This window comes from Atractosteus spatula, chromosome 15 (genome assembly GCF_055471065.1).
Source record: "Atractosteus spatula isolate fAtrSpa1 chromosome 15, fAtrSpa1.hap1, whole genome shotgun sequence".
Taxonomy (NCBI): domain Eukaryota; kingdom Metazoa; phylum Chordata; class Actinopteri; order Semionotiformes; family Lepisosteidae; genus Atractosteus; species Atractosteus spatula.
The window spans coordinates 2,774,648-2,896,543 of record NC_142720.1 but is presented as its reverse complement, the minus strand read 5'-3'; the positions used below and the strand labels follow the sequence as shown (position 1 = coordinate 2,896,543).

The window sequence follows — 121,896 nt, the reverse complement described above, 5'->3', positions numbered from 1 at the left end:
TATGTTTAAGACTTTGATTATAGAATATGGATCTTATTTCCATTTAATTGGGTTTTTAATTTCAATATTTTGTGCTACCTAGGATCACTCATCTTAGTGTTCCCTGCAGCTGACCACCTCTACATGTTTTGAACAGAGTGCACCTGAACACATCAAATCAGCCGCTAGCTGAGGCAATAACAGCAGCTCCCTGCATTGGCACAGTGTGCCAGTTCTGAGGTCACAAGGATTTGTGACTATTATCTTAGGGTCAAATGTAATTAGCAGCCCGTAAGAATTTTATAGGGTTCTGTATAAAAGGTAAAAGGGTTATACGGGGTGTTCTGTATAAAAGTGTTGATCAGTGAAGGTGAGAGGCTGCATGAATGTGAAATAATTCTTGTATATAGTCTTCACTTATGGCACTATCATTGTTAAATAAAGGTAGTGTGTGTTAATAAGTACATATGTACAGTTTATGTAAGTGATGAATGGGAGGGGGGTAAGTTAACATGTACAGGATAGTCAATTTGGCTTTTTTTCAATTCTCTGCTTTTAAGTAGCTGTTTTGGTCTGCCATACCATCTGTCTTAGGAATTTCATTTTGTAATTAATTTGCAGTTTTAGTGGGTTGTTTTTTTTTGTCCAGAGGTTGTGTCTGTATGGTGATACATTTGTAAATCTGTTTCAGTTCCTTGAACAATAAAATCAATGTTCATCCTTAAGAGTTTGTCACTCTTCTTTTTACCCTGTGGTGAAAATGGTAAGAACGTCAGGGAGAATAAAATACATTAAATATGCTATGATTAATAATTTTAAGCAACATTAAAATAATGCTTTTTATATAGCACCTTTAAAAGTAGCATCTGAAAGCACTTTATCTTAGGTGTAAAAAAAGTTACAAGGATAGCACCTTACACTCAGCACCTCCCATCACCTACATAAAGCCAGTGGATGGCGCTGTGCTTGAAATTCAATCTTTGCTTGCTCACCCCAGCAAACCAGCTAAATCCTCACTGAACAAACTCCCAAATTTTCAGAAATAAGCAGCCAGAATCATAAACAAGTCTAGTGCAAGTGATCACATTACTTCTGGCCTGGAGTCCTTGCACTGGCTTCCTATCAGGTTTCCAGTAGAATTCAAAATCCTCACACTCACCTATAAGACACTACATGGCTTGGCATCTCTACCTGTCTGAGTTAGTCTTTCTGTTGAGGTTTTAATAGCTTCTGGGGAGTTTTTATTCAGCTGCTGGTTTCCAGTGTCAGATTCTAGGTATTACTTGCTGCAATGTGGGAGGCAGCTCAGCCTCGGCTGTAGTGTGACAGTCTGCTCTCTGCCATTCAGAGTGCTGGTGTCCCGTCTGACTGAACATAGGAGTGGTATGGATGTGAATACGTAATCTGGTACGGAGCTGATCTCAGAGGAATAGCTACTGGGCAACGGTATTCAAGAGCATGCTCAAGTCACCCACAGGCTGCTGTGGGAATTCATGAAGAGTGATCTGATGCATGACCTATTATGTTCTTGGCTCCAATTAGAAGCTCTGTTACAAAATTACAAATCAAGTTTTGTGGATCTTCTATATGTGTAAGGTGAATATTGACGATCTTGTCTGAAACAGTCTATTGATTCTCAATCAGTATTATCAAAGTTCTGTTTTTCCATTTGTGAAATATTAGCAGACGTAAGGGTTGAGCTTGTACATCAGCTAAATTTAATGATAAGTTCTAAACTATCTGTCCTCAAGTAATACACTTCCTGCAACTGTAGGTTGTGCTAATTGCTCTGTCCTGGCTTCCACTAAAGTTTTGTTCAATATTTTAAATATAGTACTGTATATGCTTCTCTTATCATAATAATAATAATTGCTTACACTTATATAGCGCTTTTTTTGGACACTCCACTAAAAGTGTTTTACAGGTAACGAGGACTCCCCTCCACCACCACCAGTGTGCAGCATCCACTTGGATGATGCAACGGCAGCGATAGTGCGACAGAACGCTCCCCACACATCAACTATTGTTGGGGGAACAGGGTAATGAAGCCAATTCATAGATGGGGATTATTAGCAGGCCATGATTGGTAAGGGCCAATGGGAAATTTGGTCAGGACCATGGGGGTACACCATTACTCTTTTCAAGAAACGCCCTGGGATTTTTTTAATGACCACAGTCAAGACCTCGGTTTTACATGTCATCCGAAGGACAGCGCCTTTTTATAGTACGTGTCCCCGTTTAATGGGGACATAAAGCACACTTGATTATACACATCAGCTTTTGTGCACAATGAAGAATTGCGCTCAATATGATTGTCTGAGCTGACCTGAGCCTGCTGCATCAGGCCAGCAAGAAAAATGGAATTGTGCTCCCTGCCCGACAACAGCAGCACCATCTCGGTTTGGAAAGGCACTTTATAAATAAGTTATTATTGATAATGTCCAAATTAAAAACAACAACTTTGCAGTATCATAAAATGTTGAGTTGAAAATTTTTTTACATAAATACATTTCATGAAGTTAAACATTTAAATTAAATCTATGCTTATAAGCACTCCACACACCAGAACCACTGCACACACCAGCAGCGCTGCACACACTGGTAAGGTAGCCAATTTCGCAGGGATGCTGCTGGCAGTTTTTGCGGATATTGTTCCATGGGAGAGAAAAGCGCAGGAACACAAATTTTTTCACTCCAACTATACTGTAGCGCATTTGCCCGGCACTGCAGCTGAAGAGTGCCCGGCTGGGGTGAGCAGCGGGAGTAGTAGTGGTCAGGGCTGGGGCTAGGAAGGCCGCTGACCAGTGCAGCTGACCCACTCTGGTGCTTTCTCGCTCTCTCAATTCAATTCAAGGTGCTTTATTAGCATGAATAATAAAATTAACACAAAACAAAACAAAAATAAAAGTAAAATAAAATCTACAGACATTTACAACACAGACATATCATAAAATATTTACATATACTATAAACATATTGAGCATTATTGGGAGACAGACTCACTGTTCCTCAGGCTGTGACAGGAGATCACATCAGTATGTGCTGCCAGTTCAACTGAGTTCCCTCCTCCCTCTCCCAGTATTGGGACCCGTTGTGATTCTGGCAGGTGTGGGAACTCTGGGATTAGATTTCTGAATTTAGGGAAGAATATCTCTAATCCCAGAGTATCTGTCACAGTGCAGTAGGAAGTACACCTCTGTCTCTATTTCTCCCCGCTGGCAGTGGGAGCACAGCCTGTCCTCTCTGGGCAGCCAGGTCTGCCTGTGTCGCCCAGTTTCTATGGCCAGGCTGTGGTCACTGAGCCTGTACTTCTTCAGGGTCTCTTTCTTTTTGCTGTTTCTTATCTTGGTTAAATATTCGGCTAGTGTGTATTGTCTGTTTAGGGTTCTGTAGCATTCCAGTTTATGTTGTGTTTGTGTGTGTGTGTGTCCCAGTGTGTGAGATGTTGTTGTTTGATCTGTGCTGTGATGTGGTTGAGTCTGAGTTGTGGTGCTCTAGCAGTGCTGTCCTGATGATGGTTAGTGTCAGTGTGGCTTGGGTCAGTGAGCCTCAGGATCAGCTGGCTCAGGGGGCTCTGTTTTGGGCTCAGCTCTTGGCTCAGCAGGGCTTTGTGGTGGTGGGAATTTTGGTTGCTTTTTTTTAGGTGTAGCCAATACTTTAATACTCTTTTCTGTATGTTTATCAATAGTGGGTACTGGCCTAATTTGGCCCTGCACCCGTTGTTAGGTGTTTTTCTCTGCACATGGAGGATGTTTCTACAGATCTCCATGTGCAGAGTTTCTGTGGGGTGTTTGTTCCATTGAGTGTAATCCTGGTCTGAGAGGGGACTCCACACTTCACTGTCGTATAGGACAATGGGTTGGATTACACTTCGAAATATTTGGAGCCAGATTCTTGGTTGGTTGATGTTGAAGAGCCTCCTTCTTATTGTGTAGAAAACCATGAGCGCCTTCACTGCCAGGTCAAAACTCCCAGAAGAGCTGATGGTGAGACCGAGATATGTGTAGCTGGATGTGTGCTCCAATGTGTTGTTGTTGAGTGTGAATTTGTACCTGTTTCCCTGAGGTCTGGCTTTCTTCTGGAAAACCATAACTCTTGTCCAGATTGACTGTCGGCACCCAGGTCTGACAGTACCGCTCCAGCAGTGCCAGGTTCTGCTGCAGCCCCTGTTCTGTGGGCGACAGCAGGACCAGGTCATGTCATCTGCATAGAACAGGAACTTGATTTCTGTGTCATGTAGTGTGAGACCAGGAGCAGCAAACTGTTCCAACATTCCTGCTAATTTGTTGATATTGTAGCGCAGTCGCCCAGCGCTGCGGCCGAAGAGCGCCCGGCTGGGGTACGCAGCGAGAGGCAGGGATTAGAAAAGCCTCTGACCAGTGCAGCTGACCCACTGTGAAACGGGCGTACAGTCTGGGGAGATCGCCGTTTTCGTGTACATAGTCCCCTGGTTTCGCACCCGTGTGTCGCTCTCTCTCTCGCTCTGTCTGTCGTTTTCTCTGCTGGGGCGCGGGTGCAGGAGTGCTGTGCTGGCTGTACCGAAGTTTAATAAAAGCGCTGTTTTCTCTATTTAACGAGTGTCTGAGTCATCGAGTCCGAACCCGAATTCGCTACAATATAGATTTTGAACAGTGTTGGGCTGAGGCTGCAGCCCTGTCTCACTCCACGGCCTTGAGTGAAGAATTTGGTCCTTTTGTTTCCAATTTTCACTGCACATTTGCTCTCTGAATACATTGATTAATACATCTCTCTCTCTCGGCTTGGTTGTGCCGAAATAAATAAAGCGCTGTTTTTTTTACTCCACGAAGTCTGAGTCACTGTGTCCGTCCTCGCCGAACCCGAAATCGCTACAATACATTCAAAACAATTATAATTTCACAATTAATATCCCCAAAAAATCGAGCTCAGATTTGAAGAAACCTGTCCATCAAAATAAAGGCTACATACGAGAGGAGGCCCTTCAGCCCCTTCCAGCAGCCAATTGACGCAAAGAGCCTGGGTATCGTTTCAGGAACAAGGGCTGGGTTTCACACTCCTACAACCCTTCGGTTGAAAAATGTTATGTCTACTAATGCCATGCGTGCAGCGATTCGGCAGGAACAGCAGACCGATCAGGGACGGACGGTGCGTGTGACATGGGGCAGCCATGTGACTTCAGCCCGGCGAAGGGAGCAGCAGGCAGCGCAGCCTGACTGCCGACACGCAACAGGAGCGCCTCCTCTGGTCATTTGCGTGGTCGAGTGCTAGGCGGCGCCAGCAGGATCGCGGCACGGCCCCCGACAGGTCGCGCTCGTAGGGCTGTATCCCTGCTCGGTTGCTACGTGGAAGGAAATGTTGCTACAAAAAAAGTTATTAATATTGTAGTATTGACCGACGATTTAAAGCCATACACGGGCTTGGGTTTAGGTGGAAAAAAACACAAGGTGCGAGATTCTGCGTGGATTAAAAAGTGTTCGAGGTTACAGGGACATGAGAGACTCGACCATTGCAGCAGCGCTTCTGTAACTCGGGGTCATGGACGGGGCAGCCACGATCATTTTAATATCCGCTGCGATGTTTGCGGGCTGCTTCCTTCTAGGACTGATTCCCCTTGTAATCAAACTGTCGGAGGTAAGTTTGTCAGTCTCGCCTCATTGTTTTCACAGCTCTTTTGAGTTTTATACGTGTTACGTCCTAAGAAATCACTTTCACCGCATATTGCGGCTGAAGTTTACTTGTGGAGTCGCAGCCGGTTGTGGGCTTTTTCACGAAGTAGGATTTTAACACTTTTTTCCTGACAGTATTGCTTTCGTATCTTCCCTTTGGCGCTGCTTATGAAAGCTCTTCGCCGTTTCGCGGTACTTGCTGATGTCCCTGATGACATCGGGAGTCGGTGAGGTCTGGACCGGTCAAGAGTCATCGGGTGTACTGTGCTGCAGAGTCCAGTTTATTTGTTCTTGTGTCCCGATCAGATTGTTTTCAAATATGTTAGTGACGTGTAGGTCGATGGATCTCTTTGATCGCTTCATTTAAACTTCATTTTAAAACTATCCTTACAGACAGAGGCGCACTAATGCATAGTGAGATATTTTTTTCTTCATTTTGTTTTTAGTTTAAGCAGTGCTCAAGTGTGGAGGATCTTAGGTAACTGGTTCTTGGCACAAGGAACAATGAGAAACAGTGGACTGAATGACTTAAAATGTACAGTAAGACGTTAATAGAGGTAACTGCCAAAATATAGGAAACACCAACATAAAGTGTCTTATTAGGGTGTTGGGCCACCATGAGCTGCCAGACCAGCCTCAGTGCACCTTGACATAGCTATACTCACAAGAGTGCACTTTCAGGTGTTAATAAGGGATTAATAAGCCCAACCATAGTATTTGTAAAGTCCTCGACAGACCCTACTTGATGAAACCGCTGCTCTTGCCATAGATTGATGTTTGCAGTCAACTGCTTAGCATTCAGCTGCATTCAGAGCTGCTTGTCTGAGTCGAGACGCGAGGCAAAACCCTGCATGAACGTCACAGTCAAGGAGTGGTTTCGCCCACAGTTGCCCCTAGTTGATGAGGTCTTTCTTTCGAACCTCCAGGCCAATGTCGCCTTGGCTACTGTTCCTCATGAAACATCGGCAAGTTGAGTAGTCTTCATCACTGAAGCTCCTAGCGAAGCTGCCTCAACAATCACTCCTCTCTCAAAGTCACTGAGATCTCTTCTTCTAGCCTTGGTAGCCTCTCCGGCATTTTTATTTACCCTCAGCAAGTTAATTGTTTAATTAAGTCAAGAATTACTTAATTGTGTGGAATTAATGACTTCCTGTGTGGAAGCACGAGCTTTCAACATATTTTTGTATCCCTCATTTACTCAAGTGTTTCCTTTACTTTGACAGTTACCTGGAGTTTTGTTAGTCTAGGACCCATTCTTTACTTGTGACACAAAGAGGAGATAATATGTGTGTGCTGTGTATATCTCAGTCACGAGGAAGAATTCTCCATCTTGTTTCCAGTTACCCACAGACTGGCTTCTCCCAAAATAGTGAAACTGTGTCATTTCACCAGTCTTCCTGCTCCTCACAGACATATTCAATTGCAGTTTGAAACCCCATATCTTAAACCTTTGTGGGAATAAAAGGAGAAACAGATGAAGCATTCAGCCTTACTAAAAAACTGAATTGCTGTGCCACCAATAAAGACTGTGTTAAAACCCATCTCACCTGTGTCACCCAACAAAACCAACAATCTCTGAGCTCCACTGCCTGATGGCTTGAAATATTCCTTCAGGAGAAGCTACAGTTTGTGAGCGTTCTTGGAGCTGGGTTACTGTGTGGAACGGCTTTGGCGATTATCATCCCAGAAGGAGTGGAGCTGCTTGGAGACGCCTGGAGAGGTGAGCGGAACAGAGGGAGATTAACTCACTCATGGGCTGACACCCAGAATTCACTTTAAGCTTGATCCTCTAGGGGACATTCTGTGGCAGAGCTGACAGAATACAATCAAGACAGAAATCATGAACAAGTTCAGGACAGCTTATCTTGGGAAATAAGACCTATTATACATGAAGAGTTAAATTGCAAAGGGTAATAAATGATTTCTAAAGTTTTTTCCATTACACCTTGCACAAAGGGGCATAGTGCAGATTCCCATACACCACACAATTCTTTCAAGATATTTGTTTCACAGCTGTTAACTTTTGTGTTTTTCTATTAATAATTATTTTAGTTTTTAAACGACCTAGAAAAGTATTAATAGCCATTCTGCAATTAGGCCAAGTGCTTCTCCTGATAGCTGATACCCTTATTCATACTCTAGACTCCCAGGCAGGACTGTATCACTGTGCATTGAAACTTCCTCTTCCTCTTCGCTGCACTTTGGAAACAGCCATCATTACAGCTTGGGTTTTCCACACAGTATGAGTGCATGTTTGCATCTGTGGGTTGTGATTTATCCATGAACAAAGTGCATGCTGATGCAGTGAGCTGGTTTCAAAGTCTAAGGTAGAGGGCAGTTGTTATATAGCACTTCAAAAATTATACCGTTTTCAGGGTGGTAAATATATTTGTTATTCCAGCCTGTTTGGCTGAATGGCCTTGTGTTCTAATGAACCACTAACACTGCTTCAAGACTCCAGGCCTCCCTGCGTCAATGTGGTGGGAAATAGTAATGCCAGCCTTGCCAGCCTCCCCCCCGTGTCCAGGGCAGACCGCAGTACCCCCCTACACTTCTTCATTGGAGTTTCACTGGTGGTGGGGTTCACCCTCATGTTCATCGTGGACCAGATTGGCAGTTACTGCTCCTTGCATGGCAAGTAAACCCCTTATTGTTTATTTGTAGTCACTTCAGCCTCACAAGACACAGTTCTAAGAGTCCGTTGTAAACACATTAACAGTCTGGAGGATACTGAAAAAAAGCAGTGAAGGGTTTATTAAACAATATTTTAGAAATGTACAGGAAAGTCCAAGGGGATTCATTTTTTGCTTGACATTTTTTCTCATCTTCAAATTTCAATGCTATGTATGTGTACCACTGAAATCCGAATTGCCAGAGAAGCAAAAGAAGCAGAGTTCTGTGTCTAGAAGTGGGGAATAAAGGATAACGACTCTCTCTGTTTTTCCCTGCATCGCAGATCCACGGACAGGCATGTCAAACAGTACCAGTATCACAGCCACTCTGGGCCTGGTCATTCATGCTGCAGGTATGAACAGTCACCACTGCAAAAGTGCATTGAAACACAACTGCAGAGGTTTAATGGAATAAATGCCATCATCTCTATCCCACATTTCACAGGTGTTTGACCTACAAAATGAATATTTAATGTTTTCCTACCTGTGTCGTCTCCTGCCATATTTGTGTATTCAACAATTTTAAATTATTTTCTTAAAAAAGAGGCCCAATTGCTGAAAAGCTGAAGAGCTGAATGGTGTGAACCTCCTCTGTGTGTCGTCAGTCTTGGTTTGCTGTTTAAAGTGCTGACACACCCGTGGCTTAGCGGAAGGCAAGTTCCCTATTCCAAATCAGACAGCACATACAGATATGTAAAATTAAAGATGAAAAAAACTCTTGTGTTTCACCACAGCAGTATTAAAGAGAACCCACGGCCAGTGAGACCTGTGCCGAGTTGCCGTGTCTTGTGCCGGGGGCTGGTCTGATGTGTGCTCATGGCAGTGCAGGCTGGTCACTCTGATGTCGTCCTCTCGTTGTCTAAAGCTGACGGTGTGGCGCTGGGGGCAGCCGTGGCCTCGACCCAGATCTCCGTCCAAGTGATTGTCTTCTTTGCGGTGATTCTCCACAAGGTGAGAGGGATTCCAGAGCTGCAGGGGCCATGAAAGAGCCATAAGCCCGGTCCGGGTCCCAGGGCTTTGCAGAAGGGACAGAAGGTCCATTGAAGCCTTACTTGAGCTGTAGCACTGAACCAGGTTGTGGGGGCGAAACAAACAGGATTGCATATTTCAGATTAATTGTAAAAAAATCATGAATCCTGGATCTGCTTCACACCCCCCTGGTCTGGTCGCACCACAGGCCCCTGCTGCCTTTGGATTGGTCTCCTTCCTTCTGCACACCAGCCTGGAGAAGAGGCAGATTCAGAAGCACCTGTTCGCCTTCTCTGTAGCGGCGCCGCTGCTGGCCATTGCTACCTACTTTTTTCTGAGCATGGTGAGTGTCCAGCTTGCAGAACGTCCAGCTGGCTTGTGAGTAGAGTGCACGTGTGTTTGCGCATGTGTTGTTGCAAGATTTTAATGACCTCAGTGTGCTAACAGTCCTTCTATTGCAACACTTCTTGGTTTATCTCGATTTCAAACATCTTACTGAACAAAAGAAAACATAATTCTCTGCATGATACCGGCTTTTTAGAGTTCTTTGACTAGAGAGCTAAAGTTTAATATAAATTATATTCATATTAAGGTCGTTTGATTTAGAAATTAAACAAATCTTGTTTACAGTGTTTATTTTTTGGTTATCATGATATAAAAAGTATACTGCTGTGCTGCAATCCCTCCAGAGAAGAGACAGGCTACCTGGCCATGTTGTGAAAACCAATACCTTGTCTTCTTTTACAAAAAAGGCTGGATGAGATTATTGAATCTCAAATAGGATAAATTAACCCAATGGCCTCCAGTCCTAAAAAGCAATCACGTTCATCACTGGGCTCAAAGGAATATCTCCTAACAGGAATAACAGTGTAATATATATATATATATCCTCTGACAGGATAAAACTGAAACCTTTTATAAGAATGGTAAGAATCAGATCCCATTATAGTTTTAAGTGTTTGTGTTGTCAGAATCCTCAAAGGCATTGACAACCCAAAGCAGTGAAACATGAATCAGAGGATGTGAATGGAAACTGTGGCAAAGTGTTTAAACTGAGAACAGTTCATTAAACAAAGGGTTGTGGTAGTCAAGAGCAAGCTGCCCAACCGTGTTTGAAACAAAGGATGACATCCTTGAATGTCTTAGCTACTAAAAATCAAATAAACTACAAAGGAACAAGTAATAGGTTTATTCCATGCTGAAAAGTCATAAACCTATTACTTTTTCCTTTGCAGACTGCACAAGCTGATGCAGCTACCCACCTGAACTACATCAAATAAACTAGGCTGCAAACCTCCTAATGTTATTAAGACTGTGCAATGTATGCAAAAGTGGAAACTTGCTGCCCTTCTTGCAAGTGGTGAAATCAGTCTGTATCCCTGTCTTCAACTCTTTCGCAGACAGGAGGCTCATCTGAGCACAGACTCAAGGCCACTGGGATTGGAATGCTCTTCTCTGCTGGTACTTTCCTGTATGTGGCGACTGTGCATGTTTTACCCGAGATCAGCAGCAGGGGACAGCAGCGATCCTCACATCTGCACCACCATGCCAGTACAGGGGCTTATCAGCAGGGCGGATTAGGTGTCTTGGAGAGCCTCACCTTGGTTATAGGTGCAGGGCTCCCAGTGCTCCTGTCCCTTGGACTTCACGATGATTAAAGAGGACAGGGAAAGTTGGGCCAAGCTGTTGCGTGCAGTGCTGTAACTGCAATGCAATTTATAATTTTAATGTTAAACGTCCTTGGGTTGTATTGGTAAAAGCCCACTAGAAATGTATAGCACATAATGATTTAGTTTTTTAAAATCAGGATTTCTGAAGGGTCTTTTAAAGAGTGCAGTATCAGAATTGCATTGAGTAAAAACAGGACGCTATTCCTGGTTACATCACTGTCTTTCCCTTTAGGCTTATTTTTGGGGAGTTGGTTTCCACCAGTCTGTTGCATGAACTGTTTTTTAAAAGTACGTTTCAAAATTTCTGTCTGGAGAGACAGTTGCACCCTTAAGACAAATTTGGCTCTTTTAACACTGTTGCATCAAAAAGGCAAAGGAAGTTTTTTGTGATTTTCAATCAAATTTCTTGCCAGCATATGGGAATAATAGTTGACATTCAGGCTCAGTGTTGACCTGACTATGAACCATGGGGAAAGCTGTGCTAGTTTAAGAGCTGAGAGAATAGTTTTGTGCTAAAAGACAAAAGCAGCCTGAGTGTGTATGCAGGTCAGAAGACAGAAGGGAAGACGGCAGGTACAGTGTCTCATGACTCTATAGTTCTGTCATCTTGGTGTAATCTTTCTTTGTTACAGTGCACTCAAAATTAGTTTCCTACAGGAGGGAATCAGTTATGGCTGTATATTCTGCCAGGTGATTCACTGGTCATCTTCATTGTACATGTTTTGCTGCATATCTGAAAAAGTGAATGCTGGAAATGTGGTTATCCCCTGAAAGTGTGAACATACATTAAGACTTTAATTTTTTTAACATTAAGTTTTGGTTACTGCATACAGTAGGTGCATATGGGACTAAAGCTACCAGTCCAACCAGAAAGGCAGGGTTTATAGTTCTGTCCAAGATGCTTGTTTGGATAACGTATAAATGATGTATGATGCATCACTGAATTTTTTATTGTCATAATTTATCATTCCATTTTTTATTCAATTTTTCAATGGAAAATTTTACAATTTAATTCCAGTATACTTCAGTGATGAGGTTTTGACAATTATATGTGAATAACTGTGCAAATTTGTTTTTTAAAAAATATTTACATATTGTGCTTTATTGTATTATATTTGATACCTCATTCTGATTTGGAAAAAAAAGTCTTAATAAACTGCTGAGGCTTGTCTTGAACTGCATACAGGGTGTGGGATTACCAAATTAGGACTGATAACCTCTGGGTAAATGTGATAAAGAGTACATGCATTTAAATATGGATGTACAGTATTTTATTGAAGGTTTTGTAGAATATTTAGTTTTTTTTCCCTTTTCACACCTTTAACTGATGACATCTTTATGGTCTGAATAAACTAAGCTAAATGAAGACAGTAAAAATCTTTAATAAATTGTTGCACAATATCATTGTCATTTCAGTAGTGCAGTCTCCCTTTTATTAAAAAAAACCCACAATACCATAAAAGTTATTTTTCCGAGTCATTTCCTTTTTACATTTTAAAAATGGAATAAAGTCTGTATCTAAAGTTAAAGTTATTTGTGTTCACAACATCAACATGAACTACAGCATTTCATGTAAAAAGAGGCTGGTGCTGGAATCTCTTATGGGCATTAATGGTGCTAAAATAACACACCTTGGTAATGAAAAACTGCGACCGAAGTCTGAATCTCATCGCCAACTACTATTCATTTTTGCCACAGCCTGTCACAAGGGCCGCATACACAAACACAAGAGGACCTCTCATACTGCAGGACTTCGCCTTTTCCCCAGCTGGAGTTTGTGCTTGGCTGGCTCCCAGGCCGAACCCCAGGAGTGCTGTGGTGGCCCTGACATTCTTGGCACAGGCAGTTGCCTTGAAAGCAGACAGAGCTCCTTTCATGGAATAACTAGGTCAGCTTTGCAGAGAGTCTGCAGCCACACACAACACTATTTTTCACACATCCCCCAGGCCCTTTCAGTTAATGACCTTTATTAGGGAAGCGTGACAGGCAAATGGATCCTGCTGTTTATCTCATTGCACGTAAAAAAAGGGTGATTCTTCAGGGGACTCTGAAGATTAACTCTTAACATGTTCCAAAACTTCAGTGGTAAGAGATCATTTTAAAAAGCATACCATATAGACCACACTGTTCTTGGGAAAAATGAAAATCTTCAAAGATAGAATTATTTTCCTATTGGAATAAAAAAAGGAAATTTATTCTCCAGTAATGTAGGTTTCATTTATGCTTAATTGAAGTGCAAATATTTAGAATATCTACAAGTTGTATATCCAAACAGTAGTGAAACTGTACCATTGAGGAGCAATGACATTTGATACATGCACAAACGGAACCAAAACAGTTCACAACAGGAGATGCAGTAGATGTTATACCCTTGAAATCTAGAGCTGAGCGCCATCTGGTGGACAGTGATTCTTCTGCTTGTGTACCTTTGTTACCCATGGGAACGCACAGTACCAGTTCAATGCCTATTTGTGCCTGATTGTATTATAGCATTGGAATAGATCAATTAAACAGAGCATGGTAAGTGATTAATGTAAGCTTTCTTTCAATTTTTAAAACACCACAAACCTTTCAGTACAGAAACATTACTTTTTTGTCATTTGAAAAAAAAAAAGTACCTCACATTAATCTTTGGTTAGAGGCCAACTTAAAATACCTTGCTTTCACACATGACAATACATGTTTCTCTAGTATAAACTTTAAGTTCAAATTCTGCTAATTTGAACTTGAAACTCTCTTTGCTGTGGTCATTTTTTTAACAGCCTCGTATACAAGAAACACCAGAAGTGAGTGTCACTATAAATACAGTAGATACAGTTTAAATTTTACACTTGAGCTGAGAGAGAGAGTTACCTAAAGACTTTTTCAAATATCCAAAAACATTCAAAAGTCCTGTAAAAGCTAAAGTCACCTTATCCAACTACATCAAAGTGAACAATAAACCAGGTCCCCAAGAATGCAAGCTGAAATGACAAGCAGATTTCATTTGGGAGGGAAAGCAAGGCATGTCTTCAAACTGACAAGTGCAGTTTTGTTGAAATTCTTGGATGAACAAGAGAACAAATTACTAAATTATCAAGGTTGGGACAATAACACTGGTCTGTAAGCTTTCTTCTATTTTAGAGGTTTTTTTCCCCAAATAGCAAAGATAGTGTTCTTGATTACTTTATTCCTAACATCCTTCCTCTTGGCCACTGTGCAGCCTGCAAATGTCAAGAAGCATGATTAGTTTGAACTTATTAAAACCACAGTATGCTCATGCCTTTCTTTTCATTCTACATTTTACAGTACCTCTGGTCTGATCGCAACAAGATGTCTCCTGGCAAAAGACAAAGCAGGAATAGCAGTGATAACTTCATTTTCAAACATGTGAGAAAATTAAGATGCATCCTACTGTTAAAGGTTTCTGGACAAGGGTGAAGAAACTACCCACCCCACCTACTTATTTTCTAGCACGCAAATAGGCACCAGCATGGGAGCAGCGTAGTATAGTGATTAAGTCTTTGGCCTCACAACTGACAAGTTGTGGGATTTGAGCCCTCGCTGCAGACTCTGCTGTTGTACCTCGAGCAACGTATTGTGCCCCAGATGCTCCAGCTGTATAAATAACTTGAGAACTGTGGGGACTTATTTGGTTGCTCATGTCTAGAAAGCAGGACTAGCTCTGGCTCAATGAGCTATTCTTGTGGCTCGAATAGAATTACCTACCTAGACACCAGGATAATAATGCATTAAGAGGCTGAAGGGAAGAGTGACCAAACAAATACACTCCATAAAAATTCAAATACAGTTTATACTTAAGTAGTTTACACAGACTCAAGTTCACATAAAGTACGGTCAGAATAAGTGTGAACTCCTGAAATGCACAGTTCGTAAAATAAGAGCACTGTGTCCTGAAGCCACACCTGGCTCCAGTTCAGCTGTCTCCCTCAAACAAACAGTACCTGCAGCCTGGGGTTTTGCTTTTACGGCGCCAGAAATAAAAATAGTATGAATTTCAAATGTGTCCCTTTATTGTTCCATAGTGCTGTAAAACATAATATAGTTAGCTGAGGAAGTACCTTTCAAGTCACTGACTTTGCGAGCTTGAACATTTCCATATTTGTGATATGAAAAGGTGAGGATGAAAATGTAACCTATTGCAGCTTAATAGGATTCTAGCTTCTCTTTCTGATAAGGACCAGACACGTTTTAGTTCATTTTAAACAGGGAAAAATAAAATAAATGATTATTTTCACCACAATCATCAAAAATACAAATAAAAAATGTATAAAAATCTTCACCAATTGCCACAATTGTTGCGAAAATCAGATGCTGTGTCTTGGCAGTGCACAGCAGAGTGTGGCGCTGAGTTGTGACCTCACAGCTTGATCCTGGAGAGGCTGGCCCTGAGCTGGGCCTCCAGTGCCATCTGGTCAAAGGAACGGCTGTGAATCTGCTCCCTCACCTTCTCCCTCATCTGGAAAGAGGCGCGTGCCACCTTGCGAGACTCCTCCACTGCCGCCTCCTTGTCTCGCAGGAGCTGCTCACTCCTCCTGTCCTTCACTGCGATGTCTGCCTTCAGCTGCTGCTGCAGGGTCTCCTGTTCCTCCTGCACCTTCTCGTACAGCAGGCGGTGGGATTTGTCCTTCTCGGCGTTCGCCTGCCTGGCCAGCTCTGCTCTCCGCTGCACGAGCGCTCCTGCCACCTCCAGGGCTTGTCGCATCCTCCTGTCCATGACCTGAGCCAGGGCCTCTTTGTGTTTCTGACGCTCTCTCAGGTGTTTCTCTGCTCTGCTCTGGGCTCGCAGCACATGTTCCTCCTCCCGGAGAGATCTCTCCTTCAGCTCCTGGAGGCGGGCCTCCAGCACCCTGTGGTAGTTGTTGCTGGACTTCAGCAGTTTCTGCTCTAGAGCAATCCTCTTCAGAAGCTCCTCAGCCTGGATCTGGCTCTCTACCTCTCTTTTAAGAAGCAGGTGTTTCACTCTCTTCTGCTGGTTCTCCAGCTGAATCTTCTTCTTCTCCCTTCGCTCCTTCAGCATCTTGCTCCGGCCAGCACGTATAATCCTCTCCTGCGCCTCCCTGCCCTGCTTCTCCCGGAGAGCTTGCTCCTCCATCTCTTTCTCCTTCAGAAGCTGTTCCTGGCAGCGCTTCCTGCTGTCTGCCTCCTGTTGGGCCATTTCCATCTTCTCCTGGCGCCTGGCCTCCTGCTCCTCAGCCAGCAGCCTCCACCTGTCCTCGTGCAGGATGGCTGACTGCTCCCTCAGGCTGGCCAGCTGCCTCTCCTCCTGCTCCACCCTGAGTCTCCGTGCCTCCAGCTCCAGCTGCCAGCGCTCCAGGCGGCAGCACCGCTCCTGCCTCCGCGCCCGCTCCACCCGCTCCTTCCGCAGGCTCTCCCGGCGCCGTGCCTCGTCCCGCCGCAGCTCCGCCTGCAGCCGCCTTTGCTGTTGCGACTGCTCCTCCTCGTGCTTCACCAGCATCAGGGCAGCGATCTTCCGGTCCTTTTCAGGCACGGTGATGCTCATCTGCCTTCGGATATCCCGTATCAATTTCTCCAGCTTCTTCTCAGTGGCCAGTGAGTGACTCAAGTCCCCCAGGCTGAAGCTTTTAGCAATGTACTCACGCAGGCCTGGGTGCTCCCAGCCTGCTCTGGGGGACTTGTGTCCTCTAGACTCCTGCAAAGAACGCCCCTTGGGGGATTCTGGCTCACTGGTGTCCAATTCAGAAGACTTCACTCTCTTACTGGGTGCCCAGCCCTCCTCTGCTTTCTTCGCTCTGAAGTCTGAAGGCTGCATCACCGTGGACTGCTCAGCTGACTGCGGTTGAGCAGGAGTCCTTAGCGCTGTGGGAATAGGGGTCCTCCTGCCCAATTCCTCCTCCAGGATCTTCTGTCTCTCCTCTCGGCATTCCCGAAGCCGCCTCCGACGATCTTTTTCGTGAGCCTCGTACATTTCTGTCGCTTTCCTCAGCGGAGCGTCCGGGTTGTCCACCACGAACTCCGACAGGGCCCGGTGCAGCAGGTCCACAGGCCTGACCCCGAGTCGCGCACACGCCTCTAGCGACCGCGGGCTGGTCAGGACATACCTGCTCCCCTCGGCTGCGGTCGATTCGAAACTGTAAAGATCCAGGTGTAACATGGGAGAAGCGGGTCTGTCTGCTTCCATGTTTGAACTGTTTGAACTGTGGAGGTTCACTTCGATGTATCAATTTAGAAGTGTATATCACTACACAGCGTAGTTTCTTTTAACTCACTGGAACAAACATCAGTAATACGGATACACACCTGACTTGCATTTGGTTAAAAACAGTTTATTATTTTGACACGTCGTAAAATAAACCTGAGCAACAAACTCCGTTTTGTTGACACGCTGGATTGGCGTACAGACGCTGTTTTCGTCACCATGGCAAACCATCAACAAGAGCGAAGGATATTTTACAAGAGAGGCTTCTTCGAGACTCCCCATCACTAGCTAGCGCCCCCTAGCCAGGCATGGTTACCTCACCGTTTATGTGGTCACAACATCGAAGTAAATGTTCCCCCGTGGATAGCATACCCATCCACACAGACAGAGTATTGAACCCTTGCTACTTTTCCTTCTCTAAATTATTTTGGCATAAATCAAACCAGACTCGCAGTTATAAAGATCACGGTGTAACATGGGAGAAGCGTGTCTGCCTGCTTCTATGCTTCGTTATATTTAGATGCGTGCAACTCGGTGGCCATCTTAAAGTTTTGAACGGTCGAGTTTCACTTCAATTTAGAAGCGTAAATCACTACACAGTGCAGATTCTTTTAACTCACTGGATCAGAAAGCAATAATACGGATACACACTTGACATGCATTTCATTAGAAACGGTTTGCTTCATTATTAAAAAAAACTGTTTTACCTTTTTATCTGGTAATAGGTTATAGGTGTAATGTCGAGGTCACTGAAATGTAAACGTACAATTGAAGAATATTTTAAGAAATGAACTTATTTTAGGAAGCTTAATTTATCTTCGCTTCGGGGGTGCAAAGAAAAGCAGTACAGAATAAAGTAATTGTATTTATGCAATGCAATCAAATTAAAGCATATTTCTTAAAATAAAATAGCTAACAGAAAATGTTAATTCATCAAGTCTAAATAATTTAGTGTGTTACCTGTAATTACATTTTAGTGAAATACAACCAAAACTAAACAAAACCATCTAAATATAAATTTATTAACAAGTGATAATAGCACAGCAGATTCACACACACTGGTGAATGAGATGATTCTGGATAAAATAAGGCATGCAACCCTGCTAACAGTTGGCAAAATTATGTTTTTTTAGACAAAGCAAACTCATGAGACTGGAGAAAAGGTCTGTGGACGCAGTTGCTGAGACTGTGGAATGTTCTCACGCTCAGCGTAAACGCTGTTTAATTCTCATCACACCAGACCACAATACAGAGAATGTTGGGCGGAAGCTGTGGCTCTTCCCCAGCAGCCTGGAGCATGTGTAGCCAGGGATAAGTGTGCACTGGGGCACAAATGTGTGCTGGGGATGAGTGTGCACTGGGCACAAATGTGTGCTGGGGATGAGTGTGCACTTGGCATAAATGTGTGCTGGGGATGAGTATGCACTGGGGCACAAATGTGTGCTGGGGATGAGTGTGCACTGGGCACAAATGTGTGCTGGGTTTGAGTGTGCACTGGGGCACAAATGTGCACTGGGGATGAGTGTGCACTGGACACAAATGTGTGCTGGGGATGAGTGTGCACTGGGCCGCTGGACAGCAGAGTGAGGAAGTGAAAATTGTGAAATCAATGAAACTAGAAGATCTGAAGTATCAGTACTGCATCAGGGTGGTGTACTTTCTTGTTGGACACTGGAAAGTTTTCAAAGTTTACTTACCAATTAACACACCATCCTCCATTTCTTTATAATTTAAATTATATTTTAAGTGAGCAGAATCATTTGGCATTTTAATAATTTTCTATTGTGCTGTGTGCTACATTTCTGATTAACAAAAATAACTATTCTGACAAAATCTAAAGGTGTTTAACAATCTTTTCAGATGCCAAGATAAATATTAAAATTTACTGCAGTTAAAATTGTAGTGTTTTCCCACTAGGGTTTGATTAATTCGGTAATTAGGAGTGTTTCTCTTTCTTACTGGCAGCTTTAATTAATTTGTACGTTTTACATAGACCCAGATGACACAACACACACTACACCTAAAAGAATAAGAGAGAGAGCCCTTTTGTTTAATGGGATGGGCTACATCATTGAGTCACAATGATATTCACAACAAGCTCACTGTTGTGTTTCAGATTGTTTCTTTGAATCAGAAAGTTCATTGTTTGCGTCATTATTTTATCAGTTTACATATTTGTCACATTCTCTTTTTTATTTCTATGTAGAATTATCATAGTAATAACGTTTGGTAACATCGCTACACAATAGTTCTACTAAAATGCTTGACTGCAATTGTGCAAGAGACTCCAGCCAAGATGAGATTAAAGGGCTAATTCTCTAAGAACACTGAGGTGAAAATTTTGATTTGTATTAATCTGCATTTTTGCTTCTCTCAACGATGTTACTTCTTGTAGGGACCAGCCTGTTGTCACCAACGTGACAATTGCAGATGACAGATATTTCCATTTTTAGTATTTTTACTTCTATGTTAAAAAACACCTTTTTACCTGCTTGGAATAAATATGACTTCAAAACCATCTGCTAATCACACATTAGCCAGTATTTTCAGTGTTGGTGTGTTGCTGTTCATTAATGTCTCAGCAAATTTGTGATAATGGATGAGACCTGGACAAACCTGAGATAAGAGCAATGTTTGTCAAACCTATTAAACACAGAAGAACTCAAGCAAATCAAAAGTACTCATACTTTTCTGAAATGGAAAAAATAGCCTATCAAATGGGCACCATTGCCAATGTATATTGATAGAAAGATTGCCACTGGTAGCTTTATCTCTTCAGATGTCAGAAGCTCAGCAAGGCTGGGCCTGCTCAATACTGGGTTGAGACCTCTAAGGAAAAAGAGTTTCTGTTTGAAAGGGGGGTTGACGGCAGTAGGTGGCACTCTTTTTTCACCAGAATTTCCAAGCCAGCGCCCCAATATAGTGATCATGGACACTGTATAGGAAGCACTGCCCTTGAGATGAGAACCATAGGCTAAAGTTATCGCTTCTTGTTCATTAAAGACCTCATGGCACTGTAGGGCTGTCGACACTAGTGTCCTGTCTGAATTCCTTTCTGAGTTTATGTGAGGTTGCCAACCTTCCTGATCTCCCTTAATTCATTTCTGGAAGCATCTTCTCACTTCTGATTGCTGTGCATTGGAGCTGCTCATACAGTATATTATCATTTCCTTTTGTGGGTGAAATATGTTCATTTAGACTGTATATGTGAGGCACTTTGGAATCTGGTGAGGTAAAACCACTGAATTTTTGCAGATTATCTAATAATGGAGCCAAATAGCAGAAGCTGAATAAATAGCTGAGCTGAAACACTGCCTTTAATAGTGGAAAACAGCTGTCTTTCAGGTGCTGTACTTACACAAGCTAAACAGTGAGGTTACTTCTGCTCAGCTCCTAGCCAAGGAAGGTCACATGGATTTCTGGTGTCTTATTACTAATTACAGAGCAGCTGCCTGGCACCTACCCATGAGCTGGTGCAAACAATTTTCTGAAGTTTTATATACAGTAAAAGATTGTCACTCAATTTCTTTTCCAGAAAATATAACATTATCACTCTTCCATTTACCATAATCATGAACTCCTTACAGGTAATTCTTGTCCCTGTGCTTCACTTTGGAGTGATGAAGGGGCTTCACATTCCAGCAGACAGTTTTCATGAGGATTGTTCGTGCTCATTCCAAGACCTGTGCTCAAGAGATGCGTCTCACAGATTATTAGCAAAACAGCCATTCAAGACGGGTAATACCCACTGACTGGATAGCTGTATAGCTGCTATCTGCAAAAGAGCAAAGCAAACTAAATCTAGCAATTAAAGACCAACAAAACTTTCTTATTACGTGGTATAGGACAATAATCATCAGAACTAAAGGGTAAGCAGCAGTATGGAACAAGCTACCCAACCATGCTGTTGGCTGCATGAGATAAGGGAATCAATTAGCCACTAACTATTGAAGGGGCTAGGTGGTCCAAATGGCCTCCTTTGTAACCTTTATGTTTGGAAACGAGTTCAACAGGAGAAAGATAAGCCGTGCTTAACTTGTTAGTGTTCTTTGAAGAAGCAACAATGGTAACAGACACAACCCAAGCGTAGGTTATTTTCAGATTTTCAGAAAGCCCTAAAGTTTATCAATTGATGTACCAGAACTGAGGACTGGCTAATGGATCGAAATTTGATAAATAGACACAAGTACCACCGCTATTCCTGATTTATATAAATGACCCAGTTTCCTGTATAGTGAGATGATAACTGCATTCCAGTGAAAGCTGTGGATAATAGCAAAACAGAAAGATTAGCCAACAGTGTAGAAGCGGCAAAGAACATTCAAAAAGCTTTAGATAAACTCAGTAATGTTGTTTTATGTACAGAACTGTAGTGTTACATGCAAGTAGTGAAAACTATAAATATAAACAGTCACTTTTTCAAGTCCAGTGTTTTCCATTTTATCTTTAAATAATGTGGAGAAACATTAAAAAAGGCAAACACTGTAGTTTAACTAACACATACAGTTAAAAGTGTAGAATGTAAACCAGCTATTATTTTAAACATACAATGCACTGTTTAGATCTCATTTGAGTATTGTGTAAAATGTTGGTTACTAGGACACAAAAAAAGATATTAGTATTGTGCCATCAGTCCAGAGAAGAGCAAACAGGAAAGTTACTTTCATCCGCTAGTGTTTTCTTCTGTTATAATACACTTTAATATTAATGTAGCCCAGTTTAGGTGGGAAGAAACAAATTTGTTTTCTAGCAATCTTTAACTCACATCAATGAGAATCTTCAAAACCTGATCCTAAATCAATATGAACTATACATGAACAACCAATATGAAATATCGTAGAAGCTAATTAATTACTTTATGAATCACACATATTTGGCTGATTTCCCAATGTTAGATCAATATAATCTGTCCAAAAGGGCAGCTAAATGATGCATTTAACTACAAATTACAGATTATCTTAAAACAAAATGGGTAAACCTTCAGCAGAAGACACTGTGTTTCATTAAGAAGGAGCAACTGAGTGCAGAGTTCAACAGTGCAGAATGTTTAAGGCTTCCACACTACAGTACATATTGTATCATTTTATCAGCCTTCTGTGGAATTTCATACATATCCTTGTAACAGGGTGTCGTCTCACAGTATTTAAATTAAAAAATCCAAGAGCCTTGTTACAGGATTGAAGGCCGATCAACAAACCTTCCCGATAAACAGACTCCTTGCCTTCAGAGATTAAATGTGATTAAAATATAGATGAAAAATCTTACTACTCTTATTACACTAATCAGTATTTTTTTGTTTTAGTTGCATCCAAGAATGTTATCAGAAAACCAGTATTCACATATCTCAAGTCTTAAAATGATTGAATGAATACAATTTCTTTTATTGTATTGAATTGAATACAATAAAAGAAAATTGGAATTGTTTGTGGACTTTGAACCATGAATACTCTGCAGGAGTATTCATTTTATTAAAACAAAATTCTGAATTGTTTTTTGGCAATCCTGTCAGATTTATTATACAGCAGGATAACGTCTTTCAGAAACTAGTAATGAATTATTAAGATGATGCCAGGAAAGCACAAAAAATGTATTCCATGGCTACTTTTATTTTGAAACCAACGATATCCTTTTTTAAATAAAATATAGAGAAGTAAGGTGGTTTTAAGACTGCAAATGAATTTCACCTAAAACAGTTTCAAAAAGGGCTTACATCATGTGCAGATTAACCGGTGAACATTTAAAACATTTCACCTGCACAGGGCAGGATTAACTATACTCTGCAGCAGACAGGACAAAAGAGAAGCAGTGCAGTGGATGTGTTTTGGTCCTTTAAGCTTACAAAACATTAAAAACTCTTACATTGCAGTTCTGCTGTGTGAAGACTTTCTTTAGGCCTGTTCAAGTTGTGGAACTTCACAACTGAACTACAGACAATAACACTCAAGACCAGTGGGGTACAATAAACAAAATGTGATTTATTTAAAATGCACACACAAACTACTTTTCAATTCCTAAATACATACAGATGTCTTTTTTGGCTTACTAATCTGAAGATCCCAACTGCATTAAGAGCTGTTGATTGCTCTTATAAAAATAACCATTAGATGAATGTTTCTAAGTCATTATAGGTTATTTTGAGTGAAAATCCAGGCTATTGTCTTTTATCCCAATATTGTAGTTCAAAAAGAAGAAACTGAAAATTTCTAGATGAACAGAAAGTGGACTCAATTTTCATACTCCAGTTCTGGCTGGAGTGGCAGCAGCTGTTGCAGAGTAAACCTGACAGAATCACATCACAGATCCAAAACAGCAGAAATAAAGCATCTCAAATGTTCAAACATATTCTCAAACCTGCACTATGGATCCCGGCGTCTTTTCAGTCCGGAAAGTCTGTCTTTCTCTCTCCTCAAAGAATTCAGATGTTCTAGCTGCTACCACTTTAAAACAAGCTCCTTTACAATGATTGCACTCATCGGACTATAAACTACAATAAAAAAAACAAAGCACAGCAATTTTTTTAGAATTGAACAGTTAATTGTTCTTAGACAAAACTTACATAAATAAAAAATTCTGTGTGAAGGAACAAATGCATTTTAAAATAGAACAAGGACAATACTTTAATACTGTGTATTTTACAGATTCAGATTAAAAAGATCTCAAATCTAGTTCTTAAAACCAATACACATCATTCAATTCCAAATGGTGCCCCAGACAAGTGGAAGAGCTGAGCTGATTAAACCAGGGGGTCTCAGACAGAGCCGAGAGTAATCTCCAGGAGCATGATCTCAGTAACAAAATACTGCCCTTTCTTCAAAAGTGTATTTCTAAATAACAGCTAGCTTACAGAAAAAAAAAACATTACTATCTTGTAATTGAAACATTTTATCTTGTAAAGAAAACATTGAAATTGTTTTTCTACAAAGTGAAAGTTTTATTTTAAAAGTTTTTTAAAATAGTTAAAAAAAAAACTCAAGCGGGATTCATGTCAGTTCATTTCACTGACAGATGTGACCAAAATACAGTCAAACGGGTGTGAGTTAAATTTACCGGTAAATACTATGACTATAGCACAGAGGTAATAATACAATAATATATATGATACAGCTGTAATACTTCATCACATTCATATTCACATTCTTTACATCTGCTGTTTAGAAATATAAAAAACATTGTGAAGGACTTCTGTGTGGGACTAGTCCAAAAGTAAGTGCTGAAAGGGGGTATTTGAGTCGTGAGAAATCCTAATGAAAGAAACTACCAGAAAGGTTCTCCCCTTTTTAAGTGACACAGTAAGTAAACCCTTTCGTGTTAGTGCAATTTACAATGTCTTTCAAAGACTTAATTCAAATGCAATACTTTATATAGCAGTGAGTTCTACTTTATGTAGCCCACCACAGACTGAAAATAAAACAGGCCAAATTGTGAAATCATGACTGATTTTTTCTGACTAAAGAGTGCATACAGAAATATAAAATCATCTAAAGAGCAAGTAAATCTAAAACCCTTCTGTATTTACAGGGGATATGCTCATGTACTCATATACGCAATATAATCAATCACCTTCTGAGATCTCCATTATTAGTGTGGCTCAGATCAAAATGGTTTAAAGTCAAGAGCATGGTTTCATTCCAGCACCCCCAGACAAGTAAAAACAGGCTTACACATCTGATGTCTTTTTTGTTTTAAAATAAAAGCATAATCAAAAAACATTAAGTGGCACTTTAGAAAACAAGTATTCCCTCAAATGGAGGACTTCCTTCATTCTCCAATAAACAATGTAAACGCTAGGCCAGCACTTTGTAGAAACACAGCTTCTGATTTACCAGTTATTTCCAACAGGGGGAAGCCTTATCTGCCCTCCATGGTCACCACATTACCAGCTGCTCTTGAGCTAAAATCTTGGAAGCCCTTAAGATTCCCTGAGGTGAAGCTCAGGTGAAACTATTGAGAAAAAATCAGTTGATCGACCAACAGCCCATTGAGTCTCAAATAAACAGAAAAATGCACAATCCAAAAATAAAAAATTATACATGCACATGAAAAGCAGAATGAAGGGCAGGCAGCTTAAGCGGCATGAACTTCTGTATGTTCTATACTTCTGTTCTGACATGAAGAGTCCTTTGTTTCAAGGAAGTACAGAACCTTCCATGCAGCAGTGGAAGGGTTTTTTGTTTTTTACCATCTTATGTCAATCCCAGTGCTCTTCCTTTTAAAAAACATTAATTCTAGAACTAAGAATTTAAAAAACACTAATTAACCAAGTGACTGCAAAACTGCTGCAGAATCCTAAAGGGGGAATCCTTGGTTGATCTTTTCCCTTGCGGAGAGGAAGAGGTGAAGAATCGGTCCTTTTACACGACTGCTCGGAAGAGGAAGGAGAGGGCGGCTCCCAGCGCCAAGCCCAGAGACAAGAAGAAGGCCATAATGGCTCCAGCCGTCTCGGCCTCATGAGGCGGCACTTTCCTGTGGAGGACCAACATAAAACATCCTGAGTGTTATGTCACCTGTATGTCACCGAGGAGCCGCGGAAACCCACTCACAATCTCAGTTCTCAGCCTTCCCACTCTGCAACTCTTGGGAAAGATTTAAGATTAAGATTTAAAGATTGAAGATTTAATAATAATAATAATTGCTTACACTTATAAAGTGCTTTTCTGGACACTCCACTCTGGGGTCTCCCCTCCACCACCACCAATGTGCAGCCCCACCTGGATGATGCGACGGCAGCCATAGTGCGCCAGAACGCTCACCACACACCAGCTCTCAGTGCAGAGCTGTGCAGAGAAGCCAAATCATAAATAGGGATTATGAGGAGGCCATGATTGGTAAGGGCCAATGGAAAATTTGGCCAGGACGCCGGGGTTACACCCCTACTCTTTTTGAGAAGCGCCCTGGGATTTTTAATGACCACAGAGAGTTAGGACCTTGGTTTTACATCTCATCTGAAGGACGGCACCTGTTTACAGTATAGTGTCCCCGTCACTATACTGGGGCATCAGGACCCACATGGACCGCAGGGTGAACTGCTGGCCCCACTAACTGCTGGCCCCACTAACACCTCTTCCAGCAGCAACCTTAGTTTTTCCCAGGAGGTCTCCCATCCAGGTACTGACCAGGCTCACACCTGCTGAGCTTCAGTGGGGCTGCCAGCTGTGAGTTGCAGAGTGATATGGCTGCTGGCTGGTAAAAAAAAGTAAACTTAAAGGTTTACTGAAGTGACAGATGCATTAAAATTAACTTGTTATAGTCTATAATACCAGCAGTTGTGAAGTGGATATTTATACTAAAGGAAGCTCAATGCCATGAATTAAGGAGAATGCCAGTTCTGAAGAATACATCAAGGAATAAACTAAAACTAATGTGGAGTGGAGTAAATACAGAGAACAAACAACATCAGTTGGGAAATTTTTAACATCCAAATTCAGTCATTCTTAATTTGTTTCAAATATACAAAACAAACAATGTCCAGGTCTGTGTAAAAATCAGAACACTATCTACAGTACACTATTGGTTTGTGCTGAGAACCAAGACATTCTGTCCCTGGAAACTGAAAGTACTGTATGCATAAAGATCTTAAATTAATATTTGGCTGAGGCTTTTATTGAAAACAATTTTACATCTGCACCCATTTAAACAGCCGGGTATTATACTGAATACTTTCATTTAAAGTATTCACCAGCTCAAGGTTACAACCTTCCAGTTACAAGTTAGGTTCAGCTGTAAGGTGACACAGCTCAGGCTTGAGTAAGTTCCAAACTACCAACATTGAGTTTAAGCCTTTTTAAGATGTTCAAAACGAGTTGTGCTTCTCATATGATGCAAACAAGAAAACTATATTTTTCCTCCTGTGACTATGCACATCCACTTTCTCATGTCTTGTAAGTAGTGTGTTATGCCTACTGGCTATGCTGTTACTGTACATGAAAATCTCTTCTCAACTAACTCATCTGGTGAAATAAAGAGTAATGTAGCACTGCTCAGTGATGTAAGGCAGGCTTGGCTAGGCTCAAGCTCAAGTTCAAGATCGGCTCAGTGGAAAAAGGGTTTAGAAAACTACAGGACTGGTGCAACGATTTCAAGGCCTGCTTCTCTGTTAAATGCAGATTCAAAGCATTACATGTTTGTGAGTGAGTTCTTACTTGGGCCCAAAGCACATGCAAAGGCTGGCAAGGTATCCATTGGAGAAGGCAAAGACAATCATGAAGATGATGAACCAGACATCGTGCGCGAAGATCACAGGCAGGTTCACTCTCTTCTGCACGTTACACAGCATGAACAAGGGTACGAACACCACACGGGCAACAACCAAGATAGGCAAAAGCTTGCTGTCCTTCCCTGGCTGGGGAAAAGGGAAAAACATTAAAAAGAATTGCAAATGCTGAATGGCACATAACCTTTTTCATTTTTTACCCATTATTGTGAAGTCACTTATTTGTGGTAATTCCTAGAAAGACACATGGCAACTCTGCTGGAGTTATCTCAGGTTTGGTTAAAGCCATCATGGCCTCTAGAAGTAGGAAAGGGAGGCATTAAGGTACTAACATTAACAGTCCTGCATGTGAACAATTCTGGACAATGGCCTTCTTGCTTTTGCTAGCTGTACTCAGTGCTTTTGTTTTATTCAAAAGTAAAAAAACACTCATGGAAAGTGCCACAGCCCTTGTGTTTCTTGTGAGTTTAAGTACTGATGAACATAAGGAATGAATTAGAGAAAGAGAGGCTGAAGACGAGTCTTGCAGCCAGGATGAATCATAGTTCCCTCTTTGCCAGCTGTTTTTTTTCCTGTTCTTTTGTGGTTTGGATGTTCTTTTACAGGCAGTCTATAAGAAGGGGCCCTGCTGAGGTCAGTAGAGCTAAGACCATCCAACTAGGCCAGATGACCCATTCTCCTGTTTCTCCTGTGCGGTGTGCTCAAACCTTGTTCTTCCCCCTGTTGTGCATTTAAGCTACTTTACTTCTCAAACCTTGTACTGCACAGTCTTCCAATTTCTTTTGGATTCAGATTATTTTTTTTCCCTCACAGCAAACCTTGTGCACTCTGTCTCTATGATCCATATCCGCCTCTCAGTCTCACCAATCATCACTGTATCCACCATCTCTTTTAGCTCTTCCCTGTGCACCAGGGGACACTGGGCTAGGAGGGCATGTCCTTCGGATTACATTAATTACAGTCTACTACCCTGTCTGGAGACTACTTACATATTACACATCCCATGACACTGTTTGTAAGAACAGAAGTGTTAACTCTGGTGTCCAAGCAAACTTTCATTTTAGGTTTTAGAGTTTAGTACCATCAGACACTTTTTACTAAATTAAAGTACATTCTCACAGCTTCACTTGAGCTGCTGGTGCAGAATGGCTGCCTCAAGTCACCAAGGTGGGGCTTCATTTCAATGCTGGACGAAGGGTTGATGTTTGTGCCCTTTGACCCAATATATATCTTCTAGACTGATGGAAGTTCTACCTGAACAAGCTAAAAAACTGAACAAGCTCCTTCCATAAGCTCATCATACAGATATACTGTAGATATGGTATGAAGATTTTTTCTGTTCTCCTCTTGCTTATATATGGAGTTATAACTCCAAAAATACGAATGAGAGCTTCCAAACAAGAGGGAGGCCATTCTAGCTCTTGATTTTTAGAATAAATGTCTCTAAACAGAGATACTGTAGTACTTGAAGCTTGTGCATCGCTATTTAATAGCTTCTCTATCAGAAACAAGACAGTAAATCTTCAATTTTTCACTATATATTTTTATAATAGTTTGCATGTCACCTGCAAAAAAAAACTAATGTTTAGGAGATATTTGATAAGCATCTGTTAACCGATGTATCAGTTAGCTAGATAATTCATCAGTGTTATTGGAGTAGCCTTCTCAGTAATTTTTGAAAATCCCATTTCAAAGTGAAAATCAGCTTAGTTGGGTCATTCAAATCCATATCTTTGCCGCAGGTCAAAAGTCAAACAATCTGATACATTGCTGACAAAACCATGACTATGATAAAACCACAAAGCCCAATTCATTCTGTCCTTGACTCACTGTCTTAATGAGCTTGTCTGACTCAACAGAAGAGCTGCATTATGGTTGTGGTTTACCGAGCTTGGCAGATTTACTACATTTTGGCACAGCAATTATAGACATAGTAAATTCTGCTTATTTTCTATCATGTTTTCTCAACTGGAGAAATAGGAAACAGGCCATAAACGTGGGTTATCATCAGAGTCTACATTCAGCATTTTTTTTGACGTAATGCTTTCCTGTATTACTGTGGAAAACCAACTGCATGCCACCCTTCTGCTTGAATGCTTGAGGATGTTTAATCAGTGAATCATATTATGTCAAATGTGCACAACCCAAATCAGGGACTGAGTACACAGAGGAGTGGCCAAAGCTAGGACATAGTATTGAAATCTTTTATGTGATGTGATGTTTATTCCATATTCTAAGTTTGCTGAGAGTTTGCTGATTTTCTATAAACATAGAAGTGTGACCGAGTTTAGATGTGCACATAATGGAAACCGTATTATGATCTACAGTGTCAATAATGATGTAATTTTGATTCCCCACTGCATTTAATGTTCTTCATTCTGACAGTGTGGTGGCAGAAACAAGCATCTACAGCCTTGTGTAGTACAAGGACTTTTGGCAAAACTAAACCATTTCTAAACATTAGGGGCTGCACATATCCACTGCCAGACAGCCTAAAGTGGAAAATATTCAAGGCCATAGAGATTTTAACAGGGCCAGTCATAGCATCTAAGATTGAGTAACATCTAAGGATCAGAGGCCTCTCTTGCTGTGGCTTGTGAGTGTTCATGCTTCAGCCTTTAGGAAATTACTGAAAAGAATGGTGTTCATGTAAGGATAACCAGGAAGAAACCATTGATTTCTAAAATGATTATTGCCACCCACCTGACCCAAAGAGTGTGTGGATGAATCACAAGACTTCTAAAAGGATGTTCTCAGGACAGACGAGTCAAACACTTCTGGCACCGATGAAATGTTTTATGCAACAAAAACCAAACTGCCTTCCAGCTGAAGGCCCTTATCCCAGCCATCAATCATGGTTTGGGACTGCTTGGCTGCCTCTGGACCCAGATAGACTGTCATCATTGACAGAGCCATGAATTCAGAGCTGTATCAGCAAGTTCTGGAGAACTACACCCATGCATAAAAAGAAACTTTGCATTTGGATTGGCCAAGTCAAAGTCTGGACCTAAACCCCATTTAAATGGTATGGCATAACCTGAGCTGTTTCCGACTTGATGAGAGTTCTGTAAGAACTGGGCCAAAATTCTCTAAAAGCTGATGCAAGAGACTGATGAAGAGTTATAGGAAATATTTAATTAGAGTTATTGCTGTCACCAGTTACTAAATCTATGGTTCCACAGCCTAATTCACACAGGGATATTTACTGATGGCTTATTTTTGTTAATTATGTAATCCTAATATACAGTACATTTTATGACTCTGTGTACTGCATTTAATTAGGTTGGCTCCATCTTTTATAAAGACTCCAATTATCTTTATAAACATCCAACTACATTTTAGGTCTAATATATACAAAACCATGGAGCAAATTCGGAGGTTCACAAACCTTTTCTTAGAACTGTAAAACTTGCTTTAAACCATTATAGTTTTTAGAACGGTAACACCAAAATGTTTTGCTACAATGTTGAGAAATTAAAATCAGATGGTAATTTCACAGCATATTCCTTACATTGTACAGTTTGTGCAAGAAGGAAAACACTTCAGATGCAGTAAGTATTTTCCATGATTCCACTGTTTATCAGGGAAAAACTCCCAAGACAAACACCCCTTGCGAATTCATTATGGGATAGTATTTTATTTGAAAGCATAACTGGAACAATGTGGTTTCCAGATCAGAGCAACAGAAAACAAAAAAAATGTTTAATGTTTTCACCAAACAAAAATATAGTACATAATTCCAATCAGTGGTTCTTAGACAGCAGGAGAGGAGCAGAGAGGGGAGCTGCAGCAGGAGAGGAGCAGAGAGGGGAGCTGCAGCAGGAGAGGAGCAGAGAGAGGAACTGAAGCAGGAGAGGAGCAGAGAGAGGAACTGAAGCAGGAGAGGGGAGTTGCAGCAGGATAGGAGCACGCAGACAGAGGTCTGGAATGCTGAGTTGGAGGCTGGAACTCACCCACATGCAGACGGCAGTCAGGCTTCTCCCAGCCCAATCCAGCAGGTTGAAGAGCAGGAAGCAGGACACAGGGATGAAGTACTTTCCTATAGAAGCAGGAGAAAGAAGCCAAAGCAATTAAAAACTAAAACATCTTTCATTATTAATGCAGTCAAGTTTTCTGAAACTATGCCCTTTTGAACTCTATTGGCCACTTGTGTGCTATAGGAATGTAGGCTCTTTGAGATGAATTATAAAACATACAACTTTGATTGCAAGACATTTTATTATTTTAAGTATGCCTTTGAGTGAAATAAAGACAAAAATCTCAGGGTTACCAGTGAGACAAACCCAGCACTGTAACTTAATCAGTAAAAGCCCAGATTTGGAACTGCAGAGTATCTGCTTATAACACCTTAGTAATACACACAGCAACAGACTAGTCCAGAGCAACAAATATACTGTACACTGACTGTTATATAATTTTTACTACTGTATTTATGTTGGTCGGAGAACTAAAATTTCTCCTTTGCGCTCAGCAGGATGAGAGCCATCAGTTTCTGTCACAATGAGGATGAAACACACACAACAGCTACAACAACCACATCTACAACAGAACCACCAATTTCAAGGTGTAGAAACAGTTTTGGTGTCTTGAAATCTTTCCATCACAGAGGTAACTGTTTCCCTTAAATTCTTCAGTACACTGCACAACTGTTAAGCTCTTTTGCAAAAGGGAATTATTGTAGGTAGAAATCTGTTCTCTCAGAATGTCATAATGAACCTGAAGTTTAGGTTTTCTCCATAAGCGCCTGATTTGCAACAATTTCTCTTAAGCTGATGTATTTCTTCATTCGTCCAAGGAGTTTTATGAGTGAGTGAGATTTTCTTCCATTTGGCTGGTGCAACAGTGTCAAGAGTTTCCCTAAGTTTAGCATTCAGAGCATAAACCAGATTGTTGCAAGAGGGAGACATCGCTGTGCATGAAACATTATTTAAAACGTTTTTAAACTTCTGAGATGTTTTTGAATTTATGTAGTGCTTTTTATCATAACATTCAGGTGCTTTCTTCCTGACTTGTAAATTAACTTGAAAGAATACACAAAAATGGTCCGACATCAGTACATCAGATATTAGTAACACCTCTGTGTCTAAACTTTTACAGACAACCAAGTCCAAGATGTGACCAAGTTTAAGAGTAGAACTATCCACATGCTTCTTATAGTCAAACATCCCCAAGAGTCTGATGAATTTCATAGTGTTAGTGTCTGATGAGTTATCAATATGCAAGTTAAAATTAACAGTGAAAAGAATTTTATCATAGCTGGTAGATGCAACTGATAATAATTCAGCAAATTACCCCAAGAAATCACCATTATACTTGGGAGGTCTATAAATAGCAACAAACAGCACAGAAGTCTCATACTGTATATAAGAGTGAGTGCCACATGCTCAAATGATAAAAAATCACCAACAAAGAATTTTTTACAGTTAAAATCACCACTGTAGATACATGCCACTCCCCCTCCTTGCCTTCCCTGTCTAGCAGTGTGCGTAAATCTATAGTTGTCAGGAGCCAAATAATGAGGAAACTTGAGTATCCAGAGAATCCGAGAGAACAAGTCAACTCCACACAAAAAGGTGCCTGATCCAGACAATAATTCACGTTAGCTAAACTGTGTGACATATCACCCAACATAGCACAGTCTATGCCCAAAAGCCCACAGTGGTCTTGAGTGACTAAACATAAACTGCAAATTGTTCGTCCTGACAAATTACTTTTGACCTTGTCAGTTTATGAGTTAATGAAATGGATGGGGAATAGAATATGAGTAGTAAGGTAAAAACAAGAGCTAAAGTTAATAAAGGTGTTAAAAAGAGGTACAGAAGAAAAACTGTCTTGGACAAAACATTCGTACACTTGCATTGATCCCAGGGACCAACTACTGCTGTTTGATTACATAAAGCCTCAGACGAACTGGGAAAGCACAGGGGCAACATACCCCAGGTGCTGTCCCCTGCAATAGTCGATTTGACATCTGCAGTCACAGCAGGGAACGTTCCGATGGTCACGGTGAACACGAAGCATACAGACAGAGCCATCACCCAGATCTGCAGGCAGGAAAGAAAATGCCTCAGCTGAACAGCAATGTCTTCTAAAGGGTCTCTTCTGAACAGTCAATATTTCTGCTTTTTTAAAAACAGCCATAAGAATCGTTTAATGACCAAGTATTCAGGACTACCGTTTAATGTTTCATCAGAAAGACAGTACCTGCTCCAACACAGTTTCTGGTTAGCACACTGGAGGACTGGTTTGGAAATACTGCTCTACAGAATTGGGAGGGTGTTATAAATAAAATTATCATCTAAACATGTTCTTTGGAATGCTGTGGCCAAGTCACATTGGTTTGGAAGTACAGTATGTGTTGCTACAGACCAATTTACCTTTTTGAAAATCTCGAACACTGAGGAGCTTGTGTGCTCACTGAAGGCTACACTCTTGTCCACACTATTGATGTTTTCTGTGAAGACAAAAATGCAGAATTACAAAGCAAGATGAATTTGCCCAGCAAACTGGAGAAGCTGGAATGTTAATGTGCCAACCATAAATTCTGCTTCCAGTAACTCTTATAAATAAAACTGAAGAAACTGTTAAACTGAATAACTAATTTGTAATGGTGTTGTACACCCAATGTTAATGTGAAGTAGCCAGATGTGTCGCAGTTTCACAGTGGCAGTAACATTGTGGTCAGCCCTCAGGTTTGGAAAGTTTATACTATGTGTTCCTGCTGCTGAACAGCAAAATAGCCCCTGCCAATTTACATTGAACTGCTGTTGTGGAGTCAGAGCTCCAAGGGAACCAGATACCTTTGGCAACTTTGAAGTGCAGGAGCTGAGAGTTGGTGGTCTTTGTGCTCTATAGCATTTCAGAAGCATGTGTAAGAAAAGAAAAAGCACACTTAGCTGAAAGATGTACTGTATATGCTTTTTATAACCTGTTAGTTCAGTTAGTTTTGACTTTTGCTATTAACAAATAAGATCATTCCATATGAAGTACAGAAACATGAGAAATGTGCAGGACATGGGGTGGGTCATACTCCAGATCTGCTAACACCTCAGGCATTTACCTTTCTTCAGCAAATCCAGTTTGGTCTCCTCATCCCTGACGCCTTCAGCAGGATTGGCACTGTTGCCTGTTGAATAGTACAGAAAGAAATCCTGCAAAGCAAGATGGTATAAAATTGCAAAACAGTTAGGATGATCTTAATGAGAAGCTGAAGTTCATTCTCCTTCCATGTTTAAGATTAAATGTTACTCACACTAGGCAGTGCAATGATGATCTTTGTGTTTCGATAATAATTTGGCTTTTATCACAGTGGATGTTTTGCAATTGTGTTTTTGTAAAAATAATAACTGGTTTCACAAAAGTGCTTCTCATGAACGCTCTAGGGCATTAACTACTTTTGATCTGCTTTGGCTTTTATATTCACTGACTTTTTTCCAGTTTGCATGTCTCCTTGAAGAACATGGCGATAAAGAACGGGCATCTCACCAGTTTGGGAAGGGTGACATAGGAGACAATGGCCACAATGATCACCACACATGCTGTGATAAAATACCCAAAGGAGCTGTCCTGCAACTCTGAACCACCTGAAGAAAAGACAGGGAGGGGAATAAACCACAGCACCCGCAGCTGGGCACCAAACAATGAATATCGGATTATAAAACATCTCAGTTAAAGATTCTGTATTCTAGTGTATTTAATAAGCTAATTTGAAACTTTAGAACTTAGATCATATTGAAAATACAGTTTCACAAACTACTGTATTTTGTGAAATACAACTATTTTAAACAAGAACATTGTAACCAAAAGCCTGGGCACAACGCATGTGGCCCAACCTCAGACAGCCTTGTGGCAATCAGCAAGTAAAGAACAATCTTATGCAAAATAAATACCACCTAATCTAGCAGACACACGTTTTTCAAAGTCGGCCTGGTAGCATAACAAGCAACAAGCGACAAGCGAGAATGCAGTGCATCTCTCAGTTCCATTTCCGGTAACAGTTGTGTGCTTTCTCATGTTCTGATCTTAGCTCCGTGAAGTTGGCCCCCCTACAAACAATGAAACCCATCTCTTTCATTAGTGCCGGTTTGTGCCGTTGAAAGTAGCATTTGTGCCGCTTTCATTCCGGAGATATAGCGCCTTGTTTTTCCGGTGATCACGTGACCATGCACTGTGACTTTGACCTCCAGTGACCCCGTCCGCCGAATTCAAGCGTCTGTTACCGGCGCGAGAGTAACAATTCTGCAACTTTGTTCCTCTGCTTGCCCTGGTGAAGGTACGGCGGTGGATTTTGCATTTAATATCATTATCTTCTATGCGTTTGTGTGTACAGGAAAATTAAATGTGTCTCCAATATCATACCCAAATCAGAAGAGTTACGGGTGTAGCCTTAAAAAGCGAACATTAGCAAACAACTGTATGTTCTTACAGAGAGGCTTTAACGAACACGTCTTAATACCTCGTAGCGGTGTCCTTTTTAAAAAATCTGAAGAAGTAATCAGTTTCGCATTGTCTCCTTCTTAAATAAACATAGGCATCAAGGGACATGTGAAGATTCGATCTGTGTGTTGAGGCACGTATTTAAAAAGACTTGAATTTGCAACTTTCTGAACCATTGTTGCTCTTTTTTATGCAAAGCACATTCGCCAACGTGAAAAGGAACCAGGACTTCAGGACTTTAAAAAAAATATATATCTCGGGAACGAAAGTGGCACAAACGCTACTTTCAATGGCACAAACCGGCACAAATGCAGTACTAACGATTGAGACCGGCCCGGTTCCCCTACGACGTTGTAGGGGGGGCTGAGTGATGTCACAACCCCGAAAAAACAAGGCGCTATATCTCGGAAACGAAAGCAGCACAAACGCAACTTTCAACGCCAAAAACGTAGCACTAACGAAAGAGGTGGGTTTAATTATTTGTGCCGTCTGTAGGGGTCCCAACTTCACGGAGCTTCTGATCTTATTTTAAAACAAGTTAATACGTACACTTCAAGAGGAGCATCCTAGAGTGAGTGATTATGCATCATTCACACCCACAGACGTAAACCTAGCTCATACTTTGACAGAGAACAATACAAGGGATGCAATCAGCTCATTAGAGAAATCCCACTTTCCCCAAGGCCATCTGTCTAACCAACACTTACTTGCAATGGCACAGATCATCGCAACTGCAGCAAAGGTGCCTGCCAGGCCCTGCCCACTCATGATCGGGGTGGTGTAGGTGGCGGGCAGCAGGCCTGCCAGGCCAAACAGGCTACCCTGCAAGATGGCTCCAAAAGCTGAGGGAGAAAAGGAAATTGAGGCGCACAGAAAACAGGAAAAATATGGCTCAAAGGTCAAAGGACCAGGTTTAGGAAATAAATCATGTGTATAAGCCTAGTATAATCCAATGTGCTCCCATGCTTAACTAAGTTGGGAAGCAATCCTTATCTTTACACTTTCACAGCTAAGAAAAAGAGGCATGTACTCGATACTTTAAGGGAACATATCTTCAATAATGGGGAGACCAATACAAAAGCATGTAGTCTTCAGACAGTAGGTCCAGGCTTGCAAGCTCTATATACAAACTGTGATTGGTTACTCTTCACTCCTGAAGATGCTGTGAACCTGGCCATTGTCCTTTCACCTACGAGTTACAGCATCAGAACATTCCCTTGCAAATGATAGACTCTTCTGTATCTCCTGTGCCCAGCTTTGTGTTTTACATTATAATAATTGCTTACACTTATATAGAGCATTTCTGGACACTCCACTCAAAGCGCTTTACAGGTAATGGGGACCCCCTCCACCACCACCAATGTGTAGCCCCACCTGGATGATGCGACAACAGCCATAGTGCACCAGAACACTCACCACACATCAGCTATCACTGGGGAGGAGAGCAGAGTAATGAAGCCAATTCATAGATGGGGATTATTAGGAGGCCATGATTGGTAAGGGTCAATGGGAAATTTAGCCAGGACGCCGGGGTAAACCCCTACTCTTTTCAAGAAACACCCTGGGATTTTTGGCCACAGAGAGTCAGGCCCTCGGTTTTATGTCTCATCCAAAGGACGGCGCCTGTTTACAGTATAGTGTTCCCCTCATTATTCTGGGGTATTAGGACCCACATGGACTGCAGGGTGAGCACCCCCTGCTGGCCCCACTAACACCTCTTCCAGCAGCAACCTTAGTTTTTCCCAAGAGGTCTCCCATCCAGGTACTGACCAGGCTCACACCTGCTTAGCTTCAGTGGGTTGCCAGTTGTGAGTTGCAGAGTGATATTATCTGCCTGCAAAGTCCCTGGGTGTCAGAGATGGCATCCATAAGGCTTTATTCTGAGAAGCGTAATTCTAGAAACCGATGTTCTTCTCTGGCATGTAGACACACACAACAGCATGCCCCCCGGGCCAGAGAAGAACGTGTGTGTGTGGGGTGGAATTTATAGCCCCAGCTTGTTCTCCACACTGGGCCTCTGGGAGGGACTTATCAGCAACAGGATGAGCCAAGATGAAGGCAGTAATATGAACTACATTGCGCTCAATAGAGAATCAGAAACAAGCAGCCGAAATGTTGTGTTTCCTTTCTTCTCTTTTCAGCATGGAACAAACCTATTACTTAAACCTTTACTTGTTCCTTTGCAGCCTACGCATGCTGACGCAGCTACCTACTTGAATATAAACGCCATCAACTAAATCAAGGGAATGACAGGTGTGAAAAAATACAGTGAAGAAATAAAACTTCAGCAGAAACATGAGGTGTATACAGATTCTCAGCTCCTGACAAAAATGTAAAACGTAATGTCTGTGAAAATATTTGTTATTTGTTTGATATATTCTTTAAGATCAACTCTATTTACTAGCCAAATCAAACATGGTGTCAGGGGATTCAGACTTATGATTCTCAAAGATTTCTTAAAACACTCAACCCAAAAAGTGCAGACAATTATACTACTTCAGACCTCTACTAATCGATACATCCCACCCCTTAAAACATAAGTCTTGCAATGTTTTAGGCAGCAAGTCTAAGGTGTGAACTTGACACCTGTTCACAGGTACAGAAAGAGGAGATTAAAAAGTGCTGTCACTCCCAAGAGAAGACCCCTCGTGTTTAACTGCAGTTAGGTGCAGGCAGGCTGGGCTGATACTCACAGTTGATGCAGATAATTTTGATCATGGTGAGTGTGAAGAAGCTGACTGGAGAGAGAGAGATCTTGACCACCGCTGCTGTCAGCATGAACACAAACAGAATTACAAACAGGCTGCCCATGATGCGCACCTTCTGTGGAATCCTAGGGAAAAAGACCACAAGATAATGTAACTCCTCTCCTTAATAGCATAGGCATCAGGGATAGCAGGAGTTGCAGATATTTCTCAGACATCTGACACTAAATCTCATCTCCCCCCTTTTAAAAAAATGATGTCACCACTGTCACTTTCCTACCCTAATGTACAATACATAATTTACAACCTTACAACATTAACCAACATTAACCTAGCCAGCACACAGCCTCAACTATTACTGTTTTACTCTTTGGTAAAAGCAATCCACCGTTATGTGATTCACGGGCAGAGCACAGGAAGCTCCTTACTTCTGGTGCAGGAAGGAGTTGAGGCAGGTGAAAAGCAGCAGGGGCAGCATGGCACACAGGGTCATAAAGTTGTTGAACTTCGCCTCCAAGTAATTTTGGGCCACCCCATCTGTCAGGTTGCCTGTGATGTTGATTGCCACCTCATCTTTAAGCCGACTCGTGAAATACTGCAAAGCAAGCAAAATGAGGAACTAGGACCAGAAAATAGCGTTTTAAGCAACTGGAAAGGCATAATTGGTTCTTCCCACTTGTTTAAATGAAGCAATGGCATTTCATCTCAACATTATCCCACACATACTGGGGTCAGCACTTTAGTAAAGCCACTCCAGGCAGAGTAGATTAAAGAGGACCTCACTCCTGGTCAGAATGGAAATGGCTACAATAAGCCCAATAACCAGTCAGCATGTTTTGGGATATGGGAGGAGATGGATTAAACAAAAAACAATATGAACATGAAAAGATGCAAACTCCACACAGGTGTCCCTGCCCAGAATTGAACCCCAGGCAACCCCTATTGATGCACCAAGTTTAATGCACTATAGTGTGAACATTTAGCCTCTTAATTCCTCCCCAGTCATTGTGAAAATGAGATGACAATTGCTATAAACTGCCAGTTTTTCTTTTCCTGTGCAATGATAGAGATGTGTGACAAACCTAGGGGTGGAAGCATTGATCGGCTATAGATCGGAAAACCGGCCATTTTCCATTTTAAATATGTGATCGGCCGATGTTCCTTTCTTTTGGCCGATCTATGACGCAAAATATTTGAGCCAAAATTTCGCCATGTACCTTGGAATGAAAACATGTCATCCATCTGGCAGTTTTTTTAAATATCTGATCCAGATCAAGCCAATGCTATTTACAATGTTTGTAAAACTAACGTGTCTTGTGGGGGGAGCAACACAAAGAATTTTAATTCAACTAACCTGATACGACACTAAAGAGCACATCACCCGACCAAGTACAGTGAGTATCAGAAACTAGCAGAGCTATGTAGAAACCAAGAGATTCGAGCCTGAAGTGTTTATTTATTGTAGGCATACAAGGAGCAACACATCTGAGGCTTATTGTTGTGTTGCTCAAAAGGGGATATGGCTCTACACAGCTTATATATACTTTTCTCTACACCCTCCCCCTCCTGTCTTTCAGGTAGCTGTCTCAAGAAACTGCAGGACTCAGAAAGCACTTAAAACATTCCCTCCTTATCAAGGTGTTTAGTATAAACATCCCGTCCCCATCAGGAGTTTAGTACAGAGAGGGAGAAGCACCTGTGCTAAAGCAAGCGTGAAGGTTAGAGTTTAGCATGTGAATTCAGCAGGAGTTCACAGCTCCTACCACTATATGGGTACAGAGTATCATACATATTCTGCTAGCAGGCTCCATCAGCTAGGAAAGATGTATAAAGCTACAATGACATTAAGTCAGTGCAGGTGACATTTGAGAGATACCAAAAGTACAACAGCAATAGCCCGAAAGCAAACTGAATTCCTACCAAAATAATGGAATTTATTGCGCTAGATAACCAACCATTTTCGGTTGTTGAAGATGTAGGATTCTGCCACTTGATATCTCACCTAGAGCCACACTATGCCATTCCCAGTCAGAAATACTTTTCAGATAATGGCATTTGGTCATCTTCATTAGATAAAAATTCTTAGACTGCAGCTTATTACTTCATGTGAGTTGGTTGCATCAATCGTTGTCTTACTTGTTAATAAAACAATTTTAGCTTATACCATCTTTTGTGTCTTTGGCTGGATAGTAACACACAAACCCCCTCCGGATCTTATCAGTCGGCCGATCCTGCTGACAGAAAATCAGCGATTGGTACGGGGCTCACAAAACGTTGTTTGGTCCACCTCTAGACAAATCTTTTGAGGTTAAATAAAACTAGTCATGTCTTTGTGGAATTAAGGAATTTTGTAACGCACTGCTTAAAAATAAAAGTCTTATCAAATGGGGAAAAAAACCCAAACTCTCAGATACCATTGTTGCAGTCATGAAGAAGTTCCATGGCAGAAGAGTGCCCAGCCCCAGGATGAAGAATATCAGCCACACAGCTCGGTACCTGGAAACAGCAACAGACAGGGTGGCAGACAAGAACCCTACTTCTTTGCACTCAGACATGCAAACAGCATTGAAACTGATAAAGTACTTACTTGTCCTTTGGAGGATTTATTGATGTCATTTTGTCTTGGGTTTCAAATATCCACAATGAACCTGACAAAGAATGGTTGAATAGTTATGAACCGTGCAAATTTCAAACCACTGGCAAGTATACAGCTTTCCTGAGTTCCATTCAACCATTGCAAACACCCTGAATCCAGACCCAGACTAGCACAGTGAAGATTAATAGTAAATACCACATTCATTTTCTGATGATCTTGTCTGTTCATTCAGACTGACACACCTGAAGAGGCTCCACAGCTAAAACTTTTTTTTAATTATGTAGAAAATAACTTCTACTTGTTCCTCTGCAGATTCTTACATTAGAATGCTTATGTACGGCAGACCATCTGCATGCATTAGTAACCACTCGAGAATATGTTATGAATACTGCAAAGCCTTGCTTTAATACGAGTCTTCATATAGCCACCTTGATGATAGTACTACTGGAATGGGAGTAATATATAGTGCCTTTCATATCTAAGTGCGTTACAGTGGAGACAACAAGTCAATAGTAAAGTACATAGGAATGAAGAATATTATGAGATGAAGAAATAAACAATATTTCTGCATTCAGGTTTGGGAAACACCTGTCCACAGAGGTGTTTTTAAATGGCTTTTGAAAACAAAAAGACAGAGAGGCTTGAGCAGTCTCAAGAAGAGGGCTCCGGGTAAGTCTGGTGCACTTCACTAGAAAGCCCCGTCATCCAATGAGAAAGGCATCTTGTCATGGGATAAGCTACATGAAAACTATTTCAAACATGATTAAAGCCACATATCTCATTATATGCTAATCCACTGAACAGTTTCCCACAATGTGACTACATGCATATTTCTGCCAGCACTGCAATAACACAGGGACCTGTATTAGAAATGGGCACTTTTATTTGCTTCCTACCTGGATGTAAGGCACCCAAGCATTTTGACTATAGGGCCCACAGGATTTTTTTGTGTAATACTGTGGATTAATTATTAATTTAAATTTAGAACTATAACAAAAAAGGATTTACTGCATATAATACGTATTTAATGCTGTATCTACATAGTAGATTAAGCTCAGGACAAGGTCTTTGATTGTGAGCTGCACCTGGTGTCATGGAAGAGAGAACTGCAGACATCATGTATGCTTAAAAATATTTTTAAATTAATTTCCAGAATGAATGTACTTAGTCTAAAAATCTGGGAATAAAGTTATCAATGCATGACTTGCATGCTGTGTAACTTGTCATAACATAAAAACAAACTACTTCAAATATTCAATGAACAGCTTAGGAAATTCCACACAGCAGAAACCAGCATGGATGTAAATTCAAACCGCTGTCTCATTAATTAAATCAGACAATTCCAGTTTAGCTGGCTCAGTGCCTTTCCGTTGTAAGCCTCCTAACTAAGCGCACAGCTGGCTGCTGAACACCTACCTGCCTCCCTGTTAGCATAAAAAGAGAAGGGAACCAGAGAGGATCAGAGCAACTCTCTCCACTTCACTCTAACAGTCTGTTTGTTTAGAAATTAATGAGTAATTACTATTGATCAAAGTATCTGAACAGCAAACTCTTTTGAAAACATGAATGTTCAAATCTATTCTAGACCACACAATTTCTACTATTCTTATGGTTTCACATTTTAATCAGGTGGACTGCATTCCTTCAATTCCAAAAAAGTATTTTTTTTAAGAGAATCAAAAAGATTACTGGTATTTGAAGATTTAAATGCCTTTTCTACATTTTTTACAGTATGGCTAAAACACACAACTCATATGCAAAACAGGAACTGTTTGTAGTACAATTTCAAACGCCAACAATGCAAAAAGGAGAACAGAAGCTTAATAACACTTACTTACTGCAGAGGTTCTACCTTACTGAAGCCCTTCATAACTTAAGAAATTAGAAGAATCAGCCCCTTTTATACAGTACATACTTCTGATGACACCTCTCCTTGGGCCCCTTTCCAAGAAAAACAGCCTCTTACACAGCAGAAACACTGAGCACATTTCTGTTCCTGATAACTCAGCTTCAGTCCACTAGATACAGGGTGTCATGAAGGAGGCAACAAGCAGCCACACACTATGGACTTGTACCTTCTGAAATGGCAAACATTATAGCATGGGTGACTATGCTATATGAAGACTTCACACGAGATTTTAAAACCAAAACAAAAACAATCTGACTTGAATTAAAGATATTTACATTTATTTCTTCTAATGTCTTAAGTGTTCTTACAATGTCAGACAAACTGACTTAAAGTAAACAAAATTCTCAAACTTAAGTTTATGATTCTCATTGAAATTCTTACCTCAAAGATTAAATTAATTCCAATAAATTGATTTCTATAAATTCGAGAACAAGCCATTCCCACAGTATTCATTTCTAGTCTTTAAGGTTTGGAGTCAATTAGTTTTCTTCTTTAACCCCTGAGTCTGAAAGTACCCTTTGGAAAGCTGTCCGTCACCATTGTGCTGGTGACACGTAGCCTTGCACTGACCACACTGACCCCAGTGCAGGCCCACAGGCACAGAGCAGGGGCTGCTTCTGCACAGGAGGATACATTGCCACCACTGGGGACAAGGAGCTGCTGGGAGTGGTTACTGTACTGGGACTCGCACTTTATCTGGCAAAGCCACCCAGAAGGCTACATCCAGCAGCCATATCACCCTGCAACTCACAACTGGCAACCCACTGAAGCTAAGCAGGTGTGAGCCTGGTCAGTACCTGGATGGGGGAGACCTACTGGGAAAAACTAAGGTTGCTGCTGGAAGAGGTTTTAGTGGGGCCAGCTGGGGGCGCTCACCCTGCGGTCCATGTGGGTCCTAATGCCCCAGTATAGTGACAGGGACACTATACTGTAAAACAGGTGCCGTCCTTTGGATGAGACGTAAAACCGAGGTCCTGACTCTCTGTGGTCATTAAAAATCCCAGGGCGTTTCTCGAAAAGAGTAGGGGTGTAACCCTGCCGTCCTGGCCAAATTTCCCATTGACCCTTACCAATCATGGCCTCCTAATAATCCCCATCTATGAATTGGCTACATTACTCTGCTCTCCTCCCTACTGATAGCTGATGTGTGGTGAACGTTCTGGCGCACTATGGCTGCAGTCGCATCATCCAGGTGGATGCTGCACATTGGTGGTGGTGGAGGGGAGTCCCCATTACCTGTAAAGCACTTGGAGTGGAGTGTCCAGAAAAGCGCTATATAAGTGTAAGCAATTATTATTATTATTATCCACAGTCAAGAGAAAAAAACATGCAGACTTATACTCCTCCAAAACAAGCAATTCTACTTACTACACCCAATCATGTGTGCCAATGCCCAGGACAGTGTCCCAACAAACAGGTTTGATGGACATCCTGTAAAGGTTTGCTTATTCTACCACTTTCAGTATCATGGCCAATCTGCTCTCTCACTCTAGTGGGTTTTATCAATCAATGCAGGCAACACCCACCACAAAGGTAAAAAACTTGGCCCTACCATCCAGGTGTGTTAATGTGTACAAATTAATTGGCCACTATGTCTAGATAATCCATTCATAACCAGGTACTGGAGAAACACATGTAATTACAGCAGCTGAAAATCTTCCACTAGTAGGCTTGATATGAAGTGGAGATGCACTAAATTCTTGGCTTTGGGAGAATAATTCCCAGGGATCATTATTTCAAGGTGTTCCTGAAGCACCAAAGAGCTGCCGTACTGTAAATCTTGTTAGTCCTTCAGACCAACATTTATGTCAATATGCAAGAAGACCAAAAGCTGCTGCATTATCATTATCTCTAAAAACAATACAGTATACAGATTAGGCAGTTATCATGAGTATATAAAAAGTTAAGTCAACATAGCTCAGATTTTAAGGTCCTGGCTGTTACGTGAAAAATGTATTCCAGGTTTCAACTGTTATATGCTATGTCCAGAATTGTGTGATGTACTAAGTTAATAAATGTACTTTCAAAGGGGCTTTCATTCCTTTCAAGGATCAACCGTGTCCAGAATGTTCAATAGCCAGGGGCTTTAAGTGTGCAGTTGTCTCATTTTGTAAACAAACCCTTGACTTGTACTCCTTCAGGTCCACACGTACACTAACAGAGTCCAGACATCTGTTTTCAGTTTTATTACACAACACTGTGCTTTTCTCAGAAAAAAAACATGCAATGTAGGATTCCTCCTAAATCCTGATGTCAGCTGCTGAAATGAAAAACTCAGTTATCTAATCCTTCACCTTTCACTGGAGGGTTCTTGTTAATACCGTTTTGAAAGATGCTGTGTTACAGATAAAAAGCACATGACTGGTAGTAGCGCTGGGTGGTTAATGGATGCAATGCGAGGCAGATAGCAGTCTTCTGTGTCTAAGCAAATGTTTGAATAAACTGACCAAGGGAACAAATTAATACAGATCTACTGTAACGGCTGCATCTACCTGTATTTCACCTACAAGAAAAAACACGAGTCATCCAGAAGAAAGAAAAATATGTTCAGACACCTGGTATGGTGTGATTATGTCAGAATTCAGGAATATGCCTGTGTATAATTGTGTTGGATTAAACTAGAAAAAAAACTTCCTTCACAATTCAGAAAACAAGCACTATGCGAGAAATTAGAATAATAAATGCCAATATGCAAACTAATCAGATCTAGTGAAAGTGGGAGTCAGAATTTACTGATCTATACATATTTAATCTGAAGTTAATGCTATCTTATAACTGTATTATACTGTAAATGCAAAGTAAGGTGATTTTATACATAGATTAATGTAGATGTACTTCAGTCTATTTTCTTTCAAGCTTGACTTGGTCAGTCATTGGTTCCCCAGTAGATAACGTTTGAAAGCATTGAAGAAGCCTTGTAATGTTATACTGGACACTCCAGGCTACAATGGTCACTCCAGTTAGTCTGTTTATTCTAGGTCCAGGATCTGGTATTTGAAACCACAGGAAAATCTCTATAATAGCTTACATTTTCACATTTGGAGCCCTCTAATGTCCCATGTGAACTTCATTAAGTTTCAGTAACTCCTGGGTAGAGCACTTCATTGTGGTGCTGTGCACAGTTGGGATTCACACAGCCTAATCCCAAATGTTTAAATTCCACAAGACAGCTGGAGTTTGTTAAGATCCTGTCACCTGACATAAATATCTATTAAGATTACTGTTCTGACATAAGGCAATTTTGTACCATGAAATGCAAGGCATTAAGCCTGCACCGATCTATATTTTACTCCCATACAGTTTTATATTTTTATGACCCTATGCATTACATATTTTCCAGTCTGAGGTAGTGTGGAGGAGTCTCAGACTGGAGCAGGTAGCTAATGGAGCAGTACAGAGATGTGAGTATTCAGAAAATTTTAAAAATGTCAAACAGCTAAAACAAATTTTAAACATTTGCTAGTTCTAATCACATACTAGGGGATTACCTTTCTCTTTCCACCACATTTACAGAAGATGCATAAAATGGATTTTTGTGAGAAACAAGCAACACATCCAAATTCAGTTCCAAGAAACACTTTCAACAGAAATCCATCCAGACCATCAGTATGCTGCTGGGAATTTAAGTTTTGGGTCTGTTTTGTGCCTCAGGACCTGGACAGCTTCCCACCATTGAAGGGACCATGAATTTGGTATTGTATCAGCAATTTCTGGAGTAATTTGAACCAAAAGCGGGTCAGGCAGCAAGACAATGATCCTAAACACACAAGCAGATCTATGCCAGAATGGATAAAGAAGGAAAAATTTCATAGTCTGGCCACGTCAAATTCCAGACCTAAGCCACACTTAAATGTTATGGGAAAATCTAAAGCAAGATGTTCAAGCAGGGAAACCCTCAAATGTCATGATCAACAGTTACAGAAAAAGTGATTTCTGAGCAAGTACATGCCACCAGTTGCTGAATCTAAGGATTCACAAATTAATTTTGTTAAATAATCCAAACATGTTATTGCTATTGTATGTTTAATTTTCATGAAGACGTTTTAAGTCTATACTAAGTTTTAATATACTAGAGTATGAATTAGCCTAGAGGGCTCTCAAACCTTTTCTCTGCACAGTGATCACTGGGGACTGATGCAGTTAGAAGCCACGGAATTACTTCTACAAGACCATTACAGTATCTGAACCAGTCACCTCAGTTACTACAGGAAGGTTCTGGACTGTTCAATCTTGGGGCCGCTGTAAAATCCTTCAATGGCCTAAAGTAGAGTATCCTGAACTTTGACAGTGTCAGATTCTCATTGCAGCCTGGGGACAGTGGCATAATTGTGCAAATTAATGCTAATCTGATAAACTAAAACTTTATTACTGACAACTCAATTACAAGAGCACTGCTAATCACATGGGTGAATGAGCATACTTGGTGGGCCTGTGCTGGAGCTGACTGAATCATCCCCAGGACACGTTACGGCATGAGAAAGGTCATAACTAGTCTTTGCTAGCGAGCAGGCCATCTGCCAGACGGCTCTCCACAAATCACATGCATATGCCTCCTTTTCATAAAGAGAAATTATATTACTTGTAGGACCACACAAAGTTACTATATTAAGAAAAACACCATATTTTAACATTTCAAGTTATAAAAATGTCATCACCAAAGTCGAGTAGTGTAACCAAAACTTGGTTTGGTGAAAGTACAGTATATTTCAAGAAATGGTATTATGATGTTTTCTGAGAGAATAGTTTCTGACATTTCCTCTTGCATGCAAATTTAACAGTTTAAAAATGTGAAGCCTCACACTGATACCCAAAGTGTGGGTACATTATTGTATCTTTAAAATACATTTTCTGTAATTCAAAGAAAAGAGTGAAATTCCATTTAAATGCAGTAAGACACAGAAGAGAACACTAAGATATTTTCTAATTTCTCTTCTACTGCAGAGCAGGCTCCCCAAACGGAGACTCTGCTGATTTACTGCAGGTCAACTCCCATCAGCTGTGTTTAAGCAGATGATACACCTGGAGCAGCAATCAGAACCTGAGCCCGACTGGGCATCACTGGTGCTGTTCTTTGTAGCTCTGAGCTGCCACCTTTGTCGCAGTGATTGCAACACACTGTCCCCCTTTCTCAATCTTCTTCCCAAGAGTCATGACCTTCCGGGATTTTATTACCAAACTATCACAGTACACTTTGCAATGAAGAAGCAATCATCCATGGAGCCAAGAATAGCTATCCCTGAAGTTTGCTGAAAGGATGTTATGCACACTGCGCAACTAGTTTTTCCCAGTACAGTGAGCAAGGAATAAGGTTTCTTTGCATGCTGAGTAAGAAATGGCCACAGTTCTTGAAGCCGACAGACCAGTTTCAGACGTGTCTTGTCTGCACCCCCCTTTCCAGTGCTTTGTCACTTATTCTATCCAAATGAGTGACAGCTGGGAATGGCATACCAACACACTTTTGTTTCACAGGTGCTACATTACCTCGCAAAGTCAAAAAGGGTATTGCTGGGTAATTCACACACATACAAAGTACACAGAATGATTACTAATATTTTGCAGTATGTAAAACATACACTGGAAGCAAGGTGGTATTAAAATTTAAAGGTAAGTCTAAAAAAGGCCTTGTTGCTTATTAAATATGTAACTATGACTGGCAATCTTACCCCACTGAGGGTGCTTTATGGTGGCACAGTGTCAGTGCACTAAATCACACTCATGAGCTATTTTATCCTGCACCATACTCTGGGAAGACAGCACATACCGGACATGCCTGAAGTAGATACATCAAAACATGTTTCTGTAGTATCTGTGTCTAGGCTACAGAAGAATAGCTAGGGACAAGCATGGTGGGCGCATGAGTGAGCTGAGGCACTTTGTCATCTCTGGGGCAAAGTTCAGTGACATCTGATGAAATACCTGCTGTTAGAAAAAAACAAGAATTACATAAACAACTACCTGTGCTTCTACTTGTCATAACAAGCAAGTGTGCCTATCTGTAAATTTCAAACAACTGCTTAATCCAGGTGCTGATTTGGACTCTGTAGACAGTGTGGTACAAATCCAAAAAGGCCAGAAAACACCAGAATACATTCTGGGAAATTATAAAAAACTCCTGTAAAAATAAGAATATATATAACCTATACATGGAAAAAATAAATAAGGACAAAGTTGTTCAACAGTATTAACAGATGCAACTTTTTTAACTGTTACTCCTGGCAGGGGTAGAACCCAGGGACTGGAGAACTGCTCGTGTAGCACCCTACCCTTCCATAAAATGGGTGACGAAACTGAATCTAGTATCCGTTACTGACCAATAAATATGAGGTCTATTACTGTATATATAGGTTTACGGACATACCAGAATTTAAGAAGAGAATAAAAAATATGGAAACAAGATCCAGGCAAATTGACAATATGAATTTAGGAAAAGTAGGTCTTGTCGATCTTTGAACAAGCAACAACAGTACTCTACACACACATAGCTTTTGAAAAGATTACATTTTTAGGAGGCATTTGATCAATTTCCTTATAAAGGATGAATTGTCAAATATTCATCCTAAGGCCTTCAGGGAAATATGTGCCTACTGGCTAATATTACTGGGTTGAAAACATTAAGGGGAACAGTTGTGAATGCTCAGATTAGGGTAATGCAATCAGTGAGGTAGTACAGCCATCTGTTATAGGACCACTGCTCTCATTTTTATCTGTGAGCCAGAATCTGGTATACTTAGCAAACTAGTTGGCTTTTCAAACAATGAGGAGGACTAGCGCACATTATAAAAATGATGACTGAAAACATTTAAATACATTTTGAGCCTAAAAAAATACCAGATCTGGAAGTGCAGAGTATTACTTGCAGGTAGCTAAAGCACAAACTACAAATTCAAACAAAGGGAATGCTGAGCTTGAAGAGACTACATATGAAACAGTTGATAATTTTGACATTTACATTTCCTAGATAGTATGGGGAGTAATTTAAAAGGCAAACAAACTGATAGGAAATATTATGTAGTTAAAAGTATCCAATTTAATTCACAGGATGTGTTGTTAAAATTGGACAATGCACTGGTAAAACCAAGTGCAAGGTTGTGGTTTTGGAATCAGTCCAGAGAAGCATAAACAGATACATTTCAGAGGTTAACAGAATATTCTACATAACCTGAAGAAAAAAACTTTTTAGTCTTGGACACAGTAGACTGTGAGGAGGCTCAGTGAGGATTTTGAATACTAAAATAATCTACAACATGGACTTCAGAATATACTGTGAAACGTACTAGTAGACAAATGGAAACTACAGGGGAATGCATTAAAAATCAAGAACAGGATTGTGGGGTTGTGGGAGTATGGAGTAGCTGTTGAAACCAAATCCCTGCTTTCTTTACAAAAAAGGTTTGGATGAGATACTACGAGCAATCAGCTACCAACTACCGAACAAGTTAGTTGTGCCAAACGGCCTTCTTGTGTTCATATCCTTTATGTCCTTATATCACTTACAGACAAGTTAAAGGAATAGTCTCTCTAGACAAACACAAGACTACAGTGGCACTTGATACAAGACCTTTCTGGATGAGGTCCTTGAATCTATAATCTACTAGCAACCAAACAAGCTAAATGGACTAAAAGGACTCACATTTGTTCAGACCTTATGATGTTCAAAATTTATGAAGATCACACAGAGAGTAAAAGTGGTAAGAAAAAAAACTTACGAATATACTACTTATATTACCATAAAGCAGAAATTCTAAGGCAAAATTCCATTGTGTCAGGATCTCTGTCAAAGATCTAAAGGTGCACAGTGAAAGAAACAGACCTTCAGGTCACAGTACACTAGTTAACATAAAAAAACCTTGTAATCTCATGGCAAAGCAAACTGCTGGCAATTTTCTCAAGTTCGAACAAAAGCTCCAATTGCCATAGTGTCAGTAATATCTGGAAATAAAGAATATTGCTGATGTTCTTTCTATTCAATTGAATGTACACTGACATCAAATCTTTTCTGCAGATTTGCTGAAGGAGAAGCGTCAGTAATGCAACTGCTTCACAGTTAATTTTAATATGGACATCACATCTTTATACACCTTCATCCCCCACAATGATGGTCTTACAGCCCTCAAGCACACGCTGGATAAACACACAGTGCTTGATCCACCCACCCACACTCTTGTACGTCTTGTGGAATTGGTCCTCACACTGAATGCTTTCTCATTCAATAACCTTTTTTACCAGCAGGTTAGTAGAGTTGCCATAGGCACCAGGATGGGACCCTGCTATGCCAATATTTTTGTCTGCTGGGTAGAAGAATTCTTCTTCGCTTCCTACACTGGCTTTGTCCCTGACCTCTACAAGTGAAACATCGCTGACTGCGTTGGTGCCGCCACACGCTCTAATGACCAGTTAGAGCACTTCCTGCATCACTTCACCAACTTCCACCCATCCCTCAAATATACAGTTAACATATCATCCACTACTCTTCCGTTTCTAGACATAAACCTATCCATTAACCTCCGACTCTCTACTTCAGTCTATTACAAACCCACAGATTCACACAGATATCTCCTGTACAGCTCATTTCACCCCAAACACGCTAAATACTATCTCCCTTTTTCACAGTTCCTTCGGCTCCGTCAACTTTGCAGGGACAACATGGATTTCCAGAACCAAGCACTCAAAATGTCTCTTTTTTCATCAACAGAGGATACCCCACCCATGTTATCGACAGGGCCATCACCCGAGCCAAAAACAGCCCTCAGATCATCAACTCAATCAGGAACTCCTGGCCTCGTAATAGCATTCTTTTGATGCTTCCCTACCACCTTAACACACTTTCTAGTCCCAGGACCATTAATGATAACCTTTCCATTTTACAGGACGATCCCCCCCTCGGTACCCTCTTTTCTGACTGCCCCATCATCTCATATTGTCGACCACCTAATCTGCGTAACCTTCTTGTTCACAGCTCCCTTGACTGTTGTCAGCAATCACCCACACCAGGCACTTTCCCCTGCAACAGAGCTTGCTGCATCACCTGTAAATATATATCTAACACCACACTCATTCAAGGCCCCTCAGGGCAATTCCGGAACAGTCAGAGGACATCTTGTACCTCCAGCAACCTCATTTACTGCATCTCTTGCAGAAAATGCCCAGCTATCTACATTGGGGACACAGGAAAGAGACTGGGAGACCGCTTCAGAGAACATGGTAGGGCTGTGAGGATCAAAGATTTCTCCAAGACCATAGTTTCTCATTTCACCACTGATGGCCATGATCACACTGATCTCTCCGTTTGTGTTCTCAAAGAAGGGTTTTTTAACCATATTGCAGGAAGACATCCAAAAACAAAATTATCCTGAAACTAGGATCACTCCTTCCCCCTTCTCTCAATGACAGACTCGTTTCCTTCTAATCCTATTAATTTGCAGGTTTCGACTTCACATCTCTCTTCACCTCTCTCGACTTTGCAACCACCTGAGTGCCCACTCTGCCTTCCCCCTGCTCCCGCCTCCTCTACACTCCCGGCTTCTGTTCTCCTATGCTACATCAGCTGCTGACTTTCCACTCTTTCTCACACCAAAGAAGGCTCCACAGCCAAAACATTGTGTTTCCTTTCTTCTCTTCTCTGCATGGAATAAACCTTAACTTGTTCCTTTTGCTTCACAGTTAGCTGCCCAATTTATCCTGAGTACAGTGACACAAATGAGGCAGAAAACATTCAAAACAATAAAGGGCAGCAGAGCAGGGAGAATCATGCTGCGATATGGAGCGATCTCTCCAGGTCACTGTTCACATTTTCTTTCCTCAGTACTGCTCCTCAGATTCCCTTATCTTGTGTATCTCCTTATTTGTCTTCTCTAAGATTGATTACTGCAACGCCTCGCTAGGTATCTGAGTAAACTTCAATATATCCAGAATTTGGCAGCCAGAATCCTGACTAGGTTTTGTGCAAGTGATCACATTATTCCTGTCAGGTTTTGTGTTGACTTCAAAATCCTCATGCTCACCTATAAGGCTCTAAATGGCTTGGGACCTCAGTACCTGTCTGAGCTACTATCATCCTACTCCCCACCTCACAACCTTTGTTCATCTGACTCTGCTCTACTGTCCCAAGCTCATCTACAGTCTATGGGTGACAGGGGCTTCTCCTGCTGCACCCCAGAGCTCTGGAATTCTGTCCCCAAGGAGACAGACTCCAAACCTTCTTCCTCAGAAAGGCTTTTACTTAATTGATGTCTGTGTCTGCCCCTTGCATCTTCTGCTGCACTCAAAATACTTTTACTTTTTATAATACTTTATTTTTATTGCACTCTGTTATCGTCGTTTTTTGTCTTACAGGAAAAGGCTTTGTGAAGCTACGTATATGAAATAAAGTTTATTATTGTTCATTTCTTTTTATCCAACCTCTTAAACTCATGCTTAATTGCACTATTATTAATTGCATTTTTTAAACTGTTTAGTTCCGTCACCATTAAAAAAGTAACAAAATATTGATACTTTTTCCTCAACTAGTTTAATAACCTTTGACTCCCTTGTAAGTGTCCAAACAGCTTTTAACCTGCAGATGCTAGTTTTCTTACTTCTGTAAGGGTTCAAGTTTGGTGGATATTGTTTTTTATCCGGGGAAAAGTAAGCGATCGAGAAAATGTAATGCTGGAAAGCAGTTCGTTCCTCTCCCATCTATACAGAGTGCCTCAGCTGAACACAAGCGCAGAAGAAATAACCACCGCGCACGTGGTCCCGAGCAGCGTGGTGTGCTGATGAGAGCGAGACAGGAAACACTCAATTTGTCTACAAGCGGGAAATGGGTCACTTTTACTTCAAACAAATGATCGCGTACAGTAGGAGACGACTAAATACAAAATGTCAAAGTGTTAGAATCTGTGTACACAATTCTGACTATTAGAACAAAGGCAGGGAGCAGAGGCAGAGGCAAAGGCAGAGGGTAGGAATCTGCAGTCTACTCCATTATTTCGCGCTAAATTAAGAAGCTACAACTCAGTATAACAAATGCTTTTTGCTCTGATGCACTGATTCACAAGACAGCACAGTAATATTTAAATTCTGAAAAATACAATAAATAATAAGTTATTATTCAATTCTTTTTAACTTGATTAACATGTAGCTCCTCCCGTACAGAATTAATTTATCAGGTTTTTACACGACTTTAAAATATGTGATTATAAACAGACATGATAATGTTATCAGATATTCTAGCAAATTACATCAACAGAAAAGTCGCTTTACCTTCAGCCCGCTGCCCGCGCAGTCCTGCTCAGATCTCTGCTTCTGCCCGAGTGGTGGGTGCTACGTGCCTGAGTTTGTAAGCATGTGTCTTTGTAAGCATGTGAGTTCCCCCTAGTGGAGATCACCCATATCGCCCACATGCACTCTCCGCACTCGCCAGTTTCGCGGTACTTGGCATTGTTCCCTTTATCTCTCGGTTCTACTGGCTGCTAACACTAGAAAACAAGTCTGTAGAGTTGTTTTTTTTGGGGGGGGAGGGGGCGTTATGGGGCATGGGGAAATTAAAGGATAAATAGTCCCCCTTCTCAATGTCAGTGTCTCAATGTCAGGACATTACACTATTTGGGAAATTTCATTAGGACACCCATAGTGTCCTAATGGGAGAAAACTGAGCAGGTCACAAGACTACCTGCACCTCTGTGTTGAATGTCATGACAAACACAACAGAGGTCAACAGAGGTGGAAGCAAAATTTAAGTTTTCCTGCCCCAGTGTTGGCTTTAACCATGATCCCACTGACTGAGACCTGCAGCCCTGGTCCTCTGCTCTCCCTGCTCATTCCAATACCAGGGCTGCAGACTTCACTGGGGACAGAAGTCATTTAACCCCTCCCTTATTAGCTTCCTTTTCTTAGTAAAGTTCACTACAGCTTCAAATGTATTCCTTTCATCTTAAATGAAAAAGACATGCAATTCTATATAACATGTAGACATGCTGTTAGTACACTGGACATTAATACTGATTTAAGTAGTTGCCAATTATCTTCAGTTACTGAACCTGAGTACTGATCACAAGACTAACTTGTGATCTTGGTTTCAAAGTAATCTTCCCCCCAGCTTGGTCAAATTAATTTGCTGGGATAACAGCCCGTGTTCCCCACAAACATTCCAGAGCTATTGATTCCAGTGGGGCTTAAAGTCCTTCTTTCCACTGTCTGTGCTGAACATGAGAGAGCTTTCATTACACAGGCTTACTCTAATGCTATAATTTGACATTTTTCAATACATGACTTATATTTTTTCTTCCAAATTTGAGATATCATAATACAACTGCTGCAATACTCAGGTGGAAGCGACAGAGGAACATTAAAGGCACAGGAGTGCACATTTCCTTGTCAGTTCAGAGCCTTTTTTTTCAATTTTCTCCTACTCTAGATGTACTAGAATCTAATCCAAAACATAGTCCGATTGTATGTTTCTTTTGCAAGGCAGTTATAAAAGGCACCATAAGTACAATTAACAAAGTATAAACTATGGTGTTTCCTTTTTGTTTCTGTTGGTTTTCAGTACAATTTCTATTTTTCACGTATCAGGCTTTACTAAAGTCATGAACGTTAGTATTTCTGTAAGAATATATTGGTTTTTTTTCTTTTTCAGGCACAACAATGATGGCCAAGAGATGGCAAACCAAAACTCCTGCAAGTGTTCTTGGGAACAATTTGGGTTTTCAATGCTAGTGACAGCACTATTCAATGTGGCACATCTGTACAGTAATGAAGAATTTTTGCTGAATGTGTAATCTTTTGTCTAAATCTTTGGCAAGTATGAGAATATTTCCACTGGACACCAGAGAGCACTTCACTTTCTCCAATTGTCAACTTTTCCTGCTCTGTGCAAGTCATTTGTTTAAATAATGGCATTTGGCTATTTCAATTGAACTGACTAAAAAAATCATGACAATTGTCTTGTAATTTTGTCTTATAAAGACCTTCAAATATCCAAAATGTGGGATACTTAAGACAGCACAGTCAGGTGTGAACCATATAATGGAGCAAAATACTTTTGATAGTCATTCTTCACCACATGACTGTCCTCCTGGAACTGAGGAGAACAGTGAACACAAGATGAACCTTATTCAGACAGGAAGGAGCACAAGAACACTGATCATACCTCCAAGAGGAAAAGAACTACAGTACAGTATGTATGAGCAAACCTCACATGATTTAAAAAAAAAACGTGAAAATGGAATTTTACCGGACTCTTTTCACGTGTGAGATATAGAAACATCTTGTTTACTTTATGTCTGTGGATATGGTTATACACCAGAATCCATCCCACAAGCACATGGAATTTTAGTTGGGAGTTTCAAATGATCCTACTGCTGACTAATGTGTTTTTTCAAACACATGGGTGATGCTTCACAATGGGACATATTTGCTGCGGACTTTTCTCTACAGATCTTTTTAAACACCTTGCTTTTAGGATAACTGGTTATATTACAGAATGGATTCTATGGCAGAATGAAAAAGCCTTCTTTTTGCCTCATTGCACTAAAGCAGCAGATAGATATTCTAATGTACTGAATTTACCAAGTGTCATTGTTAATTCATTAGATTAGACTTGAATAAAAAGTGGAATTTAGTGCAGCCCCTGCTCTGATAGAACAAACCAAGTGCAGCCAAGACAAGTAAGGTCACACAGTGGGGGTCAGTGGCTGTAGACATTAATCACAATCACAGACACAAGCATATACTGTATATCATGACAACATTTTAAATGCACAGTGTGCACTTTTCTGCAGTAATAAACTTGATGCATAATATTTTTCTCATGTTATGAAAATTGAAAACATATGTTTAAAAAGTAAAACCTGATGACTAAGAGGACTTATTCAGTGCAAGAGCATATCGGTAAAATCTACAATCAACACAAACAACTGTTGGGTTTTTCACCACTCACGAAGCTCATTTTGCATTTTTTGTGTATGGATAGTAGTATTAAAGTCTGTTGGGTTTACGTTTTGGGAATTATGAAACTTGACACTAAATCAAATTAAAACAAGAAAAACACATCGCAAGTCATTTAAAAAAGGCGCTTACTATTTTTCCATCATTTTGCCCCAAATTTTAGAACCAAACTTCTATAACTTGCATGTTATACTTTATGGGTATAAGTAAATATAATCTTTGAAAGATCTTACCTAGGCATTTAAAGAAATGGATATAGTTCTAGTTTTATATAGCATGATGTAAAACTGGAACACTTAAAAACATGGTGTCCCTGTAGATGTTTTTCTTGAGTTGTGGTTTTTGGTTATGAAGAAAGAAAATGCATTTTATTTTGTCACAGGATAAACAGTTATGCTTATTCATTCATCCACACCCTGTCTAGTCTTAAAATAAGTCTTCTGTGGTTTTAAATTACATGGCACCTACAGTCTGTATCCACAGCCCTGAAGGAAGGCTGCACATAAAGAAAGCTTGGAAAGGTTGTTTCTGTTGCTTCTAAAAAGTGACGTTAAAGCCATCCACATGTATTTTCTTTAAAACACTATGAATTAAAGACATTTGGATTAAAGAAAATATTTTATATAGTATTTTACTATATAAGTACAATAAATCCCTTACACAGTTAACATTTACACGGTACTCAAGAGCAAACAATAATTCCTTGTTTAATTTGATTGGACAAAACTAGAAACCTATGAACAGTATTTTGCTATTAATCCATTCATTTTATAAGTGCTTCTTCCAAATCAGATCATGTGGAAGCCAGAGCCTAAAACAGTATGCAAGGCAGGGCACATCTGGATGGGATGCCAGACCCACAGACACACACATTCACACTTTGACCAATTTTCCCAGAAGCCAATTAACTTACCAGGACGAAACCCAAGTGAACACAGGGAGAACATACAAAGTCCATGTAGATAGCACCCCAAAAGGCAAAACCAGGGCACTGCTAACCACTGCGCCACAGTTTTGCCTTAGTATTCTGCCAGGATTGTGATAAATTCTAGCCACGAGATATGGAAAGCTCCAGAATGAACTTTAACCTCTTTAACCTATGTAGCAGCAGCATGGAACTACTGTTCCCTGTGCAAGACAAGTTCATTGTTACAGTATTGTAATGATAATGTTTAATACTTTTCCTTGCATTCCAATCAAAATAAGATAAAAAAGCCTCAGTTACAGTAACTGTATGAAGTTAACTAGCTCTTCCCCAAAGAATTATTTAGGTTGAATTATGTTTAAGATTTTCCTCATGGTACTTTTACAGTTTAATTTATTTTATTTACATTTTATACAACACAAACATAAGGTAGAGACTAAGAGAAATTTTACAAATTTAGTCAGTGAAAGATGATAGAAGAAGAAAGAACATACAGATCACCAGCTCTCTGTGTCACTCTAGTGATTCTGTTTTTCCTGCAAGAAAACTGGTCCGTGACACACATATCATTCGTACTGTCTGGGTTGTCCCTACTGTGATATAAACTAGTTACTCCTAAATTAAAAAGGTGTATATATTCTTCAGGCACGTTAAACCAAAACAGAAATTAAGAGCATGTAAATACAAGACTCCCAGTACTTTTCCTTTGTCATAATGCATGTTTAATAACACCTTTCTCTTACGCCCTGGCTGGGACTGACTCACATCCTGCCATTCCCAGGGGTGACTGGAACATTCTCAAGAGCTCTCAGCCTCTCTCCAACCCCGTGCAGACGAGGTTGGGATGCCTCTCTATTAGACTGGCTGCCTTCCAAATAGGCAGCCAATCTATTTATCAATCAACTAATTAGGCTGCTTATTATAATAATAATAATTGCTTACACTTATATAGCGCTTTTCTGGACACTCCACTCAAAGCGCTTTACAGGTAATGGGGACTCCTCTCCACCACCACCAATGTGCAGCATCCACCTGGATGATGCGACGGCAGCCATAGAGCGCCAGAACGCTCACCACACATCAGCTATCAGTGGGGAGGAGAGCAGAGTAATGTAGCCAATTCATAGATGGGGATTATTAGGAGGCCATGATTGGTAAGGGCCAATGGGAAATTTGGCCAGGACGGCAGGGTTACACCCCTACTCTTTTCGAGAAACGCCCTGGGATTTTTAATGACCACAGAGAGTCAGGACCTCGGTTTTACATCTCATCCGAAGGACAACACCTTTTTTACAGTATAGTGTTCCCATCACTATACTGGGGCATTGGGACCTACATAGACCACAGGGTGAGCACCCCTTGCTGGCCCCACTAACACCTCTTCCAGCAGCAACCTTAGTTTTTCCCAGGAGGTCCCCCATCCAGGTACTGACCAGGCTCACCTGCTGAGCTTCAGTGGGTTGCCAGTTGTGAGTTGCAGAGTGATATGGCTGCTGGCGATAAATTATTAAAGGCTTTCTCTGCTGATCAGTGCTCCTACATTGAGCTACCAAAGCAAATTATCTTACATCTAGCCAAAAGTTAAAGTCTTTTTTTCCTAAGCTCTTAAGAACATTGATCCAGCAGGTGCTCACCTTCATCCTGGCTAGCAATTGCTCCCGAAGACTCAATCCACTGATCTCCTTCTTTTTTAGCTGTCTTTGCTGTCATTTTTCCCAATGCACCTCCCTTTCAGCTTTCCACTGCCACTAGCCAGGCAACGTTTTTGCCGTTGGACTTCAGCCTAATTTTCCAGACAGCCCTCACCCAGCTATCTCATTATCCCTGTCACCTCCTTCATTCAGCCTGCTGCTTCCTCTCTTCCTTTTATAATAACATGTAGCCACACTTTCTCAGCCTCTCCAGAAACACTCAAAAAAGCCTGAGTCCGAAGAGCTGTTCTTCAGCGGCTGCAACATTTCCTATTAATACCGATAAGTATTAAATTATTTTACAAATTGACAATTTAACTTTTATGCCCTTAATTATTAGTAAATCCCTTACCTTCACTGGAAAATCAGACTATGATCATAGCAATGTTAAACCATTGCTGGAAAGCAAAAGCAGTTGATAGCCCTTTTCCTAAAATGCATTTTAACTAAATGGGAGCATTTTAACTATGAAATTCTGTAACTTGGCACAAAGCATGAAAGCTGTGACCTAATGAAGAAAACTGTGACCATGACCTCATGCAGCACACCTCTTCACTGGCCTTAGTCACCAACAATATAGATCATAGTGCCAGACTTCTGAGGCAGCTAGAAACTCTTAATCAGCACAATATATTATCAAGTGCTATATTTTTTCTGTTAGTTTGACATGGTAGTTATAAATGATAAGGAGGGTGCTTAACAAGATTTCTGGAAATAAGAGAAATTAAGAGATCTGAGTAAAAACTTGCAGATCATCAAAACTCTCTTCTAAATGTGTTGTTTTTAATATAGTATACAAACCCCTTTTTAAACAAATCTTAAACAAATTCATAGTAAATATAATCTCCCTTTTGATATATTTTCAATATTTTCTGTTCAATTTTAAGTTTTTAAAAACTGTAGTCTGATGCTCCACTTCAAAAGATCAATTACTTAATTACTCTTAAAATGTACAGGTACACCTTTAATGACCAACCATAAGTGTATAAAATATAACACTGCAAACACTAATAACCAGTCTCTAGTTGGCTGCAGACATTTTGTAGGAGCTTTCTTCAGCATTGAGATAAATGTCTCATCTTATGTGAGACACAGTTCATTCCTGTTTTTCAGAGGCTTATATCCTAAAGATTATGAGACAAAGCCCCGTCCAACCAGGAAAAAAAATGGAATATGACTGCAATCCCTGCCCTTACCATTCCTGGCAGGAAAATAAAAAAGTGTTTGCTTAGCAGGTTGCAAAAGCCTACATTTTTTCCAGGCTTTCTGAGGTTTGCATTTAAGGTTGACCTGTAAATTTCAGATTTGAAAATCAGAGCACCACTCCTCTAAACAACAAGTTAACTTTCTGTACTGTAGTTTTAATGGTGTTTCTTCTAACATGTGGATTGCAGGGAATTCATTCAAAATCAGAGCTTAATTTAATAACAGAATATTAAAGACCTCATATCTTGAAGAGATTGTTAAAGATCTTAGAGACAGTACAACATACACTTGAAGAGTGTGCAAACAACCAAACTCTATGCCATGACCCTCAGGTGATTCTGGATACTGATGGGACAATATTGAACTGAGACTGCAGTGGAAAATTGCAAAAATAAAAAAAAATAAAAGAGCCATGAGTGGGCCAACACATGGATGGCATTTAATATAAATACAAAATGGAAAACACCTTCCAATTTAAATCTGGGTAAGTGCTTTTAAATCATACAGGAGGGTCTTTTTTACACAAAATGTTGTGGGAGTCTGGAACGAGCTACCCAAGAATGTTGAAGCTCATATCCTGGTTTCATTCAAGAAGACTTTATGATATTCATATTAAGGTCCTCATCTAGAAACTCATTTTCAATATTTCTATACTTGTTTCAACACCCCTCACAAAAGCCAGTCTGATATAGTCTTTGCAGAGCAGTGTTTAATTCATACAACAATCACCAGAAGGCAATGTCCAACCTTGTCTTTTCTTCCACCAAGCTGGAAAAATTTGTTGATTTTTTGACAAATTAAATGCTATTTCACTTGCACAACAGTACTATCTCTAACATAATTGATCTGTAATACTCAACAGTGTCTGTTCATTTGAGTTAGTAGTGCACTGATGCCATTTGCCAGCAGCCATATCACCCTGCAACTCACAACTGGCAGCCCACTGAAGCTCAGCAGGTGTGAGCCTGGTCAGTACCTGGATGGGAGACCTCCTGGGAAAAACTAAGGTTGCTGCTGGAAGAGGTGTTAATGGGGCCAGCAAGGGGCGCTCACCCTGTGGTCTATGTAGGTCCCAATGCCCCAGTATAGTGATGGGAACACTATACTGTAAAAAAGGTGCTGTCCTTCGGATGAGATGTAAAACCAAGGTCCTGACTTTCTGTGGTCATTAAAAATCCCAGGGTGTTTCTCTTCAAAAAGAGTAGGGGTGTAACCCTGGCATCCTGGCTGAATTTCCCATTGGCCCTTATCGGTCATGGCCTCCTAATAATCCCCCTCTATGAATTGGCTTCATTACTCTGCTCTCCTCCCCACTGAGAGCTGGTGTGTGGTGAGTGTTCTGGTGCACTATGGCTGCCGTCCCATCATCCAGGTGCATGCTACACATTGGTGGTGGTGGAGGGGAGTCCCCATTACCTCTAAAATGCTTTGAGTGGTGTGTCCAGAAAAGCGCTATGTAAGTGTAACCAATTATAGATACTACCCCTACCTGGAGAGACTGTTGCATAAGTTGCATTAATGGTTTCTGAATAACATCTATTTCCTTAAATACAATTGGTCAGATAATATAAAGGCCAGGAGATTTATCTTAAAAGACTCTAGTACCAGATACACTTTTGCTTGTTCTATGCTGATAGTGTTCAGTGAAGAACTTTGTCCTTCTGCTTTCTGAGGATTGTTGTTGACTTCATGGTGAACACCTGAACAAAATACTCTTTTGGTGCTTCTCCCATTATCTTTTCATTGTCTATTAGAATGCCTTTGTCCTGGATACACATTCATTATGTTTAATGGATCTTCTGCTGTTGAAGGACTAAAATACGTTTTCAGTCATCTCTCTCAGCTTTCCTAATATTTACCTGTACTTGCAAATCATGGTACTTGTTTAGACTGGATTTTGTTGATTTTTAATAATTTTATGAAGTCATTTCTATTCCCTTTTATTTTTCTAATTGATTTATGAAAGCTGTTTTTTATCTTTAGATTTGTTCACGTTTGGAATACATTTAATGAGAAATAGAAGAAGAAAAATGTTTAGGAATGTTTTTTGGAATTTAGACTTGGGGACTTTTGGCTGAACCTTGGCTCCGTGGCTGCAGGATGAGGATGTGAGGAACCCTGCCGGGAGGAGAAGGAGCGGGGGAAGGATGCAGAAATACCAGTGGAAGGAAGAGAGGAACTTACTGAGCAATATACTGCTCTTCATACAGGACGTGATTCATGAACAATTCCAGGGAGTCACCACTATTTGTAAAGCGTTTTGAATGGAGTGTCCAGAAAAGCACTATATAAGTATAAGCAATTATTATTATTATTATTATTATTATTTGGTTGATAGCCTCTCAAGACTTACTGAAATATTTTTTGGCAAACTGATCATTATTCTGTGAAGTGTGTCTATTGAAAGTCAGAGCAGAAGCCATTTTGGATCTCTCCAAGATCTAGTCAATGATATTAGCCTTTGCTAATACTGGTACCTGGTAATACTGGCCTCTACTGCTATTGTGCCAACGTGCACTGCATACACTTCACCGAACAACCGAATCAGCACTTTGAACAAGGCATCTGACTCACATTTCCAGATTACTTTGGTTTTTAAAGGGGAACTGAAATCCCAATCTCTCAGACCAGTTATTATTATTATTGAAATGCACTCATCAATGCTTATTCTAACCCCAAAACCTAAAAATTGCGTTGCAGTTTCCCTTTATAATTTGATTGCCAGTAATTAAAAACTGAAATAGCGTTGCAGTTTCCCTTTATAATTTGATTGCCAGTAATTAAAAACTGAAATTGCGAAATGTCTGTATTATTTTCAATTAAAATGATATTGCAGATATGCAAATTCAATGTATTAAAAGTAACATTTTTTAAAAGAAAAGGAAAGAACAATTCATAAATTGTGCTGAATACTGTACATAAGGCAGGAATAAACATGCTGAACAGCAGCCTACGTATTTACCCAAAATTACACAACACTCAATGGAGACATGCCCAGAGATTTGCGCTCAGTCTGTAAGCGCTCCCAGCTACCCCACGCTGTGCATAGCCACGGGGAGTGTAAAGGTCTGCTTTTAGGGGCTTTTCACAGCAACATCCGCTGCAGCTGAATACACATACAAACCACGTTTACAGCGAGTTAAAATGAATCCCACAGCACCCCTCTGGGATTGATGTCTACGTCTCTTGGTTTTTCCAAGAAAGTACTCGTAATATGTCTTCATCTCAGATAAATTCATTTTAGAAAGCGAAGCATTAAAAACTGTTGCTCATGACGATTTTATCTGATCCCAGATAAAATAAATCATTGACGTCACCAAATATACAAAACTGAGTCTGATGGATTTTAGTAAACAATGTCAAACTACACCAGCATAGGGAACGTACCTGATTTGATCAATTACACGCCTGTTAAATTTAGATTACCCCCCATTCACGGAATAAACGAATGAATCCAGACCCCTTAACGGCCCCTGAAATATTGTGTGGCGGTGTGGCCAATTTGAGAGAACAGGAGACGGGATGTATACATTAAGCTACAAGTAACTGAGTATTTGAACCTCGTTCTGAATTCGCAATTTACAGCAGTGCTGACAAAAACTAATTAAGTACAAGCAAATCCGAATCATCATGATGAGACACCTCGCCACTGGTGGCCACTCAAGGCTGTCATTACATCTGGATCACCATCTCATGTAGACACGCATTTTAGGCAACATTCGATTACATAAACCAATACAAAACACTTACATCTTGTGCATAGTAGGGTTACGTCGTCCAGCTCTTGAGCAAGTACTTTGAGAGTACAACACAAAGTTGTTCTTTCCTCTCCCCCTTCTTCTCTGTTGGCTGCTCACTCGGTCCTAGTGCTATAACTCCAAGTTCAGCTTTAAAGCCTTGAAGAAGGCCAGGCTTCTGAGGTTTTCGTTATGAAAAAGGATTTAGGTTTCCTATATTTCTGGAGAAGTAAATGCTGCTTACTCCTGGCGTTTATTGCACAAGATCATTCCATATTCTTTTCTTTTTAAAGTGAAAATTGTCACATCATCAAACTAATCGTTTTCTCTGCCCTTTAGAGACAACAGGTTATTAAAGTTCAGTTATTAGAATTAGAGAAGTTATTAGTGGGTTAGAAACTGTAAAAGCATTCTCTTAAAAAAAGGTTAGTCTGTGCTTTCTCACTATTGCTAGTGTATTTAAGAGGTCCATGTTATACATACTGTAGGCCTATGCACAAGGCAACAATGGGCAACACACAGTTATATGGACCTAAATTTGTAAAGAAGTCTTTAACATTTGTAGTTACAGAAGGTGCTAAATGCAATAAAATAACATACAGTATAGCAAATTAGGTCTTCCTTTTCACCAGTTTGGAATGAGACCATGTAAGAACTAGAATGGGGTTGGATAGAAATGAATTCAGTGAAGAAAGAATCAATTTAAACAATCTGCCTGATGCAGTAGATGCAGTTCTTAAGCAAAAGATCTGGAGGGATGACAGCAGCAAAGATCTACTTCATTTTGCACTTGTAATCCTGCTGACATCACGTCCTGTATGAAGAGCAGTATATTGCTCAGTAAGTTCCTCTCTTCCTTCCACTGGTATTTCTGCATCCTTCCCCCGCTCCTTCTCCTCCCGGCAGGGTTCCTCACATCCTCATCCTGCAGCCACGGAGCCAAGGTTCAGCCAAAAGTCCCCACGTCTAAATTCCAAAAAACATTCCTAAACATTGTTCTTCTGTTATTTCTTGTGAAATGTATTCCAAATGTGAACAAATCTAAAGCTAAAAAACAGCTTTCATAAATCAATTAGAAAAATAAATAGAAATGTACATGCCATTGTGTGTCTCTATGTTGGCCCACCAGGTAGATACATCTGTTCTGACCAAACTATCCTATTCTCCTCCCCACATGTCCGGATGGCGCCCGGGCTGGGCACCATCTGAGTTGGATGCTGCATCACTGCCATGGATCCAAGAGGGGGTTGCCAGTTGTGAGTTGCAGGGTGATATGGCTACTATCTATGAACGGGAAAATTGCCAATGTCCTGCCCATCCACAGGAACAAGACAAAACCGACTTATAGACTAAAAGGTCTGGATTCAGGGAAACAAAAATAGAGAATTACCTATGTTAAAATGGGATCATGTGGGTCCTATTCATTCCAAGGCTTAAGAGACCTAGTGCCTGTCCAACACTGACAGGGTGAAGAAACTGGAAGCTTTTAATTTTGAATTGTAGACAATGAGCGGGCCTGATACAAGTTTTTAAAATTCTCAAAGAACAAAATGAAAATTCATCAGGTCATTGGATAATGTGTAAGGAACAGAGTACAGATATTTAACTGGGACGGGTTGCTTGGAGGTGCATAAACCTTTGTTGGTTAATTTAACAAAGAAGAGTACATGAGACTAATACTATAATGTTTGAGATGTGGGGAGCGGTCATGATTTCAGTAAATCATGTATTGACATCTGCTGTAAGTGGTGTTAGAAGGCCAGTAGGTGGTGCTCTTCCTTTTGAAAAACAGAATTGTCAAATCAATGCCTCTGTATGGGGACAGGAGACACTGCTGTAGAAGGAGCCATCCTGCAGGTGAGACAAACAAAGGTCCTGACTACTTGGTCATTAAATATCCCATGAAACCCATAAGAGTAGGGGTGCCAATTCTGGTGTCCTGGATAAGTTCCACTTTGGGCTTGTAACACTAGTCTCCATAAATTCAACTGAATTCAACTGATGTGACAATTTCTAGTTTTTCCTCCTGATCTGCTGTGTAGAGGGGATACTGGCATCATCCAGGTGGGGCTGCACTGAATAAATCAAGTTCCCTTCTTCTCTTTCATATCCTTAGGAATGATAAATATTATACAAATACACTTTCTATTACACAGTTTTCAAAGGTTTTCCTATATCCATTTCTATTCACAGCTGAGTACAACATCCAATCTTCCTACAAAAGAAAGGCAATACTATTAGTTCAGAGAGTTCCTGCCTGCTTCTGTTTCAAACAGTCCTGCAGGTCTGTGAGGTGTTTTTAGCAAGATTTCCTAGTCTGCGAGGTTCCTTGTCTGTTCTTGTCTTACGCCAGTGGGAGTCACAGACTAGCTACACCAGTAACATGTTTTCAAAATGTTATTAATAGCCATGAAACAGGAGGAATACACAGAGCAGCTGTGACCTTCAAACAGTTTTTCAGTCACAGTCCATTAAAATTAGTAGACAGCTAGTTGTGAATGTTGATTGCTATAGGCCATTGAAGTACTTAAGTACTTTAAAACTGTTGAAGAACTAATCTTAGTTTTTATCTAGTTAAACTAGCAGTAGTTTAAAATCTTCTTGTTTTAGCTTGAGCTTTGGAATGAGGCACTTCTGGACTCCAGCAGCTGCTGTGCTGGTTATTGACTTTGCCACTGATACTGTATGTAAGCATGGACTCTTAGATCAGTTGTAAAATCTCATTCTCATTTGCTATACTCCCATTTTGAATGAGCCTAGCATTTATTCCTTCAGAAATTAATTATCCAATATTTTAGGTGCCTATTGCTCTTATTCTGTGTAACTTTACATTTCTTTTGCAACATTAAACTTCACATTAAGTTTGGATTAGACTAAACAGGTGGACTAACTGGAGATCAGTGTTATGTACTATATTCCTTTATGAGTTTGTAGGCTTTTGTTGTTGTCTATTAAAAAACAAATTTATTGTGTTCTGTTTTTTCTTGAGAACATAATTTTGTGAGAATTTAAATGTCCTTTATTATTCAGTAGCATCAGGCATGTTGCAGTATAACCTATCAAAATCAAATACCACAATAAAATAAAACAGAACACAAAATATACAGTTCACAGCAACAAAAAATATATTAGATAGAAATTTCTTGTTTATTGATTTATATGGTGGACCATAGACATTACAAGATAGTTGAGGCTGTCAATAAGGAAGTATGACAAACAGGCTTAGTAGAAGAGCAGCCTATGTGATTGGACCTAGACTGGCATTTCATTGATTTTATTACCTTGTAAATAAGATAGCTCTTTACTTTGAACTGTTAATGCTTTTGATCAGCATACCACAGGCTGAGCCTCTGTCAGCATTTCATCATAGAAAATAATTAACAAAATGATACACAGACCAATGGTAATATTTATGTGGGCGTTCATGTCCTTCTGATTTGCTTTTATCTCATTCAGCAAAAACAGAAGACTGTTGCTGCATGTTTTTTCTTCAACTTTTTTGTCAGTATTCCTGATTAAACTGCTTTGCTTCTAGTTCAGTTTCTACTGACATTTCTCTCACATGAAAAACAGATTATCTTTTCTGGATTTGTAATTATTATACCTGGGCTGGGACACGGGGTCCCATTCCCAATCTGAATCCTTGCGGACGCAGTCGCGACACGTGTCCTGAAAGCCATCCATTTTTCAATCAGACAGCCAATAATTTAATTATCTGCATTAAGGCAGACAGCTTTTTTTTCTTTAGCGCTGTTTATAAGGTGTAGTTTCTTATTCTCCCATCTCCAAAGCTTAACAGTTTACCCCTTCATCAGTTCTTCAACCTGCCTTCATAAATCTACCAATTAGCAAAAACATAACCAATATACCCAATATATAGTGCAATATTTAAATAAATTTACTGATATTTGTTTTAATAAATTTAATTAATTTAGTAAGCCTGAGAAATACCTAACAGGCAAAATGCAGCCTTCCATTTTCAATGTGTCAGATTCTTAATTTCAGCAGGCATGTTTTGTACATGTATTTTTGGACATTTTTAAAGATTTTTAAAGATTGTATAAGAACATAAGGTATGTGTAGCTATAACAATCAAATGTGCCACACTCACCTCAAGATCAAGTATACTTAAAACAGAAACTTCCTGGTTCACAGAGAAAGCAATGTGAAGGAATCTCGTCAATCAGAACTTAACTTTAAAATATTAAACAAAACATGACATATTAAACTTACATACCCCAGCAAGAGTTCACAACTGTTCTGTCCCAACTGCTTGATAATGTGCTAACATCTGCTACAAAGTTCAAAGACCACTGTGACTTTATCTCTAAGTAAAATTCTCAGTACTTAGTCAGACGTGAATAAGTGTTAGTTTTCAGGGTTGTTTTTCTAATCTTTATAGGCAACTAATGAGTTGTGGAATATCTATAACACTGTAGTGGAGTAACCTAAGCATAAACATTATCTCAGTCACTATGAAATTCATAAATCAAAACTTAGTAGCATGGTGATTTATAAAGATGGTACAAATTAGCTTTAACTGTGTTTGATTGAGATACATTCTGTCACATGCAAAGTACTGAACTGTGTCACTAACCTCTCCAATTTGTGTGGAAGATTATCTTTCTGTTGCCTGTTTTTGTACATGAGAAACTTTTGGGCTTAATGACACTTTTATATACCCATAGACGCTGCGTATCGTTCCTGGGGATGCTCTGCCAGGCCTGTAATTCACCCATTTTCAGTTTCTCTGCAGTAAGTAAAATGCATGCTCAATTGGATTCAGGTTGGGTGATTGACTTGGCCAGTCAAAAACATTCCACTTCTTGGCCCTGAAAAACTCCATAGTTGCTTTAGCAGGTTTATATATCCTTTCCTCTCCACTTCTGATGTCACTGTTATTATGGTAAAGGGGGGAGGTCACGTGTTTGGCCAGTTTACAGCTTTTTGGCCAAATGGTCAGGGATTAAGTCCCCAGGGGGTTCCCTAGCTCTTCTAGCTCGCATCTGGAATCCTTATCAGTTAACCCCCTTTCCTGCCATAAACTACTGTTGCTTAGAAGTCTAATCTTCATGCAGAAAGGACTTAAAGTTAACATCTTGTATCTTTCTTCACTGTGTTACTTGAATAATCTCTTCCTATTGGCAATGTGAGCTTCCTCATGAGGTATTTTGGGAGTTTTAAGAGCTCTATGTTCTGTCATCAGGTCTGGGCCCATTCTGGGATCCTAGATCCTTTATGGTGTTCCACGTCTTTGGAAGACAGCAGAATTATTTCTATGTTGGTCTTCCATGGTCTATAGTTGACAAACTCTCTACTGTTTGGAGGATGAACGTTGCAAATAAGAGGAGGCCACATGTTTTCAATTTCATAAGCATTTCCATATGGGTTACATTTTTGTCCTCTGGTTCATGTTTCACTGCTTGTTCTGAAGAAATACATGACTTGATAGAGTGGTTTAGTATCTGACTTGGTTAAGCGTCTAACTCAAGGGGCCAGGAGCTGTATCTCTATTTGGGAGCTGAACCTAACAACTTTCCAAACTGGAGTCCAGAATCTTAATCACTAATTTATATTTTGTAGATGATATATCTCAGAGCAACTCAAGCTGTTCCACTCTTAACCATTGCTGTTAACATAGATTTTCAATTATTTAAACTTTACCCGAGCTAATAATTGTGAGCACTAGATAATTGACTGTAACAGAATTAGGGTTAAAAAAATGTGAAATTAACTATGTAAAACATAGTAGCACAAAGTTAAATTCATGCTTATCTGAAAGTTTTGTGCAAGCTGGAAACTGGCTTCTGCAGTATAGTGACTCCTAATGCAAACTATCACTAGTCTGCAATAAATTTGATGTAATCATCTAATCATCTTACATGGAGTCTCACTGAAGAAAACATTAAATGAAGACTAAGTTTTAGAGAAAGACTTACCCTACACATACTGTAGGTCAACTACAAGTTCTAACAATGCTAGTGATATTTTAATTAAGAAGCTATTTTTACTTAAAAATGTTAAAGAAGAAATTTTATTTTTTCATCTATAAGGTTAATTCTGGTTGTAATCAGATGGAATGCAAGTATCCAGGCATTTGTGGAGATGCCCAGGAAGGGAATTCCCATACTGTATATGTTCCTGATTGATATTCTGTTTGTGAGCAATTAGAAGACAGTACCCACACCAATTGTAAAGTTGTACAGGTGGTCAGGTAGTAGAGAATTGTTTTGTGTGATCAAGTACACTTTGAATGTCAAGTACAATTTCAAAGACTTTACTATTGACACTGAATATTGCATAACAACCAGAAGACAGTCCTCCAAGTAATTCCAAAACAAAAGCAGAATTTTCCTGGGATTACTCAAGAAAACATTTCACTTTTCAATGGAAAGTGTGCCACAGTCTACCATGAATTCTGCAAGTCCTTACATTACAATAAAATGGAGATTTGTAAAAGGTTTTGATAAATATTCCATCTGTTTATTCAATTCAATTCAATTCATTTTTATAAAGTGACTTTCACAACAAGGTTTCCCCAAGGCGCTTAACAAAGCAAGTGACCATACATGTTGTGAATACAGAACAGAAAAGACCAGAAGACAACAGAGGAGAGGAACCAAAAACTCCTTAGTAAGGAGAAAAAAAAACCTCTAGGGGTCCAAGGTCAACTGGCTGCCCAACCCTTTTGACCATGCAAACATTTGTGGTGTCACCGGGGGAAAAGTTGGTGTAAATGAGATACGTTATTCACACCACACTGTTCTTCTCCATTTCTTTTGTCCGTTTATCTTCCAAACCCAGTCCATAATCTGTTCTCTCCATCCCAAACTATCCAAAATCCAAAGTCCATAAATCAAAATCCACGCCGTATCCGAGCCACAATCCGTAAACCATAATCCATTTTCCTTTCGTTAGTCCATTATTCTTTAATCCTTCCATAAACACAATCCTAACTCCTCTTTCTCCTCCAAACCACATTCACCTTATTGGCTTCCGCTTCCAGGGCATTTATATTATGTTTCCTGATGCGGATCACCTGTGTCTCATTGTTTCGCTGAATAGGCCTTTTCCAAAAGCAGGTCAGCTGGTTCTTCTTGGCGGCCATATTGCACAGGTCTATATCAAGTATATTAAGCATATTGTTCCAGAAATACCTGTTATGAATGACCCTTCCCTTGGTCATCTTACATTCCCTCCCCCTGAAATCTGCCCCGTGCTCGGGCTGTCTAAATAAAAATAAGCAGTGCATTCAAGAGATGGCATCTACATTACCTTGTTTTCTTCTGGGTTTATATATTGTTCGGAACTGAAACCTTTGAAGACTAAGGCCCCATCAAGTAATTCGATAATTTTTGTCCATATTTTGTAACATCCAGGTTAGTGGTGCATGATCTGTGTACAATATAAACCGTCTTCCCAATAAATAATACTTTAAATAGTCAAGGGCCCATTTTATTGATAAACATTATTTTTCTATCATAGAATAGTGAGGGATTTAACTCATGACTAATATATAAAATAGGGTGCTCCAGTCCATCGATTTCTTGTGAGAGTATGGCTCTAATTCCAGTGTCGGAAGCATCAGTTTGTACCATGAAAGTTTCATTAACTTTATTAACGGTACCTGTAAGACTGACTGAGAAGATAGAGTTGTTTTTAAGTCTTGAAAGGCCCTCTCTTCTAATTCGGTCCTTTTTATTCCTCGGGCTCGGGCCCCATCCGGACATGTGGGAAGGAGAATAGGATAGTTTGTTTAGAAAAGATGTATCTACCTGGTGGGCCAACACAGAGACACACAATGGCATGTACAGTAGCACCAGCAGCCATGGTTGTAAGGTGTGAGTAGGCTAGTCTGAAGTAATAGGTTTTCAGTCTGGATTTAAATACTGAGGTTGACTCGGCATCCTGAACACGTTCCAAAAGCTAGGGGCCCTGTAACTAAAGGCTTTATTGCCAACTGTTTTTTTATTAATGCGTGGAATATGAAGAAGAAATCCTGCATTCTGTGATCTAAGCGGGCGACCTGGATTGTATACATTAATAAGTTCCATGAGACAGACAGGTGCTTGACCTCTGAGAGCCTTATAAGTAGAAGGATTTTGAAGTCCGCCCTGTACCTGACAGGAAGCCAATGAAGAGAGCCAAGTATGGGTGTTATATGATCGTACTTTCTGCTCCTAGTAACAATTCTAGCTGCTGCATTCTGAATTCGCTGTAAGGTGTTGAAAGAGTGATGGGTGCTCCCTGATAGTAGGGCTTTGCAGTAGTCTAACCTGGTGTATAGAAGAGCCCGGTTGTGGCAGCGGTCAAGATATATCTGGTCGATGGAGTGTAGCTCGGTCCCATTGATTTTCTGCGCGGACCTCACAACCCTCTATGGCTTTTCTGTCCTGTCCTGCGGCTCCTCCATGCCAAACCGTAATACTGCGGTCAGGACACTCTCAATGGTATTATGGTAAAAATTGGTGAGTGTTGTCTTGCTCATCCCCCACTTTCTTAACTGTCTCAGGAAGTGAAGGCGCTGTTGGGTTTTAGTGAGGATGGCAGCAGTGTTGTCTGACCAGCTCAGCTTCTCAGTGATCTGGAGGCCGAGGAACCTGAAGGTGCTGACAGTTTTGACTGGAGCCCCATGAATGATGATGGGAGTCTGACGTCCACCGTGCCTCCTGAAGTCCATTATAATCTCTTTTGTTTTGCCAATGTTAAGTGTGAGGTTGTTGTTGTGGCACCATTCCACCAGTTCTGCTACCTCGCTCCTGTAGGCGGTTTCATCAATGTTGCTGATAAGACCGTTTACTGTGGTGTCATCAGCAAACTTGATGATGCGGTTGCTGTTAAATCTAGCCACACAGTCATGTGTTATGAATTTGGCCAGTAAAACCGAAACTAAGAAATGAACCCACTTGCAGGAGCTGAAAATAACCCTGAAAAAGATATTTTCCGCAATACAAAAAACCAAGTCAAAAGGGGAAGCCAGTAATCCTAAATCCAGAGAGCACGAATGAGGAATCAAAGTCGCAATACAAAAACCGTAGTTCAAGGGAAAAAGCCAGGAGTCTGAAACCAGGGATAGTGTTTTCCAAAGCCAAGCCGTAATCCAAAAGCCTTAATCAAAACAGAGAAAAGCAGTTCCAAACCGAAAAAAAGGAAAGGGGAATGAGGTGTAACGCAACAAAGTAGCTCACATGGAAAACCAATACTGAGCGAGGAGGTTAGGGAAAAACTGTGCTTAAGTAAAAAAGGAGATGGAGGTGTGGTGGTGAATACGTGATCCGATAGGTTGCTGGGAAGCGGGGATCGTAACAGTCATGTGTAAATAGAGAATTTATTCTCTATTCTGCTCTATGCTGCTCAGGCAGCAGCCCTGGGGGGGCCAATGTGTTGAGGATCAGAGGGGAAGAGGTTTTGTTTCCAATCCTCACCACTTGGGGTCTGCCTGTCAGGAAGTCCAGGACCCAGTTGCAGATGGAGTTGCTGAGGCCCAGACACCTGAGCTTGACCACCAGCCTGCCTGGCACAATTGTGTTGAAGGCTGAGCTGAAGTCAATAAATAACATCCTGGCACAGGTGTTTCTCTTGTGCTCAAGAGTGGTTTGAAGAGCCAGTGAGACAGCATCGTCCACTGACCTATTATTCCTATAAGCAAACTGCAGGGGGTCCAGGGAGTTCGGGACAATACTGTCGATGTGTCCCATCACCAGTTTCTCCATGCACTTCATGACTACTGAGGTGAGTGCCACTGGGCGGTAGTCATTCAGACATGACACCTTGGTTGCTTTAGGCAGTGGCACGATAATAGTCCAGATAGAAGCACAGTGGGACAGGAGACAGGGATAGTGACATGTTAAATATTACAGTGAAGAAAGGGGCCAGCTGGGCAATGTCCCCACATTGTGATCCAAGCCTGTCTCTGTAGTCCCTTTTTGCATGTCTGATGGCCCTCTCCAGGTCATACCTGGCTTTCTTGTACAGCCAAGGGTCTCCAGAGTTGAAGGCCACAGACTGCTCCTTCAGTTTGGCTTTGATGGTATTGTTGAACCATAGTTTTTGATTGGGGTATGACTTAATTATTTTAGTTGGGACACAATATCAACACAGTATTTGATACACTATGTAACTGTCTCTGCAAACTCGTTGATGTCTGTGGCTGAGTCTTTGATCATAGTCCAGTCTGTGTATTCAAAGCAGTCTAAGAGCTGTTGCTCCGCCATAACAACAGTCAAGGGTGTTACAGCCTCTGGTCGCCGGTTAAAGTCCCCCATAATGATATACGCGACGTCGAGATTGAAAACTTTCATGTTCATCACGCTGTACAGTTCACCAAGCGTTGCTTGTGGTTGGATGTAAACTGCAATTTCCCTCACGGGATCAATAAAGTATCTATCTAAACAGCGGTTAGAATAACAGAGCTGAATTCCCTAGGTAGATAAAAGGGCCGGCATTTTACCACGAGGTACTCGATATTAGCTGAACAAAACTGAGACCTTAGTGTCCGTGCACCAGGAGCTGTTGATGAGAAAACACACGTCACCTCCTGTCTTGTTTCTTGTACACGTATAGTGTAGAAATTAACAACCCAGGACGACGATGTAACACTCGAACAAACTCTTTATTTCACCTGTGACCCCGAACCTGTTAGCTCTTACATTCACTATAACCTGTGACCCTGAGTAACCGTTATTCCCGCTCAGCCCTCCACCAATCAACATGCAGTTTCACTGCTGACGCACACAAATATTACATCCCCTTTCTTTTAATTTGAGTTAATGTCTAACACAACAATAACTACCTCTTGTAGTCCTAATGAGCTACTTTGCAAAAATTTGGTTAAGCAATGCTTACTGCGCTCTTCACTTAACATCAGGATCATAACGCTATAAAAACAAACAACTCTTTACAATAATTTAACATGGCTATCACTCAGCTACTTGCTGACATCAGTATATTTCAACTCCTATGTAATGACTTAAAACCTTTCAACAACAACCACCAAAACTTTTCATAATATATCAGTACATTTGCATTACAATTGTTTGTTATTATGATTAGGGCAGCGATCCGCCTACACCCTTTACATTTATAGATCCAGTATGGTTCTGGGCTTCACCATGCGTTCGGATTTAGTGCGGTAATAGGCGGAGTGTGAATCTGTCTCTGGCACTTCTGGGATGAGTGGTTCAGCATCTGTGTACTGGGGGTTGCACTGCTCATCACAGTCAAAGCTTGTGTCAGTGTGCGCATTGTGTATTTCTTTTGTGCTGAGCAGATGGCGACGGTTTCTTCGGTACACCGGACCTTCTGCAGTACGCACATAATATGATCTCTCAGTTTTGGCTGGCTGAATGACGACTGCTGGCTTCCATCGGTCGGTTTCCTGGATGCGGATAATGTCTCCTTCCTGCAGCAGAGGGAGTGGTTTGGTTGACCTGTTCTAATACCTTTGCTGGTGCTGCTGCCTCTGTGTCCGCCTCGCAAATACATCCTTGTAGCGGATGGTCTGGGGCTGAAGTTGCTGGTTGGTGCTTGGGAGTATTGAACGCAGGTGCTGTGCTGTGCTGGGGATTTGAAGTTGTCAATTGGGGTGTTCAGGTACTCTAAGAGACTGAGGTAAGGGTCTCTTTTATCAGATCTGGCCTTTTCCATCAGGGCTTTTGCAATTTGCACATATTTCTCTGCAAGGCCATTACCTTGAGGATAATGTGGGCTTGTAGTAATGTGGGTGAATCCCCATGCACTAGCAAAAGTTTCAAAATCGGCAGATGTGTATTGGGGGCCATTGTCGGATATCACAGACTCTGGGATGCCATGTCTGGTAAAAGCTGCTTTCAGCTTATGTATTACGGCTGTGGACGTGGTACTGTAAAGTCTGTCGAGCTCGAAGTACCTGCTATAGTAATCCACAGTAACCATGTACTCTTTATTGTCCCAAGTGAAGAGGTCGATTGCTATAACTTGCCATGGCCTGTCTGCTATCCTGTGGCTGATCATGGGCTCTTTTACCTGTGCTGGGCGGTATTCAAGACAAATGGAACATTTACTAATCATTTCTTCAATTTGTTTACACATCCCAGGCCAAAACATGATGTCACGGGCTCTCTGTTTACACTTCTCCATACCCATATGCCCTGTGTGAATGCAAGACAACATCTCTGCTCTGAGTGAGGCAGGAATAATGATTTTTTCACCTTTCATCTGTGACAGTTCATCTCTGTGATTCCAAAATTCCATAATGCTCTGGGGACACCTTCTCCTCTCCTCAGGCCATCCTTCCTGTATAATTTTTCTGAGCTTTGCGAGCTGTGCATCTTTTGTAGTTTCTGCACGTATTTCATTCAGTTTTGTGTCGCTCACTGGTAGACTGCTGCACACTGTGTGCACTTGCACATCCATTCCTTCACTGAGGCTGTCGTCCTGGCAGGATAGTGACTTCCTGGAGAGCGTGTCTGCAACAGGAATGCTCTTCCCTGGGCGATGGAGGATTGTGAGGTCATACCTCTGGAACTGTAGTATCATCCTCTGTAGTCTAGGGGGTGCAGCTGCTAATGGTTTCCTCATGATGGATTCCAGTGGTTTGTGATCACTTTCCACAACAACGTGACGACCGTAGACATACTGATGGAAACGCTTGCATCCAAACAGGATAGCATATAACTCTTTCTCGATCTGAGCATAATTTGTTTCACTTTCTGTGAGGGATTTAGATGCATAACTAATGGGCTTGCCTTCTTGTAGCAGAACAGCACCCAAGCCATGCTGTGATGCATCCACTTGAAGTCTCTTTGCTGGGGTCAAAGTATGCCAGAACTGGACTTGGTTCCCTTGTGATAAGGTCCTTCATCTTCTGGAAAGCCTTTTCCTGCTGCGCATCCCAAACGAACTCACTGGATTCTTTTAGAAGGTGACGCAGTGGGGCGTTGATGTCAGACAGGCTAGGGGCAAATTTTGCTAAGTAGTTTGCCATGCCTAGTATTGTTTCAAGCTCTCCTTTGTCTTTGGGAGGTTCCATGTCCTTCACAGCAGCAATTTTAGCTGGATCTGGCTTGATCTCATCCACGGTGAGGAGATGTCCAAAGTAGCTGACTTCAGTGGCACAGATCGTGCTTTTCTCTGGATTGAGCCGGACTCCTCGCTCTCGGGACCGTAGTAGCATAGTGTGAAGGTTCCTGTCGTGTTCCTCCTTGGTTCTCCCATAGACCAAGATGTCATCAACAATCGCTGTAACGCCTTCGAGGCCGTCATATGTCTCATCGATTTTCCGTTGAAACTCGTCTTGAGCTGAAATTACCCCAAAGGACAAGCGTAGGAATCTGTAGCGCCCAAACAACGTGTTGAACGTGGTTAGTTTTGATGACTCTTCTGTGAGCTTGACAGCCAATAACCTGACCTACAGTAGCATCCAGGACACTGAAATAGCGCGCTCCAGCCAACTTTGGTGTAATGTCCTCAAACGTTGGCAAAGGGTAGTGTGGACATTTGATAGCCTTGTTCAGATCCCTTGGATCAAGGCATACTCGGAGCTTACCTGTGCGAGGTTTCTCCACCACCACAAGTGCATTAACCCATTCCGTTGGCTGTGTGACTCTGGCAATGATGCCGGACTTCTCCATGTTGTGCAACTCCTCCTTAAGACGGCTCCGCAGTGCAAGAGGTATGCGTCTCGGTGGGTATACTACAGGAACTGCATTTGGTTTGAGGTGGATAGTGCATTCACCTGCAAAAAGCCCAATTCCTGTAAAGACATCTGCAAAATCTTGTAAGATTGGCTTTGTCTCAGTGGGGGGGGGGTGGTCACAGATAAGACCAGTTTAATAAGGTCCATGTCTAAACATGCTTTTAGTCAGAGTACTGGAGGTCCATGAGTGTCTACAATATAAAAGTCCAGACACATTTCTCTGCCCTTGTATTTGCATGTCAGGGTGCATGCGCCTATTACAGCAAGTTGCTCGCCGCCATACCCTGACAGTCTGCGAGATGTGGGCTGTAGCACAACGTCACTTTTAAACTTGTCATATTCATGCAGAGGAATGACGTTAACTTGAGCACCTGTATCTAACTTAAACTTTATAACCTTTTGTGCGTTTATTTTAATGTCTACAAAAATCTGTTCAATGTCAGAGGTCTGTTTTTTGTGTGACACTGAATCGACATACAGCTCAACGTTTTCGGATTCACCACTTTCTTTATTCTCTGCCACGGAGTGCACTCCTTTCCCTCGTCTGGAGCGGCACGCTTTTGCAAAGTGGTTATATTTTCCACATTTTAGGCACTGCTTGCCTTTTGCCGGACAAACGTCCTGTTCGCCGTGAGCCTTATTTCCGCTGTAGCCACACTCTTTTTGGCACTTTGCTCCCCACTCCGGTCTAGCGTCTCTAGTTCGGGCGGGTTTCTCAGCCCTGACACGGCGCACTCCGAGCTGCCTGCTTCGGCGCCTGCCGCTGAACTGCGAGTACTGCGCTCTCGCGTGGGCTGCTCGCGCTGCTGCCCATCGTTCTCAGCTGGGTTTGCGCTAAGTCGTGAGACCTAACGATGTCTATGGCCCTGTCTAGCGTCAATTCAGAACCAACATTCAACAGCTTTTCTCTCACTTTCGGTGAATGTATTCCGAAAACGATGCGATCTCTTACCATCTCCTCGCTATCAGAGTAATTACAGTCTTTCACAAGGAGCCGCAGCTCTGTTAAAAATTGTTCGAACGGTTCGTTAGCTCCCTGTACTCTCTCGTGAAATGTATATCGAGCAAATATAACATTTGTGTTAGGCTTAACGTGCACTTCAAAACGGTCATAATAGGTTTTGAGTACCTTTGCCTCCTCCTCGTCGAGTGTCCATGTGTTGTATATGTCTCTGCCCTTTTCTCCGACCCACAGGAGAAGATAACTGCAGTGCTCTTCCTGTCCTGTCTTCTTGAGCGGACCCGAAAACATGAGCTCCACATGCTGCTTGAATTTGCGCCAAGCCTCGGGCAGGTTGTTCGCCTCCCAATCCATTCGTGGTGCGGGAATTCCAGCGACATTCATTTTAAATCTTTTGTCCTGACGTGAATCCTATTTATTCTGACACCATGTCTTTTTTCTCGTACACGTATAGTGTAGAAATTAACAACCCAGGACGACGATTAGACACTCGAACAAACTCTTTATTTCACCTGTAACTCCGAACCCGTTAGCTCCCACTATAATTCACAATTGTTATTCCCGCTCAGCCCTCCACCAATCAACATGCAGTTTCACTGGTGACGCACACAAATATTGCCGGTGTTTTCAGCAGAGTGGTCCGTGCGGTGAACTGTAAATTCTAGGGGCTGGACAGCTGAGTCGGGGATGTTTGTGTTCAGCCTGGTCTCAGTAAAACAGAAAACACAAGATTCCCTCTTCTCTCGCTGGGAATTAATCCGACTATGCAGTTCGTCCATTTTATTGTCTAGCGATTGTACATTCGCTAGCAATATAGACGGCAACGCGGGTCGGACTGGCGTCTCCGCAATCGCGCCAGGTGTCCACAACTTCTCCCCGTCCTCCTCCTGTGCTCGGGCCTGGGGCTGCTAGCTCTGTTTGTCCCGGGGTCGAAATTTTGAAATAAAAAGCTGCCTTTTCTCAAGTAAAATTAGTTTGTAAAATTAGTACAATGTTTAGTTTATATTTATTGTCCTGAAGTACCATAAGCAGACTTATAAGGAGTTGCATTTTATGTGAATTTTAATTGTCTGCCTATCCTATGCTGCCACGTTCTGTTCATTTTTTGTAATTACATTTAAAAAGTTATTTTTACTAAAATATCTTACGAGCTAGAAATTCACTTCCGATTTGGCTCACACGAAACTTGGAAAAGTTATACTAGCAAATACTGGCTTCAGATCAGTTTCTGCAGCAGCTTCATTGTTAAATACTGCCCACAGGGCACACTGTTTCTGCGAAATATTTGAATATTTTTTAGACTTTGCCACAGTCTGCTTTTCACTTGTGTATAAAAGCCTGTGATGCAGTGCTATGTTCGATTTGTATGGCTTTTTTTGCTGTAATGTGTTTGACTTGTATGGCCTTTCACAAAAAGGTCTTCAGGGATTCCTAGATTCTGCTATATCATGATGAGGTCCTGTGACAATGTTGAAAAATGTGTCAATTTGTGTTTAAATAAAGTGCCACAATTTCAGGATCTGATTTGAACCTCCATCTATGTAAAGGAAGAAAACTAATCATCCTCCATCATCCTCTGGCTCCCGGCCAACCAGTTGTGGTGCGACTTGGAATCGGATGAATTAGGAGGAGAGATTTCTGCCGGCAGCGATGCGCTAGACAGTGTCTCTCTCAGTGACCTACTAGTAGTCCAGCTGACTCGTAGAAAGTCTCTATGCACATAGTGTCTGAGCAAGTCACTCTTTAGGGTGGAAGAAACTTGGGTTGCTTCTGGCGTAGCGCTACTGCTGAATAAAAACTTATTCAGATTGTCGACAAGAGTGATCAAGTGAAGTGTCCACGTTGGTGGCTAGTAATTTGAATTTATACGTAGGGGCATTCCCTGGGCCGACACTTTGCTGAAACGAGGTTCGTCCCTATACAGACAACACTGGCCATCACGTGATTGTCTCTAAGGGTGTGAAAATGGCCAGAGGAGCAAAGTTCTGAGCTGTGCAGTGTCTTTTAAACCAGATCCAAGACAGGTGATGATTGGTTGAAACTTTAGCGGGCATTTGTTACCACACCCTGCAGGTTCCTGATTAGTTTGTCACTTATAGTGATGAGTAACAATGACCTCTGACATGCAGGACTGCAGTCCAGATGTTCCCAAGAATCTCACAGACATATAGGCACCAGGAATGGCCACTGATATTGATAGCCAGGCATGGCTGGGTGCATCCCCATTTGGGAGCTGCTCCTTATCGGAGAGAAAACACTTTAAATATGAAACTACATGAACAACCCACAGAGATGAGGGTGAGAGTTGAGGCCTCATTTAGGAAAGCACAGCAACACTTAATTCTGGCTTATTAATAAACATTGCCAGTACACAGTGGAACCGGAGAACTGTGAGGTGAGCTTTTCCACTGTGGGGAGGGGGTATTTGTCTGGTATTACAGCTTTGTTCACTACCTTCAGGTCCAAGCAGACTCGCAAACCCCTGGACTGTTTCTTAGCAACACTAGATTGGACACCCATGGGGTGGCATCAACCGGTTCAATAATGCCCTGCAGTCTCTGGAGTTCAGCAGTGACCTCATCATGGAGGGCCAGTGGGATGCGGTGCAGTGGCAGGATGAGTAGGCGCACGGTGGTGTCAATCAGGTGCTTGTGGTTAAAAGCAGTGATGCAGCCGAGACCGTCTGTGTCTTGTGTGAGCGAGCTCCCCAGCCGCTGTGGCTGCTCCACATGGCCGGCAGTAAGTGGGGGAGAAGGAGCAGGGCAGCATGCTAGTGTAGAGGACAAGGCAGCGGTGGCCTCCATTTGAAACGCTATTTGAATAGCCTTGTTCAGCATGAGGTCATCAAGTGTCGGAAGCAGTCTTTCTCTGATTTTCGCATTATTTGTGTGCTCTGCTAGCTGGTCTCTTATGAACTCATCCAAATTGGCAAGGGGAGGCTAGGGCCCGCAAGTCTGCAAGAAACTGATGCACAGACTCACCCAGCTGCTGTTTGCGCTATCTGAAGAGAGGATGACACTCTGGGGGGCGGCGAACGTCCATGGCTTCAGCGTATGTTACAGCGAGGCTGGGAGTGTGGAAAATGCACTGTCCCTCAGTCCCTAGGCAGTGTATGAGGATCACTTTTTTCCTGGCATCCTTCACATTTCTGAGGTCAAGTGCAGCCCAGTAAGTCTCAAAAGAGTCCAGCCAGTGAGTCCAGGGCACTGGAGGCTCACCAGGTAAAGCGAGGAACGGAGGAGGAGGTGGGAGTGATGGCTCCATCCTTGTCACCAATGTTACACTGCGGAAAACCAGGGTCCGAGGCGGACAGGTTTCGCAGACGTCTGCTCTTTATTGTGCACAATGCATAACTGACACAGCACTGCAAAAACCCGCCAAGGCACCCAAGTGCTGTAAACCCAAAGTGCAACAGCGTCGTAAACCCCAAATGGACGCTGTGTGCGACATAACACTATGCTACACAAAAGCAGAGTTCTTGATCATCTTTAAAAAAAAATCTTCAAATGTGGTGTTTTTTTTGTAAAAACTCTTGTGAATTACATTTTAAAAAGAGGGTGGTCAGATGGTCGAACCGTAACAGTTTGGTTCAGCTCTGTGAAGTTGGCCCCCCTACATACAGCACAAATGATGAAACCCACCTCGTGCTACGTTTGTGCCGGATTGTGCCGTTGAAAGTACCGTTTGTGCTGCTTTCGTTTCCGAGATATAGCGCCTTGTTTCTTCGAGGTCGTGACGTCACTTAGCCCCCCTACAACGTCATAGGGGGACCGGACCGGTCTTAATCGTTAGTGCTGCATTTGTGCCGGTTTGTGCCGGTTTGTGCCGTTGAAAGTAGCATTTGTGCCGCTTTCATTCCGGAGATATAGCGCCTTGTTTTTCCGGTGATCACGTGACCATGCACTGTGACTTTGACCTCCAGTGACCCCGTCTGCCGAATTCAAGCGTCTGTTACCGGCGCGAGAGTAACAATTCTGCAACTTTGTTCCTCTGTTTGCCCTGGTGAAGGTACGGCGGTGGATTTTGCATTTAATATCATTATCTTCTATGCGTTTGTGTGAACAGGAAAATTAAATTTGTCTCCAATATCATACCCGAATCAGAAGAGTTGCGGGTGTAGACTTAAAAAGCGAACATTAGCAAACAATTGTATGTTCTTACAAAGAGGCTTTAACGAACACGTCTTAATACCTCGGAGCGGTGTCCTTTTTTAAAAATCTGAAGAAGTAAAAAGTTTCGCATCGTCTCCTTCTTAAATAAACATAGGCATCAAGGGACATGTGAAAATCCGACCTGTGTGTCGAGCCACGTATTTAAAAAGACTTGAATTTGCAACTTTCTGAACCGTTGTTGCTCTTTTTTATGCAAAGCACATTCGCCAACGTGAAAAGGAACCAGGACTTCAGGACGGTTTTTTTAAAGGGGCACTATGTACAAAGTTTACACAGTTCATAACACATCAGAGAAACAAAAGTCTACCATCTCACACATGCAGACCGCGGCAATATTGGAAAATATTTTTATTTTCACAGAACAGAAGTGAACATATATCTAGGCTCTTTGAAAAACTGGCATTAACCACGTGTTTGTATTTACAGGGGTCTTATGCGTAAACATGAAACGATCAGCTCACAGTCCTTTTATCTTTGTGTTTCTGGTCAGTCCTTGGTGTAGGATACAGCGTGAGGGCACACCTTGACCTCTGAAGACGACTGCCTTTGTTAGATCATCAAATTTCTCCCAGGTGAAGTCGTTTCTTTTGCAGTATGCAATATAATGACCTAGGACATGTTTGCTTGTCCAGCTCCATGAAGTCCCCCCCTACCCAAGAAACAGCACAAACGATGAAACCCACCGCACTTGTTACTGCTGCGTTTGTGCCGTTGAAAGTGGCATTCGTGCTGCTTTTGTTTCCCAGATACCGCGCCCTGTTTTATCTGGTAATCGCGTGACTATCTACAAGGACGTTAACAGGTACCAACTAACTCGGTCCTTAAATTACTGGACGTGATGAAAACAATGGATGCAATTTGTTTTTCGAGTCTGTCTGGTCAGGTGGGGGTGGATGTTTTTCAATATAGCGCCTTCTTTTTTCTGGTCATGACGTCACTCTGTGCCCTCGGCATTATACAAAAACAGCAAGTTCACGACCACCAGATCTTTCATTTGTGATCTTTTAAACAGTTGACCCCAGCCTTTTTTTTTTAGTTGAACTGATTTCTGATCTATTATCTTTATCTCTGGCGAAGACCTCCTCTTCCAAATTGTAAATTACTTTACAAACTAGAAATATTGTACTGTAATTATGATGCTACCTTGTCGTCCCCACGAATTTGTTTAAAAGTAAAGTTATTTGAGAAACCTATTTTGTTTTATATCGCAGGGAATACCACAAAAAATAGTAAGCTTCATTTGTCATTATCATGATATTTCTACACATGCAAGTGAAACTTGAAAGGATTTGTCACACTTCTGAATTTAAATTATAATGTTTTGTTTCTGTTAGTGTTACAAGGAGAATTGAACCCCCCCAAAATCTCTGACATGTTACAAATTGCTGATGTGAAAACTGAAATGATTAAGTGGTGAATGCAATGCTTTAAAAACATATTGTAACGCTCTGGGGTTCACGTGGGTATGCGCCCTCACCCTTGCCTCTGCCGCCTCAAGTCAGCCCCTACCGTCGGCCTCCGGCATCACTCAACAGGGACCCAGCCACTTGAGCCAAAGGGAAATCTCCCCTCAGCCCGGCGGCTGCGGTCCCTGCTATCCACAGGGAAGGGAGGTGACGTCACCGCGCTGGTTAGCTGGCTCGAACAACCTGCAATGGTGGCCATATGCGTTACAATATTATAAATGAAAGAAGGGGTGATGGGCCTTGGTATTGCAGTTAGCGTGAGTAGGCGGGTCTAAAAATATGAATTTATACATTTCTATCTACATATATAGAAACTTTTTGATGTGCACTTAAACTGTAATCCGTAACAATGTAAAAAACTTAGTTATTGTCATTTACGCGGTGGAGGGAAATCCCCATTACCTGTAAAGCACTTTCACTGGGGTTTCCAGAGAAGTGCTATGTAACTGAAAGGATATTATTATTAATCACATGAAAATTGGAAAGTTTTACAGTTAAAGCCAGGTTTGGTGGTTATACTTTGCATTAAACATTTTCCATAATACCTGGGCCATGGATCTAGCTAGGGATTCGGCCATCAAATGAACGCTAAGATTAAAGGGTGACGTCACGAAGCCAACAAAAGAGTAGTGTAAAGTTCGCCATGATTTGTTGTTTGAGATTTCAGTTCTAAGCATTATGCAGTGTTTTGCATTCATCCTTATTTCTTTCTGGGGATTTAAACTACTCAATTGTTTGATTTTTTTTAAACCTTGAGGGTTTCAATTCCATGTACTGCACTACATATTTGTGTATATTCTTGACTGTCAATTCTTAATTGTGTATGAAAGTAGATATCAGACCTTATTAAGGAGCTGTTGCCTTTCTATTATTCCGCTACCTGTAGAGGGGGAGAGGGGTTTATAATGTACATTGAAGTACCTGCCTCTTTGAAGTTCTCAGCATCTTTGGGAATGTTTGCACGGTTTACATTGTTTGTACCATGTCCCAGAAGCAGCAGGCACGAAACTGGTGATTCCACTATTGTAAAAAATGAAGTAGAGTTAACCATTTGACAACAGATTACGATCTGCCTTCACAGAGCATAGAACAGGATAAAATGAGTTTTGTGAGCTTTATTTATACCCTCACAAACAGAGTATATTAAGGAAGTACAGAGTTGATATAAAATTGCATCATCTGGTGTGTTACCACACTTGAGAGACCAGGGAAATGTACTGGATTAAAGCTCTGTATTTGTTCATTGTTATTCTGACATTGTTAAACGTTTTACACATTGTCTGGTTACGAATATTGCCGTGGTCTGCATGTGTGAGATGGTAGACTTTTGTTTCTCTGATGTGTTATGAACTGTGTAAACTTTGTACATAGTGCCCCTTTAAAAAAACGTCCTGAAGTCCTGGTTCCTTTTCACGTTGGCGAATGTGCTTTGCATAAAAAAGAGCAACAACGGTTCAGAAAGTTGCAAATTCAAGTCTTTTTAAATACTGGAGGTCAAAGTCACCGTGCATGGTCACGTGATCACCGGAAAAACAAGGCGCTATATCTCGGGAACGAAAGCAGCACAAACCGGCACAAACGCAGCACTAACGATTGAGACCGGTCTGGTCCCCTTACGATGTTGCAGGGGGGCTGAGTGACATCTCACCCAAAAAAGAAGGCGCTATATCTCAGGAAAGAAAGAAGCTGGGAAGTAACTTTCAACGGCACAATCCGGCACAAATGCAGCACTAATGAATGAGACCGGTCCAGTTCCCCTACAACGTTGTAGGGGGGCTGAGTGACGTCACAACCCCGAAAAAACAAGGCGTTATATCTCGGAAGCAAAAGCAGCACAAACGCTGCTTTCAGCGGCACAAACGTAGCACTAACAACTGCGGTGGGTTTAATCGGTTGTGCTGTCTGTAGGGGGGCCAACTTCATGGAGCTGTTCGGTTCTGTGTTTTTCGCGTATTGTTTGCTTTGTTGAGTGAAATATACATCTTTAACTCACATCTAATTTGTAAAACGGATTTCCACAGCTGTCATCAATACATTAAAATGTGATTCATTTATCCAAGAGCAGAGTTTTTGCATGGTGTATGAGAGATTATTTGTAAAATAATAGGCTAAACCATGAGTTTTGCCTGCTTTACAATTTTTGGAACTAAAGATACTAACTGCCATTCATCTCATTGTTTTGTAAAGCAGTAAATCTTTTCAACTATCTACTAATCTTTGATACATAATAGGTACAATCTACATATGTTTTTCCATCTCGTGGTAGAAAGAAAAAGTTATCAAATGACTGTAAAACACATTCATTTATTTAAAAAAATGTATTCCTTTATTCCTGTATTCCTTTTTAAAAAAATAACTACAAAACTTAATACCATGTAATGGCACAACATCTGTTTTAAAAATATTGATATTTTAGGTGTTGTATGAAAGTCTAACAAATTCTTAGTTCAATACTGTATTTTATGGGTTTTACAAGTCCAAATGCAGGCTTCTATCATTGTTTTATACTATGAGAGCAGAGAAAGTGGTCATTTTCTTTGATTTTGGGAGGATTTTTACTGTTTTAAATGAAGGGATAGTCTAACAGCTACAACTGAGACATCATCAAGACTATGCAACAACATCGCAAAGCTTTGACTTAAGATGTATAAACACTGTGACTGGAAATGTATTTATTCTTTGTCAACCTTGGGTGTTAATGTTTTTGTGTGGAATTGAATTGGAAAGTTAGGTTCTGGCTTTTTTGTGTATTTTTTGCTTTGTTGAGTGAAATATACATCCTTAACTCACAGCTAATTTGTAAAACAGATTTCCACTCTTTGTTTTTCTTTTCTCTCTCCCTGCCTAATGTTAGCTCCAAACTCTTCACGCCCAACTATACTGCCTGTGTGTTCCTTTATCTTTCTCAGCCAATGTCAGCTCCAATCCATATATCCATTCATCCTGCCCCTATCTCTCCCTCCCTGTTCCAAACAAGTGTCTGCTCCAAACACTTCATATCTATTAGTATGTTCAGACCAGACCAACCCCAAACCAGTGTGAGCTTCAAACCCTTCCTGCACACAGTTACAACCACTCTGTTTTGGTTTCTTTTCCTACCTGATGTAACCACAAAACCCTTTTGGTTTTCTGTTTTGGTTTCTCAGTGGCAGCTTAAGCTGCATTTCTATCAATACAGCCTCTTGTTGTCTCACAAACCAGTTTGAACTGGTTTATAGCTTTCATACACATCAGTAATCACTGTGTTTTTAACGCACCCGCACTAATTACACTCCAGCCCTGAGCACTTCTGCCAAACGACACCGCCCCTGCAAATCGGCCAACCACGACACTTCATCAATCAACACACCTTCTTCCTCACACAGTACTTAAACCCTTTTGAGCCCTCTGCTCTTCGCCTGGTATTGGTTGTTCTTTTGTGCACCTTCCTTGCCTTAGTTTCTGTTTCCTTCTCGCTCTTTGTTACCTACCTCGGAACTCATCTTTGACTACGTCTACTGCCTTGCCCCTTCGGATTTGGAAGCCTTCTTGATTGACCTTCACCTTTTGATCACGGAACTGCCTTTTCGACTACGACTTCAACCTTGCCCCATTCTGGATTGGAAACCTACAGATGCAGCCATTCAAAATGCGCGGGCGATACCGCATTATTTTGCGGTACGCTGTACGCAGTCTACCGCAAGCTACCGGTAAATACCGCGAGTTACCGTAAATTCTCCTATAATACGACAAGCAAAATAATAGTATCCGGAATTTCCGCAAGGTGGAGCTAATAAAGCTCAACCTCTCATGTTTGAGCTGTGGCCATCAAAGTCTTTAATGAAGATATTACTAATAGTATTAATAATGAATGACCTTGGACAAGCTGTAAGTGTAAACTCAAAGTATTGCCCTGGTCAACATTCTTTTTTTCATTGACCGTCTTTGTAAAAGTAACACCACAGCATTTCGCAATCACGCATTTCCAATCATGCAAAGTACAGTAATTTTTGAGAATCGATTCACCATGCCTTTCACATGCTCATAAAAGAGATTGATTTAGGAACATAAACATATTACCGTATGCAAACTGTACTGTATACAGTATGTATATGTATATTTAATGTCTTAACTGTGCCCGTTTAAGTATTGAATATTCATATCTAATTTTACCACTGAAGGGAAATCTTAGTAGCTGAGCATAAAAAGAATAGGAGCATACTGCAACGCGTGTGAAGGCCATAAACGATATTAATTTTGGAACATAAACATACAGTATATGGCTGGTCTCGGTACTTTAAAGAAAACATACACGAAACATGGTTTCATTATGACCAGAATCGGTCTTGAGATATTTTTAACTTGATTTACAGTATTTGAGAGGTATGTCTTAACACCGATACTACAGTGCTTAAGTACTGCTCACGTATATGTTTCTAGGTTTATATTATGCATTTCATACGGTCAAATTACTTTTGAGCAACTAATAAGAAGCGCGAAACGGTATGCGTTTTAGTTTCGTTTTGTGCTGGGACCCGTAGATTGATTAGAGATATCAAGTACATACAAGTCATTTTTTAAATGTTGTAGTTCATCTTGAAAAAATGTTACGAGTACATCATCTATCAACAATTACACAGGTTCTGTTTCCATATTGCGGATTTTGGTTACGTAATATTATTTTCTAGATCTCACGTTGTGAATATATGATTTGGGCAAACAGAGCCGCAAAGAAGTACATTATGGGTTGTTGTTTTTTTTTTGCAGTTTTATCTAGAACAAGCGATGCTTAAACCTTTGTCTGATTCTTGTGAAACTATCCACACGACAGTTACAGTACCTAGGAGTTGACTTCAGTGATGTCACTGATGGGATGTTTCTAAAAATCCATCCTCTGTAAAACGTCTTCTCTAGTTGTCCTGCATATGTATTCGCTAATGAAGCTGTGTGTTCTGAGCCTGGATCTCTACATTTCTGTATGAACCAGCTTAGAGGGCTAAAGACAGCTTGTGTTTAAATTGAGTGTAAGGCAATTTATGCTTCTAAAGTCATGGTCAGCATTTATTATTGTACTGTGCTGTAAACTTGTTCTGTGCCAAGTCACATTATTTTATAGCGTTTTTGTAGCGTTATCAAATCCGGTGGCGCTGTGTGTTAGTTTCCTGACTCCCATGTCACATGGTCTGTGATTGAAACCTGTAAAACCGGTTTAATTCGTCACAGCCAGCACTCCGGTTGTAAAGTAGAAGCAGGCGAGATTTCCAGCGAAAAACACCTCCCCCTTCTTCAGGTGTGAGGGTCTTCCGCTCAGAATGAAACGCTAAAATGTAATGTAGGCTCTGAATGGGTTCAATTATGATTTGGGCTTAATTAAGGTCGTTGCCTTTCATCTAAAACCCTACTTGAATCCTTCCAAACTAAAAATCAGTGTTAGTGAGTTCTAAATAAAGAGGTATCCAGGTAACAGTGAAACGGGCGGACAGTCTGGGGAGATCGCCCGTTTTCCATGTAAATATTTCCCTGGTTCCGCACCCCTTGGTGTTTCTCTCGCTCTCTCTCGGGTCACCTGATCATTAGCTCGAAAGATTTGAGTGCTTTGTGTATATTCTAATGGTAGTGGGGGCAGGGTGTGTGGGAACAGGTTTGGTTGAAATTGCATTGGAGATCTATGTTCTTCACACCTGAAACATTTTCTCTGAAAGCATTTTCTTCGCAGTTTAACCGATCTTGTTACAGCATGTTACAGTTTACTATTATTAACCATATTAATTTTAAGTGCTTAATGCCATTTTTTGACCAGGCACGAATATTCTTAAGTCCATATCTTCGCAAGGGAATCAGTGCGAATTGCAATACTAATTAAATGATCGCAGGCACTTTCCACCCCCTCTGCCAGCAGGATCATTCCTATTCTTAGCTCAGCAGCTCATTACAAACCGGGTTTTTTTACACAGCGATACAGCTTTGCATTGTGAATCTGTTTTTCTGTGTTTACAAAGAAAGTGGAATACAGTGATACTACCTGCTATACAGATACATATGTTTAGATATTTAGACCCTTAAATTAATATCATTATTAATAATAATGATTATAATGATAATAATGATAATCGGCCAGTGAAAGCTCTGTTGTCCTTCACATCAATGCCTGAAACATTTTACCGAACCCAGGATTTTACAGAGAGGGAGGAGGCGCGGAGCTCAGCAGTACAGAACGAACATTCTGCTGCCTGGAGCGCTTATGGCAGCAATCGCGTCTGCATTTATAACTTAGTTTTTGAAATTAATCAAGCAATATGAAGCATCTCTTTTTACTTTTAAGTCCCTTAATTATCATTAAGCACAGCTTTCTCACCACTTAGACTACTTTTTTATACCATCCTTAGTCAAACCAGAAACGTGTTGTTCTGTCTAATGACATTACAAGTGGAAAGATTACAGATTTTAATCGTCTTTAATTTTGTTACGTTATACATTTTAGAAACGTTTCATCCATACAAACACCACAAAACTATTTTCGATTGTATTTCTGAATAGTATGTTACACTTAGTTCACTGTTTTAAATACATCTAAATAAGAAAGTTAGGTGTTAGCATAAACTATTAGCAATCAATAATATTAAATTTAGCACTGTAATAAGCTGTTGCACTTTCCCCCGCATCTTGTAAAAATATATTTTCATTGTTCAAATATACATTAAGTCTGACTATCATATAATAAGTTAAATACAAAACTAAAGAAAAAATAGGGTTTAATATAATTCAAAATATTTTGCTAACAATGTTAACTGTTTATGAATAATAAAATGTATTAACTAAGGAGTAGGATGGCACAGTTGTTAGTATGTTTTTTGTTTTGTTTCTTTTTCATAAATACAACAGTAGTACCTGATGTCTCAGTGGCTTTCAAAATTAAATTATGCATGCAAACCTGTGAACTAGAAAGATAACTAAGATATCCATCCATTTATAATGGTGGCGAAGTGGTTAGCATTGCTATCTTGCAGCACTGGGGTCCTAGGTTCAATTCCTGCCATCCTGTGTGTGTGGGGTTTACATGTTCTCTCTGGGTTACATGGTTTTTCTCCATATGTGTGATATGACTCCCTCTCGCACTCCAAAACATACTGGTAAGTTAATTGGTTTATGGGAAAACTGGCCCTGGTGTGTGTGTGTTTGTGTCTGTCTGTCCTGTGATGGATTGGCACTATGTCCAGGGTGTATTCTGCCTTGTGTCCGTTGCTTACTGGGATAGGCTCCAAATCCTCTGTACTGGATAAAGAGATTAGAAATGGATGGAAGTAAAGGCACTGTGTGGATGGAACTATACACAGTGTTAGAAACCCACTATGAAATGGCAGCATCTCACTGAGAATAAAATATTTTATAGTGCTGGCTTAAGGAAACAGCCTTTCCACCTCTCTTGCACATCAGTATCCATACCTAGTTATTTAAACAAATTGCCTCTAATTATAAACATCTTAATATGCTGGCTCTGTGGATACGCATCAGCTTTGTTTGCCCATTCCTTCAATTCATGTGCATCCAACACACAGTTCAATGTCAGCAACTACACATAATCTAAAATACAATCCTTATTTCAGTATCTATGTAAACATATAGTCTGTTAACTTCATCATCTTCATCAAAAGTATGCCTAACCCCATTAGGAAGTGTTCTTGTTATAAGTGTATTCCTCAGCTTTCCCCAAATTATCTTCTTCTTGCCAACATCTCTAGTCTTTTATCCTGCAATAACTCAGCCAACACTTAAATCTCCAAAAGCTGCTTGTGTTAATTTCTTTAAATCACAAATATCATGTGTAAATACTGGCCATGTAATACTCTGCATTGTGGAATAATAGTTTATTTTAAAGGGAACTAGAGAAACTAAGAACTAGAGAAATCAAGAAAGGCTTTTTTTCTAGAATTAATAAATGCACATCCTGTTCACTGGGGAAATTAAATCCACACTGAGCAATCTTCAATATGTTCAGAATATGACAGCAAGAATCCTATCAGGGATGCATTACACCTGTTTTCAAGTCCTTGCACTGGTTACCTATCAGATTTCGAGTCAACTTCAAAATCCTTATCCTCCTTATATACTGTCCTACAACTGTTATTATTGATCACCGAATTATTGTACTTGACATGACTTCATTCAGCCTTTCCTGAACGTCTATGACAGGCAGAGAGAGTGCTGTTTCTGGTGCGATCTTTTGCAGCTGACATTTCACTGTTTTAAATGAACAAGAAATTAGATTGCTCATAAATCAGTTATTCTATATAAACACAGCGTAATTGCCCTCCGAAAATCCTCTTTTTCTTGTTCGTTTTAGAGACCTTGATCGAAACTGATTTTAGATGTCAGAAAGGATTTATTTTCTCTGTATTTCCTACATTGCTTTGTCGAGATTTTAACTATATATCTAACTTTATATCTAGGCTCAGATTTCAACTATAAATCGTACAGTAATTAATAGCAGTAAATACTGATGTTTTGCGCCCTCTTACCACAAAAATATATGTTTTGTAGTTGGGATTAACTTTATTTCGTATGCGTAGCTACTCTGATTCGGACACTGAACAGTTAAAGATGGCGGCAAATCAGACATCACCAGAGAGGGGGGGGGGGGGCGTCTTCTCGGCTCCATAACTAAAATGCCAAATAGGAGTGGCTTAAGCGACATACACAGTCGTGTAACTGACAGTTTGAGGTAGCCTATCGTGTAAATTTCGCTTTGTTGCTGATAGGTTAAGCTTTCGAAACTCTGCCCCAAAGTCATGTGACTGATTTTTCGCCCTGTTTCGTTGGTTAAACGCAATGATCACAAGCACCACCATGGTAACTGGGATGTGTAGTTTTTAATTCCGTTTGAATTATAACTGTATGTACTGTCTTCATATTTGGCCAGGGCTTTAAAGAGAAGGCGCGCCAAAAAATTTCGGTGCCGTCGTTTCCGCTTTAAAGGTACCCCCGTGCTGGAAAAATCTGACCTCGGAACGTTTGCCCAGCGTACTTATAGTGGACATAAAAACAAGAGTTCGCTGGCATTATATCCTAGAAGACACAGACCGGCGCCAGACCGGTAAATGCCTGATGAACTAGGGATTGGACAGTTTCCAAGTGCTTGTACAATCGATGGAAATGTTCAAATAAATGTGCAAAAGAAATAAACAAAATAATCATTTATTTCTTTATCATATTGGCTAGCTAATGTCCTCTCTTTGCTAGTTAGTGGCTGTGTTTCTGCGTTGGGTAGCAACGGGTGACTGTTCTCAGGCGGAAGATGTAAACAGCTTAATTTTCGTGTTAAATAATTTTAAAAAAATTAAAATTCATTCTATACAGCATTCACATATTTGGGTACCGTTTCATAAAACTTTCATGCTTAAAATGTTTAGGGAGAAATGGAAGACTGGTGTGTATTTTTTCTTTAAACTATCAAGACCAGCCATACACAGTACAGTTTATGTACATACAGTAATGTTTATGTTCCTAAATTAATATCGTTTATGACCTTCAGATGCGTTATGCTCCTCTTCTTTTTATGCTCAGCTACTTAAATTTCCCTTTAGTGGTAAAATTCCATATAAATATTCAAAACTAAGCGGATTAAAATGTGCACAGTAAAGACATTAAATGATTAAATCTTTTCACTACCAACCAATGCACCACGAGTGCCCCTGTCGGTCATTTTGGCCAGCCAATCACTTACCGCGGTGCCCTCCGGTGCCCTGCGGGTTGGTTACTGTACTGCGGGTTTTTACCGCTCATTTTGAATGGCTGCATCTGTAGATACATCTGTTCTGACCAAACTATCCTATTCTCCTCCCCACATGTCTGGATGGTGCCTGAGCTTGGCACAATCTGAGTTGGATTCTGCATCACTGCCCTGGATCCAAGAGGGACACCACGAATACAGCTATCATTTAGGAGGGTTTGCTGGTCTACAGAGAACCGCATGGAGTACTGGCACAGAGAAGGACATGATGGAAGTCTTAATACTCCACATTTAGTACTTTTTTAGAATTGTATAATGTTGGCATGCCAAGAAGGGTTGGGCAGCCAGTTGACCTTGGACCCCTAGAGGTATTTTTTCTCCTTACAGAGACGTTTTTGGTTCCTCTCCTCAATTGTCTTCTGGCTTTTTCTCTTTCTGTATTGTAATGTCATGTACTGTCACGCAGTTTTGTTAAGTGCCTTGGGGCAACCTTGTTGTGAAAGGCACAATATAAAAATAAATTGAATAGAACTGACTTCTTGCTAATGTTTAGTCACTGGACAATAAGCTGGATGAACTGAGAGCAAGGCTTGCTTTCCAACGGGACATCAAGAACTGCAACGTGCTGGTGTTTACTGAAACCTGGGATGCACAAGATTGCAAAAACGTGTTTATCTCGGGCTGAAAAACACGTTTTGACAACTTCTGCACAGTGGGGCTAAGAACTGACTCAGTGTGCTCTTCTGAGCCCAGCAGTTACATTGGGATGCTCAGGATTGAAAAACTCGTTTATCTCAAGCTGAAAAACACGTTTTGACAACTTCTGCACAGTGGGGCAAAGAGCTGACTCAGTGTGCTCTTCTGACCCCAGCAGTTACATTGGGATGCTCAAAATTGAAAAACGCGTTTATCTCGGGCTGAAAAACAAGTTTTGAAAACTTCTGCATAGTGGTGCTAAGAGCTGACTCAGTGTGCTCTTCTGAGCAAAGCAGTTACATTGGGATGCTCAAGATTGAAAACCGCGTTTATCTCGGGCTGAAAAACACGTTTTGACAACTTCTGCACAGTCGGGCTAAGAGCTGACTCAGTGTGCTCTTCTGAGCCAGCAGTTACACTGGGATGCTCCAGATTGAAAAACGCGTTGATCTCAGGCTGAAAAACACATTTTGACAACTTTTGCACAGTGGGGCTATGAGCTGACTCAGTGTGCTCTTCTGACTCTAGCAGCTACATTGGGATGCTCAAGACTGAAAAACACGTTTATCTCGGGGTGAAAACACGTTTTGACAACTTCTGCACAGTGGGGCTAAGAGCTGACTCAGTGTGCTCTTCTGGCCCCAGGAATTTCGTTGGGATGCCAAAGTTTGCAAAAACGCGTTTATCTTGGGCTGAAAACACGTTTTGACAACTTCTGCACAGTGGAGCTAAGAGCTGACTCAATCCGCTCTTCTGGCCCCATCAGTTACATTGAGATGCTCAAGTTTGAAAAAAGGCGTTTATCTCGATGATAAAAAAACGTTTTGACAACTTCTGCACAGTGGGGCTAAGAGCTGACTCAGTGTGCTCTTCTGAGCAAAGCAGTTACATTGGGATGTTCTAGATTGAAAATCGCGTTTATCTCGGGCTGAAAAAAATTTTTTTGACAACTTCTGCACAGTGGGGCTAAGAGCTGACTCAGTGTGGTCTTCTGAGCCCAGCAGTTACATTGGGATGCTCCAGATTGAAAAACGCGTTTATCTCAGCTGAAAAACTTGTTTTGACAACTTCTGCACAGTGGGGCTAAGAGCTGACTCAGTGTGCTCTTCTGACCAAGCAGTTACAATGGGATGCTCAAGATTGAAAAACGCGTTTATCTTGGGCTGAAAACACGTTTTGACAAGTTCTGCACAGTGGGGCTAAGAGCTGACTCAGTGTGCTCTTCTGGCCCCAGGAATTACTTTGGGATGCCAACGTTTGCAAAAACGCGTTTATCTCGGCTGAAAAACACGTTTTGACAACTTCTACACAGTGGAGTTAAGAGCTGACTCAGTCCGCTCTTCTGGCCCCATCAGTTACATTGAGATGCTCAAGTTTGAAAAAAGGCGTTTATCTCGATGATAGAAACACGTTTTGACAACTTCTGCACAGTGGGGCTAAGAGCTGACTCAGTGTGGTCTTCTGAGCTAAGCAGTTGCATTGGGATGCTCCAGATTGAAAAACGCGTTTATCTCAGCTGAAAAACTCGTTTTGACAACTTCTGCACAGTGGGGCTAAGAGCTGACTCAGTGTGCTCTTCTGAGCCCGGCAGTTACATTGGGATGCTCTAGATTGAAAAAGGCATTTATCTCGGGCTGAAAAACACATTTTGACAACTTCTGCACAGTGGGGCTAAGAGCTGACTAAGTGTGCTCTTTTGAGCCCAGCCGTTACACTGGGATGCCCAAGTTTGCAAAAAAGCATTTATCTCAGCTGAAAAACACGTTTTGACATCTTCTGCACAGTGGGGCTAAGAGCTGACTCAGTGTGCTCTTCTGATCCCAGGAGTTACATTGGGATGCTCCAGATTGAAAACTGCGTTTATCTTGGGCTGAAAAACACATTTTGACAACTTTTGCACAGTGGGGCTAAGAGCTGACTCAGTGTGCTCTTCTGAGCCCAGCAGTTACATTGGGATGCTCCAGATTGAAAATTGCATTTATTTCAGCTGAAAACCACGTTTTGACAACTTCTGCACAGTGGGGCTATGAGCTGACTCAGTGTGCTCTTCTGACCCTAGCAGTTACATTGGGATTCCCAAGATTGAAAACCGCGTTTATCTCGGGCTGAAAACACGTTTTGAAAACATCTGCACAGTGGGGCTAAGAGCTGACTCAGTCCGCTCTTCTGGCTCCAGAAATTACTCTGGGATGCCTAAGTTTGAAAAAATGCGTTTATCTCGGCTGAGAAACACGTTTTGACAACTTTTGCACAGTGGGGCTAAGAGGTGGCTCAGTGTGCTCATCTGGCCCCATCAGTTACATTGGGATGGTCAAGTTTGTAAAAAGGTGTTTATCTCGATGAAAAAAAACAAGTTTTGACAACTTCTGCATAGTGGAGCTAAGAGCTGAATCAGTCCAATCTTCTGGCTCCAGCAGTTACACTGGGATGCTTAAATTTGAAAATAGATTTTATCTCGGCTGAAAAACACATTTTGAGAACTTCTGCACAGTGGGGCTAACAGCTGTACTCAGTCTGCTCTTCTGGCCACATCAGTTATATTGAGATGCCCAAGTTTGCAAAAACGCGTTTATCTCGGCTGAGAAACATGTTTTGAGAACTTCTGCACACTGGGGCTATGAGCTGACTCAGTCTGCTCTTCTGGCGCCAGGAATTACTTTGGGATGCCAAATATTGCAAAAACGCATTTATCTCGGCTGAAAAACACATTTTGACAACATCTGCACAGTGGGGCTAACAGCTGACTCAGTCTGCTCTTCCTGCCCCATCAGTTATATTGAGATGCCCAAGTTTGCAAAAACGCGTTGCTCTCGGCTGAGAAACACGTTTTGAGAACTTCTGCACACCGAGGGTATGAGCTGACTCAGTCTGCTCTTATGGCCCCAGGAATTACTTTGGGATGCCAAATTTTGCAAAAACGCGTTTATCTCGGCTGAAAAACACGTTTTGACAACATCTGCGCAGTGGGGCTAAGAGCTGACTCAGTCTGCTCTTCTGGCCCCATCAGATACATTGAGATGCTCAAGTTTAAAAAAAAGGCATTTATCTCGATGAAAAAAACACGTTTTGACAACTTCTGCACAGTGGGGCTAGGAGCTGACTCAGTGTGCTCTTCTGGCTACAGAAGTTACACTGGGATGCCAAATTCTGCAAAAACGCGTTTATTTCGGCTGAAAAACAAGTTTTGACAACTTCTGCACAGTGGAGCTAAGATCTGACTCATTCCGTTCTTCTGGACCCATCAGTTACATTGAGATGCTCAAGTTTGAAAAAAGGCGTTTATCTCGATGATAAAAACACGTTTTGACAACTTCTGCACATTGGGGCTAAGAGCTGACTCAGTGTGCTCTTCTGAAAAAAGCAGTTACATTGGGATGATCTAGATTGAAAACCACGTTTATCTCGGGCTGAAAAAAATGTTTTGAGAACTTTTGCATAGTGGGGCTAAGAGTTGACTCAGTGTGCTCTTCTGAGCCCAGTACTTACATTGGTATGCTCCATTTTGAAAACCGCGTTTATCTCGGGCTGAAAAACACGTTTTGACAACTTCTGCACACTGGGGTTAAGGGCTGACTCAGTGGGCTCTTCTGAGCCAGGCAGTTACACTGGGATACCAAAGGCTGAGAAAACGCGTTTGTTTCGGGCTGAAAAACACGTTTTGAAAAGGGTGCTGTTCCTGCCCCATAAGTTACATGGGGGTGACCAAAGTTGCCAAAACGTCTTTATTTCTGCTGAAAAACACGTTTTGACAACTTCTGCACAGTGGGGCTAAGAACTGACTCAGTGTGCTCTTCTGAGCCCAGCAGTTACATTGGGATGCTCAGGATTGAAAAACTCGTTTATCTCAAGCTGAAAAACACGTTTTGACAACTTCTGCACAGTGGGGCAAAGAGCTGACTCAGTGTGCTCTTCTGACCCCAGCAGTTACATTGGGATGCTCAAAATTGAAAAACGCGTTTATCTCGGGCTGAAAAACAAGTTTTGAAAACTTCTGCATAGTGGTGCTAAGAGCTGACTCAGTGTGCTCTTCTGAGCAAAGCAGTTACATTGGGATGCTCAAGACTGAAAAATGTGTTTATCTCGGGCTGAAAAACACGTTTTGACAACTTCTGCACAGTGGGGCTAAGAGCTGACTCAGTGTGCTCTTCTGGCCCCAGGAATTTCGTTGGGATGCCAAAGTTTGCAAAAACGCGTTTATCTTGGGCTGAAAACACGTTTTGAAAAGGGTGCTGTTCCTGCCCCATAAGTTACATGGGGGTGACCAAAGTTGCCAAAACGTCTTTATTTCTGCTGAAAAACACGTTTTGACAACTTCTGCACAGTGGAGCTAAGAGCTGACTCACTCCGCTCTTCTGGCCCCATCAGTTACATTGAGATGCTCTAGTTTGAAAAAAGGCGTTTATCTCGATGATAAAATCACTTTTTGACAACTTCTGCACAGTGGGGCAATGAGCTGAATCAGTGTGCTCTTCTGACCCAGCAGTTACATTGGGGTGCTCCAGATTGAAAACCGCATTGATCTCCGGCTGAAAAACATGTTTTGACAACTTCTGCACACTGGGGTTAAGGGCTGAGTCAGTGGGCTCTTCGGAGCCAGGCAGTTACACTGGGATTCCAAAGGCTGAGAAAACGCGTTTGTTTTGGCCTGAAAAACACGTTTTGAAAAGGGTGCTGTTCCTGCCCCATAAGTTACATGGGGGTGACAAAAGTTGCCAAAACGTCTTTATTTCTGCTGAAAAACACATTTTGACAACTTCTGCACAGTGGAGCTAAGAGCTGACTCAGTCCGCTCTTCTGGTCTCCTCAGTTACATTGAGATGCTCAAGTTTGAAAAAAGGCGTTTATCTCGATGATAGAAACACGTTTTGACAACTTCTGCACAGTGGGGGTAAGAGCTGACTCAGTGTGCTCTTCTGAACAAAGAAGTTACATTGTGATGTTCTAGATTGAAAACCGCGTTTATCTCGGGCTGAAAAACACATTTTGAGAACTTTTGCACAGTGGGGCTAAGAGCTGACTCAGTGTGCTCTTCAGAGCCCAGCAGTTACATTGGGATGCTCCAGATAGAAAAACGCGTTTATCTCGGGCTGAAAACGACGTTTTGACAACTTCTGCACAGTGGGGCTATGAGCTGAATCAGTGTGCTCTTCTGACCCAGCAGTTACATTGGGGTGCTCCAGATTGAAAACCGCGTTTATCTCGGGCTGAAAAACACATTTTGACAACTTCTGCACACTGGGGTTAAGGGCTGACTCAGAGGGCTCTTCTGAGCCAGGCAGTTACACTGGGATTCCAAAGGCTGAGAAAACGTGTTTATTTCGGGCTGAAAAACACGGTTTGACAACTGCTGCACAGTGGAGCTAAGAGCTGACTCATTCCGCTCTTCTGGCCCCATCAGTTACATTGAGATGCTCAAGTTTGAAAAAAGGCGTTTATCTCGATGATAGAAACACGTTTTGACAACTTCTGCACAGTGGGGCTAAGAGCTGACTCAGTGTGCTCTTCTGAACAAAGAAGTTACATTGTGATGTTCTAGATTGAAAACCGCGTTTAACTCGGGCTGAAAAACACATTTTGAGAACTTTTGCACAGTGGGGCTAAGAGCTGACTCAGTGTGCTCTTCAGAGCCCAGCAGTTACATTGGGATGCTCCAGATAGAAAAACGCGTTTATCTCGGGCTGAAAACGACGTTTTGACAACTTCTGCACAGTGGGGCTATGAGCTGAATCAGTGTGCTCTTCTGACCCAGCAGTTACATTGGGGTGCTCCAGATTGAAAACCGCGTTTATCTCGGGCTGAAAAACACATTTTGACAACTTCTGCACACTGGGGTTAAGGACTGACTCAGAGGGCTCTTGTGAGCCAGGCAGTTACACTGCGATTCCAAGGGCTGAGAAAACGCGTTTATTTCGGGCTGAAAAACACGTTTTGAAAAGGGTGCTGTTCCTGCCACATAAGTTACATGGGGGTTACCAAAGTTGCCAAAACGTGTTTATTTCTGCTGAAAAACACGTTTTGACAACTTCTGCACACTGGGGTTAAGGGCTGACTCAGTGGGCTCTTCGGAACCAGGCAGTTACACTGGGATTTCAAAGGATGAGAAAACGCGTTTGTTTTGGGCTGAAAAACACGTTTTGAAAAGGGTGCTGTTCCTGCCCCATAAGTTACATGGGGGTGACCAAAGTTGCCAAAACGTCTTTATTTCTGCTGAAAAACACGTTTTGACAACTGCTGCACAGTGGAGCTAAGAGCTGACTCATTCCGCTCTTCTGGCCCCATCAGTTACATTGAGATGCTCAAGTTTGAAAAAAGGCGTTTATCTCGATGATAAAAACACGTTTTGACAACTTGTGCACAGTGGGGCTAAGAGCTGACTCAGTGTGCTCTTATGAACAAAGTAGTTACATTGTGATGTTCTAGATTGAAAACCGCGTTTATCTCGGGCTGAAAAACACATTTTGAGAACTTTTGCAAAGTGGGGCTAAGAGCTGACTCAGTGTGCTCTTCGGAGCCCAGCAGTTACAGTGGGATGCTCCAGATTGAAAACCGCGTTTATCTCGGGCTGAAAAACACGTTTTGACAACTTCTGCACACTGGGGTTAAGGGCTGACTCAGTGGGCTCTTCTGAGCCAGGCAGTTACACTGGGATTCCAAAGGCTGCGAAAGGCGTTTATTTCGGGCTGAAAAACACGTTTTGAAAAGGGTGCTGTTCCTGCCCCATAAGTTACATGGGAATGACCAAAGTTGCCAAAACGTCTTTATTTCTTCTGAAAAACATGTTTTGAGAACTTCTGCACACTGGGGTTAAGGGCTGACTCAGTGTGCTCTTCTGAGCCAGGCAGTTACACTGGGATTCCAAAGGCTGAGAAAACGCGTTTGTTTCGGGCTGAAAAACACGTTTTGAAAAGGGTGCTGTTCCTGCCCCATAAGTTACATGAGGGTGACCAAAGTTGCCAAAACGTCTTTATTTCTGCTGAAAAACACGTTTTGAGAACTTCTGCACACTGGGGTTAAGGGCTGACTCAGTGGGCTCTTCTGAGCCAGGCAGTTACACTGGGATTCCAAAGGGTGAGAAAACGCGTTCATTTCGGGCTGAAAAACACGTTTTGAGAAGGGTGCTGTTCCTGCCCCATAAGTTACATGGGGGTGACCAAAGTTGCCAAAACGTCTTCATTTCTGCTGAAAACCACGTTTTGACAACTTCTGTACAGTGGGGCTATGAGCTGTATCAGTGTGCTCTTCTGACCCAGCAGTTACATTGGGGTGCTCCAGATTGAAAACCGCGTTTATCTCGGGCTGAAAAACACGTTTTGACAACTTCTGCACACTGGGGTTAAGGGCTGACTCAGTGGGCTCTTCTGAGCCAGGCAGTTACACTGGGATTCCAAAGGCTGAGAAAACGTGTTTATTTCGGGCTGAAAAACAAGTTTTGAAAACGGAGCTGTTCCTGCCCCATAAGTTACATGGGGGTGACCAAAGTTGCCAAAACGTCTTTATTTCTGTTGAAAAAAACGTTTTGACAACTTCTGCACAGTGGAGCTAAGAGCTGACTCACTCCGCTCTTCTGGCCCCATCAGTTACACTGAGATGCTCTAGTTTGAAAAATGGCATTCATCTCGATGATAAAACCACGTTTTGAGAACTTCTGCACAGTGGGGCTATGAGCTGAATCAGTGTGCTCTTCTGACCCAGCAGTTACATTGGGGTGCTCCAGATTGAAAACCGCGTTTATCTCGGGCTGAAAAACACATTTTGACAACTTCTGCACACTGGGGTTAAGGGCTGACTCAGTGGGCTCTTCTGAGCCAGGCAGTTACACTACGATTCCAAGGGCTGAGAAAACGCGTTTATTTCGGGCTGAAAAACACGTTTTGAAAAGGGTGCTGTTCCTGCCCCATAAGTTACATGGGGGTGACCAAAGTAGCCAAAACGTCTATATTTCTGCTGAAAAACACGTTTTGACAACTTCTGCACACTGGGGTTAAGGGCTGACTCAGTGGGCTCTTCTGAGCCAGGCAGTTACACTGCGATTCCAAGGGCTGAGAAAACGCATTTATTTCGGGCTGAAAAACACGTTTTGAAAAGGGTGCTGTTCCTGCCCCATAAGTTACATGGGGGTTACCAAAGTTGCCAAAACGTGTTTATTTCTGCTGAAAACACGTTTTGACAACTTCTGCACACTGGGGTTACGGGCTGACTAAGTGGGCTCTTCTGAGCCAGGCAGTTACACTGGGATTCCAAAGGCTGAGAAAACGCGTTTGTTTTGGGCTGAAAAACAAGTTTTGAAAAGGGTGCTTGTCCTGCCCCATAAGTTACATGGGGGTGACCAAAGTTGCCAAAACGTCTTTATTTCTGCTGAAAAACACGTTTTGACAACTGCTGCACAGTGGAGCTAAGAGCTGACTCATTCCGCTCTTCTGGCCCCATCAGTTACATTGAGATGCTCAAGTTTGAAAAAAGGCGTTTATCTCGATGATAAAAACACGTTTTGACAACTTCTGCACAGTGGGGCTAAGAGCTGACTCAGTGTGCTCTTATGAACAAAGTAGTTACATTGTGATGTTCTAGATTGAAAACCGCGTTTATCTCGGACTGAAAAACACATTTTGAGAACTTTTGCAAAGTGGGGCTAAGAGCTGACTCAGTGTGCTCTTCGGAGCCCAGCAGTTACAGTGGGATGCTCCAGATTGAAAAACGGATTTATCTCGGGCTGAAAACAACGTTTTGACAACTTCTGTAAAGTGGGGCTATGAGCTGAATCAGTGTGCTCTTCTGACCCAGCAGTTACATTGGGGTGCTCCAGATTGAAAACCGCGTTTATCTCGGGCTGAAAAACATGTTTTGACAACTTCTGCACACTGGGGTTAAGGGCTGACTCAGTGGGCTCTTCTGAGCCAGGCAGTTACACTGGGATTCCAAAGGCTGCGAAAGGCGTTTATTTCGGGCTGAAAAACACGTTTTGAAAAGGGTGCTGTTCCTGCCCCATAAGTTACATGGGAATGACCAAAGTTGCCAAAACGTCTTTATTTCTGCTGAAAAACATGTTTTGACAACTTCTGCACACTGGGGTTAAGGGCTGACTCAGTGTGCTCTTCTGAGCCAGGCAGTTACACTGGGATTCCAAAGGCTGAGAAAACGCGTTTATTTCGGGCTGAAAAACACGTTTTGAAAAGGGTGCTGTTCCTGCCCCATAAGTTACATGGGAGTGACCAAAGTTGCCAAAACGTCTTTATTTCTGCTGAAAAACACGTTTTGACAACTGCTGCACAGTGGAGCTAAGAGCTGACTCATTCCGCTCTTCTGGCCCCATCAGTTACATTGAGATGCTCAAGTTTGAAAAAAGGCGTTTATCTCGATGATAGAAACACGTTTTGACAACTTCTGCACAGTGGGGCTAAGAGCTGACTCAGTGTGCTCTTCTGAACAAAGAAGTTACATTGTGATGTTCTAGATTGAAAACCGCGTTTATCTCGGGCTGAAAAACAAATTTTGAGAACTTTTGCACAGTGGGGCTAAGAGCTGACTCAGTGTGCTCTTCAGAGCCCAGCAGTTACATTGGGATGCTCCAGATAGAAAAACGCGTTTATCTCGGGCTGAAAACGACGTTTTGACAACTTCTGCACAGTGGGGCTATGAGCTGAATCAGTGTGCTCTTCTGACCCAGCAGTTACATTGGGGTGCTCCAGATTGAAAACCGCGTTTATCTCGGGCTGAAAAACACATTTTGACAACTTCTGCACACTGGGGTTAAGGGCTGACTCAGAGGGCTCTTCTGAGCCAGGCAGTTACACTGGGATTCCAAAGGCTGAGAAAACGTGTTTATTTCGGGCTGAAAAACACGTTTTGAAAAGGGTGCTGTTCCTGCCCCATAAGTTACATGGGGGTGACCAACGTAGCCAAAACGTTTTCATTTCTGCTGAAAAACACGTTTTGACAACTTCTGCACACGGGGGTTAGGGGCTGACTCAGTGGGCTCTTCTGAGCCTGGCAGTTACACTGGGATTCCAAAGGCTCTGAAAACGCGTTTATTTCGGGCTGAAAAACACGTTTTGAAAAGGGTGCTGTTCCTGCCCCATAAGTTACATGGGGGTGACCATAGTTGCCAAAACGTCTTCATTTCTGCTGAAAACCACGTTTTGACAACTTCTGTACAGTGGGGCTATGAGCTGAATCAGTGTGCTCTTCTGACCCAGCAGTTACATTGGGGTGCTCCAGATTGAAAACCGCGTTTATCTCGGGCTGAAAAACACGTTTTGACAACTTCTGCACACTGGGGTTAAGGGCTGACTCAGTGGGCTCTTCTGAGCCAGGCAGTTACACTGGGATTCCAAAGGCTGAGAAAACGTGTTTATTTCGGGCTGAAAAACAAGTTTTGAAAACGGAGCTGTTCCTGCCCCATAAGTTACATGGGGGTGACCAAAGTTGCCAAAACGTCTTTATTTCTGCTGAAAAAAACGTTTTGACAACTTCTGCACAGTGGAGCTAAGAGCTGACTCACTCCACTCTTCTGGCCCCATCAGTTACATTGAGATGCTCTAGTTTGAAAAAAGGCGTTCATCTCGATGATAAAACCACGTTTTGACAACTTCTGCACAGTGGGGCTATGAGCTGAATCAGTGTGCTCTTCTGACCCAGCAGTTACATTGGGGTGCTCCAGATTGAAAAAAGGCGTTCATCTCGATGATAAAAACACATTTTGACAACTTCTGCACACTGGGGTTAAGGGCTGACTCAGAGGGCTCTTCTGAGCCAGGCAGTTACACTGGGATTCCAAAGGCTGAGAAAACGTGTTTATTTCGGGCTGAAAAACACGTTTTGAAAAGGGTGCTGTTCCTGCCCCATAAGTTACATGGGGGTGACCAAAGTAGCCAAAACGTCTATATTTCTGCTGAAAAACACGTTTTGACAACTTCTGCACACTGGGGTTAAGGGCTAACTCAGTCGGCTCTTCTGAGCCAGGCAGGTACACTGCGATTCCAAGGGCTGAGAAAACGCGTTTATTTCGGGCTGAAAAACACGTTTTGAAAAGGGTGCTGTTCCTGCCCCATAAGTTACATGGGGGTTACCAAAGTTGCCAAAACGTGTTTATTTCTGCTGAAAAACACGTTTTGACAACTTCTGCACACTGGGGTTACGGGCTGACTAAGTGGGCTCTTCTGAGCCAGGCAGTTACACTGGGATTCCAAAGGCTGAGAAAACGCGTTTGTTTTGGGCTGAAAAACACGTTTTGAAAAGGGTGCTGTTCCTGCCCCATAAGTTACATGGGGGTGACCAAAGTTGCCAAAACGTCTTTATTTCTGCTGAAAAACACGTTTTGACAACTGCTGCACAGTGGAGCTAAGAGCTGACTCATTCCGCTCTTCTGGCCCCATCAGTTACATTGAGATGCTCAAGTTTGAAAAAAGGCGTTTATCTCGATAATAGAAACACGTTTTGACAACTTCTGCACAGTGGGGCTAAGAGCTGACTCAGTGTGCTCTTCTGAACAAAGAAGTTACATTGTGATGTTCTAGATTGAAAACAGCGTTTATCTCGGGCTGAAAAACACATTTTGAGAACTTTTGCACAGTGGGGCTAAGAGCTGACTCAGTGTGCTCTTCAGAGCCCAGCAGTTACATTGGGATGCTCCAGATAGAAAAACGCATTTATCTCGGGCTGAAAACGACGTTTTGACAACTGCTGCACAGTGGAGCTAAGAGCTGACTCATTCCGCTCTTCTGGCCCCATCAGTTACATTGAGATGCTCAAGTTTGAAAAAAGGCGTTTATCTCGATGATAAAAACAAGTTTTGACAACTTCTGCACAGTGGGGCTAAGAGCTTACTCAGTGTGCTCTTATGAACAAAGTAGTTACATTGTGATGTTCTAGATTGAAAACCGCGTTTATCTCGGCCTGAAAAACACATTTTGAGAACTTTTGCAAAGTGGGGCTAAGAGCTGACTCAGTGTGCTCTTCGGAGCCCAGCAGATACAGTGGGATGCTCCAGATTGAAAAACGGATTTATCTCGGGCTGAAAACAACGTTTTGACAACTTCTGCACAGTGGGGCTATGAGCTGAATCAGTGTGCTCTTCTGACCCAGCAGTTACATTGGGGTGCTCCAGATTGAAAAAAGGCGTTCATCTCGATGATAAAAACACATTTTGACAACTTCTGCACACTGGGGTTAAGGGCTGACTCAGAGGGCTCTTCTGAGCCAGGCAGTTACACTGGGATTCCAAAGGCTGAGAAAACGTGTTTATTTCGGGCTGAAAAACACGTTTTGAAAAGGGTGCTGTTCCTGCCCCATAAGTTACATGGGGGTGACCAAAGTAGCCAAAACGTCTATATTTCTGCTGAAAAACACGTTTTGACAACTTCTGCACACTGGGGTTAAGGGCTAACTCAGTCGGCTCTTCTGAGCCAGGCAGGTACACTGCGATTCCAAGGGCTGAGAAAACGCGTTTATTTCGGGCTGAAAAACACGTTTTGAAAAGGGTGCTGTTCCTGCCCCATAAGTTACATGGGGGTTACCAAAGTTGCCAAAACGTGTTTATTTCTGCTGAAAAACACGTTTTGACAACTTCTGCACACTGGGGTTACGGGCTGACTAAGTGGGCTCTTCTGAGCCAGGCAGTTACACTGGGATTCCAAAGGCTGAGAAAACGCGTTTGTTTTGGGCTGAAAAACACGTTTTGAAAAGGGTGCTGTTCCTGCCCCATAAGTTACATGGGGGTGACCAAAGTTGCCAAAACGTCTTTATTTCTGCTGAAAAACACGTTTTGACAACTGCTGCACAGTGGAGCTAAGAGCTGACTCATTCCGCTCTTCTGGCCCCATCAGTTACATTGAGATGCTCAAGTTTGAAAAAAGGCGTTTATCTCGATAATAGAAACACGTTTTGACAACTTCTGCACAGTGGGGCTAAGAGCTGACTCAGTGTGCTCTTCTGAACAAAGAAGTTACATTGTGATGTTCTAGATTGAAAACAGCGTTTATCTCGGGCTGAAAAACACATTTTGAGAACTTTTGCACAGTGGGGCTAAGAGCTGACTCAGTGTGCTCTTCAGAGCCCAGCAGTTACATTGGGATGCTCCAGATAGAAAAACGCATTTATCTCGGGCTGAAAACGACGTTTTGACAACTGCTGCACAGTGGAGCTAAGAGCTGACTCATTCCGCTCTTCTGGCCCCATCAGTTACATTGAGATGCTCAAGTTTGAAAAAAGGCGTTTATCTCGATGATAAAAACAAGTTTTGACAACTTCTGCACAGTGGGGCTAAGAGCTTACTCAGTGTGCTCTTATGAACAAAGTAGTTACATTGTGATGTTCTAGATTGAAAACCGCGTTTATCTCGGCCTGAAAAACACATTTTGAGAACTTTTGCAAAGTGGGGCTAAGAGCTGACTCAGTGTGCTCTTCGGAGCCCAGCAGATACAGTGGGATGCTCCAGATTGAAAAACGGATTTATCTCGGGCTGAAAACAACGTTTTGACAACTTCTGTAAAGTGGGGCTATGAGCTGAATCAGTGTGCTCTTCTGACCCAGCAGTTACATTGGGGTGCTCCAGATTGAAAACTGCGTTTATCTCGGGCTGAAAAACACGTTTTGACAACGTCTGCACACTGGGGTTAAGGGCTGACTCAGTGGGCTCTTCTGAGCCAGGCAGTTACACTGGGATTCCAAAGGCTGCGAAACGCGTTTATTTCGGGTTAAAAAACACGTTTTGAAAAGGGTGCTGTTCCTGCCCCATAAGTTACATGGGAATGACCAAAGTTGCCAAAACGTCTTTATTTCTGCTGAAAAACTTGTATTGACAACTTCTGCACACTGGGGTTAAGGGCTGACTCAGTGTGCTCTTCTGAGCCAGGCAGTTACACTGGGATTCCAAAGGCTGAGAAAACGCGTTTGTTTCGGGCTGAAAAACACGTTTTGAAAAGGGTGCTGTTCCTGCCCCATAAGTTACATGGGGGTGACCAAAGTTGCCAAAACGTCTTTATTTCTGATGAAAAATACGTTTTGAGAACTTCTGCACACTGGGGTTAAGGGCTGACTCAGTGGGCTCTTCTGAGCCAGGCAGTTACACTGGGATTCCAAAGGCTGAGAAAACGCGTTTGTTTCGGGCTGAAAAACACGTTTTGAAAAGGGTGCTGTTCCTGCCCTATAACTTACATGGTGGTGACCAAAGTTGCCAAAACGTGTTTATTTCTGCTGAAAAAACATGTTTTGACAATTTCTGATCACTGGGGTTAAGGGCTGACTCAGTGTGCTCTTCTGAGCCAGGCAGTTACTCTGCAATTCTAAGGGCTGAGAAAACGTGTTTATTTCGGGCTGAAAAACAAGTTTTGAAAACTGTGCTGTTCCTGCCCTATAAGTTACATGGTGGTGACCAAAGTTGCCAAAACGTGTTTATTTCTGCTGAAAAACACGTTTTGACAATTTCTGATCATTGGGGTTAAGGTCTGACTCAGTGGGCTCTTCTGAGCCAGGCAGTTACAGTGCGATTCCAAGGGCTGAGAAAACACGTTTATTTCGGGCTGAAAAAAACGTTTTGAAAACTGTGCTGTTCCTGCCCTATAAGTTACATGGTGGTGACCAAAGTTGCCAAAACGTGTTTATTTCTGCTGAAAAACATGTTTTGACAATTTCTGATCACTGGGGTTAAGGGCTGACTCAGTGTGCTCTTCTGAGCCAGGCAGTTACACTGCGATTCTAAGGGCTGAGAAAACGCGTTTATTTCGGGCTGAAAAACACGTTTTGAAAATTGTGCTGTTCCTGCCCTATAAGTTACATGGTGGTGACCAAAGTTGCCAAAACGTGTTTATTTCTGCTGAAAAACATGTTTTGACAATTTCTGATCACTGGGGTTAAGGGCTGACTCAGTGGGCTCTTCTGAGCCAGGCAGTTACACTGCGATTCTAAGGGCTGAGAAAACGCGTTTATTTCGGGCTGAAAAACACGTTTTGAAAACTGTGCTGTTCCTGCCGTATAACTTACATGGTGGTGACCAAAGTTGCCAAAACGTGTTTATTTCTGCTGAAAAACATGTTTTGACAATTTCTGATCACTGGGGTTAAGGGCTGACTCAGTGTGCTCTTCTGAGCCAGGCAGTTACACTGCGATTCTAAGGGCTGAGAAAACGCGTTTATTTCGGGCTGAAAAACACGTTTTGAAAACTGTGCTGTTCCTGCCCTATAACTTACATGGTGGTGACCAAAGTTGCCAAAACGTGTTTATTTCTGCTGAAAAACATGTTTTGACAATTTCTGATCACTGGGGTTAAGGGCTGACTCAGTGGGCTCTTCTGAGCCAGGCAGTTACACTGCGATTCTAAGGGCTGAGAAAACGCGTTTATTTCGGGCTGAAAAACACGTTTTGAAAACTGTGCTGTGCCTGCCCTATAAGTTACGTGGTGGTGACCAAAGTTGCCAAAACGTGTTTATTTCTGCTGAAAAACAAGTTTTGATATTTTCTGGACACTGGGGTTAAGGGTTGACTCAGTGTGCTCTTCTGAGCCAGGCAGTTACATTGCGATTCCAAGGGCTGAGAAAACGCGTTTATTTCGGGCTGAAAAACACGTTTTGAAAACTGTGCTGTTCCTGCCCTATAAGTTACATGGTGGTGACCAAAGTTGCCAAAACGTGTTTATTTCTGCTGAAAAACAAGTTTTGACATTTTCTGCACACTGGGGTTAAGGGTTGACTCAGTGTGCTCTTCTGAGCCAGGCAGTTACATTGCGATTCCAAGGGCTGAGAAAACGCGTTTATTTCGGGCTGAAAAACACGTTTTGAAAACTGTGCTGTTCCTGCCCTATAAGTTACATGGTGGTGACCAAAGTTGCCAAAACGTGTTTATTTCTGCTGAAAAACACGTTTTGACAATTTCTGCACACTGGGGTTAAGGGCTGACTCAGTGTGCTCTTCTGAGCCAGGCAGTTACACTGCGATTCTAAGGGCTGAGAAAACGCGTTTATTTCGGGCTGAAAAACACGTTTTGAAAACTGTGCTGTTCCTGCCCTATAACTTACATGGTGGTGACCAAAGTTGCCAAAACGTGTTTATTTCTGCTGAAAAACATGTTTTGACAATTTCTGATCACTGGGGTTAAGGGCTGACTCAGTGGGCTCTTCTGAGCCAGGCAGTTACACTGCGATTCCAAGGGCTGAGAAAACGCGTTTATTTCGGGCTGAAAAACACGTTTTGAAAACTGTGCTGTTCCTGCCCTATAACTTACATGGTGGTGACCAAAGTTGCCAAAACGTGTTTATTTCTGCTGAAAAACATGTTTTGACAATTTCTGATCACTGGGGTTAAGGGCTGACTCAGTGTGCTCTTCTGAGCCAGGCAGTTACACTGCGATTCTAAGGGCTGAGAAAACGCGTTTATTTCGGGCTGAAAAACACGTTTTGAAAATTGTGCTGTTCCTGCCCTATAAGTTACATGGTGGTGACCAAAGTTGCCAAAACGTGTTTATTTCTGCTGAAAAACACGTTTTGACAATTTCTGATCACTGGGGTTAAGGTCTGACTCAGTGGGCTCTTCTGAGCCAGGCAGTTACACTGCGATTCCAAGGGCTGAGAAAACGCGTTTATTTCGGGCTGAAAAACACGTTTTGAAAACTGTGCTGTTCCTGCCCTATAAGTTACATGGTGGTGACCAAAGTTGCCAAAACGTGTTTATTTCTGCTGAAAAACATGTTTTGACAATTTCTGATCACTGGGGTTAAGGGCTGACTCAGTGGGCTCTTCGGAACCAGGCAGTTACACTGGGATTTCAAAGGATGAGAAAACGCGTTTGTTTTGGGCTGAAAAACACGTTTTGAAAAGGGTGCTGTTCCTGCCCCATAAGTTACATGGGGGTGACCAAAGTTGCCAAAACGTCTTTATTTCTGCTGAAAAACACGTTTTGACAACTGCTGCACAGTGGAGCTAAGAGCTGACTCATTCCGCTCTTCTGGCCCCATCAGTTACATTGAGATGCTCAAGTTTGAAAAAAGGCGTTTATCTCGATGATAAAAACACGTTTTGACAACTTGTGCACAGTGGGGCTAAGAGCTGACTCAGTGTGCTCTTATGAACAAAGTAGTTACATTGTGATGTTCTAGATTGAGAACCGCGTTTATCTCGGGCTGAAAAACACATTTTGAGAACTTTTGCAAAGTGGGGCTAAGAGCTGACTCAGTGTGCTCTTCGGAGCCCAGCAGTTACAGTGGGATGCTCCAGATTGAAAACCGCGTTTATCTCGGGCTGAAAAACACGTTTTGACAACTTCTGCACACTGGGGTTAAGGGCTGACTCAGTGGGCTCTTCTGAGCCAGGCAGTTACACTGGGATTCCAAAGGCTGCGAAAGGCGTTTATTTCGGGCTGAAAAACACGTTTTGAAAAGGGTGCTGTTCCTGCCCCATAAGTTACATGGGAATGACCAAAGTTGCCAAAACGTCTTTATTTCTTCTGAAAAACATGTTTTGAGAACTTCTGCACACTGGGGTTAAGGGCTGACTCAGTGTGCTCTTCTGAGCCAGGCAGTTACACTGGGATTCCAAAGGCTGAGAAAACGCGTTTGTTTCGGGCTGAAAAACACGTTTTGAAAAGGGTGCTGTTCCTGCCCCATAAGTTACATGAGGGTGACCAAAGTTGCCAAAACGTCTTTATTTCTGCTGAAAAACACATTTTGAGAACTTCTGCACACTGGGGTTAAGGGCTGACTCAGTGGGCTCTTCTGAGCCAGGCAGTTACACTGGGATTCCAAAGGGTGAGAAAACGCGTTCATTTCGGGCTGAAAAACACGTTTTGAGAAGGGTGCTGTTCCTGCCCCATAAGTTACATGGGGGTGACCAAAGTTGCCAAAACGTCTTCATTTCTGCTGAAAACCACGTTTTGACAACTTCTGTACAGTGGGGCTATGAGCTGTATCAGTGTGCTCTTCTGACCCAGCAGTTACATTGGGGTGCTCCAGATTGAAAACCGCGTTTATCTCGGGCTGAAAAACACGTTTTGACAACTTCTGCACACTGGGGTTAAGGGCTGACTCAGTGGGCTCTTCTGAGCCAGGCAGTTACACTGGGATTCCAAAGGCTGAGAAAACGTGTTTATTTCGGGCTGAAAAACAAGTTTTGAAAACGGAGCTGTTCCTGCCCCATAAGTTACATGGGGGTGACCAAAGTTGCCAAAACGTCTTTATTTCTGTTGAAAAAAACGTTTTGACAACTTCTGCACAGTGGAGCTAAGAGCTGACTCACTCCGCTCTTCTGGCCCCATCAGTTACACTGAGATGCTCTAGTTTGAAAAATGGCATTCATCTCGATGATAAAACCACGTTTTGAGAACTTCTGCACAGTGGGGCTATGAGCTGAATCAGTGTGCTCTTCTGACCCAGCAGTTACATTGGGGTGCTCCAGATTGAAAACCGCGTTTATCTCGGGCTGAAAAACACATTTTGACAACTTCTGCACACTGGGGTTAAGGGCTGACTCAGTGGGCTCTTCTGAGCCAGGCAGTTACACTACGATTCCAAGGGCTGAGAAAACGCGTTTATTTCGGGCTGAAAAACACGTTTTGAAAAGGGTGCTGTTCCTGCCCCATAAGTTACATGGGGGTGACCAAAGTAGCCAAAACGTCTATATTTCTGCTGAAAAACACGTTTTGACAACTTCTGCACACTGGGGTTAAGGGCTGACTCAGTGGGCTCTTCTGAGCCAGGCAGTTACACTGCGATTCCAAGGGCTGAGAAAACGCATTTATTTCGGGCTGAAAAACACGTTTTGAAAAGGGTGCTGTTCCTGCCCCATAAGTTACATGGGGGTTACCAAAGTTGCCAAAACGTGTTTATTTCTGCTGAAAACACGTTTTGACAACTTCTGCACACTGGGGTTACGGGCTGACTAAGTGGGCTCTTCTGAGCCAGGCAGTTACACTGGGATTCCAAAGGCTGAGAAAACGCGTTTGTTTTGGGCTGAAAAACAAGTTTTGAAAAGGGTGCTTGTCCTGCCCCATAAGTTACATGGGGGTGACCAAAGTTGCCAAAACGTCTTTATTTCTGCTGAAAAACACGTTTTGACAACTGCTGCACAGTGGAGCTAAGAGCTGACTCATTCCGCTCTTCTGGCCCCATCAGTTACATTGAGATGCTCAAGTTTGAAAAAAGGCGTTTATCTCGATGATAAAAACACGTTTTGACAACTTCTGCACAGTGGGGCTAAGAGCTGACTCAGTGTGCTCTTATGAACAAAGTAGTTACATTGTGATGTTCTAGATTGAAAACCGCGTTTATCTCGGACTGAAAAACACATTTTGAGAACTTTTGCAAAGTGGGGCTAAGAGCTGACTCAGTGTGCTCTTCGGAGCCCAGCAGTTACAGTGGGATGCTCCAGATTGAAAAACGGATTTATCTCGGGCTGAAAACAACGTTTTGACAACTTCTGTAAAGTGGGGCTATGAGCTGAATCAGTGTGCTCTTCTGACCCAGCAGTTACATTGGGGTGCTCCAGATTGAAAACCGCGTTTATCTCGGGCTGAAAAACATGTTTTGACAACTTCTGCACACTGGGGTTAAGGGCTGACTCAGTGGGCTCTTCTGAGCCAGGCAGTTACACTGGGATTCCAAAGGCTGCGAAAGGCGTTTATTTCGGGCTGAAAAACACGTTTTGAAAAGGGTGCTGTTCCTGCCCCATAAGTTACATGGGAATGACCAAAGTTGCCAAAACGTCTTTATTTCTGCTGAAAAACATGTTTTGACAACTTCTGCACACTGGGGTTAAGGGCTGACTCAGTGTGCTCTTCTGAGCCAGGCAGTTACACTGGGATTCCAAAGGCTGAGAAAACGCGTTTATTTCGGGCTGAAAAACACGTTTTGAAAAGGGTGCTGTTCCTGCCCCATAAGTTACATGGGAGTGACCAAAGTTGCCAAAACGTCTTTATTTCTGCTGAAAAACACGTTTTGACAACTGCTGCACAGTGGAGCTAAGAGCTGACTCATTCCGCTCTTCTGGCCCCATCAGTTACATTGAGATGCTCAAGTTTGAAAAAAGGCGTTTATCTCGATGATAGAAACACGTTTTGACAACTTCTGCACAGTGGGGCTAAGAGCTGACTCAGTGTGCTCTTCTGATCAAAGAAGTTACATTGTGATGTTCTAGATTGAAAACCGCGTTTATCTCGGGCTGAAAAACAAATTTTGAGAACTTTTGCACAGTGGGGCTAAGAGCTGACTCAGTGTGCTCTTCAGAGCCCAGCAGTTACATTGGGATGCTCCAGATAGAAAAACGCGTTTATCTCGGGCTGAAAACGACGTTTTGACAACTTCTGCACAGTGGGGCTATGAGCTGAATCAGTGTGCTCTTCTGACCCAGCAGTTACATTGGGGTGCTCCAGATTGAAAACCGCGTTTATCTCGGGCTGAAAAACACATTTTGACAACTTCTGCACACTGGGGTTAAGGGCTGACTCAGAGGGCTCTTCTGAGCCAGGCAGTTACACTGGGATTCCAAAGGCTGAGAAAACGTGTTTATTTCGGGCTGAAAAACACGTTTTGAAAAGGGTGCTGTTCCTGCCCCATAAGTTACATGGGGGTGACCAACGTAGCCAAAACGTTTTCATTTCTGCTGAAAAACACGTTTTGACAACTTCTGCACACGGGGGTTAGGGGCTGACTCAGTGGGCTCTTCTGAGCCTGGCAGTTACACTGGGATTCCAAAGGCTCTGAAAACGCGTTTATTTCGGGCTGAAAAACACGTTTTGAAAAGGGTGCTGTTCCTGCCCCATAAGTTACATGGGGGTGACCATAGTTGCCAAAACGTCTTCATTTCTGCTGAAAACCACGTTTTGACAACTTCTGTACAGTGGGGCTATGAGCTGAATCAGTGTGCTCTTCTGACCCAGCAGTTACATTGGGGTGCTCCAGATTGAAAACCGCGTTTATCTCGGGCTGAAAAACACGTTTTGACAACTTCTGCACACTGGGGTTAAGGGCTGACTCAGTGGGCTCTTCTGAGCCAGGCAGTTACACTGGGATTCCAAAGGCTGAGAAAACGTGTTTATTTCGGGCTGAAAAACAAGTTTTGAAAACGGAGCTGTTCCTGCCCCATAAGTTACATGGGGGTGACCAAAGTTGCCAAAACGTCTTTATTTCTGCTGAAAAAAACGTTTTGACAACTTCTGCACAGTGGAGCTAAGAGCTGACTCACTCCACTCTTCTGGCCCCATCAGTTACATTGAGATGCTCTAGTTTGAAAAAAGGCGTTCATCTCGATGATAAAACCACGTTTTGACAACTTCTGCACAGTGGGGCTATGAGCTGAATCAGTGTGCTCTTCTGACCCAGCAGTTACATTGGGGTGCTCCAGATTGAAAAAAGGCGTTCATCTCGATGATAAAAACACATTTTGACAACTTCTGCACACTGGGGTTAAGGGCTGACTCAGAGGGCTCTTCTGAGCCAGGCAGTTACACTGGGATTCCAAAGGCTGAGAAAACGTGTTTATTTCGGGCTGAAAAACACGTTTTGAAAAGGGTGCTGTTCCTGCCCCATAAGTTACATGGGGGTGACCAAAGTAGCCAAAACGTCTATATTTCTGCTGAAAAACACGTTTTGACAACTTCTGCACACTGGGGTTAAGGGCTAACTCAGTCGGCTCTTCTGAGCCAGGCAGGTACACTGCGATTCCAAGGGCTGAGAAAACGCGTTTATTTCGGGCTGAAAAACACGTTTTGAAAAGGGTGCTGTTCCTGCCCCATAAGTTACATGGGGGTTACCAAAGTTGCCAAAACGTGTTTATTTCTGCTGAAAAACACGTTTTGACAACTTCTGCACACTGGGGTTACGGGCTGACTAAGTGGGCTCTTCTGAGCCAGGCAGTTACACTGGGATTCCAAAGGCTGAGAAAACGCGTTTGTTTTGGGCTGAAAAACACGTTTTGAAAAGGGTGCTGTTCCTGCCCCATAAGTTACATGGGGGTGACCAAAGTTGCCAAAACGTCTTTATTTCTGCTGAAAAACACGTTTTGACAACTGCTGCACAGTGGAGCTAAGAGCTGACTCATTCCGCTCTTCTGGCCCCATCAGTTACATTGAGATGCTCAAGTTTGAAAAAAGGCGTTTATCTCGATAATAGAAACACGTTTTGACAACTTCTGCACAGTGGGGCTAAGAGCTGACTCAGTGTGCTCTTCTGAACAAAGAAGTTACATTGTGATGTTCTAGATTGAAAACAGCGTTTATCTCGGGCTGAAAAACACATTTTGAGAACTTTTGCACAGTGGGGCTAAGAGCTGACTCAGTGTGCTCTTCAGAGCCCAGCAGTTACATTGGGATGCTCCAGATAGAAAAACGCATTTATCTCGGGCTGAAAACGACGTTTTGACAACTGCTGCACAGTGGAGCTAAGAGCTGACTCATTCCGCTCTTCTGGCCCCATCAGTTACATTGAGATGCTCAAGTTTGAAAAAAGGCGTTTATCTCGATGATAAAAACAAGTTTTGACAACTTCTGCACAGTGGGGCTAAGAGCTTACTCAGTGTGCTCTTATGAACAAAGTAGTTACATTGTGATGTTCTAGATTGAAAACCGCGTTTATCTCGGCCTGAAAAACACATTTTGAGAACTTTTGCAAAGTGGGGCTAAGAGCTGACTCAGTGTGCTCTTCGGAGCCCAGCAGATACAGTGGGATGCTCCAGATTGAAAAACGGATTTATCTCGGGCTGAAAACAACGTTTTGACAACTTCTGTAAAGTGGGGCTATGAGCTGAATCAGTGTGCTCTTCTGACCCAGCAGTTACATTGGGGTGCTCCAGATTGAAAACTGCGTTTATCTCGGGCTGAAAAACACGTTTTGACAACGTCTGCACACTGGGGTTAAGGGCTGACTCAGTGGGCTCTTCTGAGCCAGGCAGTTACACTGGGATTCCAAAGGCTGCGAAACGCGTTTATTTCGGGTTAAAAAACACGTTTTGAAAAGGGTGCTGTTCCTGCCCCATAAGTTACATGGGAATGACCAAAGTTGCCAAAACGTCTTTATTTCTGCTGAAAAACATGTTTTGACAACTTCTGCACACTGGGGTTAAGGGCTGACTCAGTGTGCTCTTCTGAGCCAGGCAGTTACACTGGGATTCCAAAGGCTGAGAAAACGCGTTTGTTTCGGGCTGAAAAACACGTTTTGAAAAGGGTGCTGTTCCTGCCCCATAAGTTACATGGGGGTGACCAAAGTTGCCAAAACGTCTTTATTTCTGATGAAAAATACGTTTTGAGAACTTCTGCACACTGGGGTTAAGGGCTGACTCAGTGGGCTCTTCTGAGCCAGGCAGTTACACTGGGATTCCAAAGGCTGAGAAAACGCGTTTGTTTCGGGCTGAAAAACACGTTTTGAAAAGGGTGCTGTTCCTGCCCTATAACTTACATGGTGGTGACCAAAGTTGCCAAAACGTGTTTATTTCTGCTGAAAAAACATGTTTTGACAATTTCTGATCACTGGGGTTAAGGGCTGACTCAGTGTGCTCTTCTGAGCCAGGCAGTTACTCTGCAATTCTAAGGGCTGAGAAAACGTGTTTATTTCGGGCTGAAAAACAAGTTTTGAAAACTGTGCTGTTCCTGCCCTATAAGTTACATGGTGGTGACCAAAGTTGCCAAAACGTGTTTATTTCTGCTGAAAAACACGTTTTGACAATTTCTGATCATTGGGGTTAAGGTCTGACTCAGTGGGCTCTTCTGAGCCAGGCAGTTACAGTGCGATTCCAAGGGCTGAGAAAACACGTTTATTTCGGGCTGAAAAACACGTTTTGAAAACTGTGCTGTTCCTGCCCTATAAGTTACATGGTGGTGACCAAAGTTGCCAAAACGTGTTTATTTCTGCTGAAAAACATGTTTTGACAATTTCTGATCACTGGGGTTAAGGGCTGACTCAGTGTGCTCTTCTGAGCCAGGCAGTTACACTGCGATTCTAAGGGCTGAGAAAACGCGTTTATTTCGGGCTGAAAAACACGTTTTGAAAATTGTGCTGTTCCTGCCCTATAAGTTACATGGTGGTGACCAAAGTTGCCAAAACGTGTTTATTTCTGCTGAAAAACATGTTTTGACAATTTCTGATCACTGGGGTTAAGGGCTGACTCAGTGGGCTCTTCTGAGCCAGGCAGTTACACTGCGATTCTAAGGGCTGAGAAAACGCGTTTATTTCGGGCTGAAAAACACGTTTTGAAAACTGTGCTGTTCCTGCCGTATAACTTACATGGTGGTGACCAAAGTTGCCAAAACGTGTTTATTTCTGCTGAAAAACATGTTTTGACAATTTCTGATCACTGGGGTTAAGGGCTGACTCAGTGTGCTCTTCTGAGCCAGGCAGTTACACTGCGATTCTAAGGGCTGAGAAAACGCGTTTATTTCGGGCTGAAAAACACGTTTTGAAAACTGTGCTGTTCCTGCCCTATAACTTACATGGTGGTGACCAAAGTTGCCAAAACGTGTTTATTTCTGCTGAAAAACATGTTTTGACAATTTCTGATCACTGGGGTTAAGGGCTGACTCAGTGGGCTCTTCTGAGCCAGGCAGTTACACTGCGATTCTAAGGGCTGAGAAAACGCGTTTATTTCGGGCTGAAAAACACGTTTTGAAAACTGTGCTGTGCCTGCCCTATAAGTTACATGGTGGTGACCAAAGTTGCCAAAACGTGTTTATTTCTGCTGAAAAACAAGTTTTGATATTTTCTGGACACTGGGGTTAAGGGTTGACTCAGTGTGCTCTTCTGAGCCAGGCAGTTACATTGCGATTCCAAGGGCTGAGAAAACGCGTTTATTTCGGGCTGAAAAACACGTTTTGAAAACTGTGCTGTTCCTGCCCTATAAGTTACATGGTGGTGACCAAAGTTGCCAAAACGTGTTTATTTCTGCTGAAAAACACGTTTTGACAATTTCTGCACACTGGGGTTAAGGGCTGACTCAGTGTGCTCTTCTGAGCCAGGCAGTTACACTGCGATTCTAAGGGCTGAGAAAACGCGTTTATTTCGGGCTGAAAAACACGTTTTGAAAACTGTGCTGTTCCTGCCCTATAACTTACATGGTGGTGACCAAAGTTGCCAAAACGTGTTTATTTCTGCTGAAAAACATGTTTTGACAATTTCTGATCACTGGGGTTAAGGGCTGACTCAGTGGGCTCTTCTGAGCCAGGCAGTTACACTGCGATTCCAAGGGCTGAGAAAACGCGTTTATTTCGGGCTGAAAAACACGTTTTGAAAACTGTGCTGTTCCTGCCCTATAACTTACATGGTGGTGACCAAAGTTGCCAAAACGTGTTTATTTCTGCTGAAAAACATGTTTTGACAATTTCTGATCACTGGGGTTAAGGGCTGACTCAGTGTGCTCTTCTGAGCCAGGCAGTTACACTGCGATTCTAAGGGCTGAGAAAACGCGTTTATTTCGGGCTGAAAAACACGTTTTGAAAATTGTGCTGTTCCTGCCCTATAAGTTACATGGTGGTGACCAAAGTTGCCAAAACGTGTTTATTTCTGCTGAAAAACATGTTTTGACAATTTCTGTTCACTGGGGTTAAGGGCTGACTCAGTGCGCTCTTCTGAGCCAGGCAGTTACACTGCGATTCTAAGGTCTGAGAAAACGCGTTTATTTCGGGCTGAAAAACACGTTTTGAAAACTGTGCTGTTCCTGCCCTATAACTTACATGGTGGTGACCAAAGTTGCCAAAACGTTTTTATTTCTGCTGAAAAACATGTTTTGACAATTTCTGATCACTGGGGTTAAGGGCTGACTCAGTGTGCTCTTCTGAGCCAGGCAGTTACACTGCGATTCTAAGGGCTGAGAAAACGCGTTTATTTCGGGCTGAAAAACACGTTTTGAAAACTGTGCTGTTCCTGCCCTATAACTTACATGGTGGTGACCAAAGTTGCCAAAACGTGTTTATTTCTGCTGAAAGACATGTTTTGACAATTTCTGATCACTGGGGTTAAGGGCTGACTCAGTGGGCTCTTCTGAGCCAGGCAGTTACACTGCGATTCTAAGGGCTGAGAAAACGCGTTTATTTCGGGCTGAAAAACACGTTTTGAAAACTGTGCTGTTCCTGCCCTATAAGTTACATGGTGGTGACCAAAGTTGCCAAAACGTGTTTATTTCTGCTGAAAAACAAGTTTTGACATTTTCTGCACACTGGGGTTAAGGGTTGACTCAGTGTGCTCTTCTGAGCCAGGCAGTTACATTGCGATTCCAAGGGCTGAGAAAACGCGTTCATTTCGGGCTGAAAAACACGTTTAGAAAACTGTGCTGTTCCTGCCCTATAAGTTACATGGTGGTGACCAAAGTTGCCAAAACGTGTTTATTTCTGCTGAAAAACACGTTTTGACAATTTCTGATCACTGGGGTTAAGGTCTGACTCAGTGGGCTCTTCTGAGCCAGGCAGTTACACTGCGATTCCAAGGGCTGAGAAAACGCGTTTATTTCGGGTTGAAAATACGTTTTGAAAATTGTGCTGTTCCTGCCCTATAAGTTACATGGTGGTGACCAAAGTTGCCAAAACGTGTTTATTTCTGCTGAAAAACATATTTTGACAATTTCTGATCACTGGGGTTAAGGGCTGACTCAGTGGGCTCTTCTGAGCCAGGCAGTTACACTGCGATTCCAAGGGCTGAGAAAACGCGTTTATTTTGGGGTGAAAAACACGTTTTGAAAACTGTGCTGTTCCTGCCATATAAGTTACATGTTGGTGATCAAAGTTGCCAAAACGTGTTTATTTCTGCTGAAAAACATGTTTTGACAATTTCTGTTCTCTGGGGTTAAGGGCTGACTCAGTGTGCTCTTCTGAGCCAGGCAGTTACACT

The 121,896-nt window shown here is 41.9% G+C and overlaps 3 protein-coding genes and 1 pseudogene across 10 annotated transcripts; 2 read left to right on the top strand and 2 right to left on the bottom strand.

Annotated features, from left to right (window-relative positions):
• Positions 1-5,222: 5,222 nt before the first annotated feature.
• Positions 5,223-15,161, top strand: unm_sa35587 (un-named sa35587). 3 transcript variants are annotated; one of them, XM_088934154.1, is made up of 7 exons: positions 5,223-5,589; positions 7,239-7,344; positions 8,079-8,258; positions 8,581-8,649; positions 9,162-9,247; positions 9,474-9,608; positions 14,224-15,161. In XM_088934154.1, the coding sequence occupies exons 1-7, from the start codon at positions 5,494-5,496 to the stop codon at positions 14,353-14,355; spliced, it is 804 nt and encodes a 267-aa protein (XP_088790280.1). In that variant the 5' UTR covers positions 5,223-5,493; the 3' UTR covers positions 14,356-15,161. The 3 variants fall into 3 exon arrangements, with proteins under 3 accessions (XP_088790280.1, XP_088790279.1, XP_088790281.1); XM_088934153.1 differs by lacking the exon at positions 14,224-15,161 and adding an exon at positions 10,666-12,397; XM_088934155.1 differs by lacking the exons at positions 8,079-8,258; positions 14,224-15,161 and adding an exon at positions 10,666-12,397.
• Positions 15,162-15,295: 134 nt separating this feature from the next.
• On the bottom strand, positions 15,296-17,132 carry LOC148819811 (coiled-coil domain-containing protein 177). Its single transcript, XM_088934458.1, has one exon. The coding sequence runs from the start codon at positions 17,075-17,077 to the stop codon at positions 15,296-15,298; it is 1,782 nt and encodes a 593-aa protein (XP_088790584.1). The 5' UTR covers positions 17,078-17,132.
• A 5,918-nt stretch (positions 17,133-23,050) lies between these two features.
• Positions 23,051-68,692, bottom strand: LOC148819809 (equilibrative nucleoside transporter 1-like). 6 transcript variants are annotated; one of them, XM_088933659.1, is made up of 13 exons: positions 68,674-68,692; positions 41,034-41,094; positions 40,861-40,942; positions 38,875-39,041; positions 38,435-38,574; positions 36,449-36,583; positions 34,791-34,888; positions 34,366-34,456; positions 33,683-33,759; positions 33,241-33,349; positions 31,259-31,344; positions 27,235-27,434; positions 23,051-25,558 (listed from the first exon to the last, which is right to left on the bottom strand). In XM_088933659.1, exons 2-13 carry the CDS (start codon positions 41,060-41,062, stop codon positions 25,447-25,449), a joined length of 1,326 nt encoding a protein of 441 aa, XP_088789785.1. In that variant the 5' UTR covers positions 41,063-41,094; positions 68,674-68,692; the 3' UTR covers positions 23,051-25,446. The 6 variants fall into 6 exon arrangements, with proteins under 6 accessions (XP_088789785.1, XP_088789784.1, XP_088789781.1 ...); XM_088933658.1 differs by lacking the exon at positions 68,674-68,692 and adding an exon at positions 64,450-64,745; XM_088933655.1 differs by lacking the exon at positions 68,674-68,692 and adding an exon at positions 54,193-54,267.
• Positions 51,007-52,390, top strand: LOC148819810 (uncharacterized; annotated as a pseudogene).
• Positions 68,693-121,896: the final 53,204 nt, after the last annotated feature.

Excerpts from the sequence above, each read along its gene's own strand:
- unm_sa35587 (XM_088934153.1), top strand. The coding sequence starts at position 5,494 with ATGGACGGGGCAGCCACGATCATTTTAATATCCGCTGCGATGTTTGCG. Across the intron at positions 7,345-8,078 it reads GCTTGGAGACGCCTGGAGAG|ACTCCAGGCCTCCCTGCGTC; the intron begins GTGAGCGGAACA and ends CACTGCTTCAAG. Across the intron at positions 9,609-10,665 it reads CCTACTTTTTTCTGAGCATG|ACAGGAGGCTCATCTGAGCA; the intron begins GTGAGTGTCCAG and ends ACTCTTTCGCAG.
- LOC148819811 (XM_088934458.1), bottom strand. The coding sequence starts at position 17,077 with ATGGAAGCAGACAGACCCGCTTCTCCCATGTTACACCTGGATCTTTAC.
- LOC148819809 (XM_088933659.1), bottom strand. The coding sequence starts at position 41,062 with ATGACATCAATAAATCCTCCAAAGGACAA. Across the intron at positions 39,042-40,860 it reads TCTTCATGACTGCAACAATG|TATTTCACGAGTCGGCTTAA; the intron begins GTATCTGAGAGT and ends CTTGCTTTGCAG. Across the intron at positions 38,575-38,874 it reads AACTCCTTCCTGCACCAGAA|GATTCCACAGAAGGTGCGCA; the intron begins GTAAGGAGCTTC and ends CTTTTTCCCTAG.